This window comes from Pristiophorus japonicus, chromosome 5 (assembly GCF_044704955.1).
Source record: "Pristiophorus japonicus isolate sPriJap1 chromosome 5, sPriJap1.hap1, whole genome shotgun sequence".
NCBI lineage: Eukaryota > Metazoa > Chordata > Chondrichthyes > Pristiophoridae > Pristiophorus > Pristiophorus japonicus.
In genome coordinates this window covers 303,680,608-303,824,284 of record NC_091981.1, presented here as the reverse complement: position 1 = coordinate 303,824,284, position 143,677 = coordinate 303,680,608, and the positions used below count along the sequence as shown (strand labels likewise).

The following is a 143,677-nucleotide window of genomic DNA, read 5'->3' as shown; positions in this document are numbered from 1 at the left end:
CTTCACCACCTGCTGTACCTGCATGCCAACTTTCAATGACTGATGAACCATGACACCCAGGTCTCGTTGCACCTCCCCTTTTCCTAATCTGCCCCCATTCATATATTATTCTGTCTTTGTGTTTTTGCCCCAAAGTGGAAAACCTCACATTTATCCACATTATACTGCATCTGCCATGCATTTGCCCACTCACCTAACCTGTCCAAGTCAACCTGCAACCTCTTAGCGTCCCCCTCACAGCTCACACTGCCACCCAGTTTAGTATCATCTGCAAACTTGGAGATATTACACTCTGAAAAGGACACGTTTATCTTGACTCTCTGCTTCCTGTCTGCCAACCAGTTCTCTGTCCACGTCAGTACATTACCCCCAATACTATGTGCTTTGATTTTGCACACCAATCTCTTGTGTGGGACCTAGTCAAAAGACTTTTGAAAGTCCAAATACACCACATCCACTGGTTCTCCCTTGTCTACTCTACTAGTTACATCCTCAAAAAATTCCAGCAGATTTGTCAAGCATGATTTCCCTTTCATAAATCCATGCTGACTTGGACCGATCCTGCTTTCCAAATGCGCTGCTATTTCATCCTTAATAATTGATTCCCACATTTTCCCCACTACTGATGTCAGGCTAACCGGTCTATAATTACCGGCTTTCTCTCTCCCTCCCTTTTTAAAAACTGGTGTTACATTAGCTACCCTCCAGTCCATAGGAACTGCTTCACAATCGATAGACTGTTGGAAAAGATCATCAATGCCTCCACTATTTCTCGGGCCACTTCCTTAAGTACTCTGGGATGCAGACTATCAGGACCCGAGGATTCATCGGCCTTCAATCCCATCAATTTCCCGAATACAATTTCCCGCCTAATAAGGATATCCTTCAGGGACGGACTTGGGTCTAGCCTGAAGACCACGAAGGTTGAATAGCTTCCCACTGATTCTGTAGTTTACTTCCACTCCAGCGGGGAGCTTGCTGAGGGTGAGGTGGAGCATGGCAGCGAGGAAGATCGAGAAGATAGTTGGCGTGATGACGCAGCTCTGCTCGACCCTGGTCCGGATGTGCAAGATGGCAGATGGGATAGCAGCTCCCGAGGGATCTCTCCCTGACCAAACCTTCCTCTAGCCATCTGCTACCATCCTGCACCTCTCCCTCCCACAATCACGCCGCACCCCCGCCCTCGCATTGTTTGTCCCTCCTCCGGTCCTAACAGTGGGTGCACTTTGACCCCCAAAGTATTTTCTTACTCCTAAAACCCGTGCTGCAAGGGCCCACTGCCCATCCACCAGTCAAGATTCACCTTCCAGAACGACCTCCCTGCCAGCAAGTCCCTCCCACTGGACCCTCGTTTCTCGCTCCGCATTGGCCGACTCAGCTGCTCCAACCGATCCCCGGTGATCTCAACGGCGGTGAGCCCGCGACCAGCTCCAACCACAGGTTTGGGCCAAACCTTCCTCCTGCCCCTCACGCACAGGCATCCCACACACCCCCCTCCCGCGCCCCCATCCCTCTGGTGACGTCTGAGCCTTCAGTCTACCGATCTCGTCCAATCACGGACTCGGCAGCCCACCCACTCCCCCTCCACACCCGCTCTCTGCAACGCAATCACGGACCTGGGAATTGGAGCGTTAGTCTGCGTGTGCTTTACCCACAGTCCCAGCTCCATAATACTGAGGTCCCAGGCCCAGCTCCATAATACTGAGGTCCCAGACCCAGCTCCATAATACTGAGGTCCCAGGCCCAGCTCCATAATAATGAGGTCCCAGACCCAGCTCCATAATACTAAGGTCCCAGGCCCAGCTACATAATAATGAGGTCCCAGGCCGAGCTCCATAATACTGAGGTCCCAGCCCCAGCTCCACAATACTGAGATCCCAGGCCCAGCTCCATAATACTCAGGTCCCAGTCCCAGCTCCATAATACTGAGGTCCCAGCCCCAGCTCCATAATACTGAGGTCCCAGGCCCAGCTCCATAATACTGAGGTCCCAGACCCAGCTCCATAATACTGAAGTCCCAGACCCAGCTCCATAATACTGAGGTCCCAGGCCCAGCTCCATAATACTGAGGTCCCAGACCCAGCTCCATAATACTGAGGTCCCAGCCCCAGCTCCATAATACTGAGGTCCCAGGCCCAGCTCCATAATACTGAGGTGCCAGCCCCAGCTCCATAATACTGAGGTCCCAGGCCCAGCTCCATAATACTGAGGTCCCAGGCCCAGCTCCATAATACTGAGGTCCCAGCCCCAGGACCATAATACTGAGGTCCCAGTCCAAGCTCCACAATACTGAGGGCCCAGCCCCAGCTCCACAATACTGAGGTCCCAGCCCCAGCTCCATAATACTGAGGTCCCAGGCCCAGCTCCATAATACTGAGGTCCCAGACCCAGCTCCATAATACTGAGGTCCCAGGCCCAGCTCCATAATACTGAGGTCCCAGGCCCAGCTTCATAATACTGAGGTCCCAGATCCAGCTCCACAATCCTGAGGTGCCAGATCCAGCTCCATAATACTGAGGTCCCAGTCCCAGCTCCATAATACTGAGGTCCCAGGCCCAGCTCCATAATACTGAGGTCCCAGGCCCAGCTCCATAATACTGAGGTCCCAGGCCCAGCTCCATAAAACTGAGGTCCCAGGCCCAGCTCCATAATACTGAGGTCCCAGGCCCAGCTCCATAATACTGAGGTCCCAGCCCCAGCTCCATAATACTGAAGTCCCAGACCCAGCTCCATAATACTGAGGTCGCAGCCCCAGCTCCATAATACTGAGGTCCCAGACCCAGCTCCATAATACTGAGGTCCCAGCCCCAGCTCCATAATACTGAGGTCCCAGGCCCAGCTCCATAATACTGAGGTCCCAGACCCAGCTCCATAATACTGAGGTCCCAGCCCCAGCTCCATAATACTGAGGTCCCAGGCCCAGCTCCATAATACTGAGGTCCCAGGCCCAGCTCCATAATACTGAGGTCCCAGGCCCAGCTCCATAATACTGAGGTCCCAGGCCCAGCTACATAATACTGAGGTCCCAGCCCCAGGACCATAATACTGAGGTCCCAGTTCAAGCTCTACAATACTGAGGTCCCAGCCCCAGCTCCACAATACTGAGGTCCCAGCCCCAGCTCCATAATACTGAGGTCCCAGGCCCAGCTCCATAATACTGAGGTCCCAGACCCAGCTCCATAATACTGAGGTCCCAGGCCCAGCTCAATAATACTGAGGTCCCAGGCCCAGCTCCATAATACTGAGGTCCCAGATCCAGCTCCACAATCCTGAGGTGCCAGATCCAGCTCCATAATACTGAGGTCCCAGTCCCAGCTCCATAATACTGAGGTCCCAGGCCCAGCTCCATAATACTGAGGTCCCAGACCCAGCTCCATAATACTGAGGTCCCAGGCCCAGCTCCATAATACTGAGGTCCCAGGCCCAGCTCCATATTACTGAGGTCCCAGGCCCAGCTCCATAATACTGAGGTCCCAGCCCCAGCTCCATAATACTGAGGTCCCAGCCCCAGGTCCATAATACTGAGGTCTCAGCCCTAGCTCCATAATACTGAGGTCCCAGCCCCAGCTCCATAATACTGAGGTCCCAGCCCCAGCTCCATAATACTGAGGTCCCAGGCCCAGCTCCATAATACTGAGGTCCCAGGCCCAGCTCCATAATACTGAGATCCCAGGCCCAGCTCCATAATACTGAGGTCCCAGGCCCAGCTCCACAATACTGAGGTCCCAGGCCCAGCTCCATAATACTGAGATCCCAGCCCCAGCTCCATAATACTGAGGTCCCAGGCCCAGCTCCACAATACTGAGATCCCAGGCCCAGCTCCATAATACTGAGATCCCAGGCCCAGCTCCATAATACTGAGGTCCCAGGCCCAGCTCCATAATACTGAGGTCCCAGGCCCAGCTCCATAATACTGAGGTCCCAGATCCAGCTCCATAATACTGAGGTCCCAGCCCCAGCTCCATAATACTGAGGTCCCAGACGCAGCTCCATAATACTGAGGTCCCAGGCCCAGCTCCATAATACTGAGGTCCCAGACCCAGCTCCATAATACTGAAGTCCCAGACCCAGCTCCATAATACTGAGGTCCCAGCCCCAGCTCCATAATACTGAGGTCCCAGGCCCAGCTCCATAATACTGAGGTCCCAGCCCCAGCTCCATAATACTGAGGTCCCAGGCCCAGCTCCATAATACTGAGGTGCCAGCCCCAGCTCCATAATACTGAGGTCCCAGGCCCAGCTCCATAATACTGAGGTCCCAGGCCCAGCTCCATAATACTGAGGTCCCAGCCCCAGGACCATAATACTGAGGTCCCAGTCCAAGCTCCACAATACTGAGGGCCCAGCCCCAGCTCCACAATACTGAGGTCCCAGCCCCAGCTCCATAATACTGAGGTCCCAGGCCCAGCTCCATAATACTGAGGTCCCAGACCCAGCTCCATAATACTGAGGTCCCAGGCCCAGCTCCATAATACTGAGGTCCCAGGCCCAGCTCCATAATACTGAGGTCCCAGATCCAGCTCCACAATCCTGAGGTGCCAGATCCAGCTCCATAATACTGAGGTCCCAGTCCCAGCTCCATAATACTGAGGTCCCAGGCCCAGCTCCATAATACTGAGGTCCCAGGCCCAGCTCCATAATACTGAGGTCCCAGGCCCAGCTCCATAATACTGAGGTCCCAGGCCCAGCTCTATAATACTGAGGTCCCAGGCCCAGCTCCATAATACTGAGGTCCCAGCCCCAGCTCCATAATACTGAGGTCCCAGCCCCAGCTCCATAATACTGAGGTCCCAGGCCCAGCTCCATAATACTGAGGTCCCAGGCCCAGCTCCATAATACTGAGATCCCAGGCCCAGCTCCATAATACTGAGGTCCCAGCCCCAGGTCCATAATACTGAGGTCCCAGGCCCAGCTCCATAATACTGAGGTCCCAGCCCCAGCTCCATAATACTGAGGTCCCAGGCCCAGCTCCACAATACTGAGATCCCAGGCCCAGCTCCATAATACTGAGGTCCCAGCCCCAGCTCCATAATACTGAGGTCCCAGCCCCAGCTCCATAATACTGAAGTCCCAGACCCAGCTCCATAATACTGAGGTCGCAGCCCCAGCTCCATAATACTGAGGTCCCAGACCCAGCTCCATAATACTGAGGTCCCAGCCCCAGCTCCATAATACTGAGGTCCCAGGCCCAGCTCCATAATACTGAGGTCCCAGACCCAGCTCCATAATACTGAGGTCCCAGCCCCAGCTCCATAATACTGAGGTCCCAGGCCCAGCTCCATAATACTGAGGTCCCAGGCCCAGCTCCATAATACTGAGGTCCCAGGCCCAGCTCCATAATACTGAGGTCCCAGGCCCAGCTACATAATACTGAGGTCCCAGCCCCAGGACCATAATACTGAGGTCCCAGTTCAAGCTCCACAATACTGAGGTCCCAGCCCCAGCTCCACAATACTGAGGTCCCAGCCCCAGCTCCATAATACTGAGGTCCCAGGCCCAGCTCCATAATACTGAGGTCCCAGACCCAGCTCCATAATACTGAGGTCCCAGGCCCAGCTCAATAATACTGAGGTCCCAGGCCCAGCTCCATAATACTGAGGTCCCAGATCCAGCTCCACAATCCTGAGGTGCCAGATCCAGCTCCATAATACTGAGGTCCCATTCCCAGCTCCATAATACTGAGGTCCCAGGCCCAGCTCCATAATACTGAGGTCCCAGACCCAGCTCCATAATACTGAGGTCCCAGGCCCAGCTCCATAATACTGAGGTCCCAGGCCCAGCTCCATATTACTGAGGTCCCAGGCCCAGCTCCATAATACTGAGATCCCAGCCCCAGCTCCATAATACTGAGGTCCCAGCCCCAGGTCCATAATACTGAGGTCTCAGCCCTAGCTCCATAATACTGAGGTCCCAGCCCCAGCTCCATAATACTGAGGTCCCAGCCCCAGCTCCATAATACTGAGGTCCCAGGCCCAGCTCCATAATACTGAGGTCCCAGGCCCAGCTCCATAATACTGAGATCCCAGGCCCAGCTCCATAATACTGAGGTCCCAGGCCCAGCTCCACAATACTGAGGTCCCAGGCCCAGCTCCATAATACTGAGATCCCAGCCCCAGCTCCATAATACTGAGGTCCCAGGCCCAGCTCCACAATACTGAGATCCCAGGCCCAGCTCCATAATACTGAGATCCCAGGCCCAGCTCCATAATACTGAGGTCCCAGGCCCAGCTCCATAATACTGAGGTCCCAGGCCCAGCTCCATAATACTGAGGTCCCAGATCCAGCTCCATAATACTGAGGTCCCAGCCCCAGCTCCATAATACTGAGGTCCCAGACGCAGCTCCATAATACTGAGGTCCCAGGCCCAGCTCCATAATACTGAGGTCCCAGGCCCAGCTCCATAATACTGAGATCCCAGGCCCAGCTCCATAACACTGAGGTCCCAGGCCCAGCTCCATAGTACTGAGGTCCCAGGCCCAGCTCCATAATACTGAGGTCCCAGGCCCAGCTCCATAATACTGAGGTCCCAGGCCCAGCTCCATAATACTGAGGTCCCAGGCCCAGCTACATAATACTGAGGTCCCAGACCCAGCTCCATAATACTGAGGTCCCAGGCCCAGCTCCATAATACTGAGGTCCCAGGCCCAACTCCATAATACTGAGGTCCCAGGCCCAGCTCCATAATACTGAGGTCCCAGTCCCAGTTCCATAATACTGAGGTCCCAGGCCCAGCTCCATAATACTGAGATCCCAGCCCCAGCTCCATAATACTGAGGTCTCAGCCCCAGCTCCATAATACTGAGGTCCCAGCCCCAGCTCCATAATACTGAGGTCCCACGCCCAACTCCATAATACTGAGGTCCCAGGCCCAGCTCCATAATACTGAGGTCCCAGTCCCAGTTCCATAATACTGAGGTCCCAGGCCCAGCTCCATAATACTGAGATCCCAGCCCCAGCTCCATAATACTGATGTCCCAGCCCCAGCTCCATAATACTGAGGTCCCAGCCCCAGCTCCATAATACTGAGGTCCCAGCCCCAGCTCCATAAACTGAGGTCCCAGACCCAGCGCCATAATACTGAGATCCCAGACCCAGCTCCATAATACTGAGGTCCCAGATCCAGCTCCATAATACTGAGGTCCCAGGCCAAGCTCCACAATACTGAGGTCCCAGTCCCACCTCCATAATACTAAGGTCCCAGACCCAGCTCCATAATACTGAGGACCCAGGCCCTGCTCCATAATACTGAGGACCCAGGCCCAGCTCCATAATACTGAGATCCCAGATCCAGCTCCATAATATTGAGGTCTCAGACACAGCTCCACAATACTGAGGTCCCAGATCCAGCTCCATAATACTGAGGTCCCAGATCGAGCTCCATAATACTGAGGTCCCAGGCCCAGCTCCATAATACTGAGGTCCCAGGCCCAGCTCCACAATACTGAGGTCCCAGATCCAACTCCATAATACTGAGGGCCCAGGCCTAGCTCCATAATACTGAGGTCCCAGACCCAGCTCCATGATACTGAGGTCTCAGACCCAGCTCCACAATACTGAGGTCCCAGGCCCAGCTCCATAAAGCTGAGGTCCCAGCCCCAGCTCCACAATACTGAGGTCCCAGGCCCAGCTCCATAATACTGAGGTTCCAGGCCCAGCTCCATAATACTGAGGTCCCAGCCCCAACTCCATAATACTGAGGTCCCAGCCCCAGCTCCACAATACTGAGGTCCCAGTCCCAGCTCCATAATACTGAGGTCCCAGGCCCAGCTCCATAATACTAAGGTCCCAGGCCCAGCTCCATAATACTGAGGTCCCAGTCCCTGCTCCATAATACTGAGGTCCCAGTCCCAGCTCCATAATACTGAGGTCCCAGGCCCAGCTCCATAATACTGAGGTCCCAGCACCAGTTCCATAATACTGAGGTCCCAGGCCCAGCTCCATAATACTGAGATCCCAGCCCCAGCTCCATAATACTGAGGTCCCAGCCCCAGCTCCATAATACTGAGGTCCCAGCCCCAGCTCCATAATACTGAGGTCCCACGCCCAACTCCATAATACTGAGTGCCCAGGCCCCGCTCCATAATACTGAGGTCCCAGTCCCAGTTCCATAATACTGAGGTCCCAGGCCCAGCTCCATAATACTGAGATCCCAGCCCCAGCTCCATAATACTGAGGTCCCAGCCCCAGCTCCATAATACTGAGGTCCCAGCCCCAGCTCCATAATACTGAGGTCCCAGACCCAGCGCCATAATACTGAGATCCCAGACCCAGCTCCATAATACTGATGTCCCAGATCCAGCTCCATAATACTGAGGTCCCAGGCCAAGCTCCACAATACTGAGGTCCCAGTCCCACCTCCAAAATACTAAGGTCCCAGACCCAGCTCCATAATACTGAGGTCCCAGGCCCTGCTCCATAATACTGAGGTCCCAGGCCCAGCTCCATAATACTGAGATCCCAGATCCAGCTCCATAATATTGAGGTCTCAGACACAGCTCCACAATACTGAGGGCCCAGATCCAGCTCCATAATACTGAGGTCCTAGATCGAGCTCCATAATACTGAGGTCCCAGGCCCAGCTCCATAATACTGAGGTCCCAGGCCCAGCTCCACAATACTGAGGTCCCAGATCCAACTCCATAATACTGAGGGCCCAGGCCCAGCTCCATAATACTGAGGTCTCAGACCCAGCTCCACAATACTGAGGTCCCAGGCCCAGCTCCATAAAGCTGAGGTCCCAGCCCCAGCTCCACAATACTGAGGTCCCAGGCCCAGCTCCATAATACTGAGGTTCCAGGCCCAGCTCCATAATACTGAGGTCCCAACCCCAACTCCATAATACTGAGGTCCCAGCCCCAGCTCCACAATACTGAGGTCCCAGTCCCAGCTCCATAATACTGAGGTCCCAGGCCCAGCTCCATAATACTGAGGTCCCAGGCCCAGCTCCATAATACTGAGGTCCCAGTCCCAGCTCCATAATACTGAGGTCCCTGTCCCAGCTCCATAATACTGAGGTCCCAGCCCCAGCTCCATAATACTGAGGTCCCAGGCCCAGCTCCATAATACTGAGGTCCCAGGCCCAGCTCCACAATACTGAGGTCCCAGATCCAACTCCATAATACTGAGGGCCCAGGCCCAGCTCCATAATACTGAGGTCCCAGACCCAGCTCCATAATACTGAGGTCTCAGACCCAGCTCCACAATACTGAGGTCCCAGGCCCAGCTCCATAATACTGAGGTCCCAGACCCAGCTCCATAATACTGAGGTCCCAGGCCCAGCTCCATAATACTGAGGTCCCAGGCCCAGCTCCATATTACTGAGGTCCCAGGCCCAGCTCCATAATACTGAGGTCCCAGCCCCAGCTCCATAATACTGAGGTCCCAGCCCCAGGTCCATAATACTGAGGTCTCAGCCCCAGCTCCATAATACTGAGGTCCCAGCCCCAGCTCCATAATACTGAGGTCCCAGCCCCAGCTCCATAATACTGAGGTCCCAGGCCCAGCTCCATAATACTGAGGTCCCAGGCCCAGCTCCATAATACTGAGATCCCAGGCCCAGCTCCATAATACTGAGGTCCCAGGCCCAGCTCCACAATACTGAGGTCCCAGGCCCAGCTCCATAATACTGAGATCCCAGCCCCAGCTCCATAATACTGAGGTCCCAGGCCCAGCTCCACAATACTGAGATCCCAGGCCCAGCTCCATAATACTGAGATCCCAGGCCCAGCTCCATAATACTGAGGTCCCAGGCCCAGCTCCATAATACTGAGGTCCCAGGCCCAGCTCCATAATACTGAGCTCCCAGATCCAGCTCCATAATACTGAGGTCCCAGCCCCAGCTCCATAATACTGAGGTCCCAGACGCAGCTCCATAATACTGAGGTCCCAGGCCCAGCTCCATAATACTGAGGTCCCAGGCCCAGCTCCATAATACTGAGGTCCCAGATCCAGCTCCATAATACTGAGGTCCCAGTCCCAGCTCCATAATACTGAGGTCCCAGGCCCAGCTCCATAATACTGAGGTCCCAGGCCCAGCTCCATAATACTGAGGTCCCAGGCCCAGATCCATAATACTGAGGTCCCAGGCCCAGCTCCATAATACTGAGGTCCCAGGCCCAGCTCCATAATACTGAGGTCCCAGTCCCAGCTCCATAATACTGAGGTCGCAGCCCCAGTTCCACAATACTGAGGTCCCAGGCCCAGCTCCATAATACTGAGGTCCCAGGCCCAGCTCCACAATACTGAGGTCCCAGACCCAGCTCCATAACACTGAGGTCCCAGGCCCAGCTCCATAATACTGAGGTCCCAGGCCCAGCTCCATAATACTGAGATCCCAGGCCCAGCTCCATAACACTGAGGTCCCAGGCCCAGCTCCATAGTACTGAGGTCCCAGGCCCAGCTCCATAATACTGAGGTCCCAGGCCCAGCTCCATAATACTAAGGTCCCAGGCCCAGCTCCATAATACTGAGGTCCCAGGCCCAGCTACATAATACTGAGGTCCCAGACCCTGCTCCATAATACTGAGGTCCCAGGCCCAGCTCCATAATACTGAGGTCCCAGGCCCAACTCCATAATACTGAGGTCCCAGGCCCAGCTCCATAATACTGAGGTCCCAGTCCCAGTTCCATAATACTGAGGTCCCAGCCCCAGCTCCATAATACTGAGGTCCAAGCCCCAGCTCCATAATACTGAGGTCCCACGCCCAACTCCATAATACTGAGGTCCCAGGCCCAGCTCCATAATACTGAGGTCCCAGTCCCAGTTCCATAATACTGAGATCCCAGGCCCAGCTCCATAATACTGAGATCCCAGCCCCAGCTCCATAATACTGAGGTCCCAGCCCCAGCTCCATAATACTGAGGTCTCAGTCCCAGCTCCATAATACTGAGGTCCCAGCCCCAGCTCCATAATATTGAGGTCCCAGACCCAGCGCCATAATACTGAGATCCCAGACCCAGCTCCATAATACTGAGGTCCCAGATCCAGCTCCATAATACTGAGGTCCCAGGCCAAGCTCCACAATGCTGAGGTCCCAGTCCCACCTCCATAATACTAAGGTCCCAGACCCAGCTCCATAATACTGAGGTCCCAGGCCCTGCTCCATAATACTGAGGTCCCAGGCCCAGCTCCATAATACTGAGATCCCAGATCCAGCTCCATAATATTGAGGTCTCAGACACAGCTCCACAATACTGAGGTCCCAGATCCAGCTCCATAATACTGAGGTCCCAGGCCCAGCTCCATAATACTGAGGTCCCAGGCCCAGCTCCACAATACTGTGGTCCCAGACCCAGCTCCATAATACTGAGGTCTCAGACCCAGCTCCACAATACTGAGGTCCCAGGCCCAGCTCAATAAAGCTGAGGTCCCAGCCCCAGCTCCACAATACTGAGGTCCCAGGTCCAGCTCCATAATACTGAGGTTCCAGGCCCAGCTCCATAATACTGAGGTCCCAGCCCCAACTCCATAATACTGAGGTCCCAGCCCCAGCTCCACAATACTGAGGTCCCAGTCCCAGCTCCATAATACTGAGGTCCCAGGCCCAGCTCCATAATACTGAGGTCCCAATCCCAGTTCCATAATACTGAGGTCCCAGGCCCAGCTCCATAATACTGAGATCCCAGCCCCAGCTCCATAATACTGAGGTCCCAGCCCCAGCTCCATAATACTGAGGTCCCAGCCCCAGCTCCATAATACTGAGGTCCCACGCCCAACTCCATAATACTGAGGTCCCAGGCCCCGCTCCATAATACTGAGGTCCCAGTCCCAGTTCCATAATACTGAGGTCCCAGGCCCAGCTCCATAATACTGAGATCCCAGCCCCAACTCCATAATACTGAGCTCCCAGCCCCAGCTCCATAATACTGAGGTCCCAGCCCCAGCTCCATAATACTGAGGTCCCAGACCCAGCGCCATAATACTGAGGTCCCAGGCCCAGCTCCATAATACTGAGGTCCCAGGCCCAGCTCCACAATACTGAGGTCCCAGATCCAACTCCATAATACTGAGGGCCCAGGCCTAGCTCCATAATACTGAGGTCCCAGACCCAGCTCCATAATACTGAGGTCTCAGACCCAGCTCCACAATACTGAGGTCCCAGGCCCAGCTCCATAAAGCTGAGGTCCCAGCCCCAGCTACACAATACTGAGGTCCCAGGCCCAGCTCCATAATACTGAGGTTCCAGGCCCAGCTCCATAATACTGAGGTCCCAGGCCCAGCTCCATAATACTGAGATCCCAGCCCCAGCTCCATAATACTGAGGTCCCAGCCCCAGCTCCATAATACTGAGGTCCCAACCCCAGCTCCATAATACTGAGGTCCCACGCCCAACTCCATAATACTGAGGTCCCAGGCCCAACTCCATAATACTGAGGTCCCAGTCCCAGTTCCATAATACTGAGGTCCCAGGCCCAGCTCCATAATACTGAGATCCCAGCCCCAGCTCCATAATACTGAGGTCCCAGCCCCAGCTCCATAATACTGAGGTCCCAGCCCCAGCTCCATAATACTGAGGTCCCAGACCCAGCACCATAATACTGAGATCCCAGACCCAGCTCCATAATACTGAGGTCCCAGATCCAGCTCCATAATACTGAGGTCCCAGGCCAAGCTCCACAATACTGAGGTCCCAGTCCCACCTCCATAATACTAAGGTCCCAGACCCAGCTCCATAATACTGAGGTCCCAGGCCCTGCTCCATAATACTGAGGTCCCAGGCCCAGCTCCATAATACTGAGATCCCAGATCCAGCTCCATAATATTGAGGTCTCAGACACAGCTCCACAATACTGAGGTCCCAGATCCAGCTCCATAATACTGAGGTCCCAGATCGAGCTCCATAATACTGAAGTCCCAGGCCCAGCTCCATAATACTGAGGTCCCAGGCCCAGCTCCACAATACTGAGGTCCCAGTCCCAGCTCCATAATACTGAGGGCCCAGGCCCAGCTCCATAATACTGAGGTCCCAGACACAGCTCCATAATACTGAGGTCTCAGACCCAGCTCCACAATACTGAGGTCCCAGGCCCAGCTCCATAAAGCTGAGGTCCCAGCCCCAGCTCCACAATACTGAGGTCCCAGGCCCAGCTCCATAATACTGAGGTTCCAGGCCCAGCTCCATAATACTGAGGTCCCAGCCCCAACTCCATAATACTGAGGTCCCAGCCCCAGCTCCACAATACTGAGGTCCCAGTCCCAGCTCCATAATACTGAGGTCCCAGTCCCAGCTCCATAATACTGAGGTCCCAGGCCCAGCTCCATAATACTGAGGTCCCAGGCCCAGCTCCATAATACTGAGGTCCCAGGCCCAGCTCCATAATACTGAGGTCCCAGCCCAAGGTCTCTCCGTGGTCCACCCACAGCCCCAGCTCCATAATACTGAGGTTCCAGGCCCAGCTCCATAATACTGAGGTCCCAGGCCTAGCTCCATAATACTGAGGACCCAGACCCAGCTCCATAATACTGAGGACCCAGACCCAGCTCCATAATACTGAGGTCCCAGACCCAGCTCCATAATACTGAGGTCCCAGGCCCAGCTCCATAATACTGAGGTCCCAGCCCCAGCTCCATAATACTGAGGTCCCAGACCCAGCTCCATAATACTGAGGTCCCAGCCCCAGCTCCATAATACTGAGGTCCCAGACCCAGCTCCATAATACTGAGGTCCCAGTCCCAGCTCCATAATACTGAGGTCCCAGGCCCAACTCCATAATACTGAGGTCCCAGGTCCAGCTCCATAATACTGAGGTCCCAGGCCCAGCTCCATAATACTGAGGTCCCAGACCCAGCTCCATAATACTGAGGTCCCAGGCCCAGCTCCATAATACTGAGGACCCAGACCCAGCTCCATAATACTGAGGTCCCAGGCCCAAGGTCTCTCCGTGCTCCACCCACAGCCCCAGCTCCATAATACTGAGGTCCCAGCCCCAGCTCCACAATACTGAGGTCCCAGGCCCAGCTCCATAATACTGAAGTCCCAGGCCCAGCTCCATAATACTGAGGTCCCAGGCCCAGCTCCATAATACTGAGGTCGCATCCCCAGCTCCATAATACTGAGGTCCCAGGCCCAGCTCCATAATACTGAGGTCCCAGGCCCAGTTCCATAATACTGAGGTCCCAGGCCCAGCTCCATAATACTGAGCTCCCAGTCCCAGCTCCATAATACTGAGGTCCCAGCCCCAGCTCCATAATACTGATGTCCCAGCCCCAGCTCCATAATACTGAGGTCCCAGTCCCAGCTCCATAATACTGAAGTCCCAGCCCCAGCTCCATAATACTGAGGTCCCAGATCCAGCTCCATAATACTGAGGTCCCAGCCCCAGCTCCATAATACTGAGGTCCCAGCCCCAGGTCCATAATACTGAGGTCCCAGCCCCAGCTCCATAATACTGAGGTCCCAGCCCCAGCTCCATAATACTGAGGTCCCAGGCCCTGCTCCATAATACTTAGGTCCCAGGCCCAGCTCCATAATACTGAGGTCCCAGTCCCAGCTCCATAATACTGAGGTCCCAGGCCCAGCTCCACAATCCTGAGGTCCCAGGCCCAGCTCCATAATACTGAGGTCCCAGCCCCAGCTCCATAATACTGAGATCCCAGACCCAGCTCCATAATACTGAGGTCCCAGCCCCAGCTCCATAATACTGAGATCCCAGACCCAGCTCCACAATACTGAGGTCCCAGATCCAGCTCCATAATACTGAGGTCACAGGCCCAGCTCCAAAATACTGAGATCTCAGGCCCAGCTCCACAATACTGAGGTCCCAGATCCAGCTCCATAATACTGAGGTCCCAGATCGAGCTCCATAATACTGAGGTCCCAGGCCCAGCTCCATAATACTGAGGTCCCAGCCCCAGCTGTATAATACTGAGATCCAAGACCCAGCTCCATAATACTGAGGTCTCAGACACAGCTCCACAATACTGAGGTCCCAGATCCAGCTCCATAATACTGAGGTCCCAGATCGAGCTCCATAATACTGAGGTCCCAGGCCCAGCTCCATAAAACTGAGGTCCCAGGCCCAGCTCCACAATACTGAGTTCCCAGATCCAACTCCATAATACTGAGGGCCCAGGCCCAGCTCCATAATACTGAGGTCCCAGACCCAGCTCCATAATACTGAGGTCTCAGACCCTGCTCCACAATACTGAGGTTCCAGGCACAGCTCCATAAAGCTGAGGTCCCAGCCGCAGCTCCACAATACTGAGGTCCCAGGCCCAGCTCCATAATACTGAGGTTCCAGGCCCAGCTCCATAATACTGAGGTCCCAGCCCCAACTCCATAATACTGAGGTCCCAGCCCCAGCTCCACAATACAGAGGTCCCAGTCCCAGCTCCATAATACTGAGGTCCCAGGCCCAGCTCCATAATACTGATGTCCCAGACCCAGCTCCATAATACTGAGGTCCCAGACCCAGCTCCACAATACTGAGGTCCCAGATCCAGCTCCATAATACTGAGGTCCCAGGCCCAGCTCCATAATACTGAGATCTCAGGCCCAGCTCCACAATACTGAGGTCCCAGATCCAGCTCCATAATACTAAGGTCCCAGATCGAGCTCCATAATACTGATGTCCCAGGCCCAGCTCCATAATACTGAGGTCCCAGGCCCAGCTCCATAATACTGAGATCCAAGACCCAGCTCCATAATACTGAGGTCTCAGACACAGCTCCACAATACTGAGGTCCGAGATCCAGCTCCATAATACTGAGGTCCCAGATCGAGCTCCATAATACTGAGGTCCCAGGCCCAGCTCCATAAAACTGAGGTCCCAGGCCCAGCTCCACAATACTGAGGTCTCAGACCCTGCTCCACAATACTAAGGTCCCAGGCCCAGCTCCATAAAGCTGAGGTCCCAGCCGCAGCTCCACAATACTGAGGTCCCAGGCCCAGCTCCATAATACTGAGGTTCCAGGTCCAGCTCCATAATACTGAGGTCCCAGCCCCAACTCCATAATATTGAGGTCCCAGCCCCAGCTCCACAATACTGAGGTCCCAGTCCCAGCTCCATAATACTGAGGTCCCAGGCCCAGCTCCATAATACTGAGGTCCCAGACCCAGCTCCATAATACTGAGGTCCCAGGCCCAGCTCCATAATACTGAGGACCCAGACCCAGCTCCATAATACTGAGGTCCCAGGCCCAAGGTCTCTCCTTGCTCCACCCACAGCCCCAGCTCCATAATACTGAGGTCCCAGCCCCAGCTCCATAATACTGAGGTCCCAGGCCCAAGGTCTCTCCTTGCTCCACCCACAGCCCCAGCTCCATAATACTGAGGTCCCAGATCCAGCTCCATAATACTGAGGTCCCAGATCGAGCTCCATAATACTGAGGTCCCAGGCCCAGCTCCATAAAACTGAGGTCCCAGTCCCAGCTCCACAATACTGAGTTCCCAGATCCAACTCCATAATACTGAGGGCCCAGGCCCAGCTCCATAATACTGAGGTCCCAGACCCAGCTCCATAATACTGAGGTCTCAGACCCTGCTCCACAATACTGAGGTCCCAGGCCCAGCTCCATAAAGCTGAGGTCCCAGCCGCAGCTCCACAATACTGAGGTCCCAGGCCCAGCTCCATAATACTGAGGTTCCAGGCCCAGCTCCATAATACTGAGGTCCCAGCCCCAACTCCATAATACTGAGGTCCCAGCCCCAGCTCCACAATACAGAGGTCCCAGTCCCAGCTCCATAATACTGAGGTCCCAGGCCCAGCTCCATAATACTGATGTCCCAGACCCAGCTCCATAATACTGAGGTCCCAGACCCAGCTCCACAATACTGAGGTCCCAGATCCAGCTCCATAATACTGAGGTCCCAGGCCCAGCTCCATAATACTGAGATCTCAGGCCCAGCTCCACAATACTGAGGTCCCAGATCCAGCTCCATAATACTAAGGTCCCAGATCGAGCTCCATAATACTGAGGTCCCAGGCCCAGCTCCATAATACTGAGGTCCCAGGCCCAGCTCCATAATACTGAGATCCAAGACCCAGCTCCATAATACTGAGGTCTCAGACACAGCTCCACAATACTGAGGTCCGAGATCCAGCTCCATAATACTGAGGTCCCAGATCGAGCTCCATAATACTGAGGTCCCAGGCCCAGCTCCATAAAACTGAGGTCCCAGGCCCAGCTCCACAATACTGAGGTCTCAGACCCTGCTCCACAATACTAAGGTCCCAGGCCCAGCTCCATAAAGCTGAGGTCCCAGCCGCAGCTCCACAATACTGAGGTCCCAGGCCCAGCTCCATAATGCTGAGGTTCCAGGTCCAGCTCCATAATACTGAGGTCCCAGCCCCAACTCCATAATATTGAGGTCCCAGCCCCAGCTCCACAATACTGAGGTCCCAGTCCCAGCTCCATAATACTGAGGTCCCAGGCCCAGCTCCATAATACTGAGGTCCCAGACCCAGCTCCATAATACTGAGGTCCCAGGCCCAGCTCCATAATACTGAGGACCCAGACCCAGCTCCATAATACTGAGGTCCCAGGCCCAAGGTCTCTCCTTGCTCCACCCACAGCCCCAGCTCCATAATACTGAGGTCCCAGCCCCAGCTCCATAATACTGAGGTCCCAGGCCCAAGGTCTCTCCTTGCTCCACCCACAGCCCCAGCTCCATAATACTGAGGTCCCAGCCCCAGCTCCATAATACTGAGGTCCCAGGCCCAGCTCCATAATACTGAGGTCCCAGCACCAGCTCCATAATACTGAGGTCCTAGACCCAGCTCCATAATACTGAGGTCCCAGCCCCAGCTCCATAATACTGAGGTCCCAGGCCCAGCTCCATAATACTGAGGTCCCAGACCCAGCTCCATAATACTGAGGTCCCAGTCCCAGCTCCATAATACTGAGGTCCCAGGCCCAACTCCATAATACTGAGGTCCCAGATCCAGCTCCATAATACTGAGGTCCCAGATCCAGCTCCATAATACTGAGGTCCCAGCCCCAGCTCCATAATACTGAGGTCCCAGCCCCAGCTCCATAATACTGAGGTCCCAGCCCCAGCTCCATAATATTGAGGTCCCAGGCCCAGCTCCATAATACTGAGGTCCCAGACCCAGCTCCATAGTACTGAGGTCCCAGTCCCAGCTCCATAATACTGAGGTCCCAGCCCCAGGACCATAATACTGAGGTCCCAGGCCCAACTCCATAATACTGAGGTCCCAGGCCCAGCTCCACAATACTGAGGTCCCAGCCCCAGCTCCATAATACTGAGGTCCCAGCCCCAGCTCCATAATACTGAGGTCCCAGTCCCAGCTCCATAATACTGAAGTCCCAGCCCCAGCTCCATAATACTGAGGTCCCAGATCCAGATCCATAATACTGAGGTCCCAGCCCCAGCTCCATAATACTGAGGTCCCAGCCCCAGGTCCATAATACTGAGGTCCCAGCCCCAGCTCCATAATACTGAGGTCCCAGCCCCAGCTCCATAATACTGAGGTCCCAGGCCCTACTCCATAATACTGAGGTCCCAGGCCCAGCTCCATAATACTGAGGTCCCAGTCCCAGCTCCATAATACTGAGGTCCCAGGCCCAGCTCCACAATCCTGAGGTCCCAGGCCCAGCTCCATAATACTGAGGTCCCAGCCCCAGCTCCATAATACTGAGATCCCAGACCCAGCTCCATAATACTGAGGTCCCAGCCCCAGCTCCATAATACTGAGATCCCATACCCAGCTCCATAATACTGAAGTCTCAGACACAGCTCCACAATACTGAGGTCCCAGGCCCAGCTCCATAATACTGAGGTCCCAGCCCCAGCTCCATAATACTGAGGTCCCAGCCCCAGCTCCACAATACTGAGGTCCCAGGCCCAGCTCCATAATACTGAGGTCCCAGGCCCAGCTCCATAATACTGAGGTCCCACTCCCAGCTCCATAATACTGAGGTCCCACGCCCAGCTCCATAATACTGAGGTCCCAGCCCCAGCTCCATAATACTGAGGTCCCAGCCCCAGCTCCATAATACTGAGATCCCAGACCCAGCTCCATAATACTGAGTTCGAGACCCAGCTCCATAATACTGAGATCCCAGCCCCAGCTCCATAATACTGAGATCCCAGCCCCAGCTCCATAATACTGAGGTCCCAGCCCCAGCTCCACAATACTGAGGTCCCAGGCCCAGCTCCATAATACTGAGGTCCCAGGCCCAGCTCCATAATACTGAGGTCCCACTCCCAGCTCCATAATACTGAGGTCCCACGCCCAGCTCCATAATACTGAGGTCCCAGCCCCAGCTCCATAATACTGAGGTCCCAGCCCCAGCTCCATAATACTGAGATCCCAGACCCAGCTCCATAATACTGAGGTCCGAGACCCAGCTCCATAATACTGAGATCCCAGCCCCAGCTCCATAATACTGAGATCCCATCCCCAGCTCCACAATACTGAGGTTCCATTCCCAGCTCCATAATACTGAGCTCCTTGCCCCAGCTCCATAATACTGAGGTCCCAGATCCAGCTCCATAATACTGAGGCCCCAGCCCCAGCTCCATAATACTGAGGTCCCTGCCCCAGCTCCATAATACTGAGGTCCCAGCCCCTGCTCCATAATACTGAGGTCCCAGACCCAGCGCCATAATACTGAGATCCCAGACCCAGCTCCATAATACTGAGATCCCAGACCCAGCTCCATAATACTGAGGTCCCAGCCCAAGCTCCATAATACTGAGGTCCCAGCCCCAGCTCCATAATACTGAGGTCCCAGTCCCAGCTCCATAATACTGAGGTCCCAGACCCAGCGCCATAATACTGAGATCCCAGACCCAGCTCCATAATACTGAGGTCCCAGATCCAGCTCCATAATACTGAGGTCCCAGGCCCAGGTCCACAATACTGAGGTCCCAGTCCCACCTCCATAATACTAAGGTCCCAGACCCAGCTCCATAATACTGAGGTCCCAGGCCCTGCTCCATAATACTGAGGTCCCAGGCCCAGCTCCATAATACTGAGATCCCAGACCCAGCTCCATAATACTGAGGTCTCAGACACAGCTCCACAATACTGAGGTCCCAGATCCAGCTCCATAATACTGAGGTCCCAGATCGAGCTCCATAATACTGAGGACCCAGGCCCAGTTCCATAATACTGAGGTCCCAGGCCCAGCTCCACAATACTGAGGTCCCAGATCCACTGCATAATACTGAGGGCCCAGCCCCAGCTCCATAATACTGAGGTCCCAGTCCCACCTCCATAATTCTAAGGTCCCAGACCCAGCTCCATAATACTGAGGTCCCAGGCCCTGCTCCATAATACTGAGGTCCCAGGCCCAGCTCCATAATACTGAGATCCCAGACCCAGCTCCATAATACTGAGGTCTCAGACACAGCTCCACAATACTGAGGTCCCAGATCCAGCTCCATAATACTGAGGTCCCAGATCGAGCTCCATAATACTGAGGTCCCAGGCCCAGTTCCATAATACTGAGGTCCCAGGCCCAGCTCCACAATTCTGAGGTCCCAGATCCACTCCATAATACTGAGGGCCCAGGCCCAGCTCCATAATACTGAGGTCCCAGACCCAGCTCCATAATATTGAGGTCCCAGGCCCAGCTCCATAATACTGAGGTCCCAGCACCAGCTCCATAATACTGAGGTCCCAGACCCAGCTCCATAATACTGAGGTCCCAGCCCCAGCTCCATAATACTGAGGTCCCAGACCCAGCTCCATAATACTGAGGTCCCAGTCCCAGCTCCATAATACTGAGGTCCCAGGCCCAACTCCATAATACTGAGGTCCCAGATCCAGCTCCATAATACTGAGGTCCCAGATCGAGCTCCATAATATTGAGGTCCCAGATCGAACTCCATAATACTGAGGTCCCAGTCCCAGCTCCACAATACTGAGGTCCCAGGCCCAGCTCCATAATACTGAGGTCCCAGGCCCAGCTCCACAATACTGAGGTCCCAGATCCAACTCCATAATACTGAGGGCCCAGGCCCAGCTCCACAATACTGAGGTCCCAGTCCCACCTCCATAATACTAAGGTCCCAGACCCAGCTCCATAATTCTGAGGTCCCAGGCCCTGCTCCATAATACTGAGGTCCCAGGCCCAGCTCCATAATACTGAGATCCCAGACCCAGCTCCATAACACTGAGGTCTCAGACACAGCTCCACAATACTGAGGTCCCAGATCCAGCTCCATAATACTGAGGTCCCAGATCGAGCTCCATAATACTGAGGTCCCAGGCCCAGCTCCATAATACTGAGGTCCCAGGCCCAGCTCCACAATACTGAGGTCCCAGATCCAACTCCATAATACTGAGGGCCCAGGCCCAGCTCCATAATACTGAGGTCCCAGACCCAGCTCCATAATACTGAGGTCTCAGACCCAGCTCCACAATACTGAGGTCCCAGATCGAGCTCCATAATACTGAGGTCCCAGATCGAGCTCCATAATACTGAGGTCCCAGTCCCAGCTCCATAATACTGAGGTCCCAGGCCCAGCTCCACAATACTGAGGTCCCAGATCCAACTCCATAATACTGAGGGCCCAGGCCCAGCTCCATAATACTGAGGTCCCAGACCCAGCTCCATAATACTGAGGTCTCAGACCCAGCTCCACAATACTGAGGTCCCAGATCGAGCTCCATAATACTGAGGTCCCAGATCGAGCTCCATAATACTGAGGTCCCAGTCCCAGCTCCACAATACTGAGGTCCCAGGCCCAGCTCCACAATACTGAGGTCCCAGATCCAACTCCATAATACTGAGGGCCCAGGCCCAGCTCCACAATACTGAGGTCCCAGTCCCACCTCCATAATACTAAGGTCCCAGACCCAGCTCCATAATTCTGAGGTCCCAGGCCCTGCTCCATAATACTGAGGTCCCAGGCCCAGCTCCATAATACTGAGATCCCAGACCCAGCTCCATAACACTGAGGTCTCAGACACAGCTCCACAATACTGAGGTCCCAGATCCAGCTCCATAATACTGAGGTCCCAGATCGAGCTCCATAATACTGAGGTCCCAGGCCCAGCTCCATAATACTGAGGTCCCAGGCCCAGCTCCACAATACTGAGGTCCCAGATCCAACTCCATAATACTGAGGGCCCAGGCCCAGCTCCATAATACTGAGGTCCCAGACCCAGCTCCACAATACTGAGGTCCCAGGCCCAGCTCCATAAAGCTGAGGTCCCAGCCCCAGCTCCACAATACTGAGGTCCCAGGCCCAGCTCCATAATACTGAGGTCCCAGGCCCAGCTCCATAATACTGAGGTCCCAGCCCCAACTCCATAATACTGAGGTCCCAGTCCCAGCTCCATAATACTGAGGTCCCAGACCCAGCTCCATAATACTGAGGTCCCAGGCCCAAGGTCTCTCCGTGCTCCACCCACAGCCCCAGCTCCACAATACTGAGGTCCCAGGCCCAGTTCCACAATACTGAGGTCCCAGGCCCAGCTCCATATTACTGAGGTCCCAGCCCCAGCTCCACAATACTGAGGTCCCAGGCCCAGCTCCATAATACTGAGGTCCCAGGCCCAGCTCCATAATACTGAGGTCCCAGGCCCAGCTCCATAATACTGAGGTCCCAGACCCAGCTCCATAATACTGAGGTCCCAGCCCCAGCTCCATAATACTGAGGTCCCAGACCCAGCTCCATAATACTGAGGTCCCAGCCCCAGCTCCATAATACTGAGGTCCCAGGCCCAGCTCCATACTACTGAGGTCCCAGGCCCAAGGGCCCTCCGTGGAGCTTCCCGTTTGAGCACAAGCTGTTCACCCTCTGCGGGTAAGCGGCCCAAAAATAGACACTAACAAATTTCTGGGCCATTTTTTCTACGTCTCGCCTATCAATGGAGACGTCGTCACTAAACCAAGGGACTGAGAGTAACTGGAGGGAGTGTGCAGCTGTTGGAAAGGGCAGGTTGTTGGGAAACACCAAGATTGGTCTTTCTCAAGGAAGTGACTGTCTTGGGTCAGTCAGGTCAAGCTTATATACAAAGAGCGAAGCTATGAATATTCATAAGCTGCACATCTGATTGACCCCGTGAGAGTCAGGTGCATTTTAAGTAAACTGTGATCATCCGAGACGTTCCCAGTGGTGCCACCAAACCGAGCGTGTTTCTTGTAATCTTAGCAACATAGGAACAGGGGCGGGAAGACGGGGCCATTCAGCCCTTTGAATCTGTTCCCCATTCAATTGGAATATGACTGATCTGTATCTTCACTCCATCAACCCACCTTTGCTCCATGGCCATTAATACCCTTGCCCAACAGAAATCGAGTGTCTCAGTTTGACATTTTCAATTGACCTCGAGCCCTAACAGCATTTATCGGGAGAGAGTTCCAGATTCCCACTGCCCTTTGTGTGAGGAAGTACTTCCTGACATCACCCCTGGACGGCCAGTCTCTAATTTTGAGGTTATGCCCCTTGTTCTGGACTCCCCCCACCAGAGGGAATAGTTTCTCTCTCTCTACTCTATCAACTCCTTTAATCATTTTACACAACTCGATTCGATCGCCCCATAATCTTCTAACCTCGTGGGAACACAAGCCCAGTCTGTGCGACCTATCCTTAGAATCTAGGCCTGGATTCTGGCCTTGTTTGTGCCTCAGTTAGGGCCCCAGAGGAGCGGTAAATGGTGTTTCTAGGCGTAACGCCTGCCGTCCAGCTTTTACCGCCCGGCTGATAAATTCGGCTTGTGGTTTGGAGCGGTGCAATAACTTATCGCCCCAGCCTCCAGTTTCACTGAGATCGTGACGTCAATCATCGTACAATGCTCTGCTAGCGTCCCGGATGCAACATTCAGCCCGAACGCCTCATTAAACGCCCGCCCCAGGAAACGCCAGAAAACCAGGCAGTCCCAGGTGCAGCAGGCGGTATTGGCAGTGTTTAAATGGAGGGTGGAGGATCCTATATGGCAGGGCACATTGACTGTAACGGTTAGAACACAGCACACAGCGTGAAGTTCCCACTTGCAAACAGCACCTTTATCTGCCATTACAGTGCCCTTACACCGTCAGTGAGAGAATTTAATGGGGGCATTACTTGTTCACCAGCACATCGTGCTCCATGCTATCGCCAGGCGGTGTCAAGCTCGAGGAAGGGCTCTTGGCCATGTCGGCCCACGGATGATGAGAGGCCAAAGACGTCTGGGGAGGTGGGCTTACCCCCCACGGGTTTATAGGCACCAACGCTCAGACCTCCAGCTCTCTGAGGAGCAGTGTGTGAGAAGGCTGCACTTCTGAAAGGAAATGCTGAGAGAGATACACCATCTCCTACAGGCAGACCAATGCCTGGACCACTCTGGAGGCAGCCTTCAATCCTCCCCTCAACAGGTATCCCAATTCATTGTGGTGTGCACAGCTTGGCCATCGTGAGGGGCCAGGCATTGCCAGTGGGGATTGCAGGCCTACCTCAGGAGGAGGAGGACGATGCAGAGGAGCCTGGCGAGGCCCCCATTGGATAGCCCCCCATCCATGGGGGAGGCAGCGGGAGATGCTGCTCGTAACACTCGCACATCGCCAGCTCGTAATGGACCGGCTCCTAAATGGGGGAAACTGAGGGATGGAGCTAATACTGGACACGCTGTGTGTCCCATAAAGGCACATCTCCAGTGAACGAGGGAATGATGGCAAATAATGAATCATAAATGTTACTGCAACATTGTCCCAAAGCCCCCCACGAGAATAAAACCGTACAATATACAATATTATGTTGCAGGGCACTGAACAACAATAAAGTTCCTTAAATCAACAAACCTTTTTTAACCCCGCGATTTTTGGCTGGGATGCAAAAACTTCCTGGTGTAATGCCTGATTTAGTGCCCCTGATCTTGGAACATCATTTTTGCCGAATTTTGCAGATGAGGGCGCAAACTTTTTTCAGGCGGTATCAGGACTGCCCGCCACCATTGCCGCCCTGAAATCTCAAAAGCCGAAAACCCACCCGTACCTTTTAGCCCTGGTGTCATTCTGCTGTGATGAACAGTAATTGCTGTTGGATAGAATCTCAGGCCCTGCCTTTGCCATCCTGGGACTTTCCCTTCCATTTGAATACTGATCAGAAAGATGGAACATGTAAAAACAATGAACTGACAAACCTCTTGGTTCCTCAATCACCAAGCTCCCAGATTTAGGAGAAAGTATTTATAGAATCATAGAATCATACAGCACAGAAGGAGGCCGCTAGGCCCATTGTGGGAAAGCAAGTTATGAGGAGGATGCAAAGGGATATAGACCGGCTGAGTGAGTGGGCAAACATTGATTCCTGAGATGAAGGGATAGTCTTATGAAGAAAGTTTGAGCAGGTTGGGCCTATACTCATTGGAGTTTAGAAGAATGAGAGGTGATCTTATTGAAACATATAAAATTCTGAGGGGGGACTTGACAGGGTAGATGCAGAGAGGATGTTTCCCCTCATGAGGGAATCGAGAACTAGGGGGCATAGTTTCAGAATAAGGGGACACCCATTTAAAATTAAAATGAGCAGGAATTTCTTCCCTGAGGGTTGTAAATCTGTGGAATTCTCTGCCCCAGAGAGCTGTGGAGGCTGGGTCATTGAATATATTTAAGGTGGAGATAGACAGACTTTTAAACGATTAGGGAGTCAAGGATTATGGGGAGCGAACAGGTAAGTGGAGTTGAAGCCAACATCAGATCAGCCATGATCTTATTGAATGGTGGAGCAGACTCGAGGGGCTGAATGGCCGACTCTGGCTCCTATTTCTTGTGAGTGTGCCGGCTCTTTGAAAGAGGAATCCAATTACTCCTGTCCCCCTGCCCTTTCCCCACAGCCCTGAAAAATGTCCCCAGCAAGCATTTATCTAATTCACTTTTGAAAGTTATAACAGAGGAGGCGGCCATCCAGCCCGTCAAACACAATCCCTCCTCACCTGTGGCGAAGTGTTTGGGCCTGGTACCTCCATAGTGGAGGTGGGAATGACCGCAGGAGCACGAGATGGCCTTGGGGTCGAATGCCTTCTGGAGCCTGACGATGCAGGTTGTTCAAAGTCGGCGCTCTCATCCGTGGAGAACAGACCCGGTGGATTGACGGGCGGGAATCGGAGCTCCTCAGCACCAAATGTAGGTTCGTCTGGCGAGTATCTCGTCCTGGAAAACCGCGGTGCGAGGAACCAACTTTAGCAGGCTCTCCATGTTCCGTTGGAAGATTGCCGCGGCCGACCGAATCCCAAACGGGCACCGGTTATCGATGAACAGACCTTTGTGCGTGTTGATGCAGGTGAGGCCTTTCGAAGACTCCTCCAGCTCCTGCGTCATGTAGGCCGAGGTCAGGTCCAGCTTGTAAACGTCTTCCCTCCAGCCAGGGTCGCAAATAGGTCGTCTGCCTTGGGTAGCGGGTACTGGTCCTGTAGCGATAAACAGTTAATTGGTACTTTATAGTCCCCGCAAATTCTGACCTCTTTAAGAACCGGGACAATCGGACTGGCCCACTTGTTGAACTCCACCGGTGCGATGATGCCTTCTCGCTGCAGTCTGTCCAGCTCAATTTCCACTTTCTCACGCATCATTTTTGATACCGCCCGTGCCTTGTGGTGGATGGGTCGCGTACCGGGAACCAGATGGATCTGCACTTTTGCCCCCGAGAAGCTCCAAATGTCTGGCTCGAACAACGCTGGAAATCGGCTCAGAACCTGGGCACATGAGGCATCGTTGACGGATGAAAGCGCTCGGATGTTGTCCCAGTTCCAGCGGTTTTTACCAGCCAGCTTCAATCAAATAGTGTGGGGCCATCCCCTGGCACAATCCACAGCGGGAGTTCGTGTACTGCTCCACCATAGGAGACTTTGACTTCAGCACTGCCAATTACAGGGATCAGTTCCTTGGTGTAAGTCCTTAGCTTGGTGTGAATGGTGCTGAGCTTGGGCCTGTGTGCCTTGTTGCACCACAGCCTGTCGAAGGCCTTGTTGCTCATTATGGACTGACTCGCCCCCGTGTCCAGTTCCATAGATACTGGAATTCCGTTCAGTTCTACTTTTAACATTATTGGTGGACATTTCATGGTGAAGGTGTGTACCCCGTACACTTCTGTCTCCTCGGTTCAAGTCTCCAATTCCAGCCTGATCCACAGTGGATCGATCCTCCTCTGCAACGTGGTGGTTTGCAGGGTTTGCAGCTCGCCTGCACATTCGCTGGAAGTGTCCCATTGTTCTGCAGCCATTGCACACATAGAGCTTAAAGCGGCATTGATGGGGCCGATGATCACCTCCACAACACCAACAGGATGTTAACCGCCTCACATTAACAATTGATGGCGGACTCTGGGTCATCTGAGGTTGGGCAGCAGCAGCCGGCGTGTACGTTCTGCCATGTGTATTCCTGCTCGAAAACAACGTTACTTTGTGCACAGTACTGGCCAAAACCTCTTTACTCTGCAAAATCTGTTTGGTGTTGTCGCTGGTGGACATAAATGTCTGGGCTATCGCTATGGCTTTGCTTAGATTCGGAGTTTCAACAGTCAACAGTTTGAGAAGGATTACCTCATGGCCAATGCCCAGTACAAAAAAGTCTCTCAGCATTTGTTCTAGGGATCCCTCAAATTCGCAACATCCTGCGAGGCACCTTAGTTCGGCGACGTAGCTCGCCACTTGCTGGCCCTCCGATCGTTGACACGAGTAGAACCGATACCTCGCCATCAAAACACTTTCCTTAGGATTTAGGTGCTCCCGGACCATTGTACACAATTCTCCATAGGATTTAGTTGTTGGTTTTAATTCGGAGGGGGAAAATAGGGTACGAGAGGAAGCTTGCCAGGAACATAAAAACCGACTGCAAAAGCTTCTATAGATATGTGAAGAGAAAAAGATTAGTGAAGACAAACGTAGGTCCCTTGCAGTTGGACTCAGGTGAATTTATAATGGGGGAACAAAGAAATGGCAGACCAATTGAACAAATACTTTGGTTCTGTCTTCACGAAGGAAGACACAAATAACCTTCCGGAGGTACTAGGGGACCGAGGGTCTAGTGAGAAGGAGGAACTGAAGGATATCCTTATTAGGCGGGAAATTGTGTTCGGGAAATTGATGGGCTTGAAGGCTGATACATCCCCAGGGCCTGATAGTCTGCATCCCAGAGTATTAGCGAAGTGGCCCTAGAAATAGTGGATGCATTGGTGATCATTTTCTAACAGTCTATTGACTCTGGAGCAGTTCCTATGGACTGGAGGGCAGCTAAGGTAACACCACTTTTTAAAAAAGGAGGGAGAGAGAAAACAGGTAATTATAGACCGGTTAGCCTGACATCAGTAGTGGGGCAAATGTTGGAATCAGTTATTAAGGATGAAATAGCAGCGCATTTGCAGAGCAGTGACAGGATCGGTCCAAGTCAGCATGGATTTATGAAAGGGAAATCATGCTTGTCAAATCTTCTGGAATTTTTTGAGGATATAACTAGTAGAGTGGACAAGGGAGAACCAGTGGATGTGGTGTAATTGGACTTTCAAAAGGCTTTTGACAAGGTCCCACATAAGAGATTGGTGCGCAAAATTAAGGCACATGGTATTGGGGGTAATGTACTGGCATGGATAGAGAATTGGTTGGCAGAGAGTCGGGATAAATGGGTCCTTTTCGGAATGGGAGGCAGTGACAAGTGGAGTGCCGCAGGGCTCAGTGCTGGGACCCCAGCTAGTTACAATATATATTAATGATTTGGATGAAGGAATTGAGTGTAATATCTCCAAGTTTGCAGATGACACTAAAGTGGGTGGCGGTGTGAGCTGCGCGGAGGATGCTAAGAGGCTGCAGGGTGATTTGGACAGGTTAGGTGAATAGACAAATGCATGGCAGTTGCAGTATAATGTGGATAATTGTGAGGTTATCCACTTTGGTGGCAAAAACACGAAGGCAGAATATTATCTGAATGGCGGCAGATTAGGAAAAGGGGAGGTGCAACGAGACCTGGGTGTCATGGTTCATCAGTCATTGAAAGTTGGCATGCAGGTACAGAAGGTGGTGAAGAAGGCAAATGGCATGTTGGCCTTCATAGCTAGGGGATTTGAGTATAGGAACAGGGAGGTCTTACTGCAATTGTACAGGGCCTTGGTGAGGCCTCACCTGGAATATTGTGTTCAGTTTTGGTCTCCTAATCTGAGGAAGGACGTTCTTGCTATTGAGGGAGTGCAGTGAAGGTTCACCAGACTGATTCCCAGGATGGCAGACTGACATATGAGGAGAGATTGGATCAACTGGGCCTTTATACACTGGAGTTGAGAAGGATGAGAGGGGATCTTCTTCACGCAGAGAGTTGTTAACCTGTGGAATTCCCTGCTGCAGAGAGTTGTTGATGCCAGTTCATTGGATATGTTCAAGAGGGAGTTAGATATGGCCCTTACGGCTAAAGAGATCAAGGGGTATGGAGAGAAAGCAGGAAAGAGGTACTGAGGTGAATGATCAGCCGTGATCTTATTGAATGGAGGTGCAGGCTCGAAGGGCCGAATGGCCTATTCCTGCTTCTAAGACTGTGTCCCCTGGTTCTGGACTTCTCCAACATCGGAAACATTCTTCCCACATCTAACCTGTCCAGTCCCGTCAGAATCTTATACGTTTCTATGAGATCCCCTCTCATCCTTCTAAACTCCAGTGTATAAAGGCTCAGTTGATCCAATCTCTCCTCATATGTCAGTCTGCCATCCTGGAAATCAGTCTGGTGAACCTTCGCTGCACTCCCTCAATAGCAAGAACTTATTCCTCAGATTAGGAGACCAAAACTGAACACAATATTCCAGGTGAGGCCTCACTAAGGCCCTGTACAAGTGTAGTAAGACCTCCCTATTCTCAAATCCCCTAGCTATGAAGGCCAACATGCCGTTTGCGTTCTTCACCATCTGCTGTACCTGCATGCCAACTTTCAATGACTCATGAACCATGACACCCGGGTCTCACTGCACCTCCCCTTCTCCTAATTTGTCACCATTCAAATAATATTCTGCCTTCATGTTTTTGCATTTATCCAAATTATACTGCATCTGCCATGTATTTGCCCACTCACCTAACCTGTCCAAGTCACCCTGCAACCTCTTAGCATCCTCCTCACAGCTCACACCGCCACCCAGCTTAGTGTCATTTGCAAACTTGGAGATATTACACTCAATTCCTTCATCTAAATCATTGATGTATATTGTAAAGAGCTGGGGTCCCAGCATTGAGCCCTGCGACACCTCACTAGTCACTGCCTGCCATTCGGAAAAAGACCCGTTTATCCCGACTCTCTGCTTCCTGTCTGCCAACCAGTTCTCTATCCATGTCAATACATTACACCCAATACCATGTGCTTTAATTTTGCACACCAATGTCTTGTGTGGGACCTTGTCAAATGCCTTTTGAAAGTCCAAATATTCCACATCCACTGGTTCTCCCTTGTCAACTCCACTAGTTACATCCTCAAAACATTTTCTCTGCATTCACCTTGTCAAGCCCCCTCATAATCTTACACGTTTTGATAAGATCACCTCTCATTCTTCTGAATTCCAATGAGTAGAGGCCCAACCTACTCAACCTTTTCTCATACGTCAACCCCGTCATTCCCGGAATCAACCGAGTTAACCTTCTCTGAACTGCCTCCAAAGCAAATATATTCTATCGTAAATATGGAAACCAAAACTGCACGCACTGTTCCAGGTGTGGCCTCACCAATACAATGTATAGCTGTAGCAAGACTTCCCTGCTCTTATACTCCATCCCCTTGGCAATAAAGACCAAGATACCATTGGCCTTCCTGATCACTTGCTGTACCTGCATACTAACCTTTTGTGTTTCATGCACAAGTACCCCCAGGTCCCGCTGTACTGCAGCACTTTGCAATCTTTCTCCATTTAAATAAGAACCAGCTCTTTGATTTTTTTCTGCCAAAGTACATGACCTCACACTTTTCCACATTATACTCCATCTGCCAAATTTTTGCCCACTCACTTAGCCTTTCTATGTCCTTTTGCAGATTTTTTGTTTCCTCCTCACAATTTGCTTTTCCTCCCATCTTTGTGTCGTCAGCAAACTTGGCTATGTTACACTCAGTCCCTTCTTCCAAGTCGTTACTGTAGATTGTAAATAGCTGGGGTACCAGCACTGATCCCTGCGGCACCCCACAAGTTACTGATTGCCAAACAGTGAATGAACCATTTATCCCGACTCTCTGTTTTCTGTTAGTTAGCCAATCCTCTATCCATGCTAATATAGTACCGCCAGCCCTTTGAACTTTTATCTTGTGCAGTAACCTTTTATGTGGCACCTTGTCAAATGCCTTCTGGAAGTCCAAATACACCACAGAGCCCTGTATCAATCCCTAATTATTACCACTGCCCCGCTGTCTCCTCATAGCCCTGTATCAATCGCCAACCTAATCTCACTGCCCTATTCTATCCCACTGCCCCATGCTCATCCCATAGCCCTGTATCAATCCAAAACTAATCCCACTGCCCCACTCTTTCCCTATAGCCTTGTATCAATCCCAAACTAATCCCACTGCCCCGCTCTTTCCCCATAGCCCTGTATTAATCCCAAACTAATCCCATTGCCCCATTCCCCCATTCCCCCCGGCGCTCACCGTTAACCCAATCCTCTGTTCCCCCCATTCCCCACGCGCTCACCGTTCCCCTGTTCCCCATTCCCCCCGTGCTCACCATTCCCCCATTCCCCCCGTGCTCACCATTCCCCCCGTTCCCCCCATTCCCCCATTCCCCCACGCTCACCATTCCCCCCATTCCCCCCGTGCTCACCATTCCCCCCGTTCCCCCGTTCCCCCATTCCCCCACGCTCACCGTTCCCCCGTTCCCCCATTCCCCCCTCGCTAACCATGCCCCCATTCCCCTGTTCCCCCCGCACTCACCGTTCCCCTGTTCCCCGTTCCCCCCATGCTCACCATTCCCCCATTCCCCCGTGCTCACCATCCCCCCCGTTCCCCCCATTCCCCCCATTCCCCCATGCTCATGATTTCCCCGTTCCCCCCGCGCTCACCGTTCCCCCGTTCCCCCTCGCTCACCATGCCCCCATTCCCCCGTTCCCCCTGCGCTCACTGTTCCCCCGTTCCCCCCGTGCTCACCGTTTATGCTGTAAAGTTGTTGAATTTTCTGATTCTCGGGCCTTAAATTTGCACTGTGCTTAATAAGTACGATATGTTTGGATAGAATTTTACATATCTATGTTTGCCGATATTGCAGGCAGTGTAGATGGAAGCATAAAATGACAAAGTGATGTTCATAGATTAAGCTAATGGGCAAAACCATGGCAAATGGATTTCAATGCAGGGAAATTGAGATTGTCCATTTTGACCCTAAAACAGGGCACTTCCTGAATGGGAAAAGCTACAAACTGTGGCGGTTCACAGAGACCTGGGGTCCAGGTATATAGATCATTAAAATGTCATGGACAGCTACCACAACAACAATAACTTTATTTATATAGCTCCTTTAACATAGTAAAACATCCCAAGGTGCTTCACAGCAATGTTGTAAGACAAACTTCAAAAAGAGCTGGAGCGAGCCACTGCAGATTCCAGCACGAGCGGACACAAATGTGTGACGACTTCGAGGTGGGCGACTGGGTGACGTCATCAAGACCCAGGTCGCTGTTTGGAGCGTGGGCAGGAACATCGGTGGGGCCCTGGTACAGCAGAGGAGCGGGAAGGCCGTGGCGGACTTGTGATGAGAGATCAAGATGGAGCAGTGATGAAGGATCGTGGCTGAGATTTGGTGGGTGATCGTGGCGGAGGTTCTGCAAATGTTTGTTGCCGAGGTGCGGCGAATGTTTGTGGCGGAGGTGCGGCAAATGAGGGTACGGGGCTCAGAAGAGGCGAGGAGTTGGAGCTGAGGGTGGATTCACTCTGGAGCATCCACGATGCTGAGAATGACGTGAGTATCACGTGTAGTGAGTTGGTCTTACCGCAGGGAAAGGGTCCACAGCCAGCTAGGGAATGGAAGACCAGCAGGAAGAGTAGTGCAAGGAAGGTAGTGCAGGGGTCCCCTGTGGTCATCCCCCTGCAAAACAGATACACCGCTTTGGGTACTGTTGAGGGGGATGACTCATCAGGGGAAGGCAGCAGCAGCCAAGTTCATGGCACCGTGGCTGGCTCTGCTGCACAGGAGGGCAAGAAAAAGAGTGGGACAGCAATAGTGATAGGGGATTCAATGGTGAGGGGAATAGATAGGCGTTTCTGCGGCCGCAACCGAGACTCCAGGATGGTATGTTGCCTCCCTGGTGCAAGGGTCAAGGATGTCTCGGAGCGGGTGCAGGACATTCTGAAATGGGAGGGAGAACAGCCAGTTGTCGTGGTGCACATTGGTACCAACGACATAGGTAAAAAAAGGGATGAGGTCCTACAAAACGAATTTAAGGAGCTAGGAGCTAAATTAAAAAGTAGGACCTCAAAAGTAGTAATCTCGGGATTGCTACCAGTGCCACATGATAGTCAGAGTAGGAATCGCAGGATAGCGCAGATGAATACGTGGCTTGAGCAGTGGTGCAGCAGGGAGGGATTCAAATTCCTGGGGCATTGGGACTGGTTCTGGGGGAGGTGGGACCAGTACAAACCGGACGGTCTGCACCTGGGCAGGACCGGAACCAATGTCCTAGGTGGAGTGTTTGCTAGTGCTTTTGGGGAAAAGTTAAACTAATATGGCAGGGGGATGGGAACCAATGCAGGGAGACAGAGGGAAACAAAAAGGAGGCAAAAGCAAAAGACAGAAAGGAGATGAGGAAAAGTGGAGGGCGGAGAAACCCAAGGCAAAGAACAAAAAGGGCCACTGTACAGCAAAATTCTAAAAGGACAAAGGGTGTTAAAAAAACAAGCCTGAAGACTTTGTGTCTTAATGCAAGGAGTATCCGCAATAAGGTGGATGAATTAATTGTGCAAATAGATGTTAATAAATAAGTTGTGATTGGGATTACGGAGACATGGCTCCATGATGATCAGGGCTGGGAACTCAACATCCAGGGGTATTCAACATTCAGGAAGGATAGAATAAAAGGAAAAGGAGGTGGGGTAGCATTGTTGGTTAAAGAGGAGATTAATGCATTAGTTAGGAAAGACATTAGCTTGGATGATGTGGAATCGATATGGGTAGAGCTGCAGAACACCAAAGGGCAAAAAACGTTAGTAGGAGTTGTGTACAGACCTCCAAACAGTAATAGGGACGTTGGGGAGGGCATCAAACAGGAAATTAGGGGTGCATGCAATAAAGGTGTAGCAGTTATAATGGGTGACTTTAATATGCACATAGATTGGGCTAGCCAAACTGGAAGCAATACGGTGGAGGAGGATTTCCTGGAGTGCATAAGGGATGATTTTCTAGACCAATATGTTGAGGAACCAACTAGGGGGGAGGCCATCTTAGACTGGGTGTTGTGTAATGAGAGAGGATTAATTAGCAATCTCATTGTGCGAGGCCCCTTGAGGAAGAGTGACCATAATATGGTGGAATTCTGCATTAGGATGGAGAATGAAATAGTAAATTCAGAGACAATGGTCCAGAACTTAAAGAAGGGTAACTTTGAAGGTATGAGGCATGAATTGGCTAGGATAGATTGGCGAATGATACTTAGGGGGTTGACTGTGGATGGGCAATGGCAGACATTTAGAGACCGCATGGATGAATTACAACAATTGTACATTCCTGTCTGGCGTAAAAATAAAAAAGGGAAGGTGGCTCAACCGTGGCTATCTAGGGAAATCAGGGATAGTATTAAAGCCAAGGAAGTGGCATACAAATTGGCCAGAAATAGCAGCGAACCTGGGGACTGGGAGAAATTTAGAACTCAGCAGAGGAGGACAAAGGGTTTGATTAGGACAGGGAAAATGGATGTACGAGAAGAAGCTTGCAGGGAACATTAAGGTGGATTGCAAAAGTTTCTATAGGTATGTAAAGAGAAAAAGGTTAGTAAAGACAAACGTAGGTCCCCTGCAGTCAGAATCAGGGGAAGTCATAACGGGGAACAAAGAAATGGCAGACCAATTGAACAAGTACCTTGGTTCGGTATTCACTAAGGAGGATACAAACAACCTTCCGGATATAAAAGGGGTCAGAGGGTCTAGTAAGGAGGGGGAACTGAGGGAAATCTTTATTAGTCGGGAAATTGTGTTGGGGAAATTGATGGGATTGAAGGCCGATAAATCCCCAGGGCCTGATGGACTGCATCCCAGAGTACTTAAGGAGGTGGCCTTGGAAATAGCGGATGCATTGACAGTCATTTTCCAACATTCAATTGACTCTGGATCAGTTCCTATGGAGTGGAGGGTAGCCAATGTATCCCCACTTTTTAAAAAAGGAGGGAGAGAGAAAACAGGGAATTATAGACCGGTCAGCCTGACCTCAGTAGTGGGTAAAATGATGGAATCAATTATTAAGGATGTCATAGCAGTGCATCTGGAAAATGGTGACATGATAGGTCCAAGTCAGCATGGATTTGTGAAAGGGAAATCATGCTTGACAAATCTTCTGGAATTTTTTGAGGATGTTTCCAGTAAAGTGGACAAAGGAGAACCAGTTGATGTGGTATATTTGGACTTTCAGAAGGCTTTCGACAAGGTCCCACACAAGAGATTAATGTGCAAAGTTAAAGCACATGGGATTGGGGGTAGTGTGCTGACGTGGATTGAGAACTGGTTGTCAGACAGGAAGCAAAGAGTAGGAGTAAACGGGTACTTTTCAGAATGGCAGACAGTGACTAGTGGGGTGCCGCAAGGTTCTGTGCTGGGGCCCCAGCTGTTTACATTGTACATTAATGATTTAGACGAGGGGATTACATGCAGTATCTCCAAATTTGCAGATGACACTAAGTTGGATGGCAGTGTGAGCTGCGAGGAGGATGCTATGAGGCTGCAGAGTGACTAGGATAGGTTAGGTGAGTGGGCAAATGCATGGCAGATGAAGTATAATGTGGATAAATGTGAGGTTATCCACTTTGGTGGTAAAAACAGAGAGACAGACTATTATCTGAATGGTGACAGATTAGGAAAAGGGAAGGTGCAACGAGACCTGGGTGTCATGGTACATCAGTCATTGAAGGTTAGCATGCAGGTACAGCAGGCGGTTAAGAAAGCAAATGGCATGTTGGCCTTCATAGCGAGGGGATTTGAATACAGGGGAAGGGAGGTGTTGCTACAGTTGTACAGGGCCTTGGTGAGGCCACACCTGGAGTATTGTGTACAGTTTTGGTCTCCTAACTTGAGGAAGGACATTCTTGCTATTGAGGGAGTGCAGCGAAGATTCACCAGACTGATTCCCGGGATGGCGGGACTGACCTATCAAGAAAGACTGGATCAACTGGGCTTGTATTCAATGGAGTTCAGAAGAATGAGAGGGGACCTCATAGAAACGTTTAAAATTCTGACGGGTTTAGACAGGTTAGATGCAGGAAGAATGTTCCCAATGTTGGGGAAGTCCAGAACCAGGGGTCACAGTCTGAGGATAAGGGGTAAGCCATTTAGGACCGAGATGAGGAGAAACTTCTTCACCCAGAGAGTGGTGAACCTGTGGAATTCTCTACCACAGAAAGTAGTTGAGGCCAATTCACTAAATATATTCAAAAGGGAGTTAGATGAAGTCCTTACTACTCGGGGGATCAAGGGGTATGGCGAGAAAGCAGGAAGGGGGTACTGAAGTTTCATGTTCAGCCATGAACTCATTGAATGGCGGTGCAGGCTAGAAGGGCTGAATGGTCTGCTCCTGCACCTATTTTCTATGTTTCTATGTTTCTATGAGGGCCCAGGGGCAGCACGGGCCAGCCCACACTGTGATATGTGTTCACTAGGTCCGTGCAGCAGAGCAGGTCTCCAGTCGTCCTGGTTAACCCTTGTCACTGGACCAAGACCTCGCTCTGTCAAGCCCGTGTGGTGGCTGGTGTGCAACGGTCACCACACGTTAAAAAAATCCACCCACAGGCATCTTCCACCCTCTCAATTGGAGTTCAGGACTGGAACATTGGGTCCTTCATTGAAACATCTGTGAACTCATGTGGAAGCAAGTCATCCTTGTTCGAGGGACCGCCTGTGATGCTGATAAGACAAACAAATAAACTTGACATCGAGCCACATAAAAAGAAATTATGGCAGATGGCCAAAAGCCTGGTTGAAGAGGTTTAGAGAGCAACTTTAGGAGGAAAGAAAGGTAGAGAGGCGGAGAGGTTTAGGGAGGGAGTTCCAGAGCTTGGGGCCCAGGCAGCTGTTGGCACGGCCACCGATGGTGGAGTGATTATTATCAGGAATGCTCAAGAGGGCAGAATTTGAGGAGCACAGAGATCTCGGGGGGTTGCGGGGCTGGAGGAGATTACAGAGATAGGGAGGGGCGAGGCCATGGAGAGATTTGGAAACAAGGATAAGAATTTTGAAATTAAGGTGTTGCTTAACCGGGAGCCAGTGTAGGTTAACGAGCACAGGGGTGATGGTTGAGCGGGACTTGTTGCGAGTCAGGACATGAGCTGCCGAGTTTTGGATGACCTCAAGTTTATGTAGTGTAGAGTTTGGGAGACCAGCCAGGATTGCGTTGGAATCGTCAAGTCTAGAGGTAACAAAGGCATGGATGAGGCTTACTGCAGTAGAAGAGCTGAGGCAGGGCAGAGACGGGTAATGTTCGAGGTGGAAATAGCCGGTTTTAGTTTTGCCGCAGATATGTGGGTGGAAGTTCATTTCAGGGTCAAATAGGACACCTAGGTTGTGAACAGTCTGGTTTAGCCTCATATAAATGCTAGGGAGAGGAATGGAGTCAGTGGCTAGGGAGCACAGCTAATGCTGCTGAAAATAATCAAGCAGTCAAATGGAATGCTGGTCTTTATATCTCGAGGACGAGAATACAAGGGGGTAGAAGTTATGCTGCAGCTGTACAAAGCCCTGGTTAGACCACACCTGGAGCACTGTGAGCATTTCTGGACACCAAACCTTCGGGAGGATATATTGGTCTTGGAGGGAGTGCAGCCTAGGTTTACCAGAATGTTACCTGGATTCCAAGGGTTAGGTTACAAGCAGAGATTACACAAATTAGGGTTGTATTCTCTGGAATTGGAAGGTTAAGGGGTGATCTGATCGAAGTTTTCAGGATATTAAGGGGAAGAGAGACGGTCGATAGACAAACTATTTCTGCTGGTTGGGGAGTCTCAGGGGCAGAGTCTAAACTTTAGAGTCAGACATTTCAAGAGTGAAATGAGGAAACACTTCTGTATACAAAGGGTGGTAGAAGTTTGGAACTCTCTTCCGCAAACGGCAATCGATGCTGGGACCATTGTTAATATTAAATCTGAGAAGATTAGATTTTTGATAATCAAAGTTATTAAGGGATCTGGGCCAAAGGCGGGTATATGGAGTTAGGTCACAGATCAGCCAAGATCTCATTGAATGGCGGAACAGGCTCGAGGGGCTGAATGGTCTCCTCCTGCTCCTATGTTCCCATGTCTCAGAGATTTAATTTTTGCCCTTTGTAACTTAATATTTCAGCACATAAATAATTGTCTGTGAATGTTTGCTGAACATCAGATGCAGATTTTGTTGACTTTGAGTGAAGTAAATAGCACAATGTCAGCAATTAAATTAGAATCTGTTGTTTAGCATATGGCCAGACTGGACACACACTATGTCACCGATAACAACAGGACTGACAGTAACCTGGACTGGGTACAAAACTGTGGCCTTATAAACTCCTGGAACGGGCACTCTGAGCATCAGGGAGAGACCTGCGGAAGGTGAGAACTTTTTACTGATCTCTGTTACACAGGACCATGAAAAGGTGGCAGCTTTTAGGAAAGGGCTTAAAGAAATAGATCAATTCAGTACGTTATTTGCTGCAAAGGCTGTTAATAGGGGAGAGGATTAGAGACAAGCGCTGTCTGGAATAGAGGTTGCAAACACTCCGTGCCAGCCTTGGATGAGTAACTCTAAACTCCTCATCCACTATCGAATGACGTTAACTAAACAGTGTTCTAAATTACATGAGGGTTTTGACAGAGTATATAAGGAGCAGCTGTTTCCAGTGGCTGGAGGGTCAGTAACCAGAGGACACAGATTTAGGTCATTGGAAAAACCCAGAGGGGAGACGAGCAGAAATTCTTTTCACACGGTGAGTTGTTGTGATCTGGAACGCACTGCCTGAAGGGGCGATGGAAGCAGATTCAAGAGTAACTTTCAAATGGGAATTGGGTAAATACTGGAAAAGGAAAATGTGGGAAAAGAGCGGGGTGTGGGACTAACTGGACAGCTCTTTCAAAGAGCCGGCACAGGCACGATGGGCTGAATGGCCTCCTTCTGTGCTGTTCCATTCTATGTTAATAGGTCTGTTAAAATGGAATGTGATAAAAAGCACAAAAAGTTAAAATGAGAATGCTGCACCCAGTCACTTCCAGCCTTCGAATGTTCCCAGCCAGAGTCTTGGACCTGTGCAAAGGAGTCTCAGCATTGGCGAAGAGGTAATGCTAAACCCATCCTCACTGTCCGTAGGGCCGCAGTGTGAGTGTTGTGTCCAGGTCAGCTTGTCCTAATTTAGGAAGGATATCCTGGTGATGGAGAGCGAGCAGGAGAGACTCTCCAAAGTGATCCCAGGGATGAAAGACGTTTGATCCAAGGACAGACCGGATAAACAGGGTGCTATTCATTAGGATCAGTCCAGAGGAGAGCTGATAGAGGGGTTGAAAACAATAAGGCTTCTGGTGAGGTAACTCAGGAAACGGTTCCCACCGGTCAGTGAATGAGTCACTAGAGGGGATAAATCTCAGATCATCAGCCAAAAGATGTGGGGAAGGATCAGGGCTGGGATTTCTGGTACTTTGCCAACGCTCTCAGTGCCCCGGGGAGGCAGCAATGGTGGTGGTAAGCAGTTGTGTCCGGGCGAGTGACCAGCTTCCAGCTCCCCGCCGGGACATTCGGTGCCGGTATCGATGGGGACGGAGCAGTACGGCCCGGGAGAGACGAGCCCGTGTGCAAAGCCCCTGCTTGTGCCACCTGCTCGATTGTTGGCTGCTGCCTGACCCTTAGTGCTCCGTCGCGCACCCTGCTGGGACTGCCTGTGTAAGTGGGCATCCCGAGCTGTAGCGGCTGCACTGAGGTAAGCAATGCCCACCTCAGGTAAGTGTGACTGTTTACAAACAATCTCTGTTGTGGTGGTGTGAGTTATGTATTGGGAATGGTTTTGGTGTTTTTTTCATGGGTTTTTTCCCCCTGAGGCCACTCACAGGGCGCTCTGAGGCCGGCTGTTTACTTCGGGAGATGTTCCCTTGCTCAGCCAGCCCAGCGCCCTAAAAGTGTTGTGCAACGCCTCCCTCAGCGCCCCGCTCCACACTCCGGGCCTGGCTGATGAATTTTGTGGCAGCAGAAGCAAACCATTTGCCGGCGTAACATTTATCGCTCCGTCCGGTGCACCGCCCCAACTGAGGGGTGGCTGAATTTCTCACTCCAGGAAAAGTACTTTCACACCGAGCGTTATTAGGACATGTAATTGCCCAATCAGAAACAGGCTGCAGCAGATTTCAAAATTGTATCAGGGAATTGGAGAAGTGTTTGAAAAAGGACAATTTAAAGGGTATGAGGAGAGGGTAACAACAACGTACATTTATATATTGCCTTTAACGTAGTGAGAGGTCCCAATGCAGGGGACTGGGAGTAAGGGGAGAGTTCGCTCAGAGTCACAGCACAGGGCAGTGGGCTGAATGGGGAAAGGGCAGGGCACTGAGAGTAAGGGGAGAGTCTGCTCAGGGTCACAGCACAGGGCAGTGTGCTGAATGAGGAAAGGGCAGGGCATTGGGAGTAAGGGGAGAGCTCACTCAGAGTCACAGCACAGGGCAGTGTGCTGAATGGGGAAAGGGCAGGGCATTGGGAGTAAGGGGAGAGCTCGCTCAGAGTCACAGCACAGGACAGTGGGCTGAATGGGGAAAGGGCAGGGCACTGGGAGTAAAGAACAAACTTTCATTTCACAACCTCAACCTGGAATGTTGACTTTTATTGCAAGGGGGATAGAGTATAAAAGCAGAGAAGTCCTGCTACAACTGTATAGGGTATTGGTGAGGTCACACCTGGAGTACTGCATAGTTTTGGTCCCGTTATTTAAGTAAGGATATACTTGCATTGGAGACAGTTCAGAGAAGGGTCACGAGGTTGATTCCTGATATGAAGAAAGTTGAGCATGGAGGACCTATACACATTGGAGTTTAGAAAAATGAGAGGTGATCTTATTGAAACATATAAGATTCTGAGGGGGCTTGACAAGGTAGATACCGAGAGGATGTCTCCCTTCATAGGGATATAAGAACATAAGAAATAGGAGCAGGAATAGGCCATACGGCTGCACGCACCTGCTCTACCATTTAATAATATCATGGCTGATCCAATCATGGACTCAGCTCCACTTCCCCGCCCGCTCCCCATAACCCCTTATCCCCTTATCATTTAAGAAACTGTCTATTTGTGTCTTAAATTTATTCAATGTCCCAGCTTCCACAGCTCTCTGAGGCAGCAAATTCCACAGATTTACAACCCTCTGAAAGAAGAAATTTATCCTCATCTCAGTTTTAAATGGGCGGCCCCTTATTCTAAGATCATGCTCCCTAGTTCTAGTCTCCCCCATCAATGGAAACATCCTCTCTGCATCCACCTTGTAAAGCTCCCTCATAATCTTATACGTTTTGATAAGATCACCTCTCATTCTTCTGAATTCCAATGAATAGAGGCCCAACCTACTCAACCTTTCCTCATAAGTTATCCCCGGAATCAACCTAGTGAGCCTTTTCTGAACTGCCTCCAAAGCAAGTATATCCTTTTGTAAATATGGAAACCAAAACTGCACGCGGTATTCCAGGAGTTAGATGAAGTCCTTACTACTAGGGGAATCAAGGGGTATGGTGAGAAAGCAGGAATGGGGTACTGAAGTTGCATGTTCAGCCATGAACTCATTGAATGGCGGTGCAGGCTAGAAGGGCCGAATGGCCTACTCCTGCACCTAGTTTCTATGTTTCTATGTCTCACCAATACCCTATATAACTATCGCAAGACTTCCCTGCTTTTATACTCCATCCCCTTTGGAATAAAGATCAAGGTACCATTTGCCTTCCTGATCACTTGCTGTACCTGCATACTATCCTTTTGTGTTTCATGCACAAGTAACCCCAGGTCCCGCTGTACTGAGGCAATCTTTCTCCATTTAAATAAGAACTTGCTCTTTGATTTTTTTCTACCAAAGTGCACGACCTCACACTTTCCAACATTATACTCCATCTCCCAAATTTTTCTCCACTTACTTAGCCTGTCTATGTCCTTTTGCAGATTTTTGTGTCGTCCTCACACATTGCTTTTCCTCCCATTTTTGTATCGTCAGCAAACTTGGCTACGTTACACTCAGTCCCTTCTTCCAAGTCGTTTATATAGATTGTAAATAGTTGGGGTCATAGAAACAAAGAAACATAGAAAATAGGTGCAGGAGTAGGCCATTCAGCCCTTAGAGTCTGCACCCCCATTCAATAAGATCATGGCTGATCATTCCCTCAGTACACCTTTCCTGCTTTCTCTCCATATCCCTTTGATCCCCTTAGCCGTAAGGGCCATATCTAATTCCCTCTTAAATATATTCAATGAACTGGTATCAACAACTCTCTGCAGCAGGGAATTCCACAGGTTAACAACTCTCTGAGTGAAGAAGTTTCTCCTCATCTCAGTCCTAAATGGCTTACCCCTTATCCTAAGACTATGTCCCCTGGTTCTGGACTTCCCCAACATCGGGAACATTCTTCCCGCATTTAACCTGTCCCGTCCTGTCAGAATCTTATATGTTTCTATGAGATCCCCTCTCACCCATCTAAACTCCAGTGAATAAAGGCCCAGTTGATGCAGTCTCTCCTCATATGACAGTCCAGCCATCCCTGGAATCAGTCTGGTGAACCTTCGCTGCACTCCCTCAATAGCAAGAACGTCCTTCCTCAGATTCGGAGACCAAAACTGAACACAATATTCCAGGTGAGGCCTCACCAAGGCCCTGTACAACTGCAGTAAGACCTCCCTGCTCCTATACTCAAATCCACTTGCTATGAAGGCCAACATACCATTTGCCTTCTTCACTGCCTGCTGTACCTGCATGCCAACTTTCAATGACTGATGAACCATGACACCCAGGTCTCGTTGCACCTCCCCTTTTCCTAATCTGCCGCCATTCAGATAATATTCTGCCTTCGTGTTTTTGCCCCCAAAATGGGGGTCTCAGCACTGATCCCTGCGGCACCCCACAAGTTACTGGTTGCTAACCAGAGAATGAACCATTTATCCCAACTCTCTGTGTTCTGTTAGTTAGCCAATCCTCTATCCATGCTAATATATTACCCGAACCCCGTGAACTTTTATCTTGTGCAGTAACCTTTTATGTGGCACGTTGTCAAATGCCTTCTTGAAGTCCAAATACACCACATGCACTGGTTCCCCTTTATCCACCCTAGAACTAGGGCACATAGCTGTGGAATAAGGGGTCGCCCATTTAAAATAGTAATGAGGAGGAATTCCTTCTCTCTGGGGGTCGTGAATCTTTGGAATTCTCTGCCTAGAGAGCTGTGGAGGCTGAGTCATTGAATATATTTAAGGTGGAAATATAGATTTTTGAATGAACAGAGAGTCAAAGGTTATGGGGAGCGGGCAGGGAAGTGGACTGGAGGACAAGATCAGATCAGCCATGATCTTATTGAATGGTGGAGCAGGCTCGAGGGGCCGAATGGCCGACTCCTGCTCCTATTTCTTATGTTCTTATGTTTTTATGACTGATGTACTGCTGACTATATATCCCGTTTCAGTAGCTAGTGGTGTTTATACTACACTGATCAATCGATGAAACTCAAATAGTGGGTCACAACATTCAGTTTATTGTAAACTCCCATCAGACTCTGGCAAAATGCATTTTAAAACAACAATACAACTTGCATTTGTATAGCGCCTTCAGCAGAGAAATGTGCCAAAGCGCTTCACTGGAGTGATTATCAAACAGATTTGACACCGAGTCACAGAAGCAGATAATGGGACAGCTGGATAGGTTTTAAGCAGCTGTTGAATGGAAGAGATTTGGAGAGGTTTAAGGAGGGAATTCCAGAGCTTAGGGCCCAGGCAGCAGAAGGCACGGCCGGCAATGGTGGAGCAATGGAAATCGGGGATACTGAAAAGTGACCAGAATTTGAGGAATGCAGAGATCTTGTGGGGTTGTAGGACCGAGGAGATTAGAGATATAGTGGGGTGAGGTCATGGAGCGATTTGAACACGAGGACGAGAATTTTTAAATCGAGGTGTTGCCGGTCTGGGAGCCAATGGAGGTCAGCGAGCACAGAGGGTGATGGGTGAACAGAAGTTGGTGCGAGTTAGGAAGTGGGCAGCGGAGTTTTGGATGAGTTGATGTTTACAGAGAGAGGAAGATGGGAGTTCGGCCCGGAGAGCATTGGAATAGTCAACAAAGACACGGATGAGGGTTTCAGCAACAGATGAACTGAGACAGTTAATACTAGTTACGGCTGTAGGTGCGACTGACAGGACCAGACAGAACAGTATGTCACATAACATTAGCTTACAACATGGTTGCTGTAGATGTGGGCTTTGAGGGAAGGGAGAGAGGAGAAATGGAGGATGTGGAGCATGATATAAAAGTTCAGGGGAGAGCGAACGTTTTGGGAGGTGGGTGAGAGGGAAGATAATGGGTGGGAGGGAGGAAGAGGGCGAGTGAGGGGGGACAGAGGGAAGTGGACAGGTGAGAGGGGAGCGAGGGAAGAGGGAAGAGCAGGAGTGGAAGGGGAAAGAGGGAAGAGGAGTGAGAGGGAAGAGAGGGAAGAGCAGGAGTGAGAGCAGAGAGGGAAGGAGTGAGAGGGGAGAGAGGGAAGAAGTGAGAGGGGAGAGAGGGAAGAGGAGTGAGAGGGGAGAGAGGGAAGAGCAGGAGTGAGAGCAGAGAGGGAAGGAGTGAGAGGGGAGAGAGGGAAGAAGTGAGAGTGGAGAGAGGGAAGAGGAGTGAGAGGGGAGAGAGGGAAGAAGTGAGAGGGGAGAGAGGGAAGAGAATGAGTGAGAGTGAAGAGTGGGAAGAGGACGAGTCAAAGTGGAGAGAGGGAAGAGGAGTGAAGGGGGAGAGAGGGAAGGAGTGGGAGGGGAGAGAGGGAAGGAATGGGGTTAGGGGGAGGGAAGGAGTGAGGGAGAGGAGGAGTAAGAAGCTGAGTGGGAGGGGAGAGAGGGAAGGAGTGAGAGGGGAGAGAGGGAAGGAGTAGGAGGGGAGAGAGGGAAGGGGTGAGAGGGGAGAGAGAGAGAGGGAAGGAGTGGGAGGAGAGAGAGGGAAGGAGTGAGAAGGAAGAGAGGGAAGGAGTGGGAGGGGAGAGAGGGAAGGAGTGAGAGGGGAGAGAGAGAGGGAAGGAGTGGGAGGAGAGAGAGGGAAGGAATGGGAGGAGGAGGAGGGAAGGAGTGAGAGGGAGGAGGAGTAAGAAGCTGAGTGGGAGGGGAGAGAGGGAAGGAGTGAGACGGGAGAGAGGGAAGGAGTGGGAGGGGAGAGAGGGAAGGAGTGAGAGGGGAGAGAGAGAGGGAAGGAGCGAGAGGGGAGAGAGAGAGGGAAGGAGAGAGAGGGAAGGATTGAAAAGGAAGAGAGGAAAGGAGTGGGAGGGGAGAGAGGGAAGGAGTGAGAGGGGAGGAGGAACAAGAAGCCGAGTGGGAGAGACTAGGCAGGGAGAGTGGGAGATATAGTGAGAGAGATTCCATCCACATAAGCTCTCAATGGTGGGAAATATTTTCACAATGCTGCTGGGAGAGAGGTCAGGGTGAAGGGCAGTGGGAGCAGAAACATTTTGCGGGACGGTGTGTGCGCGCGGACAGCAGGATGACGAATACAAACACTTATAGTTACACACCTTTACCTACACTCCAGCATGCTCCAGCAAATGCATTGAAGGTGCGCCAAACAGGGGCAAAGATTAAAACTGCTGTGAAGCCTCAAATAAACAGGTTAACATCAGTTGATTGACAGCCACGTAAATTTGGGGGGTGGGGGGCACTTTAATGAGTCACATAACGTTACCCTTACAGTAACACTTACAGCCACAATACCAATAGAGCGCTGTGACCACCCACCTTTGTTAATAGATTAGATCGATAGTTCGATTTCCTGCACCCTGTTTGGGGCACTAGCGGAATGATAGCGGGGGGGGGGGGGGAATCTGGCTTCACTGATTCCTACCAAATTCCTGCTCTATCCTCTGGTCAGGCCTCCTGGAGCAGGAAGACCAGTGGGAAGAGCTTCTCCCTATTTACTGGATCAAAACTCTTCAAACTATGAACACCTCTATCAAATCTCCCCTTAACCTTCTCTGCTCCAAGGAGAACAATCCCAGCTTCTCCAATCTATCCACATCACTGAATTCCCTCATCCCTGGAACCATCCTGGTCAATCTCCTCCACACCCTCTTTGAGGCCCTGATATCCTCCCTAAAACATGCTGCCCACTTTATTGATATACTTTGCCCCAAGCTCCCTTTATTTGCACCAGAGGGTTTGTTACCAGGAGCCCTTTGAGACCAGAGGCCTGGACTAATAATCCAGAGACCGTGAGTTCAAATCCCTCCGTGGCAGTTTGAGAATCTGAATTGAAATTGATATAAAAAGCTGGGTTCAGTAAAAGTGACCATTTACTGTCGGATTGGGATAAAAACCCAACTGGGTCACTAATGTCCTTTAGGGGAGGAAACCTGCCATCCTTACCCGGTCTGGGCCTACATGTGACTCCAGTCCCACACCAACATGGCTGACTACAACTGCCCCCTGAAGTGGCCCAGTGAGTCCCTCAGTTTGTGTCAAACTGCACTGCAGCGGTTCAAGGCCCATCGCCCCTTCTCAGGGCAACTCGGGACGGGCAATAAATGCCGGCCTTGTCAGTGACGCCCACATCCTGAGATTTAATTTTCTTCACAATCCGGAACTCCGGTGCATTTGGCGACTAATAGTGCTTAATTTATTCTCTTTCAGATGTGGAACGATTGGTTCGAGTTCAGATATAACAACATTGTCTTTTGACTGCAAAGGAATGGTGGGTCAATATGTGAATATCGTCATCCCAGGAAGTGGAAAATACCTGAGTCTGTGTGAGGTTGAAGTCTATGAATCGAAGCTCCCTCTGATCGGACATTGTTGAAGTGAATCACTGCCCGTACGTCTCCATTTTTACTGTTCATCGTATTACATTTACCTTCTGTGTTCAGTTCAACAAGGTGCCATGTGATGATTCTCTACATTAAAGGCAGATAAATCCCCTGGACCTGATGGCTTGCATCCTAGGGTCTTAAGAGAAGTAGCAGCAGGGATAGTGGATGCATTGGTTATAATTTACCAAAATTCCCTGGATTCTGGGGAGGTCCCAGCAGATTGGAAAACTGCAAATGTAATGTCTCTTTTTAAAAAAAGGAGGCAGACAAAAAGCAGGAAACTATAGACCAGTTCGCCTAACATCTGTGGTTGGGAAAATGTTGGAGCCCATTTTTAAAGAAGCAGTAACAGGACATTTGGAAAAGCAAAATTCGGTCAGGCAGAGTCAGCATGGATTTATGAAGGGGAAGTCATGTTTGATAAATTTGTTGGAATTCTTTGAGGATGTAACGAACAGGGTGGATAAAGGGGAACCAGTGGATGTGGTGTATTTGGACTTCCAGAAGGCATTTGACAAGGTGCCACATAAAAGGTTACTGCACAAGATAAATGTTCACGGGGTTGGGGGTAATAGTTTAGCATGGATAGAGGATTGGCTAACGAACAGAAAACAGAGAGTCGGGATAAGTGGTCATTCTTGGGTTGGCAACCAGTAACTAGTGGGGTGCCACAGGGATCAGTGCTGGGACCCCAACTATTTACAATCTATATTAACGACTTGGAAGAAGGGGCTGAGTGCAACGTAGCCAAGTTTTCTGACAATACAATGATGGGAGGAAAAGTAATGTGTGAGGAGGACACAAAAAATCTGCAAAAGGACATAGACAGGCTAAGTGAGTGGGCAAAAATTTGGCAGATAGAGTATAATGTTGGAAAGTGTGAGGTCATGCACTTTGGCAGAAAAAAATCAAAGAGCAAGTTATTATTTAAATGGAGAAAGATTGCAAAGTGCTGCAGTACAGCGGGACCTGGGGGTACTTGTGCATGGAATACAAAAGGTTAGTATGCAGGTACAGCAAGTGATCAGGAAGGCCAATGGTATCTTGGTCTTTATTGCAAAGGGGATGGAGTATAAAAGCAGGGAAGTCTTGCTACAGCTATACAAGGTATTGGTGAGGCCACACCTGGAACACTGCGTGCAGTTTTGGTTTCCATATTTACGAAAGGATTTTCTTGCTTTGGAGTTAGTTCAGAGAAAGTTCACTCGGTTGATTCTGGATATGAGGGGATTGACTTATGAGGAAAGGTTGAGCAGGTTGGGCCTCTACTCATTGGAATTCAGAAGAATGAGAGGTGATCTTATCGAAATGTATAAGATTATGAGGGGGCTTGATAAGGTGGATGCAGAGAGGATGTTTCCACTGATGGGGGAGACTAGAACTAGGGGGCATGATCTTAGAATAAAACTGAAATGAGGAAGAATTTCTTCTCAGAGAGTTGCACAGAGAGGGACATATTAGGGACACACATCACGGCTTCATGAAAAGGTCCTGCCTTACACTTTGATGAAGTCGCCATGGATGAGGGAAGCCCAGTACACATTGCCGACTTAGAGCATCAATAAGATTGACACAAGATCTCGACAGGATTGAAACCTCTGGTACTAGTGATCATATATTGTGTTTGAGTGAGTAACCTTCAAAACAGAATTGTATAACCATTCGAAGGGAAAACATTGCAGGGATAGGGGGAAAGAGAAAGAGAGTGGGACTGATTGCATTGCTCTTTGATGGAGTGTGCGCAGACTCGATGGGCCGAATGGCCTCCTTCCATTTCCCCATTACAGAGCCTGGGGAGAGGGGCGGAGCCTGGGGGAGGGATGGAGACTGTGGGTGGAGCCAGGGGAGGGGCAGAGCCTGAGGGCTGGATGAAGCTAGTGGGCGGAACCAGTGGAGGGGTGGAGCCTGGGAAGGGGTGGAGCTTCTGGGTGGAGCCAGGGGAGGGGCAGAGACTGGGGAGGGGTGGAGCCCGTGGGCGGAGCCAGGGGGGGCGGAGCCTGGGGGAGTGATGGAACGAGTGGGTGGAGCCAGTGGAGGGGTGGAGCCTGGCGAGGGGTGGAGCCTCTGGGCGGAGCCAGTGGAGGGGCGGAGCCTGGGGAGGGGTGGAGCTTCTGGGCAGAGCATGGGGAGGGGCAGAGCCTGGGGTGGGGTGGAGCCTGTGGGTGGAGCCAGGGGCGGGGCGGAGCCTGGGGAGGGTGGAGCCTGTGGGTGGAGCCAGGGGAGGGGCGGAGCCTGGGGAGGGTCGAGCCTCTGGGCGGAGCCGGGGGAGGGGTGGGGCCTGTGGGTGGAGCCAGGGGCGGGGCTGAGCCGGGGGAGGGGTGGGGCCTGTGGGTGAAGCCAGGGAAGGGCGGAGCCTGGGAGGGTGGGGCCTGTGGGTGGAGCCAGGGGAGGGGCGGAGCCTGGGGAGGGTGGAGCCTCTGGGCAGAGCTGGGGGAGGGGTGGGGTCTGTGGGTGGAGCCAGGGGAGGGGTAGAACCTGGGTGAGGGTCAGCCTGTGGGTGGAGCCAGGGTCGGGGCGGAGCCTGGGGAGGGTGGAGCCTCTGGGCGGAGCCGGGGGAGGGGTGGGGCCTGTGGGTGGAGCCAGGGGAGGGACGGAGCCTGGGGATGGGTGGAGCCTCTGGGCGGAGCCGGGGGAGGGGTGGGGCCTGTGGGTGGAGCCAGGGGAGGGACGGAGCCTGGGGATGGGTGGAGCCTCTGGGCGGAGCCGGGGGAGGGGTGGGGCCTGTGGGTGGAGCCAGGGGAGGGGCGGAGCCTGGGGATGGGTGGAGCCTCTGGGCGGAGCCGGCGTAGGGGTGGAACCTGGGTGAGGGTCAGCCTGTGGGCGGAGCCAGGGGAGGGTCTGTGTGTAAATTGGGGAAATGTGAATGTGAAAAGGTGAACAATATTGCCTCCAGGAGAGGGACACTGTGTTGAAGGAGTTTCTGAGCGTTCGGTGGGGACCAGTTTCAGTGAACAGAATGGACACAGCAACAAGGATCAGCAGTCAGCTCTTTTATTGCTTTATTCAGGCAGAAACGGCAGAAAGGTTACAGGTCACACACACAGCCTCACAGAACAGCAACTCTCCAATGCAGACAGTGAATGGAGAGTCAGTACAGGGGCCCTATCAGACTTATCAGGTGTCAGCTGTATCTCAGTGGGTCACACTCTCATCTCTGAGTCAGAAGGTCATGGGTTCAAGACCCATTCCAGAGATATAAAAGCTGGCACTCCAGTGTTGTACTGACGGAGCGCCGCACTGTCGGAGGGGCAGTATTGAAGTTGCGCTGTACTGTCGGAGGGGCAGTACTGAGGGGCTGCCTTTGGATGAGACGTCAAACCGAGGCATCGTCTGCCCTCTCAGGTGATCACATCACCCTGTACAGGAATCGGATGAAAGGAGTGGGGCAGTCAGTGGGATGGGCCTGGGACTATGCCATCAGTCTGTACCCGATGTCCTGGGCACAGTGTTGTTCAGACACTTTCCCCACTCACTGGTTCCCTTTCACTGACCACTGCCCCCGTGCCCGTGATTTCTCCACCAATGATGTTTTACTGATAGTCCATCTACTGTTTGTTCTCGGATGTGTTGCACAAACCCTTAAAGGCAGCCTCATTGTGTAAAATCATTGCTGAAAGCAGGTTTGTCCGCAGCTGTGCCCAGGATCAGAAGCTGGCAGTAATGGGGATTGGTTGCAGAAGCTGGAAGCAGAGAGTGAGTATTCCCCAACAAGCGGCGGTTTCAATTTGGGCCAATCTGGAAAACAAAATCACAGGACATATGTTCAGTCCGTATTCCCACGTCCAATATTGGAATCAATCCACTCAGATCATTTGATGTTGAATGTTTTATGGGATTGGACTGTGACATATATCGACCCAACCAATGGGAACAGTAGAGAATTTCTCCTCTTCTGAGTAGTTGATTTGGATGACAATGGTGTTCCCAATCAACAAAAAATCCAATTAACAAGAGTGTCGGAGAGGCAGTACTGAGGAAGTGCCGTGCTGTCGGAGGGGCAGTACTGAGGAAGTGCCGTGCTGTCGGAGGGGCAGTAATGAGGGTGTGCCGCACTGTCAGAGAGGAAGTACTGAGGGAGCGCTGCCCTGTCGGAGGGGCAGTAATGAGGGAGTGCTGCACTGACGGAGGGGCAGTACTGAGGGAGCGCTGCACTGTCGGAGGGGCAGTACTGAGAGAGTGCTGCACTGTCAGAGGGTCAGTACTGAGGGAGCGCTGCACTGACGGAGGGGCAGTACTGAGGGAGTGCTGCACTGTCGGAGGGGCAGTACTGAGTGAGTGCTGCACTGTCGGAGAGGCAGTACTGAGGGAGCGCTGCACTGTCGGAGGGGCAGTACTGAGGGAGCGCTGCACTGTCGAAGGGGCAGTACTGAGGGAGCGCTGCACTGTCGGAGGGGCAGTACTGAGGGAGCGCTGCACTGACGGAGGGGCAGTACTGAGGGAGTGCTGCACTGTCGGAGGGGCAGTACTGAGGGAGCGCTGCACTGTTGGAGAGGCAGTACTGAGGGAGTGACGCACTGTCGGAGGGGCAGTACTGAGGGAGTGCTGCACTGTTGGAGAGGCAGTACTGAGGGAGTGACGCACTGACGGAGAGGCAGTACTGAGGGAGCGCTGCACTGTCGGAGGGGCAGTACTGAGGGAGCGCTGCACTGTCGGAGAGGCAGTACTGAGGGGAAATATCAAAATACAAATTACAAATGAAACCAAAGGGGTAAAAAAGCAAATGAATGAAATCAGATTACCCAGCAACACTCCCGTTTACCGCAGCTCCTAATAACCACTGGCATTCAGCCCTTTCTCTTTGACAGACATACAGTGTAACCTTTGACAACCCAGGCTACATCGCTCCGAGATCTCCATCTTGCTCTTGTGCATTCGTGCCTTCCGCTGCCTGGGTCCTAAACTCCAGAATTCCCTCCCTAACACTCTCCGCCTCGTTGCCACTCTCTACTCCTCAAGACCGACCGCTTTGAGCAAGTTTATTGTCGCCTCTCCGACTATCTCCTTACGTGGCTCGGTGTCAAATGTCGGTCAATAATCGCGCCTGTGAAGCTCCTCGGGACCTTGTGCCACGTTTAAGGGGCTATATAAATGCAAGTTGTTGCTGTTATAGGAAAGCAGGCAAAGCTTCACAAAGGCTGACACGGTCCCAGAGAATGATGGCAGCTGAGAAACTGGCCTCAAGTTGAGGAGGTGAGGGTCAGCGTGAGCTGGGCCAACCCCCATTGTCCACAACTCCCACTTTCTGCACAAGCTCACACTCTCCATAATCCCCGCCTGTCCACAGAGCATGCAGAAAGCAAGCGCAGGCAGCGGAAGGAACGTGCGGCAAACCAGTCCCTCCCACCCCTTCCCTCAACCACTGTCTGTCCCACCTGTGACAGAGACTGTAATTCCCGTATTGGACTGTTCAGCCACCTGAGAACTCACTTTTAGAGTGGAAGCAAGTCTTCCTCGGTTTCGAGGGACTGCCTATCTTGACTTTCCACAATCCCCGCCTGGACATGGGGTGAGGGAGGAGGGGGGAACTGAGGGTGGAGGAGAGGGTGCGGGGGAGGAGAGGGTGAGGGGAGGGAGGGTGTGAGGGGGAGGAGGGGTAGAGGGAGGAGAGGGGGAGGGGAGAGAGGGGATGAGTGGGAGGAGGGGGTGAGGGAGAGGAGGGGTGAGGGAGAGGAGGGGGTGAGGGGGAGGAGTGGGTGAGGGAGAGGAAGGGTGAGGGGAGGAGGGGGTGAGGGGGAGGAGGGGGTGAGGGGAGGAGGGGGTGAGGGGGAGGAGTGCGCAAGGGGGACGAGAGGGTGAGGGGGAGGAGAGGGGGAATAGGGGGAGAGGGGGAGGAGGGGTGAGGGTGGAGTGGATGGAGGGGGAGAGTGGGGAGGGGTGAGGGTGGAGTTTCATGTTGCCCTCTCTCCCCCTCCCCCTTTCTCTCTCCCCCTCCCCTTTCTCTCTCCCCCTCCCCTTTCTCTCTCCCCCTCCCCTTTCTCTCTCACCCTCTCCCTTTCTCTCTCCCCCTCCCCTTTCTCTCTCCCACTCCCCTTTCTCTCTCCCCCTCCCCCTTTCTCTCTCCCCCTCCCCCTTTCTCTCTCCCCCTCCCCCTTTCTCTCTCCCCCTCCCCCTTTCTCTCTCCCCCTCCCCTTTCTCTCTCCCCCTCCCCTTTCTCTCTCACCCTCCCCCTTTCTCTCTCCCCCTCCCCTTTCTCTCTCCCACTCCTCTTTCTCTCTCCCACTCCCCTTTCTCTCTCCCCCTCCCCTTTCTCTCTCCCCCTCCCCCATTACCCTCCCTGTTGATGTGCCTTTCAAACCCCTGGAAGGGCGTGATATATTTTAAATCTGAAATTGTCAATCGAACTAGCTGAATGGACTTCAATGGGTAACACTAAATGGCGAATGCGAGCTGCTAAACGCAGGCGTTGGGGATATGTTGCCCAACTTAAAAGAGCTGCTAATGAGGGGCCTGGATAGATGGATAGGAAGGACCTATTTCTCTTGGCAGATGGGTCAACAACCGGGGGCATAGAGTTAAAGTAATTGGTAGGAGGGTTAGAGGGGATTTGAGGGGAAATTTCTTCCCCCAGAGGGTGGTGGGGTCTGGAACTCACTGCCTGAAAGGGTGTTAGAGGCAGAAACCCTCACCACATTTAAAAAGTACTTGGATGTGCACCTGAAGTGCTGTAACTTACAGGGCTACGGACCAAGAGCTGGAAAGTGGGATGAGGCTGGGTAGCTCTAGGTCGGCCGGCACGGACACGATGGGCCGAATGGCCTCCTTCCGTGCTGTAAATTTCCATTGTACTATGATACTGTGATACTGTTGTCACGGGCACTTATTTCGGCCTGGTGTCCCTTTGGGTTGTTTTCACACATATTTACGAAAGGATATACTTGCTTTGGAGGCAGTTCAGAGAAGGTTCACTCGGTTGATTCCAGGGATGAGAGGGTTGACTTATGAGGAAAGGTTGAGTAGGTTGGGCCTCTACTCATTGGAATTCAGAAGAATGAGAGGTGATCTTATTGAAATGTATAAGATTATGAGGGGTCTTGACAAGGTGGATGCAGAGAGGATGTTTCCACTGATGGGGGAGACTAGAACTAGGGGACATGATCTTCGAATAAGGGGCCGTCCATTTAAAACTGAGATGAGGAGAAATTTCTTCTCTCAGAGGGTTGTAAATCTGTGGAATTTTCTGCCTCAGAGAGCTGTGGAAGCTGGGACATTGAATAAATTTAAGACAGAAATAGACAGTTTCTTAACCGACAAGGGAATAAGGGGTTATGGGGAGCGGGCAGGGAAGTGGAGCTGAGTCCATGATCGGATCAGCCATGATCGTATTAAATGGTGGAGCAGGCTCGAGGGGCCGTATGGCCTACTCCTGCTCCTATTTCCTATGTTGTTATGGTCAGTAAACACAAGGAAAGAGCAGCGAGCAGGGTCTCGGAATGGGGTGGGAACTGGGATGTGTGCCTCCAGAAACAAGCTGGTCATTCCCGCCACCCCCACGAATGCTGACTTCAATAAATATTGGAGTGGTGTCCGGTCTCCCCATTACACCACAGCCAATGTTGGGTGTCCTCAGCCCAGGTCCTACACTACTGGAGTAAGCCGGAGGCTGGGTATTCTGCCGCGAGTTTCTCACCTCCTGACTCCCCAAAACCTTTCCACCATCTACAAGGCACAAGGAGTGTGATGGAATACTCTCCACTTGCCTGAATGAGTGCAGCTCCAACAACATTCAAGAAGCTCGACACCATCCAAAGCAGCCTGCTTGATTGGCCCTCCATCCACCACCTTCAACATTCACTCCCTCCACCATCTTAACTCTGTGTACCATCTACAAGATGCACTGCAGCAACTCGCTAAAGCTTCTTCAGCAGCAACTCCCAAACCCGCGACCTCTACCCCCTAGAAGGACAAGGGCAGCAGGCTCATGGAAACACCACCACCTCCAAGTTCCCCTCCAACTCACACACCATCCTGACTTGGAAATATATAGAAACATGGAAATTTACAGCGCAGAAGGACGCCATTTTGGCCCATGGTGCCCGCGCCAGCCGACAAAGAACCGCACGTCATTCTGTCAGCAGCCCGAAAGGTTACGTATAAACCTACGAACAATGACGGAAAGGTAAAGAGCACCCAGCCCAACCAGTCCGCCCCTCATAACTGTGACACCCCTTATACTGAAACATTCTACACTCCACCCCAACCGGGGCCATGTGATCTCCTGGGAGAGGTAAAAACCAGATGAAAACCCAGGCCAATTGTGGGAAAAAAATCTGGGAAAATTCCTCTCCGACCCATCCGACGACATATTGACCAGTCCTTCATCGTCGCTGGGTCAAAATCCTGGAACTCCCTCCCTAACAGCACTGTGGGAGTACCTTCACCACACGGACTGCAGCAGTTCAAGCAAATGGCTCACCACCACCCTCTCAAGGGCGAACAGAGGCGGCTGAGAGGAGACCTGATTGAGGTGTACAAAATATTGAGGGGCCTGGACGTAGTGGAAAGTAAGGGTCTATTTCCATTGGTGGAGGGGTCTATTACGAGGGGGCATAGTTTTAAGGTGGTTGGAGGAAGGTTTAGAGGCGATTTGAGGGGAGGCTTCTTTACGCAGAGGGTTGTGGGGATCTGGAACTCGCTGCCTGGAAGAGTGGTGGATGCAGAAACCGTCACCACTTTTAAGAGATGGTTGGATGAGCATTTAAAGTGCAGTAACCTGCAGGGATACGGACCTAGAGCTGGTAATTGGGATTAGACTGGATGACCTTTTGTTGGACGGAGCAGATATAATGGTAAATACTGCAGGGAATAGAATACGGCCAGGGTGATCTCCTGGACTAGTGTCGATCGCCTAGATGTGTCGGAGAGGAATTTTCCCAGATTTTTTTCTCCCTAAACTGGTCTGTGGTTTTATCTGGCTTTTGCCTCTCCCAGGAGATCCCATGGATCCGGTTGGGGTGGAGTGTAGAATGTTTCAGTGTAAGGGGTGTCACAGTTGTGTGAGGCGGACTGGTTGGGCTGGGTGCTCTTTATCTTTCCGCCATTGTTCGTAGGTTTATATGTAACATAGAAACATAGAAACATAGAGAATAGGTGCAGGATTAGGCCATTCGGCCCTTCGAGCCTGCACCGCCATTCAATAAGATCATGACTGATCATTCCCTCAGCACCCTTTTCCTGCTTTCTCTCCATACCCCTTGATTCCTTTAGCCGTAAGGGCCATATCTAACTCCCTCTTGAATATATCCAATGAACTGGCATCAACAACTCTCTGCGGCAGGGAATTCCACAGGTTCACCACTCTCTGGGTGAGGAAGTTTCTCCTCATCTCGGTCCTAAATGGCCTACCCCTTATCCTTAGACTATGTCTCCTGGTTCTGGACTTCCCCAACATCGGGAACATTCTTCCCGCATCTAACCTGTCCAGTCCCGTCAGAATCTTATACGTTTCTATGAGATCCCCTCTCATCCTTCTAAACTCCAATGTATAAAGGCCCAGTTGATCCAGTCTCGCCTCATATGACAATCCTGCCATCCCGGGAATCAGTCTGGTGAACCTTCGCTGCACTCCCTCAATAGCAAGAATGTCCTTCCTCAGACTAGGAGACCAAAATTGAATACAATATTCCAGTTGAGGCCTCACTAAGACCATGTACAACTGCAGTAAGACCTCCCTGCTCCTGTATTCAAATCCATTAAACTTTATAAATCCATTGTAGCAGTGACCTTCAAGACTGCTGACTGAGGGCCGTGCGGCTCTTTGTCGGCCGGCACGGACATGATGGGCCGAAATGGCCTCCTTCTGAGCTGTAAATTTCTATGTTTCTATAAATAACAATATTTCCAGGGAGCTCGTTGGTGGGCGATTGAGTGTGGCGGTGGTGAGAATGAAGAATACGCAAGCCGGAACAGAGGACTGATACTCACCAGAGGGAAATGGAACGGCTGAACCAGTTAGGGGGCAGGACCTCCAAACACCTCCACCTCGCACAAGGTCAGAGATCTCCGTCGCGTCGGCAGGATGATGTTGACAAAACGGCCTATCAGGCCGACTGATGCACAGGAAAACGCCGTAGGCTGTCCCCGGGAAATGGCTGTGATATTAGCGCAGCTGTAAGGGACAGAGTGAGAAGATGGGGGTGTTAGACCAAACTCGAATACATTGTACAGATTGCCGTGCTCACAGGACATTGTACCTTACAGCGGGGGGTCACCAATTCGTCTATGACTGGTCGCTGCATATTACAACAACAGCTTGCATTCATAGTGCACCTTTAAAGTGACAAAACATTCCAAGACACTTCACAGGAGCGTCATCGAACAAGATTTGACACCATGTCATGTGAAAGAGATATTGGCACAGGATTGGGGAAGCGCAGATATCTGGGAATTTTATGGGTCGGAGATAGAGTGTGTTGAGGCCATGGAGCGATTTGAAAACAAGGAAAAAAATTTACAAATCGACGTGTTGCCAGACCGAGAGCCAATGTAGATCGGCGAGCACAAGATGGGTGAGCGGGACTTGGTGCGAGTCAGGACACGGGGCAGCGAGCACAGGGGGTGATGGGTGAGCGGGACTTGGTGCGAGTCAGGACACGGGGCAGTGAGCACAAGATGGGTGAGCGGGACTTGGTGCGAGTCAGGACACGGGGCAGCGAGCACAGGGGGTGATGGGTGAGCGGGACTTGGTGCGAGTCAGGACACGGGGCAGCGAGCAAAGGGGTGATGGGTGAGCGGGACTCGGTGCGAGTCAGGACACGGGGCAGCGAGCACAGGGGGTGATGGGTGAGCGGGACTTGGTGCGAGTCAGGACACGGGGCAGCGAGCACAGGGGGTGATGGGTGAGCGGGACTTGGTGCGAGTCAGGACACGGGGCAGCGAGCACAGGGGGTGATGGGTGAGCGGGACTTGGTGCGAGTTAGGACACGGGGCAGCGAGCACAGGGGGTGATGGGTGAGCGGGACTTGGTGCGAGTTAGGACACGGGGCAGCGAGCACAGGGGGTGATGGGTGAGCGGGACTCGGTGTGAGTCAGGACACGGGGCAGCGAGCACAGGGGGTGATGGGTGAGCGGGACTTGGTGCGAGTCAGGACACGGGGCAGCGAGCACAGGGGGTGATGGGTGAGCGGGACTTGGCGCGAGTCAGGACACGGGGCAGTGAGCACAGGGGGTGATGGGTGAGCGGGACTTGGTGCGAGTCAGGACACGGGGCAGCGAGCACAAGATGGGTGAGCGGGACTCGGTGCGAGTCAGGACACGGGGCAGCGAGCACAGGGGGTGATGGGTGAGCGGGACTTGGTGCGAGTTAGGACACAGGGCAGTGAGCACAGGGGTAATGGGTGAGCGGGACTCGATGCGAGTTAGGACACGGGGCACAGGGGGTGATGGGTGAGCGGGACTCAGTGCTAGTTAGGACACAGGGCAGTGAGCACAGGGGGTGATGGGTGAGCGGGACTTGGTGCGAGTTAGGACACGGGGCACAGCGGGAGATTGGTGAATGGGACTCAGTGCGAGATAGGACACAGGGCACAGGGGGTGATGGGTGAATGGGACTCGGTGCGAGTTAGGACACAGGGCATTGAGCACAGGGGGTGATGGGTGAGCGGGACTCAGTGCTAGTTAGGACACAGGGCAGTGAGCACAGGGGGTGATGGGTGAACGGGACTCGGTGCAAGTTAGGACACAGGGCAGTGAGCACAGCGGGTGATGGGTGAGCGGGACTCGGTGCAAGTTAGGACACGGGGCACAGGGGGGAATAGGTGAACGGGACAGTGCGAATTAGGACACGGGGCACAGGGGGGAATGGGTGAGTGGGACTCGGTGCGAGTTAGGACACGGGACAGTGGAGTGTTGGACTCTCTCAAGTTGATGAAGAGTGGAAGGTGGGAGGGCAGGCTGGAGAGCAGTGGAATAGACGACTCTGGAGGTAACAAAGGCAGGGATGAGGGTTTCATAGAAACATAGAAACATAGAAAATAGGTGCAGGAGTAGGCCATCCGGCCCTTCGAGCCTGCACCACCATTCAATACGATCATTGCTGATCATTCCTTCAGTACCCCGTTCCTGCTTTCTCTCCATACCCCATGATCCCTTTAGCCACAAGGGCCATATCTAACTCCCTCTTGAATATATCCAATGAACTGGCATCAACAACTCTCTGCGGCAGGGAATTCCATAGGTTAACAACTCTCTGAGTGAAGAAGTTTCTCCTCATCTCAGTCCGAAATGGCTTACCCCTTATCCTTAGACTGTGTCCCTTGGTTCTGGACTTCCCCAACATCGGGAACATTCTTCCTGCATCTAACCTGTCCAGTCCCGCCAGAATTTTATATGTTTCTATGAGAACCCCTCTCACCCTTCTAAACTCCAGTGAATACAGGCCCAGTTGATCCAGTCTCTCCTCATATGTCAGTCCTGCCATCCCAGGAATCAGTCTGGTGAATCTTCGCTGGACTCCTTCAATAGCAAGAAAGTCCTTCCTCAGATTAGGGGACCAAAACTGAACACAATATTCCAGGTGGGGCCTCACCAAGGCCCTGTACAACTACAGTAAGACCTCCCTGCTCCTATACTCAAATCCTCTCGCTATGAAGGCCAACATACCATTTGCCTTCTTCACTGCCTGCTGTACCTGCATGGCAACATTCAATGACTGATGAACCATGACACCCAGGTCTCGTTGCATCTCCCCCTTTCCTAATCTGCCGCCATTCAGATAATATTCTGCCTTCGTGTTTTTGCCCCCGAAGTGGATAACCTCATATTTATCCACATTATACTGCATCTGCCATGCATTTGCCCACTCACCTAACCTGTCCAAATCACCCTGCAGCCTCTTAGCATCCTCCTCACAGCTCACACCGCCACCCAGTTTAGTGTCATCTGCAAACTTGGAGATATTACACTCAATTCCATCATCCAAATTATTAATATATATTGTAAATAGCTGGGGTCACAGCACTGAGCCCTGCAGCACCCCACTAGTCACTGCCTGCCATTCTGAAAAGGACCCGTTTATCCCGGCTCTCTGCTTCCTGTCTGCCAACCAGTTCTCGATTCACGTCAGTATATTACCCCCAATACCATGTGCTTTGATTTTGCACACCAATCTCTTGTGTGGGACCTTGTCAAAAGCCTTTTGAAAGTCCAAATACACCACATCCACTGGTTCTCCCCTGTCCACTCTACTAGTTACATCCTCAAAAAATTCCAGAGGATTTGTCAAGCATGATTTCCCTTTCATAAATCCATGCTGACTTGGACCAATCCTATCACTGCTTTCCAAATGCGCTGCTATTTCATCCTTAATGATTGATTCCAACATTTTCCCCACTACTGAAGTCAGGCTAACCGGTCTATAATTACCCGTTTTCTCTCTCCTTCCTTATTTAAAAAGTGGTGTTACATTAGCAACCCTCCAGTCCATCGGAACTGATCCAGAGTCGATAGACTGTTGGAAAATTATTACCAATGCATCCACTTCCTTAAGTACTCTGGGATGTAGACTATCACGCCCTGGGGATTTATCGGCCTTCAATCCCGTCAATTTCCCTAACACAATTTCCCGCCTAATAAGGATATCCTTCAGTTCCTCCTTCTCACTAGACCTTTGGACGCCTAGTACATCCAGAAGGTTATTTGTGTCTTCCTTTGTGAAGACAGAACCAAAGTACTTGTTCAATTGGTCTGCCATTTCTTTGTTCCCCATTATAAATTCATCCGAATCAGACTGCAAGGGTCCTATGTTTGTCTTCACTAATCTTTTTCTCTTCAAATATCGAAAGAAGCTTTTGCAGTCAGTTTTTATGTTCCCGGCAAGCTTCCTCTCGTATTCTATTTTCCCCCTCCTAATTAAACTCTTTGTCCTCCTCTGCTGTATTCTAAATTTCTCCCACTCCTCTGGCTTGCAACTTTTTCTGGCTAATTTATATGCCTCTTCCTTGGATTTAACACAATCATAAATTTCCCTTGTTAGCCACGGTTGAGCCACCTTCCCCATTTTATTTTTACTCCAGACAGGGATGTACAATTGTTGAAGTTCGTCGATATGATCTTTAAAGGTTTGCCATTGCCTATCCACCATCAACCCTTTAAATATCCTTTGCCAGTCTATTCTAGCCAATTCGCACCTCATACCATCAAAGTTACCTTTCCTTAAGTTCAGGACCCTAGTTTCTGAATTAACTGTGTCACTCTCCATCTTAATAAAGAATTCTACCATATTATGGTCACTCTTCCCCAAGGGGCCTCGCACAACAAGATTGCTAATTAGTCCCTTCTCATTACACATCACACAGTCTAGGATGGCCAGCTCTCTGGTTGGTTCCTCGACATATTGGTCGAGAAAACCATCCCTAATACACTCCAGGAAATCCTCCTCCACCGCATTGCTACCAGTTTGGTTAGCCCAATCACTGTGTAGATTAACGTTGCCCATGATTACTACTGTACCTTTATTGCACAGATCCCTTATTTCTTGTTTGATGCTGTCGCCAACCTCACTACTACTGTTTGGTGGCCTGTACACAACTCCAACTAGCGTTTTCTGCCCCTTGGTATTCCGTAGCTCCACCCATACCGGTTCCACATCATCCAAGCTAATGTCCTTCCTTACTATTGCTTTAATTTCCTCTTTAACCAGCAATGCCACCCCGCCTCCTTTTCCTCTCTGTCTATCCTTCCTAAACGCTGAATACCCCTGGATGTTGAGTTCCCAGCCTTGGTCACCCTGGAGCCATGTCTCCGTGATGCCAATTACATCATATCCGTTAACTGCTTTCTGTGCAGTTAATTCGTCCACCTTATTCCGAATACTCCTCGCATTGAGGCACAGAGCTTCAGGCTTGTCTTTTTAACACACTTTGACCCTTTAGAATTGTGTTGTAAAGTGGCCCTTTTTGCTTTTTGCCTTGGGTTTCTCTGCCCTCCACTTTTACTCTTCTCCTTTCTATTTTTTGCTTCTGTCTCCATTTTATTCCCCTCTGTCTCCCTGCATAGGTTCCCATCCCCCTGCCAGCGGATTATGGGAATGGGGAGTGTGGGGGGATTGTGGCGGGTCATCTGTGGGGGAAGGGATTGTGGGGGGGCGGTCTGTGAGGGAGGAGATTGTGGGGGGGGGTGGAGTGTGGGGGGGATTGTGGGGGGGGGAGAGTGGGGGGGGAGTGTGGGGAGGGAGGAGTGTGGGGGAGAGTGTGAGGGAGGGAGGAGTGTGGGGGGGAGTGTGTGGGGCGAGTGTGTGGGGGAGTGTGGGGGGAGTGTGAGGAGGGAGGAGTGTGGGGGGGAGTGTGTGGGGCGAGTGTGTGGGGGAGTGTGGGGGAGAGTGTGAGGGAGGGAGGAGTGTGGGGGGGAGTGTGAGGGAGGGAGGAGTTTCGGGGGGAGTGTGAGGGAGGGTGAGTGTTGGGGAGTGGGAGTGTGGGGCAAAGTGTGAGGGGGAAATGTGTGGGTGGGAGTGTGGGGGGGAGTGTGGGGGGGAGTGTTGGTGAGGGAGTGTGGGGGGGAGTGTGGGGGGGAGTGTTGGTGAGGGAGTGTGGGGGGGAGTGTGGGGAGGAGTGTGTGGGGGCGAGAGTGAGGTAGGGGGGAGTGTGGGGGGGAGTGTTGGTGAGGGAGTGTGGGGGGGAGAGTGTGAGGTAGGGCGGAGTGTGGGAGCGAGAGTGAGGTAGGGGGGAGTGTGGGGGCGAGAGTGAGGTAGGGGGGAGTGTGGGGGGGAGTGTGGAGGGGGGGAGTGTGCAGGGGAGTTTGGGGGGGAGAGTGGGGGGGGAGTATGGGGTTATTGTGGGGGACGTCTGTGGGGGAGTGGGAGTGTGAAGGGGGAAGTGTGGAGTAGGAGTGTGGGGGGGGGAGTGTGAGGGAAGAGGGAGTGTAGGGGGGGGAGTTTGGAGGGGGGGAGTGTGGGGGTGTTGGGGGGGGAATTGTGGGGGAGTGGGGAGTGTGGGAGTGTTGGGGGGCAGTGTGGGGGGCGAGTGTGTGGGGGAGTGTAGGGAGGGAGTGTAGGGGGGCAGTATGGGGGGGGGTGTGGGGGGGAGTGTGTGGGGGGGAGTGTGTGGGGGGCAGTGTGGGGTTGAGTGTGTGGGGGGGAGTGTGGGGGGGAGTGTGTGGGGGGGAGTGTTGGGGGGGAGTGTGGGGGGGAGTGTGGGGGGGAGTGTGTGGGGGAGTGTGGGGGGGGGTGTGAGGGAGGGAGGAGTGTGGGGGGGAGTGTGTGGGGGGAGTGTGGGGGGGAGTGTGAGGGAGGGAGGAGTGTGGGGGGGAGTGTGAGGGAGGGAGGAGTGTGGGGGGGAGTGTGTGGAGTGAGTGTGTGGGGGAGTGTGGGGGGGAGTGTGAGGGAGGGAGGAGTGTGGGGGGGAGTGTGTGGGGCGAGTGTGTGGGGGAGTGTGGGGGGGAGTGTGAGGGAGGGAGGAGTGTGGGGGGGAGTGTGAGGGAGGGAGGAGTTTCGGGGGGAGTGTGAGGGAGGGTGAGTGTTGTGGAGTGGGAGTGTGGGGCAAAGTGTGAGGGGGAAATGTGTGGGTGGGAGTGTGGGGGGGAGTGTGGGGGGGAGTGTTGGTGAGGGAGTGTGGGGGGGAGTGTGGGGGGAGTGTGTGGGGGCGAGAGTGAGGTAGGGGGGAGTGTGGGGGGGAGTGTTGGTGAGGGAGTGTGGGGGGGAGTGTGGGGGGAGTGTGGGGGGGAGAGTGTGAGGTAGGGCGGAGTGTGGGAGCGAGAGTGAGGTAGGGGGGAGTGTGGGGGCGAGAGTGAGGTAGGGGGGAGTGTGGGGGGGAGTGTGGAGGGGGGAGTGTGCAGGGGAGTTTGGGGGGGAGAGTGGGGGGGGGAGTATGGGGTTATTGTGGGGGACGTCTGTGGGGGAGTGGGAGTGTGAAGGGGGAAGTGTGGAGTAGGTGTGTGGGGGGGGGGAGTGTGAGGGAAGAGGGAGTGTAGGGGGGGAGTTTGGAGGGGGGGAGTGTGGGGGTGTTGGGGGGGAATTGTGGGGGAGTGGGGAGTGTTGGAGTGTTGGGGGGCAGTGTGGGGGGCGAGTGTGTGGGGGAGTGTAGGGAGGGAGTGTAGGGGGGGCAGTGTGGGGGGGGGGGTGTGGGGGGGAGTGTGTGGGGGGGAGTGTGTGGGGGGCAGTGTGGGGTCGAGTGTGTGGGGGGGAGTGTGGGGGGGAGTGTGGGGGAGGGGGGAGTTTTGGGGGGGAGTGTGGGGGGCGAGTGTGAGGGGAGGGGGGAGTTTTGGGGGGGAGTGTGGGGGGCGAGTGTGTGGGGGGAGTATGGGGGGGCAGTGTGGGGGAGGGGGGAGTGTGGGAGTGTTGGGGGTGGAGTGTGGGATGAGGGAGTGTGAGGGGAGAGATTTTTGGGGGGGTATTTGTGGAGGTATGTACCGACCTACAAGGACTATCAGCAGGAGCAGGGTGCAGTGTATCACTTCACGGTACAGGGCATGCTGGGAGCAATGGCCATGAAGGGGGTAACTGGATTGGACCTCACCATAATCCAGGTCGGTGATTGGAGCGTGGGCAGGTACAGCAGGAGCAGCGAGGTTGGGGCGATGGAGTGACGAGAGACTGTAGAGGGACGTGATCGGTGCCCAGGAGAGCCGAGGGCCCGGGGGGCAGCACGGACCAGCCGAGGGCCCGGGGTCAGCACGGACCAGCCGAGGGCCCGGGGTCAGCACGGACCAGCCGAGGGCCCGGGGTCAGCACGGACCAGCCGAGGGCCCGGGGTCAGCACGGACCAGCCGAGGGCCCGGGGTCAGCACGGACCAGCCGAGGGCCCGGGGGCAGCACGGACCAGCCGAGGGCCCGGGGGCAGCACGGACCAGCCGAGGGCCCAGGGGGCAGCACGGACAAGCCGAGGGCCCAGGGTCAGCACGGACCAGCCGAGGGCCCGGGGGCAGCACGGACCAGCCGAGGGCCCAGGGGGCAGCACGGACCAGCCGAGGGCCCGGGGGCAGCACGGACCAGCCGAGGGCCCGGGGGCAGCACGGACCAGCCGAGGGCCCGGGGTCAGCACGGACCAGCCGAGGGCCCAGGTTCAGCACGGACCAGCCGAGGGCCCGGGGTCAGCACGGACCAGCCGAGGGCCCGGGGTCAGCACGGACCAGCCGAGGGCCCGGGGGCAGCACGGACCAGCCGAGGGCCCGGGGGCAGCACGGACCAGCCGAGGGCCCGGGGGCAGCACGGACCAGGCGAGGGCCCAGGGGCAGCACGGAGCAGCCGAGGGCCCAGGGGCAGCACGGACCAGGCGAGGGCCCAGGGGGCAGCACGGACCAGCCGAGGGCCCAGGGGGCAGCACGGACCAGGTGAGGGCCCAGGGGCAGCACGGACCAGGCGAAGGCCCAGGGGGCAGCACGGACCAGGCGAGGGCCCGGGGTCAGCACGGACCAGCCGAGTGCCCGGGGGCAGCACGGACCAGGCGAGGGCCCATGTCAGCACGGAGCAGCCGAGGGCCCAGGGTCAACACAGACCAGGTGAGGGCCCAGGAGCAGTACGGACCAGCCGAGGGCCCGGGGTCAGCACGGACCAGCCGAGGGCCCAGGGGCAGCACGGACCAGCCGAGGGCCCGGGGGCAGTACGGACCAGCCGAGAGCCCGGGGGCAGCACGGACCAGCCGAGGGCCCAGGGGGCAGCACAGACCAGCCGAGGGCCCGGGGTCAGCACAGACCAGCCGAGGGCCCGGGGTCAGCACAGACCAGCCGAGGGCCCAGGGGGCAGCACAGACCAGCCGAGGGCCCGGGGTCAGCACAGACCAGCCGAGGGCCCGGGGTCAGCACGGACCAGGCGAGGGCCCAGGGGGCAGCACGGACCAGCCCACACTGCGATGTGTGCGCACTGGGTCCGTGCAACAGAGCAGGTCTCCAGTGGTCCTGGTTAACCCTTGCCACTGGACCAGGACCTCGCTCTGTCAAGCCCGTGTGGTGGCTGGTGTGCAATGGTCACCCCACGTTAAAACAATCCACCCACAGGCATCTTCCACCCTTCAGGATGTAGTTCGGGATCCGGAATATTATGACCCTCATTGTGAACTCATCCCTTTTGCCGTGGAAGCAAGTCATCCTCGTTTCGAGGGACTGCGCATGATGATGACTTACATGCTGTTTGTGTTTCCGTCATCTTCCAGCGAATCTCCGACGCGAATTACCGCTCCGTTCAGACTTTCTGATCTTCTGCACCCGCTGGTGATTCGGACAACAAAAACGTGGAAACGGCGCCCTAAATCCACTCGCCACCACGGGTTACGCTGCCTTCGTGTTTTGCTGCAGGAGCCGTGGGAGAAATTGCAGTCATTATTTCCATCAATGGCGTTATCTGCTTGAGCCAAGTGTCGGTTGGTGGTGGATTGACTTGCACGCACGTCAGAAGCCAGATTTTCTGAAAGGTGAAAGGTGTGAACATGAGAAATAGGAGCAGGAGTCGGCTACCTGGCCCCTCGAGCCTGCTCCGCCATTCATGGCTGATCCGATCATGGATTCAGCTCCACTTCCCTGCCCGCTCCCCATAACCATTTACTCCCTTATCGCAAAAAATCTGTCTCTCTCCACTTTAAATATATTCAATCAAGTTTCCTTTAAAACCGTCTGTCACTCAAGTCTGAAAGCAGCACATTGTACTGACCGGAGCCAACTAGGTCTGTCTTGTGTCTGTGTCCCATCCCTCAGTCGATGTCTGTGTCTGTGTCTGTGTCTGTGTCCGTGTCCCATCTCTCAGTCTGTGTCTGTGTCTGTGTCCCATCCCTCAGTCTGTGTCTGTGTCTGTGTCTGTGTCCCATCCCTCAGTCTGTGTCTGTGTCTGTGTCTGCGTCCGTGTCCCATCTCTCAGTCTGTGTCTGTGTCTGTGTCCCATCCCTCAGTCTGTGTCTGTGTCTGTGTCCGTGTCCCATCTCTCAGTCTGTGTCTGTGTCTGTATCTGTGTCCCATCCCTCAGTCTGTGTCTGTGTCTGTGTCTGTGTCCCATCCCTCAGTCTGTGTCTGTGTCTGTGTCCGTGTCCCATCCCTCAGTCTGTGTCTGTGTCTGTGTCTGTGTCTATGTCTGTGTCTGTGTCCGTGTCCCATCCCTCAGTCTGTGTCTGTGTCTGTGTCCCATCCCTCAGTCTGTGTCTGTGTCTGTGTCCCATCCCTCAGTCTGTGTCCGTGTCCCATCTCTCAGTCTGTGTCTGTGTCTGTGTCTGTGTCCCATCCCTCAGTCTATGTCTGTGTCTGTGTCTGTCTCCCATCCCTCAGTCTGTGTCTGTGTCTGTGTCCCATCCCTCAGTCTATGTCTGTGTCTGTGTCTGTGTCTGTGTCTGTGTCCCATCCCTCAGTCTATGTCTGTGTCTGTGTCTGTGTCCCATCCCTCAGTCTGTGTCTGTGTCTGTGTCTGTGTCCCATCCCTCAGTCTGTGTCTGTGTCTGTGTCTGTGTCCCATCCCTCAGTCTGTGTCTGTGTCTGTGTCTGTGTCCGTGTCCCATCCCTCAGTCTATGTCTGTGTCTGTGTCTGTGTCTGTGTCCGTGTCCCATCCCTCAGTCTGTGTCTGTGTCTGTGTCCCATCCCTCAGTCTGTGTCTGTGTCTGTGTCTGTGTCCCATCCCTCAGTCTATGTCTGTGTCTGTGTCTGTGTCTGTGTCCGTGTCCCATCTCTCAGTCTGTGTCTGTGTCTGTGTCTGTGTCCCATCCCTCAGTCTGTGTCTGTGTCTGTGTCTGTGTCTGTGTCCGTGTCCCATCCCTCAGTCTGTGTCTGTGTCTGTGTCTGTGACCCATCCCTCAGTCTATGTCTGTGTCTGTGTCTGTGTCCGTGTCCCATCCCTCAGTCTATGTCTGTGTCTGTGTCTGTGTCTGTGTCCGTGTCCCATCCCTCAGTCTATGTCTGTGTCTGTGTCCATGTCCCATCCCTCAGTTTGTGTCTGTGTCTGTGTCTGTGTCCCATCCCTCAGTCTATGTCTGTGCCTGTGTCTGTGTCTGTGTCCGTGTCCCATCTCTCAGTCTGTGTCTGTGTCTGTGTCTGTGTCTGTGTCTGTGTCTGTGTCCCATCCCTCAGTCTGTGTCTGTGTCTGTGTCTGTGACTGTGTCCGTGTCCCATCCCTCAGTCTGTGTCTGTGTCTGTGTCTGTGTCCCATCCCTCAGTCTATGTCTGTGTCTGTGTCTGTGTCCGTGTCCCATCCCTCAGTCTATGTCTGTGTCTGTGTCTGTGTCTGTGTCCGTGTCCTATCCCTCAGTCTATGTCTGTGTCTGTGTCCGTGTCCCATCCCTCAGTTTGTGTCTGTGTCTGTGTCTGTGTCTGTGTCTGTGTCCCATCCCTCAGTCTATGTCTGTGTCTGTGTCTGTGTCTGTGTCCGTGTCCCATCTCTCAGTCTGTGTCTGTGTCTGTGTCTGTGTCTGTGTCCCATCCCTCAGTCTATGTCTGTGTCTGTGTCCCATCCCTCAGTTTATGTCTGTGTCTGTGTCTGTGTCCCATCCCTCAGTCTGTGTCTGTGTCTGTGTCTGTGTCCGTGTCCCATCCCTCAGTCTGTGTCTGTGTCTGTGTCTGTGTCTGTGTCTGTGTCTGTGTCCCATCACTCAGTCTGTGTCTGTGTCCATGTCCCATCCCTCAGTCTATGTCTGTGTCTGTGTCTGTGTCTGTGTCTGCCTCTGTGTCTGTGTCCCATCCCTCAGTCTGTGTCTGTGTCTGTGCCTGTGTCTGTGTCTGTGTCCCATCACTCAGTCTGTGTCTGTGTCCGTGTCCCATCCCTCAGTCTATGTCTGTGTCTGTGTCTGTGTCTGTGTCTGTGTCTGCCTCTGTGTCTGTGTCCCATCACTCAGTCTGTGTCTGTGTCCGTGTCCCATGCCTCAGTCTATGTCTATGTCTGTGTCTGTGTCTGTGTCTGTGTCTGTGTCTGTGTCCCATCCCTCAGTCTATGTCTGTGTCTGTGTCTGTGTCTGCCTCTGTGTCTGCGTCCCATCCCTCAGTCTGTGTCTGTGTCTGTGTCTGTGTCTGTGTCTGTGTCCGTGTCCCATCTCTCAGTCTGTGTCTGGGTCTGTGTCTGTGTCTGTGTCCCATCCCTCAGTCTATGTCTGTGTCTGTGTCCCATCCCTCAATTTATGTCTGTGTCTGTGTCTGTGTCCCATCCCTCAGTCTGTGTCTGTGTCTGTGTCTGTGTCCGTGTCCCATCCCTCAGTCTGTGTCTGTGTCCGTGTCTGTGTCTGTGTCTGTGTCCCATCCCTCAGTCTATGTCTGTGTCTGTGTCTGTGTCTGTGTCCGTGTCCCATCCCTCAGTCTGTGTCTGTGTCTGTGTCTGTGTCCATGTCCCATCCCTCAGTCTGTGTCTGTGTCTGTGTCTGTGTCTGCGTCTGTGTCTGTGTCTGTGTCCGTGTCCCATCCCTCAGTCTGTGTCTGTGTCTGTGTCCCATCCCTCAGTCTATGTCTGTGTCTGTGTCCGTGTCCCATCCCTCAGTCTATGTCTGTGTCTGTGTCTGTGTCTGCCTCTGTGTCTGTGTCCCATCCCTCAGTCTGTGTCTGTGTCTGTGTCTGTGTCTGTGTCTGTGTCCCATCACTCAGTCTGTGTCTGTGTCCGTGTCCCATCCCTCAGTCTATGTATGTGTCTGTGTCTGTGTCTGTGTCTGTGTCTGCCTCTGTGTCTGTGTCCCATCACTCAGTCTGTGTCTGTGTCCGTGTCCCATGCCTCAGTCTATGTCTATGTCTGTGTCTGTGTCTGTGTCTGTGTCTGTGTCTGCGTCTGCGTCTGCCTCTGTATCTGTGTCCCATCCCTCAGTCTGTGTCTGTGTCTGTGTCTGTGTCTGTGTCTGCCTCTGTGTCTGTGTCCCATCCCTCAGTCTGTGTCTGTGTCTGTGTCTGTGTCTGTGTCTGTGTCTGTGTCTGTGTCTGTGTCCCATCCCTCAGTCTGTGTCTGTGTCTGTGTCTGTGTCTGTGTCCCATCCCTCAGTCTATGTCTGTGTCTGTGTCTGTGTCTGTGTCCGTGTCCCATCCCTCAGTCTGTGTCTGTGTCTGTGTCCCATCCCTCAGTCTGTGTCTGTGTCTGTGTCCCATCCCTCAGTCTGTGTCTGTGTCTGTGTCCCATCCCTCAATCTGTGTCTGTGTCTGTGTTTGTGTCTGTGTCCCATCCCTCAGTCTATGTCTGTGTCTGTGTCTCATCCCTCAGTCTGTGTCTGTCTATGTGTCTGTGTCTCATCCCTCAGTCTGTGTCTGTGTCTGTGTCTGTGTCCCATTCCTCAGTCTGTGTCTGTGTCTGTGTCTCATCCCTCAGTCTGCGTCTGTGTCTGTGTCTGTGTCTCATCCCTCAGTCTGTGTATGTGTCTGTGTCTGTGTCTGTGTCCCATCCCTCAGTCTGTGTCTGTGTCTGTGTCTCATCCCTCAGTCTGCGTCTGTGTCTGTGTCTGTGTCCCATCCCTCAGTCTGTGTCTGTGTCTGTGTCCGTGTCCCATCCCTCAGTCTGTGCCTGTGTCTGTGTCCCATCCCTCAGTCTGTGTCTGTGTCTGTGTCCAATCTCTCAGTCTGTGTCTGTGTCTGTGTCTGTGTCCCATCCCTCAGTCTGTGTTTGTGTCTGTGCCTCATCCCTCAGTCTGTGTCTGTGTCTGTGTCTGTGTCTGTGTCCGTGTCCCATCCCTCAGTCTGTGTCTGTGTCTGTGTCCCATCCCTCAGTCTGTGTCTGTGTCTGTGTCCATGTCCCATCCCTCAGTCTGTGTCTGTGTCTGTGTCCCATCCCTCAGTCTGTGTCTGTGTCTGTGTCTGTGTCCGTGTCCCATCTCTCAGTCTGTGTCTGTGTCTGTGTCTGTGTCCCATCCCTCAGTCTGTGTCTGTGTGTGTGTCTGTGTCCCATCCCTCAGTCTGTGTCTGTGTCTGTGTCTGTGTCCGTGTCCCATCCCTCAGTCTATGTCTGTGTCTGTGTCTGTGTCTGTGTCTGTGTCTGTGTCTCATCCCTCAGTCTGTGTCTGTGTCTGTGTCTGTGTCTGTGTCTGTGTCCCATCCCTCAGTCTGTGTCTGTGTCTGTGTCTCATCCCTCAGTCTGCGTCTGTGTCTGTGTCTGTGTCTCATCCCTCAGTCTGTGTATGTGTCTGTGTCTGTGTCTGTGTCCCATCCCTCAGTCTGTGTCTGTGTCTGTGTCTCATCATTCAGTCTGCGTCTGTGTCTGTGTCTGTGTCCCATCCCTCAGTCTGTGTCTGTGTCTGTGTCTGTGTCCGTGTCCCATCCCTCAGTGTGTGTCTGTGTCTGTGTCCCATCTCTCAGTCTGTGTCTGTGTCTGTGTCCCATCCCTGAGTCTATGTCTGTGTCTGTGTCTGTGTCCCATCCCTCAGTCTATGTCTGTGTCTGTGTCTGTGTCTGTGTCTGTGTCCCATCCCTCAGTCTATGTCTGTGTCTGTGTCTGTGTCCCATCCCTCAGTCTGTGTCTGTGTCTGTGTCTGTGTCCCATCCCTCAGTCTGTGTCTGTGTCTGTGTCTGTGTCCCATCCCTCAGTCTGTGTCTGTGTCTGTGTCTGTGTCCCATCCCTCATTCTGTGTCTGTGTCTGTGTCTGTGTCCCATCCCTCAGTCTGTGTCTGTGTCTGTGTCTGTGACCGTGTCCCATCCCTCAGTCTGTGTCTGTGTCTGTGTCTGTGTCTCATCCCTCAGTCTATGTCTGTGTCTGTGTCTGTGTCTGTGTCCGTGTCCCATCTCTCAGTCTGTGCCTGTGTCTGTGTCTGTGTCTGTGTCCCATCCCTCAGTCTGTGTCTGTGTCTGTGTCTGTGTCTGTGTCCGTGTCCCATCCCTCAGTCTATGTCTGTGTCTGTGTCTGTGTCCCATCCCTCAGTCTGTGTCTGTGTCTGTGTCTGTGTCCCATCCCTCAGTCTGTGTCTGTGTCTGTGTCTGTGTCCCATCCCTCAGTCTGTGTCTGTGTCTGTGTCTGTGTCCCATCCCTCAGTCTGTGTCTGTGTCTGTGTCTGTGTCCCATCCCTCATTCTGTGTCTGTGTCTGTGTCTGTGTCCCATCCCTCAGTCTGTGTCTGTGTCTGTGTCTGTGACCGTGTCCCATCCCTCAGTCTGTGTCTGTGTCTGTGTCTGTGTCTCATCCCTCAGTCTATGTCTGTGTCTGTGTCTGTGTCTGTGTCCGTGTCCCATCTCTCAGTCTGTGCCTGTGTCTGTGTCTGTGTCTGTGTCCCATCCCTCAGTCTGTGTCTGTGTCTGTGTCTGTGTCTGTGTCCGTGTCCCATCCCTCAGTCTATGTCTGTGTCTGTGTCTGTGTCTGTGTCCGTGTCCCATCCCTCAGTCTGTGTCTGTGTCTGTGTCTGTGTCTCATCCCTCAGTCTATGTCTGTGTCTGTGTCTGTGTCTGTGTCCGTGTCCCATCTCTCAGTCTGTGCCTGTGTCTGTGTCTGTGTCTGTGTCCCATCCCTCAGTCTGTGTCTGTGTCTGTGTCTGTGTCTGTGTCCGTGTCCCATCTCTCAGTCTGTGTCTGTGTCTGTGTCCCATCCCTCAGTCTATGTCTGTGTCTGTGTCTGTGTCCGTGTCCCATCCCTCAGTCTATGTCTGTGTCTGTGTCTGTGTCCGTGTCCCATCCCTCAGTCTATGACTGTGTCTGTGTCCCATCCCTCAGTCTATGTCTGTGTCTGTGTCTGTGTCCTATCCCTCAGTCTGTGTCTGTGTCTGTGTCTGTGTCCCATCCCTCAGTCTGTGTCTGTGTCTGTGTCTGTGTCCGTGTCCCATCCCTCAGTCTGTGTCTGTGTCTGTGTCCGTGTCCCATCCCTCAGTTTGTGTCTGTGTCTGTGTCTGTGTCTGTGTCCCATCCCTCAGTCTATGTCTGTGTCTGTGTGTGTGTCTGTGTCCCATCCCTCAGTCTGTGTCTGTGTCTGTGTCTGTGTCCGTGTCCCATCCCTCAGTCTATGTCTGTGTCTGTGTCTGTGTCTGTGTCTGTGTCTGTGTCTCATCCCTCAGTCTGTGTCTGTGTCTGTGTCTGTGTCTGTGTCTGTGTCCCATCCCTCAGTCTGTGTCTGTGTCTGTGTCTCATCCCTCAGTCTGCGTCTGTGTCTGTGTCTGTGTCTCATCCCTCAGTCTGTGTATGTGTCTGTGTCTGTGTCTGTGTCCCATCCCTCAGTCTGTGTCTGTGTCTGTGTCTGTGTCTGTGTCCCATCCCTCAGTCTATGTCTGTGTCTGTGTCTGTGTCTGTGTCCGTGTCCCATCCCTCAGTCTGTGTCTGTGTCTGTGTCCCATCCCTCAGTCTGTGTCTGTGTCTGTGTCCCATCCCTCAGTCTGTGTCTGTGTCTGTGTCCCATCCCTCAATCTGTGTCTGTGTCTGTGTTTGTGTCTGTGTCCCATCCCTCAGTCTATGTCTGTGTCTGTGTCTCATCCCTCAGTCTGTGTCTGTCTATGTGTCTGTGTCTCATCCCTCAGTCTGTGTCTGTGTCTGTGTCTGTGTCCCATTCCTCAGTCTGTGTCTGTGTCTGTGTCTCATCCCTCAGTCTGCGTCTGTGTCTGTGTCTGTGTCTCATCCCTCAGTCTGTGTATGTGTCTGTGTCTGTGTCTGTGTCCCATCCCTCAGTCTGTGTCTGTGTCTGTGTCTCATCCCTCAGTCTGCGTCTGTGTCTGTGTCTGTGTCCCATCCCTCAGTCTGTGTCTGTGTCTGTGTCCGTGTCCCATCCCTCAGTCTGTGCCTGTGTCTGTGTCCCATCCCTCAGTCTGTGTCTGTGTCTGTGTCCAATCTCTCAGTCTGTGTCTGTGTCTGTGTCCCATCCCTCAGTCTGTGTTTGTGTCTGTGCCTCATCCCTCAGTCTGTGTCTGTGTCTGTGTCTGTGTCTGTGTCCGTGTCCCATCCCTCAGTCTGTGTCTGTGTCTGTGTCCCATCCCTCAGTCTGTGTCTGTGTCTGTGTCCATGTCCCATCCCTCAGTCTGTGTCTGTGTCTGTGTCCCATCCCTCAGTCTGTGTCTGTGTCTGTGTCTGTGTCCGTGTCCCATCTCTCAGTCTGTGTCTGTGTCTGTGTCTGTGTCCCATCCCTCAGTCTGTGTCTGTGTGTGTGTCTGTGTCCCATCCCTCAGTCTGTGTCTGTGTCTGTGTCTGTGTCCGTGTCCCATCCCTCAGTCTATGTCTGTGTCTGTGTCTGTGTCTGTGTCTGTGTCTGTGTCTCATCCCTCAGTCTGTGTCTGTGTCTGTGTCTGTGTCTGTGTCTGTGTCCCATCCCTCAGTCTGTGTCTGTGTCTGTGTCTCATCCCTCAGTCTGCGTCTGTGTCTGTGTCTGTGTCTCATCCCTCAGTCTGTGTATGTGTCTGTGTCTGTGTCTGTGTCCCATCCCTCAGTCTGTGTCTGTGTCTGTGTCTCATCATTCAGTCTGCGTCTGTGTCTGTGTCTGTGTCCCATCCCTCAGTCTGTGTCTGTGTCTGTGTCTGTGTCCGTGTCCCATCCCTCAGTGTGTGTCTGTGTCTGTGTCCCATCTCTCAGTCTGTGTCTGTGTCTGTGTCCCATCCCTGAGTCTATGTCTGTGTCTGTGTCTGTGTCCCATCCCTCAGTCTATGTCTGTGTCTGTGTCTGTGTCTGTGTCTGTGTCCCATCCCTCAGTCTATGTCTGTGTCTGTGTCTGTGTCCCATCCCTCAGTCTGTGTCTGTGTCTGTGTCTGTGTCCCATCCCTCAGTCTGTGTCTGTGTCTGTGTCTGTGTCCCATCCCTCAGTCTGTGTCTGTGTCTGTGTCTGTGTCCCATCCCTCATTCTGTGTCTGTGTCTGTGTCTGTGTCCCATCCCTCAGTCTGTGTCTGTGTCTGTGTCTGTGACCGTGTCCCATCCCTCAGTCTGTGTCTGTGTCTGTGTCTGTGTCTCATCCCTCAGTCTATGTCTGTGTCTGTGTCTGTGTCTGTGTCCGTGTCCCATCTCTCAGTCTGTGCCTGTGTCTGTGTCTGTGTCTGTGTCCCATCCCTCAGTCTGTGTCTGTGTCTGTGTCTGTGTCTGTGTCCGTGTCCCATCCCTCAGTCTATGTCTGTGTCTGTGTCTGTGTCTGTGTCCGTGTCCCATCCCTCAGTCTGTGTCTGTGTCTGTGTCTGTGTCTCATCCCTCAGTCTATGTCTGTGTCTGTGTCTGTGTCTGTGTCCGTGTCCCATCTCTCAGTCTGTGCCTGTGTCTGTGTCTGTGTCTGTGTCCCATCCCTCAGTCTGTGTCTGTGTCTGTGTCTGTGTCTGTGTCCGTGTCCCATCTCTCAGTCTGTGTCTGTGTCTGTGTCCCATCCCTCAGTCTATGTCTGTGTCTGTGTCTGTGTCCGTGTCCCATCCCTCAGTCTATGTCTGTGTCTGTGTCTGTGTCCGTGTCCCATCCCTCAGTCTATGACTGTGTCTGTGTCTCATCCCTCAGTCTATGTCTGTGTCTGTGTCTGTGTCCTATCCCTCAGTCTGTGTCTGTGTCTGTGTCTGTGTCCCATCCCTCAGTCTGTGTCTGTGTCTGTGTCTGTGTCCGTGTCCCATCCCTCAGTCTGTGTCTGTGTCTGTGTCCGTGTCCCATCCCTCAGTTTGTGTCTGTGTCTGTGTCTGTGTCTGTGTCCCATCCCTCAGTCTATGTCTGTGTCTGTGTGTGTGTCTGTGTCCCATCCCTCAGTCTGTGTCTGTGTCTGTGTCTGTGTCCGTGTCCCATCCCTCAGTCTATGTCTGTGTCTGTGTCTGTGTCTGTGTCTGTGTCTGTGTCTCATCCCTCAGTCTGTGTCTGTGTCTGTGTCTGTGTCTGTGTCTGTGTCCCATCCCTCAGTCTGTGTCTGTGTCTGTGTCTCATCCCTCAGTCTGCGTCTGTGTCTGTGTCTGTGTCTCATCCCTCAGTCTGTGTATGTGTCTGTGTCTGTGTCTGTGTCCCATCCCTCAGTCTGTGTCTGTGTCTGTGTCTCATCATTCAGTCTGCGTCTGTGTCTGTGTCTGTGTCCCATCCCTCAGTCTGTGTCTGTGTCTGTGTCTGTGTCCGTGTCCCATCCCTCAGTGTGTGTCTGTGTCTGTGTCCCATCTCTCAGTCTGTGTCTGTGTCTGTGTCCCATCCCTGAGTCTATGTCTGTGTCTGTGTCTGTGTCCCATCCCTCAGTCTATGTCTGTGTCTGTGTCTGTGTCTGTGTCTGTGTCCCATCCCTCAGTCTATGTCTGTGTCTGTGTCTGTGTCCCATCCCTCAGTCTGTGTCTGTGTCTGTGTCTGTGTCCCATCCCTCAGTCTGTGTCTGTGTCTGTGTCTGTGTCCCATCCCTCAGTCTGTGTCTGTGTCTGTGTCTGTGTCCCATCCCTCATTCTGTGTCTGTGTCTGTGTCTGTGTCCCATCCCTCAGTCTGTGTCTGTGTCTGTGTCTGTGACCGTGTCCCATCCCTCAGTCTATGTCTGTGTCTGTGTCTGTGTCTGTGTCCGTGTCCCATCCCTCAGTCTGTGTCTGTGTCTGTGTCCCATCCCTCAGTCTGTGTCTGTGTCTGTGTCTGTGTCTCATCCCTCAGTCTATGTCTGTGTCTGTGTCTGTGTCTGTGTCCGTGTCCCATCTCTCAGTCTGTGCCTGTGTCTGTGTCTGTGTCTGTGTCCCATCCCTCAGTCTGTGTCTGTGTCTGTGTCTGTGTCTGTGTCCGTGTCCCATCTCTCAGTCTGTGTCTGTGTCTGTGTCCCATCCCTCAGTCTATGTCTGTGTCTGTGTCTGTGTCCGTATCCCATCCCTCAGTCTATGTCTGTGTCTGTGTCTGTGTCTGTGTCCGTGTCCCATCCCTCAGTCTATGACTGTGTCTGTGTCCCATCCTTCAGTCTATGTCTGTGTCTGTGTCTGTGTCCTATCCCTCAGTCTGTGTCTGTGTCTGTGTCTGTGTCCCATCCCTCAGTCTGTGTCTGTGTCTGTGTCTGTGTCCGTGTCCCATCCCTCAGTCTGTGTCTGTGTCTGTGTCCGTGTCCCATCCCTCAGTTTGTGTCTGTGTCTGTGTCTGTGTCTGTGTCCCATCCCTCAGTCTATGTCTGTGTCTGTGTCTGTGTCTGTGTCCGTGTCCCATCTCTCAGTCTGTGTCTGTGTCTGTGTCTGTGTCTGTGTCTGTGTCCCATCCCTCAGTCTATGTCTGTGTCTGTGTCCCATCCCTCAGTCTGTGTCTGTGTCTGTGTCCCATCCCTCAGTCTATGTCTGTGTCTGTGTCTGTGTCCCATCCCTCAGTCTATGTCTGTGTCTGTGTCTGTGTCTGTGTCTGTGTCTGTGTCTGTGTCCCATCACTCAGTCTGTGTCTGTGTCCATGTCCCATCCCTCAGTCTATGTCTGTGTCTGTGTCTGTGTCTGTGTCTGCCTCTGTGTCGGTGTCCCATCCCTCAGTCTGTGTCTGTGTCTGTGCCTGTGTCTGTGTCTGTGTCCCATCACTCAGTCTGTGTCTGTGTCCGTGTCCCATCCCTCAGTCTATGTCTGTGTCTGTGTCTGTGTCTGTGTCTGTGTCTGCCTCTGTGTCTGTGTCCCATCACTCAGTCTGTGTCTGTGTCCGTGTCCCATCCCTCAGTCTATGTCTATGTCTGTGCCTGTGTCTGTGTCTGTGTATGTGTCTGTGTCTGTGTCTGCGTCTGCGTCTGCCTCTGTGTCTGTGTCCCATCCCTCAGTCTGTGTCTGTGTCTGTGTCTGTGTCTGCCTCTGTGTCTGTGTCCCATCCCTCAGTCTGTGTCTGTGTCTGTGTCTGTGTCTGCCTCTGTGTCTGTGTCCCATCCCTCAGTCTGTGTCTGTGTCTGTGTCTGTGTCTGTGTCCCATCCCTCAGTCTGTGTCTGTGTCTGTGTCTGTGTCCCATCCCTCAGTCTATGTCTGTGTCTGTGTCTGTGTCTGTGTCTGTGTCCGTGTCCCATCCCTCAGTCTGTGTCTGTGTCTGTGTCCCATCCCTCAGTCTGTGTCTGTGTCTGTGTCCCATCCCTCAGTCTGTGTCTGTGTCTGTGTCCCATCCCTCAATCTGTGTCTGTGTCTGTGTCTGTGTCTGTGTCCCATCCCTCAGTCTATGTCTGTGTCTGTGTCTCATCCCTCAGTCTGTGTCTGTGTCTGTGTCTGTGTCTGTGTCTGTGTCCCATCCCTCAGTCTGTGTCTGTGTCTGTGTCTCATCCCTCAGTCTGCGTCTGTGTCTGTGTCTGTGTCTCATCCCTCAGTCTGTGTATGTGTCTGTGTCTGTGTCTGTGTCCCATCCCTCAGTCTGTGTCTGTGTCTGTGTCTCATCATTCAGTCTGCGTCTGTGTCTGTGTCTGTGTCCCATCCCTCAGTCTGTGTCTGTGTCTGTGTCTGTGTCCGTGTCCCATCCCTCAGTGTGTGTCTGTGTCTGTGTCCCATCTCTCAGTCTGTGTCTGTGTCTGTGTCCCATCCCTGAGTCTATGTCTGTGTCTGTGTCTGTGTCCCATCCCTCAGTCTATGTCTGTGTCTGTGTCTGTGTCTGTGTCTGTGTCCCATCCCTCAGTCTATGTCTGTGTCTGTGTCTGTGTCCCATCCCTCAGTCTGTGTCTGTGTCTGTGTCTGTGTCCCATCCCTCAGTCTGTGTCTGTGTCTGTGTCTGTGTCCCATCCCTCAGTCTGTGTCTGTGTCTGTGTCTGTGTCCCATCCCTCATTCTGTGTCTGTGTCTGTGTCTGTGTCCCATCCCTCAGTCTGTGTCTGTGTCTGTGTCTGTGACCGTGTCCCATCCCTCAGTCTATGTCTGTGTCTGTGTCTGTGTCTGTGTCCGTGTCCCATCCCTCAGTCTGTGTCTGTGTCTGTGTCCCATCCCTCAGTCTGTGTCTGTGTCTGTGTCTGTGTCTCATCCCTCAGTCTATGTCTGTGTCTGTGTCTGTGTCTGTGTCCGTGTCCCATCTCTCAGTCTGTGCCTGTGTCTGTGTCTGTGTCTGTGTCCCATCCCTCAGTCTGTGTCTGTGTCTGTGTCTGTGTCTGTGTCCGTGTCCCATCTCTCAGTCTGTGTCTGTGTCTGTGTCCCATCCCTCAGTCTATGTCTGTGTCTGTGTCTGTGTCCGTGTCCCATCCCTCAGTCTATGTCTGTGTCTGTGTCTGTGTCTGTGTCCGTGTCCCATCCCTCAGTCTATGACTGTGTCTGTGTCCCATCCCTCAGTCTATGTCTGTGTCTGTGTCTGTGTCCTATCCCTCAGTCTGTGTCTGTGTCTGTGTCTGTGTCCCATCCCTCAGTCTGTGTCTGTGTCTGTGTCTGTGTCCGTGTCCCATCCCTCAGTCTGTGTCTGTGTCTGTGTCCGTGTCCCATCCCTCAGTTTGTGTCTGTGTCTGTGTCTGTGTCTGTGTCCCATCCCTCAGTCTATGTCTGTGTCTGTGTGTGTGTCTGTGTCCCATCCCTCAGTCTGTGTCTGTGTCTGTGTCTGTGTCCGTGTCCCATCCCTCAGTCTATGTCTGTGTCTGTGTCTGTGTCTGTGTCTGTGTCTGTGTCTCATCCCTCAGTCTGTGTCTGTGTCTGTGTCTGTGTCTGTGTCTGTGTCCCATCCCTCAGTCTGTGTCTGTGTCTGTGTCTCATCCCTCAGTCTGCGTCTGTGTCTGTGTCTGTGTCTCATCCCTCAGTCTGTGTATGTGTCTGTGTCTGTGTCTGTGTCCCATCCCTCAGTCTGTGTCTGTGTCTGTGTCTCATCATTCAGTCTGCGTCTGTGTCTGTGTCTGTGTCCCATCCCTCAGTCTGTGTCTGTGTCTGTGTCTGTGTCCGTGTCCCATCCCTCAGTGTGTGTCTGTGTCTGTGTCCCATCTCTCAGTCTGTGTCTGTGTCTGTGTCCCATCCCTCAGTCTATGTCTGTGTCTGTGTCTGTGTCTGTGTCTGTGTCCCATCCCTCAGTCTATGTCTGTGTCTGTGTCTGTGTCCCATCCCTCAGTCTGTGTCTGTGTCTGTGTCTGTGTCCCATCCCTCAGTCTGTGTCTGTGTCTGTGTCTGTGTCCCATCCCTCAGTCTGTGTCTGTGTCTGTGTCTGTGTCCCATCCCTCATTCTGTGTCTGTGTCTGTGTCTGTGTCCCATCCCTCAGTCTGTGTCTGTGTCTGTGTCTGTGACCGTGTCCCATCCCTCAGTCTATGTCTGTGTCTGTGTCTGTGTCTGTGTCCGTGTCCCATCCCTCAGTCTGTGTCTGTGTCTGTGTCCCATCCCTCAGTCTGTGTCTGTGTCTGTGTCTGTGTCTCATCCCTCAGTCTATGTCTGTGTCTGTGTCTGTGTCTGTGTCCGTGTCCCATCTCTCAGTCTGTGCCTGTGTCTGTGTCTGTGTCTGTGTCCCATCCCTCAGTCTGTGTCTGTGTCTGTGTCTGTGTCTGTGTCCGTGTCCCATCTCTCAGTCTGTGTCTGTGTCTGTGTCCCATCCCTCAGTCTATGTCTGTGTCTGTGTCTGTGTCCGTGTCCCATCCCTCAGTCTATGTCTGTGTCTGTGTCTGTGTCTGTGTCCGTGTCCCATCCCTCAGTCTATGACTGTGTCTGTGTCCCATCCTTCAGTCTATGTCTGTGTCTGTGTCTGTGTCCTATCCCTCAGTCTGTGTCTGTGTCTGTGTCTGTGTCCCATCCCTCAGTCTGTGTCTGTGTCTGTGTCTGTGTCCGTGTCCCATCCCTCAGTCTGTGTCTGTGTCTGTGTCCGTGTCCCATCCCTCAGTTTGTGTCTGTGTCTGTGTCTGTGTCTGTGTCCCATCCCTCAGTCTATGTCTGTGTCTGTGTCTGTGTCTGTGTCCGTGTCCCATCTCTCAGTCTGTGTCTGTGTCTGTGTCTGTGTCTGTGTCTGTGTCCCATCCCTCAGTCTATGTCTGTGTCTGTGTCCCATCCCTCAGTCTGTGTCTGTGTCTGTGTCCCATCCCTCAGTCTATGTCTGTGTCTGTGTCTGTGTCCCATCCCTCAGTCTATGTCTGTGTCTGTGTCTGTGTCTGTGTCTGTGTCTGTGTCCCATCACTCAGTCTGTGTCTGTGTCCATGTCCCATCCCTCAGTCTATGTCTGTGTCTGTGTCTGTGTCTATGTCTGCCTCTGTGTCGGTGTCCCATCCCTTAGTCTGTGTCTGTGTCTGTGCCTGTGTCTGTGTCTGTGTCCCATCACTCAGTCTGTGTCTGTGTCTGTGTCCCATCCCTCAGTCTATGTCTGTGTCTGTGTCTGTGTCTGTGTCTGTGTCTGCCTCTGTGTCTGTGTCCCATCACTCAGTCTGTGTCTGTGTCCGTGTCCCATCCCTCAGTCTATGTCTATGTCTGTGCCTGTGTCTGTGTCTGTGTCTGCGTCTGCGTCTGCCTCTGTGTCTGTGTCCCATCCCTCAGTCTGTGTCTGTGTCTGTGTCTGTGTCTGTGTCCCATCCCTCAGTCTGTGTCTGTGTCTGTGTCTGTGTCCCATCCCTCAGTCTATGTCTGTGTCTGTGTCTGTGTCTGTGTCTGTGTCCGTGTCCCATCCCTCAGTCTGTGTCTGTGTCTGTGTCCCATCCCTCAGTCTGTGTCTGTGTCTGTGTCCCATCCCTCAGTCTGTGTCTGTGTCTGTGTCCCATCCCTCAATCTGTGTCTGTGTCTGTGTCTGTGTCTGTGTCCCATCCCTCAGTCTATGTCTGTGTCTGTGTCTCATCCCTCAGTCTGTGTCTGTGTCTGTGTCTGTATCTCATCCCTCAGTCTGTGTCTGTGTCTGTGTCTGTGTCTGTGTCTGTGTCCCATCCCTCAGTCTGTGTCTGTGTCTGTGTCTCATCCCTCAGTCTGCGTCTGTGTCTGTGTCTGTGTCTCAGCCCTCAGTCTGTGTATGTGTCTGTGTCTGTGCTGTGTCCCATCCCTCAGTCCGTGTCTGTGTCTGTGTCTCATCCCTCAGTCTGCGTCTGTGTCTGTGTCTGTGTCCCATCCCTCAGTCTGTGTCTGTGTCTGTGTCCGTGTCCTATCCCTCAGTCTGTGTCTGTGTCTGTGTCCCATCCCTCAGTCTGTGTCTGTGTCTGTGTCCCATCTCTCAGTCTGTGTCTGTGTCTGTGTCTGTGTCCCATCCCTCAGTCTGTGTCTGTGTCTGTGCCTCATCCCTCAGTCTGTGTCTGTGTCTGTGTCTGTGTCTGTGTCCGTGTCCCATCCCTCAGTCTGTGTCTGTGTCTGTGTCCCATCCCTCAGTCTGTGTCTGTGTCTGTGTCCGTGTCCCATCCCTCAGTCTGTGTCTTTGTCTGTGTCCCATCCCTGAGTCTGTGTCTGTGTCTGTGTCTGTGTCCGTGTCCCATCTCTCAGTCTGTGTCTGTGTCTGTGTCTGTGTCCCATCCCTCAGTCTGTGTCTGTGTCTGTGTCTGTGTCCCATCCCTCAGTCTGTGTCTGTGTCTGTGTCTGTGTCCGTGTCCCATCCCTCAGTCTATGTATGTGTCTGTGTCTGTGTCTGTGTCCGTGTCCCATCCCTCAATCTGTGTCTGTATCTGTGTCCCATGCCTCAGTCTGTGTCTGTGTCTGTGTCTGTGTCCCATCCCTCAGTCTATGTCTGTGTCTGTGTCTGTGTCTGTGTCCGTGTCCCATCTCTCAGTCTGTGTCTGTGTCTGTGTCTGTGTCTGTGTCCCATCCCTCAGTCTGTGTCTGTGTCTGTGTCTGTGCCTGTGTCCGTGTCCCATCTCTCAGTCTGTGTCTGTGTCTGTGTCCCATCCCTCAGTCTATGTCTGTGTCTGTGTCTGTGTCCGTGTCCCATCCCTCAGTCTATGTCTGTGTCTGTGTCTGTGTCTGTGTCCGTGTCCCATCCCTCAGTCTATGTCTGTGTCTGTGTCCCATCCCTCAGTCTATGTCTGTGTCTGTGTCTGTGTCTGTGTCTGTGTCTGTGTCCCATCCCTCAGTCTGTGTCTGTGTCTGTGTCCCATCCCTCAGTCTATGTCTGTGTCTGTGTCTGTGTCTGTGTCCCATCCCTCAGTCTGTGTCTGTGTCTGTGTCTGTGTCCGTGTCCCATCCCTCAGTCTGTGTCTGTGTCTGTGTCCGTGTCCTATCCCTCAGTTCGTGTCTGTGCCTGTGTCTGTGTCCCATCTATAAGTCTATGTCTGTGTCTGAGTCTGTGTCCCATCCCTCAGTCTGTGTCTGTGTCTGTGTCTGTGTCTGTGTCCCATCCCTCAGTCTGTGTCTGTGTCTGTGTCTGTGTCTGTGTCTGTGTCCCATCCCTCAGTCTATGTCTGTGTCTGTGTCTGTGTCTGTGTCTGTGTCCGTGTCCCATCCCTCAGTCTGTGTCTGTGTCTGTGTCTGTGTCTGCGTCTGTGTCTGTGTCTGTGTCCGTGTCCCATCCCTCAGTCTGTGTCTGTGTCTGTGTCCCATCCCTCAGTCTATGTCTGTGTCTATGTCTGTGTCCGTGTCCCATCCCTCAGTCTGTGTCTGTGTCTGTGTCCCATCCCTCAGTCTATGTCTGTGTCTGTGTCTGTGTCCCATCCCTCAGTCTATGTCTGTGTCTGTGTCTGTGCCTGTGTCTGTGTCTGTGTCCCATCACTCAGTCTGTGTCTGTGTCCGTGTCCCATCCCTCAGTCTATGTCTGTGTCTGTGTCTGTGTCTGTGTCTGCCTCTGTGTCTGTGTCCCATCACTCAGTCTGTGTCTGTGTCCGTGTCCCATCCCTCAGTCTATGTCTATGTCTGTGTCTGTGTCTGTGTCTGTGTCTGTGTCTGTGTCTGCGTCTGCGTCTGCCTCTGTGTCTGTGTCCCATCCCTCAGTCTGTGTCTGTGTCTGTGTCTGTGTCTGCCTCTGTGTCTGTGTCCCATCACTCAGTCTGTGTCTGTGTCTGTGTCCCATCTCTCAGTCTGTGTCTGTGTCTGTGTCTGTGTCCCATCCCTCAGTCTGTGTCTGTGTCTGTGCCTCATCCCTCAGTCTGTGTCTGTGTCTGTGTCTGTGTCTGTGTCCGTGTCCCATCCCTCAGTCTGTGTCTGTGTCTGTGTCCCATCCCTCAGTCTGTGTCTGTGTCTGTGTCCGTGTCCCATCCCTCAGTCTGTGTCTTTGTCTGTGTCCCATCCCTGAGTCTGTGTCTGTGTCTGTGTCTGTGTCCGTGTCCCATCTCTCAGTCTGTGTCTGTGTCTGTGTCTGTGTCCCATCCCTCAGTCTGTGTCTGTGTCTGTGTCTGTGTCCCATCCCTCAGTCTGTGTCTGTGTCTGTGTCTGTGTCCGTGTCCCATCCCTCAGTCTATGTATGTGTCTGTGTCTGTGTCTGTGTCCGTGTCCCATCCCTCAATCTGTGTCTGTATCTGTGTCCCATGCCTCAGTCTGTGTCTGTGTCTGTGTCTGTGTCCCATCCCTCAGTCTATGTCTGTGTCTGTGTCTGTGTCTGTGTCCGTGTCCCATCTCTCAGTCTGTGTCTGTGTCTGTGTCTGTGTCTGTGTCCCATCCCTCAGTCTGTGTCTGTGTCTGTGTCTGTGCCTGTGTCCGTGTCCCATCTCTCAGTCTGTGTCTGTGTCTGTGTCCCATCCCTCAGTCTATGTCTGTGTCTGTGTCTGTGTCCGTGTCCCATCCCTCAGTCTATGTCTGTGTCTGTGTCTGTGTCTGTGTCCGTGTCCCATCCCTCAGTCTATGTCTGTGTCTGTGTCCCATCCCTCAGTCTATGTCTGTGTCTGTGTCTGTGTCTGTGTCTGTGTCTGTGTCCCATCCCTCAGTCTGTGTCTGTGTCTGTGTCCCATCCCTCAGTCTATGTCTGTGTCTGTGTCTGTGTCTGTGTCCCATCCCTCAGTCTGTGTCTGTGTCTGTGTCTGTGTCCGTGTCCCATCCCTCAGTCTGTGTCTGTGTCTGTGTCCGTGTCCTATCCCTCAGTTCGTGTCTGTGCCTGTGTCTGTGTCCCATCTATAAGTCTATGTCTGTGTCTGAGTCTGTGTCCCATCCCTCAGTCTGTGTCTGTGTCTGTGTCTGTGTCTGTGTCCCATCCCTCAGTCTGTGTCTGTGTCTGTGTCTGTGTCTGTGTCTGTGTCCCATCCCTCAGTCTATGTCTGTGTCTGTGTCTGTGTCTGTGTCTGTGTCCGTGTCCCATCCCTCAGTCTGTGTCTGTGTCTGTGTCTGTGTCTGCGTCTGTGTCTGTGTCTGTGTCCGTGTCCCATCCCTCAGTCTGTGTCTGTGTCTGTGTCCCATCCCTCAGTCTATGTCTGTGTCTATGTCTGTGTCCGTGTCCCATCCCTCAGTCTGTGTCTGTGTCTGTGTCCCATCCCTCAGTCTATGTCTGTGTCTGTGTCTGTGTCCCATCCCTCAGTCTATGTCTGTGTCTGTGTCTGTGCCTGTGTCTGTGTCTGTGTCCCATCACTCAGTCTGTGTCTGTGTCCGTGTCCCATCCCTCAGTCTATGTCTGTGTCTGTGTCTGTGTCTGTGTCTGCCTCTGTGTCTGTGTCCCATCACTCAGTCTGTGTCTGTGTCCGTGTCCCATCCCTCAGTCTATGTCTATGTCTGTGTCTGTGTCTGTGTCTGTGTCTGTGTCTGTGTCTGCGTCTGCGTCTGCCTCTGTGTCTGTGTCCCATCCCTCAGTCTGTGTCTGTGTCTGTGTCTGTGTCTGCCTCTGTGTCTGTGTCCCATCCCTCAGTCTGTGTCTGTGTCTGTGTCTGTGTCTGCCTCTGTGTCTGTGTCCCATCCCTCAGTCTGTGTCTGTGTCTATGTCTGTGTCTGTGTCTGTGTCCCATCCCTCAGTCTGTGTCTGTGTCTGTGTCTGTGTCTGTGTCCCATCCCTCAGTCTATGTCTGTGTCTGTGTCTGTGTCTGTGTCTGTGTCCGTGTCCCATCTCTCAGTCTGTGTCTGTGTCTGTGTCCCATCCCTCAGTCTGTGTCTGTGTCTGTGTCCGTGTCCCATCCCTCAGTCTGTGTCTGTGTCTGTGTCCCATCCCTCAGTCTGTGTCTGTGTCTGTGTCTGTGTCCCATCCCTCAGTCTATGTCTGTGTCTGTGTCTGTGTCCCATCCCTCAGTCTGTGTCTGTGTCTGTGTCTGTGTCCGTGTCCCATCCCTCAGTCTGTGTCTGTGTCTGTGTCCGTGTCCCATCCCTCAGTTTGTGTCTGTGCCTGTGTCTGTGTCCCATCCCTCAGTCTATGTCTGTGTCTGTGTCTGTGTCCTATCCCTCAGTCTGTGTCTGTGTCTGTGTCTGTGTCCGTGTCCCATCCCTCATTCTGTGTCTGTGTCTGTGTCTGTGTCTGTGTCTGTGTCCCATCCCTCAGTCTATGTCTGTGTCTGTGTCCCATCCCTCAGTCTGTGTCTGTGTCTGTGTCTGTGTCTATGTCCCATCCCTCAGTCTATGTCTATGTCTGTGTCTGTGTCTGTGTCTCATCCCTCAGTCTGTGTCTGTGTCTGTGTCCCATCCCTCAGTCTGTGTCTGTGTCTGTGTCCGTGTCCCATCCCTCAGTCTGTGTCTGTGTCTGTGTCCCATCCCTCAGTCTGTGTCTGTGTCTGTGTCTGTGTCCGTGTCCCATCCCTCAATCTGTGTCTGTGTCTGTGTCCCATCCCTCAGTCTGTGTCTGTGTCTGTGTCCGTGTCCCATCCCTCAGTCTGTGTCTGTGTCTGTGATCCATCCCTCAGTCTATGTCTATGTCTGTGTCTGTGTCTCATCCCTCATACTGTATCACTCTCACAGACACAGACACACAGACACACTCTCACAGACACACAGACACACTCTCACAGATACAGTCATACAGACACACTCACAGACACACTCACACAAACACACTCACACACACATTTCTTTTCTCTTAGGCAGTCCCTCAGAATTGAGGAAGACTTGCTTCCACTCTAAAAGTGATTCTCAGGTGACTGAACAGTCCAATACAGGAATTCCGGCCTCTGTCACAGGTGGGACAGACAGTGGTTGAGGGAAAGGGAGGGTGGGACTGGTTTGCTACATGCTCTTTCCACTTCCTGCGCTTGCTTTCTGCATGCTCTCGGAGACGAGACTCGAGGAGCTCAGCACCCTCCCGGATGTACTTCTTCCACTGAGGGCGATCTTTGGCCAGGGACTCCCAGGTGTCAGTGGGGATGTTGCACTTTATCAAGGAGGCTTGGAGGGTGTCCTTTTAACGTTTCCTCTGCCTGCCTGGAGCTCGCTTGCCGTGTAGGAGCTCGGAATAGAGCACTTGCTTTGGGAGTCTCGTGCCGGGCATGTGGAATATGTGGCCTGCCCAGCGGAGCTGGTTGAGCGTGGTCAGTGTTTCAATGCTGGGGATGTTGGCCTGAGTGAGAACACTGATGTTGGTGCGTCTATCCTGCCAATAGATTTGCAGGATCTTGAGGAGACATCCTTGGTAGTACTTCCCCAACGTTTGAGGTGTCTGCTGTATATGGTTCACGTCTCTGAGCCGTACAGGAGGTGTTCCTCATACTGTATCACTCTCACAGACACACTCACACAGACACACTCACACAGAGACACACTCACAGAGACACTCACAGACACACACACACAGAGACACTCACACAGAGACACTCACAGACACACTCACACAGAGACACTCACACAGAGACACACTCACAGAGACACTCACAGACACACACACACAGAGACACTCACACAGAGACACTCACAGACACACTCACACAGAGACACTCACACAGAGACACTCACACAGACACACACACACAGACACACTCACACAGACACACTCACACAGAGACACTCACACAGAGACACTCACAGACACACACACACAGAGACACTCACACAGAGACACTCACAGACACACTCACACAGAGACACTCACACAGAGACACTCACACAGACACACACACACAGACACACTCACACACACACACACTCACAGACACACACACACAGAGACACTCACACAGAGACACTCACACAGAGACACTCACACAGACACACTCACACAGACACACTCACACAGAGACACTCACACAGAGACACTCACAGACACACTCACACAGAGACACTCACACAGAGACACTCACACAGACACACACACACAGACACACTCACACAGACACACTCACACAGAGACACTCACACAGAGACACTCACACAGACACACACACACAGACACACACACACAGACACACACACACAGAGACACTCACACAGAGACACTCACAGACACACTCACACAGACACACTCACACAGAGACACTCACACAGACACACACACACAGACACACTCACACACACACACACTCACAGACACACACACACAGAGACACTCACACAGAGACACTCACACAGACACACACACACAGACACACTCACACAGAGACACTCACACAGAGACACTCACAGACACACTCACACAGAGACACTCACACAGACACACTCACACAGAGACACACTCACAGAGACACTCACACAGAGACACTCACAGACACACTCACACAGAGACACTCACACACAGACACACACACACACAGACACTCACAGACACACACACTCACAGACACACACACAGACACACAAACTCACAGACACACTCACACAGAGACACTCACACAGAGACACTCACAGACACACTCACACAGAGACACTCACACACAGACACACACACACAGAGACACTCACAGACACACACAGAGACACTCACACAGAGACACTCACACAGAGACACTCACAGACACACACACTCACAGACACACACACTCACAGACACACACACAGACACACACACTCACAGACACACTCACACAGACACACTCACACACAGACACACTCACACAGAGACACTCACAGACACACACAGGCACACTCACACAGGCACACTCACACACAGACACACTCACACACAGACACACTCACACAGAGGCACTCACAGACACACACAGGCACACTCACAGGCACACTCACACACAGACACACACACAGAGACACTCACAGACACACACACGCAGACACACTCACACACAGACACACTCACACAGAGACACTCACAGACACACTCACACAGACACACTCACACACTCACACAGACACACTCACACAGACACACTCACACAGAGACACTCACAGACACACACACACAGACACACACACAGAGACACTCACACAGAGACACTCACACAGAGACACTCACAGACACACTCACACACAGACACACTCACACACAGACACACACACTCACACACACACACACACACACACAGAGACACTCACAGACACACACAGACACACTCACACAGACACACTCACACAAACACACTCACAGACACACACACACACACTCACAGACACACACACTCACACACAGACACACTCACACACAGACACACACACACTCACACAGAGACACTCACAGACACACACAGGCACACTCACACAGACACACACACTCACACACACACTCACACATACACACACACTCACACAGAGACACTCACACAGAGACACTCACAGACACACACACACACACACACACACACACTCACAGACACACTCACACAGACACACTCACACAGAGACACTCACACAGAGACACTCACAGACACACACACACAGACACACTCACACACAGACACACACACACTCACACAGAGACACTCACAGACACACACAGGCACACTCACACAGGCACACTCACACACTGACACACACACTCACACACACACTCACACATACACACGCACTCACACAGAGACACTCACACAGAGACACTCACAGACACACACACACACACACACACACACACTCACACACACACTCACACATACACACACACTCACACAGAGACACTCACACAGAGACACTCACAGACACACACACACACTCACACACAGACACACACACAGACACACACACTCACACACACACTCACACATACACACACACTCACACAGAGAAACTCACACAGAGACACTCACAGACACACACACACACACACACACACAGACACACACACACACTCACTCACACAGAGACACTCACACAGAGACACTCACAGACACACTCACACACAGACACACACAGACACGCTCACACAGACACACACACTCACACAGACATACTCACACAGAAACACCCGCACAGAGACACTCACAGACACACTCACACACAGACACACACACAGACACGCTCACACAGACACACATACTCACACACACACACACACAGACACACTCACACAGAGACACACACAGAGACACTCACAGACACACACAGGCACACACACACAGGCACACTCACACACAGACACACACACTCACACACACACTCACACACACACTCATACACACACTCACACTCACGCACTCACGCACTCACACAGACACACTCACACAGAGACACACAGGCACACACACTCATACACACACTCACACAGACACACTCACACAGACACACTCACACACTCACGCACTCACGCAGACAGAAACACACACAGACATCATCCCCTGGTTGGGCCTATTTCCTGGGGTCTGTATCAGAGCTGTGACTGTACTCAGCTAGCTGACAGCCAACACAGGCTGTACCTGGTCTGACTCACCGAGCACTGACCCAGTCTGTCCATCCCCAGTCTGCACTAACAACCTGTGTAACTGGGAATCAGACACTGCCTTAATGTCAGTCACATCCTTCATACCCTGCCTGCACATGTCTGTAACTAGTGGCAACTCACACACATTCATTGCTTACCTTGTGAGTTTATGGTGTGAAATACCACACAGAGACAGGCAAACGCCAGCAGGTAGTGGGACTTCATGCTTCTGAAATCACAGAGAGGGGAAAATGTTGGTCACATTGAAAACAGGGCTTGGTGATTGTGGGGAAATATCGGAGCACCAGTCTGATTGGTATTTACAGTGACTCTTGGCGCTCCGATCTCCCATGGGCACCAATCGCTGTCACATTTTGTCTAACATTGCTGTGAAGCGCCTTGGCACATTTTACAACCTTCCAGGGGCTACACAAATGCAAGTTGTTGTTGTTGAAGTGAAAAGAAAGGAAGATAGAGACACTTGGGGCGAGATTTTCGGTTCTGCTGATTTTGGGCGGTAATGGCGGTGGGGCGGTAAAGTTTGCGCCCGGGAACTGTTTGCGCCTCAGTCGGCAAAATTGGTCAGCTGGGCCCTGAGTGTGGGGCAGTGCGTTACAAACCTCTGTTAGGGCGCGAGGCCGGCTGAGCAACTGCAAATCCCCAGCTGAACAGCCGTCCTCGGAGCGAGGTAAGAAAGGTCTGGGGAGAAAAATGTCCCTGAATACTAAACACCAAACACATTCCCAATAAATAACTCCAGCCACCACCACATAACCACAAAATAAACCACAATCACACGTACCTGAGGTAGGCATTACAGAGCTCACTGCAGCCGCTCCAGCTCGGGACACCCGCTTTCACAGGCGCTCCCAGCAGGGGGCGCTGCGGGGCGCTACGGATCGGGCGGGAGTCACAAACCAAGCCGGTGTCACAATCAGGGGCGATGCTCAGCCGGCTCGCCTCTCCCGGGCGGTAATACTCCGCGCCCCACCGAAACCGGCCCCCAATGTCTCCCGGCGGGACGCTGGCAGCTGGTCGCCCGCCCAGAGAGCTCACCGCCGCAATTACCGCCCTCCAAAGGGCGCTGACAGAGACACTCGAGAGCAGAATATCCAGACCTTGGATTTCTGTAGCGCCTTTCTCCACCACTGGACGTCTCAAAGCGCTTCACAGCCAATGACCGACGCTCTTGTGGAGCGTAGTCACTATTGCAATGTGGGAAATGCGGCAGCCAACTTACGCACAGCAAGCTCCCACTATTTTTTTGTTCAGGGTTAAATATTGGCCAGGTCACTGAGGAAACTCTGCAGCTCTCCTTCGAAATAGTGCCGTGGGATCTTTTACATCCACCTGAGAGAGCACACGGGGTCTCGGTTCAACGTCTCAACCGACAGTACAGTGCTCCCTCAGTACTGCCCCTCTGACAGTGCAGCACTCCCTCAGTACTGCCCCTCCGACAGTGCAGCGCTCCCTCAGTACTGCCCCTCCGCCAGTGCAGCGCTCCCTCAGTACTGCCCCTCTGACAGTGCAGCACTCCCTCAGTACTGCCCCTCCGACAGTGCAGCGCTCCCTCAGTACTGCCCCTCCGACAGTGCAGCGCTCCCTCAGTACTGCCCCTCCGCCAGTGCAGCACTCCCTCAGTACTGCCCCTCCGGCAGTGCAGCGCTCCCTCAGTACTGCCCCTCCGCCAGTGCGGCGCTCCCTCAGTACTGCCCCTCCGGCAGTGCAGCGCTCCCTCAGTACTGCCCCTCCGGCAGTGCGGCACTCCCTCAGTACTGCCCCTCCGACAGCGCAGCACTCCCTCAGTACTGCCCCTCCGACAGTGCGGCACTCCCTCAGTACTGCCCCTCCGACAGTGCAACGCTCCCTCAGTACTGCCCCTCCGCCAGTGCGGCGCTCCCTCAGTACTGCCCCTCCGACAGTGCAGCGCTCCCTCAGTACTGCCCCTCTGACAGTGCGGCACTCCCTCAGTACAGCCCCTCTGACAGTGTAGAACTCCCTCAGTACAGCCCCTCCGACAGTGCAGCGCTCCCTGAGTACTGCCCCTCCGACAGTGCGGCACTCCCTCAGTACTGCCCCTCCGACAGTGCGGCACTCCCTCAGTACTGCCCCTCCGGCAGCGCAGCACTCCCTCAGTACTGCCCCTCCGACAGTGCAGCGCTCCCTCAGTACTGCCCCTCCGACAGTGCGGCACTCCCTCAGTACTGCACTGGGAGTGTCAGCCTAGATGTTTTGTGCTCAAGTCCCTGGAGTTGGACTTGAATTCACAACCTTCTGACTCAGAGGCGAGTGTGCTCACCACTGAGCCACAGCTGACACTTTACTTGCATGGTCCTAAAGCTGCCTGAAGGAAGAGGTTTTGCTGCAGTTATACAAAGATTTGTTCGACCACATCTGGAGTACATTGTGCAGTCTGGGCAGCACACCTTAGGATCAACATAGGAACATAACGTAAGAAATAGCAGCAGGAGTAGGCCATTCAGCCCCTCGCGCCTGCTCCGTCATTCAATAAGGTCATGGCTGATCAGATCATGGGCTCAGCTCCACTTCCCTGCCCGTTCCCCATAACCGTTTACTACCTTATCGCTCACAAATCTGTCTATCTCCACCTTAAATATATTCAATGACCCAGCCTCCACAGCTCTCTGGGGCAGAGAATTCCACAGATTTACAACCCTCTGAGAGAAGAAATTCCTCCTCATCTCAGTTTTAAATGGGCGGCCCCTTATTCTGAAACTATGCCCCCTACTTCTAGATTTCCCTTTGAGGGGAAATAGCCTGTCAAGCCCCCTCCTAATCTTATACGTTTCGATAAGATCACCTCTCATTCTTCTGAACTCCAATGAGTAGAGGCCCAACATACTCAACCTTTCCTCATAAGTCAACCCCCTCATCTCCGGAATCAACCGAGTGAACCTTCTCTGAACTGCCTCCAATGCAAGTATATCCTTTCGTAAATACAGAGACCAAAACTGTACACAGTACTCCAGGTGTGGCCTCACCAATGCCCTGTATAACTGCAGCAGGACTTCTCTGCTTTTATACTCCATCCCCTTTGCAATAAAGGCCAACATTCCATTTGCCTTCCTGATCAATTGCTGTACCTGCAGACTAACTTTTTGTGTTTCATGCACAAGGATCCCCAGGTCCCTCTGTACCGCAGCATTTTGTAATCGCTTCCCATTTAAATAATAATTTGTTTTCATTTCACTTACCAAAATGGATGACATCACATATGCCCACATTATAGTGCAGCTGACAAATGTTTGCCCACTCACTGAGTCTGTCCATATCCCTTTGTAGATTCGATGCATCCTCCTCACCACTTGCTTTCCCTCCTATATTTGTATCATCAGCAAATTTGTCTACATGACACTCGGTCCCTACATCCAAGTCATTAATATAATGACTACCCTGTCAAGCCCGCTCAGAACCTTATATATTGCTCTAAGATCACCTCTCATTCTTCTAAACTTCAATGAGTATAGGCCCGATCTACTCAACCTATCTTCATAAGACAAGCCCAGCTCTGGAATCAACACAGTGAACATTCTCTGAACTGCTTCGAATGAAAGTATATCCCTCCTTAATACGGAGATTCCCAAAACAAGCGCTCTACTCGGAGCTCCGACACGGCAAGTGAGCCCCAAGTGCGCAGAGGAAATGTTCCCTCAAAGCCTCCCTGATAAAATGCAACATTGCTCCGGGGAGTGGAAAAAGGGGCCTTCTGTCTTTGGTGCCTGATTCTCTGGTCAGAGCGGGTCCTGGGTTGGGGGTCAGTGTGGGGTCAAGGGTCAGTGTGGGCCTGGGTCGAGGGTCAGTGCAGGGCCGATGGTCAGTATGGGCCTGGGTCGAGGGTCGGTGTGGGGTCGGGGTCAGTGTGGGGTCGAGGGTAAGTGTGGGGTCGAGGTTCAGTGTGGGCCTGGGTCGAGGGTCAGTGCAGGGCCGATGGTCAGTATGGGCCTGGGTCGAGGTTCAGTGTGGGGTCGAGGGTAAGTGTGGGGTCAGGTCAGTGTGGGGTCGAGGTTCAGTGTGGGGTCGAGGGTCAGTGTGGGCCTGGGTCGAGGTTCAGTGTGGGGTCGAGGGTAAGTGTGGGCCTGGGTCGAGGGTCAGTGTGGGGTCGAGGTTCAGTGTGGTCCTGGATTGAGGGTCAGTGCAGGGTCGAGGGTCAGTGTGGGGTCGGGGTCAGTGTGGGGTCGGGGTCAGTGTGGGGTCGAGGTTCAGTGTGGGGTCGAGGGTCAGTGTGGGCCTGGGTCGTGGGTCAGTGTGGGGTCGAGGGTCATGGAGAGGCACGGGTGAGGGTCGAAAGCCACTTCTTCAATGCACTCACCAACATGAAGATCCGTGTGGCACTGGGGAGGAGCATGAGGTTCGCGATCCAGGAACAGCGTTCCTCACACTTTCTGGGAAACCTTTCCACAGAAGCTCAACAACAGCCCCTCATCATGTGCGAGCTCAGCAGTCGCAACAAGACCGTTTTCAGACAACTCAGCCCTGTTACTGTGCTCGTCTATCTGCTCCCACTTTCTATCTTCAGGAGCGGAAGGAGAGCAGGTGTCGTTGGGCGTACAACAAGGCTCCCTCTAAACTGTCCCATCAAACACTCTGAGGGCTGCTACAACACAGGGCTAGATACAGAATAAATCTCCCTCTACACTGTCCCATCAAACACTCCCAGGGCTGCTACAACACAGGGCTAGATACAGAATAAAGCTCCCTCTACACTGTCCCATCAAACACTCCCAGGGCAGGTACAGCACGGGGTTAGATACAGAATAAAGCTCCTTCTACACTGTCCCATCAAACACACCCAGGGCAGGTACAGCACGGGGTTAGATACAGAATAAAGCTCCCTCTACAATGCCCCATCAAACACTCCCAGGGCAGGTACAGGGGGTTAGATACAGAGTAAAGCTCCCTCTACACTGTCCCATCAAACACTCCCAGGGTAGGTACAGGGGGTTAGATACAGAGTAAAGCTCCCTCTACACTGTCCCATCAAACACTCCCAGGGCAGGTACAGGGGGTTAGATACAGAGTAAAGCTCCCTCTACACTGTCCCGTCAAACACTCCCAGGGCAGGTACAGGGGGTTAGATACAGAGTAAAGCTCCCTCTAAACTGTCCCATCAAACACTCCCAGGACAGGTACAGCACGGGGTTAGATACAGAATAAAGCTCCTTCTACACTGTCCCATTTAACACTCTCAGGGCAGGTACAGCACGGTGTTAGATACAGAGTAAAGGTCCCTCTACAATGCCCCAACAAACACTCCGAGGACAGGTACAGGGGGTTAGATACAGAGTAAAGCTCCCTCTACGCTGCCCCATCAAACACTCCCAGGGCAGGTACAGCATGGTGTTAGATACAGAGTAAAGCTATCTCTAAACTGCCCCATCAAACACTCCCAGGGCAGGTACAGCATGGTGCTAGATACAGAGTAAAGCTCTCTCTACACTGTGCCAGCAAACACACCCAGGGCAGGTACAGGGGGTTAGATACAGAGTAAAGCTCCCTCTACACTGTCCCATCAAACAATCCCAGGGCAGGTACAGCACGAGTTAGATACAGAGTAAAGCTTCTTCTACACTGTCCCATCAAACACTCCCAGGGCAGGTACAGCACGGGGTTAGATACAGAGTAAAGCTCCCTCTACACTGTCCCATCAAACACTCCCAGGGCAGGTACAGCACGGGGTTAGATACAGAGTAAAGCTCCCTCTACACTGTCCCATCAAACACTCCGCGTGCAGGTACAGGGGATTAGACACAGATTAAAGCTCCCTCTACACTTTCCCATCAAACACTCCCAGGGCAGTTACAGCACGGGTTAGATGCAGAGTAAAACTCCCTCTACACTGTCCCATCAAACACTCCCAGGGCAGGTACAGCACGGGTTAGATACAGAGTAAAGCTCCCACTAACTGCCCCATCAATCACTCCCAGGGCAGGTACAGGGGTTTAGATACAGAGTAAAGCTCCCTCTACACTGTCCCATCAAACACTCCCAGGGAAGGTACAGGGGGTTAGATACAGAGTAAAGCTCCCACTAACTGCCCCATCAATCACTCCCAAGGCAGGTACAGGGGGTTAGATATAGAGTAAAGATGCCTCTACACTGTCCCATCAAACACTCTCAGGGAAGGTACAGCACGGGGTTCGATACAGAGTAAAGGTCCCTCTACACTGCCCCATCAAACACTCTGAGGACACGTACAGGGGGTTATTTACAGAGTAAAGCTCCCTCTACACTGTCCCATCAAACACTCCCAGGGCAGGCACAGCATGGTGTTACATACAAAGTAAAGCTCCGTCTACACTGTCCCATCAAACACTCCCAGGGCAGGTACAACACGGGTTATATACAGAGTAAAGCTCCCTCTACACTGTCCCATCAAACACTCCCAGGGCAGGTACAGCATGAGTTAGATTCTGAGTAAAGCTTCCTCTACACTGTCTTATCAAACACACCCAGGGCAGGTACAGGGGGTTTGATACAGAGTAAAGCTCCCTCTACACTGTCCCATCAAACACTCCCAGGGCAGGTACAGCACGAGTTAGATACAGAGTAAAGCTCCCTCTACATTGTCCCATCAAACACTCCCAGGGCAGGTACAGCACAGGGTTGGATACAGAATAAAGCTCCCACTAACTGCCCCATCAATCACTCCCAGGGCAGGTACAGGGGGTTAGATATAGAGTAACACTCCCTCTACATTGTCCCATCAAACACTCCCAGGGCAGGTACAGCACAGGGTTAGTTACAGAATAAAGCTCCCACTAACTGCCCCATCAATCACTCCCAGGGCAGGTACAGGGGGTTAGATATAGAGTAAAGATGCCTCTACACTGTCCCATCAAACACTCTCAGGGAAGGTACAGCACGGGGTTCGATACAGAGTAAAGCTCCCTCTGCACTGTCCCATCAAATACTCTCAGGGCAGGTACAGAGGGTTAGATACAGAGTAAAGCTCCCTCTACACTGTCCCCATCAAACACTCCCAGGGCAGGTACAGCACGGGTTAGATACAGAGTAAAGCTCCTTCTACACTCTCCCATCAAACACTCCCAGGGCAGGTACAGGGGGTTAGATACAGAGTAAAGCTCCCTCTACACTCTCCCATCAAACACTCCCAGGGCAGGTACAGCACGGGTTAGATACAGAGTAAAGCTCCGTCTACACTGTCCCATCAAACACTCCCAGGGCAGGTACAGCACGGGTTAGATACAGAGTAAAGCTCCCACTAACTGCCCCATCAATCACTCCCAGGGCAGGTACAGGGGTTTAGATACAGAGTAAAGATGCCTCTACACTGTCCCATCAAACACTCTCAGGGAAGGTACAGCACGGGGTTCGATACAGAGTAAAGGTCCCTCTACACTGCCCCATCAAACACTCTGAGGACACGTACAGGGGGTTATTTACAGAGTAAAGCTCCCTCTACACTGTCCCATCAAACACTCCCAGGGCAGGCACAGCATGGTGTTACATACAAAGTAAAGCTCCGTCTACACTGTCCCATCAAACACTCCCAGGGCAGGTACAACACGGGTTATATACAGAGTAAAGCTCCCTCTACACTGTCCCATCAAACACTCCCAGGGCAGGTACAGCATGAGTTAGATTCTGAGTAAAGCTTCCTCTACACTGTCTTATCAAACACACCCAGGGCAGGTACAGGGGGTTTGATACAGAGTAAAGCTCCCTCTACACTGTCCCATCAAACACTCCCAGGGCAGGTACAGCACGAGTTAGATACAGAGTAAAGCTCCCTCTACATTGTCCCATCAAACACTCCCAGGGCAGGTACAGCACAGGGTTGGATACAGAATAAAGCTCCCACTAACTGCCCCATCAATCACTCCCAGGGCAGGTACAGGGGGTTAGATATAGAGTAAAGATGCCTCTACACTGTCCCATCAAACACTCTCAGGGAAGGTACAGCACGGGGTTAGATACAGAGTAAAGCTCCCTCTGCACTGTCCCATCAAATACTCTCAGGGCAGGTACAGAGGGTTAGATACAGAGTAAAGCTCCCTCTACACTGTCCCCATCAAACACTCCCAGGGCAGGTACAGCATGGGTTAGATACAGAGTAAAGCTCCTTCTACACTCTCCCATCAAACACTCCCAGGGCAGGTACAGGGGGTTAGATACAGAGTAAAGCTCCCTCTACACTCTCCCATCAAACACTCCCAGGGCAGGTACAGCACGGGTTAGATACAGAGTAAAGCTCCGTCTACACTGTCCCATCAAACACTCCCAGGGCAGGTACAGCACGGGGTTAGATTCAGAGTAAAGCTCCGTCTACACTGTCCCATCAAACACTCCCAGGGCAGGTACAGCACGGGGTTAGATACAGAGTAAAGCTCCCTCTACACTGTCCCATCAAACACACCCAGGGCAGGTACAGCACGGGTTAGATTCGGAGTAAAGCTCCCTCTATACTGTCCCATCAAACACTCCCAGGGCAGGTACAGGGGGTTAGATACAGAGTAAAGCTCCCTCTACACTGTCCCATCAAACACACCCAGGGCAGGTCCAGCACGGGTTCGATTCAGAGTAAAGCTCCTTCTACACTGTCCCATCAAACACTCCCAGGGCAATGAGGATTTTACGATTTCCCATCACTCCCGAGCCCAGCCATGTCCCTCAGTGACAGACACATCGCTGAACACACCATTTGTCGGTGACATTCTCTGTCTGTGCTCTGTCTAACTCCAGCTCTTTGTTCACGTCCCTGATCTGGCTTTGCACCAATTTCTGAACACTTTGTTTCACAGCCCAGTGGCCCTCCTTCCAGTCCTGCCATCCATCTCACCCCTCGCTTCTCCTCATATCCTTCATCATTCACCGGCTGCTTTCTGACTGATCATTCTTCCCTCCCCATCTACCCAACAACATGTGGTTCGAGGCTGGGCAGGAATATTTATAAGCAGCAGTCAGATGTTGCTATAAATAGACTCAATCCACTATCACAGCGCAACAGTTGTGATGTTATCAACAGTCGTCTAAATAGAAAGGAAGGAGAATAGATGAAAAATGATAAGGCCATGAACAGCATGGTAACTGAAAACCTACTCATTGTCAGAGGCCCTGAGTACTCTTGTATAGTCTGTAATTAAAAACATCAGAATGAGGTACAGGAGTCGGCCATTCAGCCCCTCGAGTCTGCTCCACCCCACACTATCACTGCTCATCTTCCACCTCTTCCCCCTGATCCCTATATCCCTCCATTCCCTCCATCACCAACACAATTCTGTGCCTTGTAATAACCAAGATGCCCCTCATACTGACTATCTAAAAAAAACACAGCATCATTGTTAATTATATCAATAAAAAATGATTTGAGAATCAATGAAAAATGAAGCCTTGTAATGAACAAACCGGGACTGCCTGTGTCCCAGCGGAAAGTGTCTGCTTCCGTCATGGACAGAGCTTGTGAGCGACTGACTGAGGAACTCTGTCCACCCTGGTCAGTCAGTAACCTTTATTGTGCGGGAGGAGCGCTCCAGCTGGTGGCTACAACCATTCACTAGGAGGGTAAATACCGAATCATTATCGCCCTCCTCCATCCTCCGATTCTTCTCATCTCTCTCTCCTCGCAATCCTCTCCCTCTCCCTCACCTATCACCCATTGTCCATCACCCTTCTCTCCTCTCTCTCTCTCTCCCCTCAATCCTCTCTCTCACCTCAATCCTCTCCCTCTCCCTCACCTATCACCCATTGTCCATCACCCTTCTCTCCTCTCTCTCCCCTCAATCCTCTCTCTCACCTCAATCCTCTCCCTCTCCCTCACCTATCACCCATTGTCCATCACCCTTCTCTCCTCTCTCTCCCCTTAATCCTCTCTCTCACCTCAATCCTCTCCCTCTCCCTCACCTATCACCCATTGTCCATCACCCTTCTCTCCTCTCTCTCCCCTCAATCCTTTCTCTCACCTCAATCCTCTCCCTCTCCCTCACCTATCACCCCATGCCCATCACCCTTCTCTCCTCTCTCTCTCTCTCCCCTCAATCCTCTCTCTCCCCTCAATCCTCTCCCTCTCCCTCACCTATCACCCCATGTCCATCACCCTTCTCTCCTCTCTCTCCCCTCAATCCTCTCTCTCCCCTCAATCCTCTCTCTCCCCTCAATCCTCTCCCTCTCCCTCACCTATCACCCCATGTCCATCACCCTTCTCTCCTCTCTCTCCCCTCAATCCTCTCTCTCCCCTCAATCCTCTCTCTCCCCTCAATCCTCTCCCTCTCCCTCACCTATCACCCCATGCCCATCACCCTTCTCTCCTCTCTCTCTCTCTCCCCTCAATCCTTTCTCTCCCCTCAATCCTCTCGCTCCCCTCAATCCTCTCCCTCTCCCTCACCTATCACCCCTCGTCCATCACCCTTCTCTCCTCTCTCTCTCTCCCCTCAATCCTCTCTCCCTCCCCTCAATCCTCTCCCTCTGCCCTCACCTATCACCCCCTTCCATCCCCTGATTCTCCTCATCCCTCTCTCCCCTCAATCCTCTCCCTCTCCCCTCACCTATCACCCATTGTCCATCACCCTTTCTCCTCTCTCTCTCTCTCTCCCCTGACCTGCCCCTCACCTATCACCACTTTTCCATCACCCTTCTCTCCTCTTTCTCCCCTCAATCCTCTCCCTCTCCCTCACCTATCACCCCTCGTCCATCACCCTTCTCTCCTCTCTCTCTCTCCCCTCAATCCTCTCTCTCACCACAATCCTCTCCCTCTGCCCTCACCTATCACCCCATTTCCATTACCCTTCTCTCCTCTCTTTCTCTCTCCCCTCAATCCTCTCTCTCCCCTCAATCCTCTCCCTCTCCCTCACCTATCACCCCTCGTCCATCACCCTTCTCTCCTCTCTCTCTCTCCCCTCAATCCTCTCTCCCTCCCCTCAATCCTCTCCCTCTGCCCTCACCTATCACCCACTTCCATCCCCTGATTCTCCTCATTCCTCTCTCCCCTCAATCCTCTCCCTCTCCCCTCACCTATCACCCATTGTCCATCACCCTTTCTCCTCTCTCTCTCTCTCTCTCCCCTGACCTGCCCCTCACCTATCACCACTTTTCCATCACCCTTCTCTCCTCTTTCTCCCCTCAGTCCTCTCCCTCTCCCCTCACCTCTCTCCCCTCGTCCACATCCCAGTTCTTTAACACTCATGCCTCTCTCCTCCACACTCTTCACATGCAGACCTATCCCTTCTGCATTATGTTTAGCTTCTCCCTTTCCCCAACCTCAGTACTTTCTGACTGGGCAACATTCCAGTCCTCTGCCATTGAGAAGTCTTTCCACAATCACTCAGCCCCTAAACATGTGAAGCTTCCTCACCAACACTTCAATCCTGTCCTTGAGCTGCGTGACTGGCAGGAACCTGACACAAGGACAGTTCACTGACATTGGATCCCTCTACATTTATTCTGTGGCTTACTCACTAAATATCTTTGGTATATTATAGAATCATAGAATGATATGGCACAGGACAGCTTTTCTTGTCTGTACTGGCTCTTTGAAAGATTCTCACAACCCTGCTCTTTCCCTATATGCCTGAAAATGTTTATCAAATGTCCAATTCCCGTTAGAAAGTTATTATTGAATCTGCTCCCACCGCCCTTTCAGGCAGCGCGTTCCCGATCACAACAACTCGCTGCGTAATAACATTCTCCTCATCACCCCCTCTGCTTATTTTGTCATTTGCCTTAAATCTTTGTGTAGGGGGGCGCTGTTTAAAAATTAGAGCCAGACCTTACAGAAGTGAAATGAGGAAAGACTTCTACACACACAGCGTGGGAGAAGTTTGCAATTCTCGTCCGGAAATGAATTGTTCATTTTAAATCGGAGATTGATAGCTTTTTGTTAGCCAAAGGTATTAAGGGACATGGGGCAAAGGCGGGTATATGGAGTTAGGTCGCAGATCAGCCCTGATCTCATTGAACGATGGAACAGGCTCGAGGGGATGAATGGCCTCCTCCTGTTCCAGTGTTCCTATGTCCCCTCTGGTTACTGATCCTCCTGGCACTGCAAACAGTTTCTGCTTATTTACTTTACCAAAACTCCTTCAAACTTTTGAACACCTCTATCAAATCTCCCCTCAACCTTCTCTGCTGTAAAGAGAAATATGCCAGCTTCTCTCGTCTCTCCATGTAACTGAAATCCCTCATTCCTGGTACCATTCAAGTAACTCTCCTCTGCACCCTCTCTAAGCAGCCTTTTAATGACTCTCAGTATAAAGGTATAATCCTTCATATATGAACTATTCCGCTGTTTATCAGGGCAGTAATACCCATCGGTGAGGCGAACAGAATGTGTCCACTGTTCGTATCCGGTTCCTCTCCGTAATTTAACAGAGATATTAACCAATGGATTTTCAGGATAGAATCACAGAAGTTTACAGCACAGAAGGAGGCCATTCGGCCCATCGTGTCCGTGCCGGCCGACAAAGAGCTACCCAGCCTAATCCCACTTTCCAGCTCTAGGTCCGTAGCCCTGTAGGTTATGGCACTTCAAGTGCACATCAAGTACTTTTTAAATGCGATGAGGGTTTCTGCCTCTACCACCCTTTCAGGCAGTGAGTTCCAGACCCTCACCACCCTCTGTGTGAAAAATGTTCTTCACAACTCCCCTCTCATCCTTCTATCAATTCCTTTAAATCTGTGCCTCCTGGTTGTGTACCCCCTCTGCTAAGGGAAATAGGTCCTTCCTATCCACTCTATCTAGGCCCCTCATAATTTTATATTCCTCAATTAAATCTCCCCTCAGCCTCCTCTGTTCCAACAAAAACAACAACAGCCTATCCAATCGTTGCTCATAGCTAAAATTCTCCACACCTGGCAACATCCTCGTAAATCTCCTCTGCACACTTTCTAGTGCAATCACATCTTTTCTGTAATGTGGTGACCAGAACTGCACACAGTACTCTAGCTGCGATCATAAGAACATAAGAACATAAGAAATAGGAGCAGGAGTAGGCCATACGGCCCCTCGAGCCTGCTCCGCCATTTAATACAAGCATGGCTGATCATGGACTCAGCTCCACTTCCCTGCCCGCTCCCCATAACCCCTTATTCCCTTATCGTTTAAGAAACTATCTATATCTGTCTTAAATTTATTCAATGTCCCAGCTTCCACAGCTCTCTGAGGCAGCGAATTCCACAGATTTACAACCCTCTGAGAGAAGAAATTCCTCCTCATCTCAGTTTTAAATGGGCGGCCCCTTATTCTAAGACCATGCCCTCTAGTTCTAGTCTCCCCCATCAGTGGAAACATCCTCTCTGCATCCACCTTGTCAAGCCCCCTCATAATCTTATACGTTTTGATAAGATCACCTCTCATTCTTCTGAATTCCAATGAGTAGAGGCCCAACCTACTCAACCTTTCCTCATAAGTCAACCCTCTCATCCCCGGAATCAACCGAGTGAACCTTCTCTGAACTGCCTCCAAAGCAAGTGTATCCTTTCGTAAATATGGAAACTAAAACTGCACGCAGTGTTCCAGGTGTGGCCTCACCTATACCCTGTATAACTGTAGCAAGACTTCCCTGCTTTTATACTCTATCCCCTTTGCAATAAAGGCCAAGATACCATTGGCCTTCCTGATCACTTGCTATACCTGCATAATGTTTTATATGGTTCAAGCACAACCCCTCTGCTCTTGTATTCAATGCCTCAGCTAAGAAAGGCAAGCATCCCATATGCCTTCTTAACCACCTTATCGACCTGGCCTGCTACCTTCAGTAGGTCGGTACTTGCTCTACACTTGTAGAGAGGACCTAGATAGGAATTTGTTCAGTGAATGCACAATAACCTCAGCCAGAGCTATTCACAGGGACAGGATTGATGAATGGGTAAAGCTATTCGGTGCCCCTCCTGCTGTCTGTGCGCCCCAATACAGATTTAAGATGGACCTTGAGGACCAGGATGTTTGGGAAGAGTCCCAGCTTGGATCCACTCCCTGAGCCCCAGACAACAATCGGACTGCGAGAAAAGAGATCAGGAAAGCTCACTCACCTTTCGTAGCTTCTTCACAGGTGTTGAGATCACCCGCAGGCTCAGAGTTTATATCACAGCAGTTTGGGGATGGGTCAGTGTGCAACTGGTCACATGCTGCCAGAGCTGGCTTTCTATTGGCTAAAAGTTTGATGCCCTTTCTCAATATTCGGCAATAACAATTGAGCAAAAGTTGCTGGGAAATAGGAGAAGAGAAATGTGCAATGTGTGTGGGGCCGTTACACGGGATGGGGAAAGAGGGGGTGAACCAATCCTTTCACAACACTCGTTTACTGTTGGATCCGGACCCAGGCCCCAAACTGAGGCCAGAATCATGCCCACTGTGAACCTCGGCCTTTGACCCCAGCAGTTATCTGGAGTCAGGAGGTTGACCCCAGTTACCTGCCAATGGTGGCCACCCACGTTGCTGGAGGGGCGGGGGGGAGTGGTGATCGAGGGAGATGCCTGTCTGACATCATCATCATCATAGGCATTCCCTCAGAATCGAGGAAGACTTGCTTCTACTCTTAATATGTGTTCTTAGGTGGCTGAACAGTCCAATACGGGAACCACAAGTCCCTGTCACAGGTGGGACAGACAGTGGTTGAAGGAAGGGAGGGTGGGACAGGTTTGCCGCATGCTCTTTCCGCTGCCTGTGCTTGATTTCTGCATGCTTTCAGCGATGAGATTCGAGGTGCTCAGCGCCCTCCTGGATGCACTTCCTCCACTTAGGGCGGTCTTTGGCCAGGGACTCCCAGGTGGGGATGTTGCACTTTATCAGGGAGGCTTTGAGGGTGTCCCTGTAACATTTCCTCTGTCCACCTGGGACTCACTTGCCGTGTCGGAGTTCCGAGTTGAGCACTTGCTTTAGGAGTCTTCAGTCAGGCATACGAACAATGTGGCCTGCCCAGCGGAGCTGATCAAGTGTGGTCAGTGCTTAAATGCTGGGGATGTTGGCCTGATCGAGGACGCTAATGTTGGTACGCTTGTCCTCCCAGGGGATTTGTAGGATCTTGCAGAGACATCGTTGGTGGTATTTCTCCAGCGATTTGAGTAGTCTACTGTACATGGTCCATGTCTCTGAGCCATACAGGAGGGCGGGTATTCCTACAGCCCTGTAGACCATGAGCTTGGTGTTGGATTTGAGGGCGTGGTCTTCAAACACTCTTTTCCTCAGGCAGCCGAAGGCTGCACTGGTGCAGTAGACTGCCTGTCTAACAAGCAATGTCTGACAAAGGTGCCTGGGATAGGAGGACTTTCGGGGACCCCTTAGATTGAAGTTAAGCTACCCCTTGTGCACCCCCCACCCACCAATCATCATAAAATAACAGTTTGCCCCCCACAGCTGGAGGTGGAACCCACTACCGTCGGTTATTGGAAGGAGCCATCTGGCCTGACAAAGGCAACATCTGTGGACCATTCACTGGGTCCCATTGAGGGCCCGTGATTTGCGAGCCCCACATCCGACTCCATGCAAACTTGGTCAATGGCCACATTTGGGACAGATAGAGGCCCTCCCACAATGGACCTGTCCCAGAAAGCTCACCTCAAGGCCAGGATCTCGTCCCGGCCTAGTTTCTGAATTTTCCCAAAAATTCCCATCATTGACAGTGCTATCAACGGCACTTAATCACCGATAACCTGCTCACTGATGCTCAGCTTGGGTCTGCCAGGACCACTCGGCTCCAGACCTCATTACAACCTTGGTCCAAACATGGACAAAGAGCTGAATACCAGAGGTGAGGTGAGAGTGACTGCCCTTGACATCAAGGCAGCATTTGACCCAGTGTGGCATCAAGGAGCCCCAGTAAAACTGGAGTCAATGGGAATCAGGGGGAAAACTCTCCACTGGCTGGAGTCAGACCCAGCACAGAGGAAGATGGTTGTGGTGGTTGGAGGTCAATCATCACAGCCCCAGGACATCGCTGCAGGAGTTCCTCAGGGCAGTGTCCTAGGCCCAACCATCTTCAGCTGCTTCATCAATGACCTTCCCTCCGTCATAAGGTCAGAAGTGGGGATGTTTGCTGATGATTGCACAGTGTTCAGTTCCATTCACAACTCCTCAGATAATGGAGCAGTCCATGACCGCATGTAGTAAGTCCTGGACATCATTCAGGCTTGGGCTGATAAGTGGCAAGTAACATTCGCACCACACAAGTGCCAGGCAATGACTGTCGACAACAAGCGAGAGTCTAACCACCTCCCCTTGACATTCAACGGCATTACCATCGCCGAATCCCCCACCATCAACATCCTGGGGGTCACCATTGACCAGAAACTTAACGGGACCAGCCACATAAATACTGTGGCTACAAGAGCAGGTCAGAGGCTGGGTATTCTGCGACGAGTGTCTCACCTCCTGACTCCCCAAAGCCTTTCCACCATCTACAAGGCACAAGTCAGAAGTGTGATTAAATACTATCCACTTGCCTCCATTAGCTTTCTTCTTAGGCAGTCCCCCGGAGTCGAGGATGACATGATTCTACACTAATATAAGTTCTCAGGTGACTGAAGAGACCAATGCAGGATCGATAGTCTCTGTCACAGGTGGGGCAGATGGAGATTGGAGGGACGGGTGGGTGGGATGCTTGGATTGTCATATGCTCCTTCCGCTGTCTGCACTTTCCCTCCGTGTGCTCTCAGTGAAGAGACTCTTGAAGCATTTACTCTGCCCACCTGGAACTCGCTTGCCGTGATATTGCTCAAAGTAGAGTGCTTGTTTCGGGAGCCTAGTATTGGGCATGTGGACGATGTGGCCCGCCCAGCGGAGCTGATCGAGCGTGGTCAATGCCGCGATGCTGGGGATGTTGGCCTGAGCGAGAACACTGATGTTAGTGCGCCTATCCTGCTAATGGATTTGCAGGATCTTGCGGAGGCAGCGTTGGTGGTACTTCTCCAGTGCTTTGAGGTGCCTGCTGTACATAGTCCATGACTCTGACACATATAGGAGGGCGGGTTCCACGACTGCTCTGTAGACCATGAGCTTGGTGCTGTGTTTGTGATCCTGGTCTTCAGGTAACCAAAGACTGCACTGGCACACTGGAGGCGGTGTTAGATTTCATCGTCGATGTCTGTCCTTGATGACAGAAGTCTCCCAAGGTATGGGAAGTGGTCCACATTGTCCAAGGTCTTGCATGGATCTTGGTAATCGGGATAAAAACAGAAAATGCTGGAAATCTCAGCAGGTCAGGCAGCGTCCGTGGAGAGGAAGCAGAGTAACTTCTTCTCAAAAGATGTTGCCTGACCTCCTGAGATTGCCAGCATTTTCTGTTTTATTCCAGATTCCAGCATCCGCAGTATTTTTCTTTTGTATTGATAATCGGGGGGCAGTGCTGTGGTGGGGGCAGGTTGGTTGTTTAGTGTAAGGCCCGGACTCTCGTACTCTTCAGTGAAGGTGTCAACGATAGTTTGGAGTTTGGCCTCTGAGTGTGCTCAATCGCAAGCGTCATCTGCATGCTGTAATTCAATGACAGAGGATGGGACGACTTGGATCTGGACTGGAGGCGATGGAGGTTGAACAATTTCCCACTTGTCCTATAGATTAGCTCCACTCCAGTGGGGAGCTTGGTAAAGGTGAGATGAAGCATTGCAGCAAGGAATTTCGAGAAGAGCATTGGTGTGATGTCATAGCTTTCCTTGACGCAGATCTGCACATGTATTGGGTCTGTGGTGGATCCGTTGATCAGGATCACGGCTTACATGTCATCGTGTAGCAGGCGGAGGATGATGGCAAACCTTTGAGGGCAGCCGAATTTGAGAAGGACACTCCATAATCCCTCATGTTTGACAGAGTCGAAGGCCTTTGTGAGGTCAAAGAAGGCCATGTACAGGGGTTGGTGCTGTTCCCTGAATTTCTCTTGTATTTGCTACCCGGTGAAGATCATGACCGTTGTACCCCTTGGTGGACAGAATCCACATTGTGACTCTGAGAGGACCTCTTCAGCCACAGGGAGAAGACGGTTGAGGAGGATTCTAGCGATGACCTTCCCAGTGGCTGACAGCGGGGAGATTCCTCTGTAGTTACCGCAGTCGGACTTGTCACCTTTCTTGAAGATGGTCATGATTGGGCGTCTTTGCGATCTCCTGGCATGATTTCCTCCTTCCAGATAAGAGAGATGAGGTCATACATCCGTGCCAGTAGTGCTTCCCCGCCATGGTTTAGTCTTCGGCGGGGATTCTATCTGCTCCTGAGGCCGTGTTGTTCTTCAGTTGTCGAATGGCCTTTTCAACCTTGTGCCGGGCTGGGGTTGTGCTGAGATGGTGGCGGATAGCATGCTGTGGGATGGAGTCGAAGACACTCATGTCAAAGGCAGAGTCTCGGTTAAGGAGATCTTTGAAGTGCTCCTTCCATCGGGCACTGACTGCCTCTCTATCCTTGCTGAACACTTCTCCGTTGGAATAGGAGCTTGAGCACTTGGGCCGTAGGTGGTCTTGACTGCGCAAAAAAATCCATGCACCATGAGTGCAGCTCCAACAGCATCCTAGAAGCTCGACAGCATCCAGGACAAAGCAGCCCGCTCGATTGGCACCCCATCCACCACCTTCAACATTCACTCCCTCCACCACCGGCGCACCGTGGCTGCAGTGTGTACCATCTACAAGATGCACTGCAGCAACTCGCCAAGGCTTCTTCAGCAGCACCTCCCAAACCCGTGACCTCTACCACCTAGAAGGACAAGGGCAGCAGGCGCCTGGTAACACCACCACCTCCACATTCCTCTCCCAGTCACACACCATCCTGACTTGGAAATGTATCGGCCGTTCCTTCATCGTCGCTGGGTCAAAATCCCGGAACTCCCTCCCTAACAGCACTGTGGGAGCACCTTCACCACACGGACTGCAGCGGTTCAAGAAGGCGGCTCACCACCACCTTCTCAAGGGGCAATTAGGGACGGGCAATAAATGCAGCGACGCCCACAGCCCAGGAACAAATTAAAAAAAGAGAGTGCAGAAAAGGTTTACAAGAATGATTGTAGGGATGAGGGGCTTCAGTTACGTGGATAGACTGGAGAAGCTGGGGTTGTTCTCCTTGCAGCAGAGTAGATTGAGAGGAGATTTGATCGAGGTGTTCAAAATCATGAGTGGTCTGGACAGAGCAGATAGAGAGATACTGTTCCCATTGGCGAAAGGGTGGAGAACTAGAGGACTCACATTCTCTCGGAGGGTCATGAACCTTTGGAATTCTCTACCCCGGAGAGCTGTGGAAGCTGAGTCATTGAATATAATCAAGGCTGAGATAGACAGATGCTTGAAAGTGGAGTTGAGGCCAAGATCAGATCGAATGGCAGAGCAGGCTCGAGGGGCCGTATGGCTGACTCCTGTTCCTATTTCTTATGTTCTTATGTTCTTGTGACACAGATTTTAGGTGATTGGCGACATAAGAAAAAGTTTTTAACTCAGCGAGTGGTTAGTGGTTAGTGAACTGCCTGAAAGGGTGGTGGAGGCAGACTCAATCACTGCTTTCAAAACGGAGTTGGATACGTTCCTGATAGAAAAAAATGAAGGGCCACGGGAAAGGGCGGGGGAATGGGACTAGCGGAGTTGCTCCTGCACAGAGCCGGCACGGGCTCAACGGGCCGAATGGTCTCCTGTGCTATAACCATTCTGTGATTCTATCATTCACTCACTCCTGCCTCACTCACTCCTCCCTCACTCACACTCACTCCTCCCTCACTCACTCACTCTGCCCTCACTCTGCCCTCACTCCTCCCCCACTCCTTCCTCACTCCTCCCTCGCACAAGCTCCCTCACTCACTCACTCTTCACGACTCACTCGCTCACTCACTCTGCCCTCTCTCTGCCCTCACTCCTCCCCCACTCCTCCCTCACTCCTCCCTCACTCACTCACTCTGCCCTCACTCACACTCACTCCTCCCTCACTCACACTCACTCCTCCCTCACTCACTCACTCTTCCCTCACTCACACTCACTCACACTCACTCCTCCCTCACTCACACTCACTCCTCCCTCACTCACTCACTCCTCCCCCACTCCTCCCTCACTCACACTCAGTCCTCCCTCACTCACACTCACTCCTCCCTCACTCACTCACTCCTCCCCCACTCCTTCCTCACTCACACTCACTCCTCCCTCACTCACACTCACTCCTCCCTCACTCACACTCACTCCTCCCTCACTCCTCACTTGTACAACATAAGCACATAAGAATTAGGTACACCCTCCCTCACTCACTCACTCTTCACTCCTCATGACTCACTCACTCACTCACTCACTTACTCCTCACTCCTCCCTCACTCCCCCCTCACTCACTCAGACTCTCTGTCACGCACTCCTCACTCACTCACTCACTCACTCCCTCAACTCACTCACTCCCTCACTCCTCCTTCACACACCCTCCCTCACTCTCTCCCTCCTTAAATCCTCCCTCCCTCCCTCACTCACTTCTCACTCCCTCACTCCTCACTCGCTCACTTCTCACTCCCTCACTCCTCACTCACTCCTCCCTCCCTCCCTCATTCCCTCCCTCGCTCCCTCCCTCACACACCTTCCCTAACTCACGCCTCCCTCCCTCACTCACTCCTCCCTCACTCACTCAGACCCTCTCCTCCATCACTCCCTCACTTACTCAGGCACTCTCTTTCCTCCCACCCTCCCTCACTCACTCAATCAATCTTCCCTCACTCCTTCGCTCACTCCCTCACTCACTCACTCACTCTCTCACTCACTCCTTCACTCAGACACTCACACCTCCCTCCCTCACTACCTCCATCACTCCCTCCCTCACTCCTCCCTCACACACTCTCCCTCACTCACTCACTCCTCCCTCACACACCCTCCCTCACTCACTCACTCCCCCTCACACACCCTCCCTCACTCACTCACTCACTCCCCCTCACACACCCTCCCTCACTCACTCACTCCCCCTCACACACCCTCCCTCACTCACTCCGCCCTCACTCCTCCCCCACTCACTCCTCCCTCAATCACTCACTCAGATCCTCTCCTCCCTCACTCCCTCACTCACTCAGACCCTCTTCTTCCTACCTCATTCACTCCTTCCCTCACTGCCTCACTCACTCATTCTCTCACTCACTGCCTAACTCAGACTCTCACACCTCCCTCCCTCCCTCACTATCTCCATCACTCCCTCCCTCACTCCTCCCTCACACACCCTCCCTCACTCACTCACTCACTCCTCCCTCACACACCCTCCCTCACTCACTCACTCACCCTCACTCCTCCCTCACAACTCCATCAATCCTCGCTCCCTAATCCACTCCTCCCTCCCTCACTCACTCCTCCCTCACTCCACCCCCACTCACTCCTCCCTCGCACACCCTCCCTCACTCACTCACTCACTCCTCCCTCACACGCCGTCCCTCACTCACTCACTCACCCTCACACACCCTCCCTCACTCCCTCACTCACTCACTCACCCTCACTCCTCCCTCACAACTCCATCACTCCTCGCTCCCTAACTCACTCCTCCCTCCCTCACTCACTCCTCCCTTACTCCTCCCCCACTCACTCCTCCCTAACTCACTCATTCAGACCCTCTCCTCCCTCACTCACCCAGACTCTCTTCTTCCTCCCTCACTCACTCTTCCCTCACTCACTCACTCCCTCTCACTCCTCCCTCACACCTCCATTACTCCTTCCTCCCTAACTCACTCCTTCCTCCTTCACTCACACTCCTCCCTCACTCATCCCTCTCTCCCTCACTCATTCACTCAGATCCCTCTCCTCCCTCAATCACTCAGACCCTCTCTTTCCTCCATCCCTCACTCACCCTTCCCTCACTCCTTCCCTCACTCCTTCCCTCACACCCTCCCTCACTCCCTCACTCCTCCCTCACACAACTTCCCTCACTCACTCACGCACTCCTCACACACCCTCCATATCTCACTGACTCACTCACTCACCCTCACTCATCCCTCACACCTCCATCACTCCTCGCTCCCTTACTCACTCATCCCTCAATCACTCGCTCCTCCCTCAATCACTCACTCATCTTCCTCCCTCACTCACTCCTCCCTCACTCCGTCACTCACTCCCTCCTCACTCACTCACTCCCTCACACCTGCCTCACTCACTCACTCACTCACTCAGTCCCTCACTCAAACCCTCACTCCACCCTCCCTCACTCCCTCACCCCTGCACCCCCTCACTCCCTCCCTCACTCCTCCCTCACGCACTGACTACCTCACAACAGAGCCCCATAACTTCCAGCACTTTCATTCGATGGGCCTTTATGCTCGGAACGAAACCTATGTTTTAGCAGAATTCCACCGGAATGTTTCGATGGTGTATTCTGTGGCTCAGTGGGAAGCACCATCGAGTCAGAGGATCGAGTGCTCAAGTCATACTCTAGAAACTTGAACCCAGGCTGAAACTGCATTGACTTACTGAGGGAGCGCCGCACTGTCGGAGGGGCAGTACTGAGGGAGCACCGCACTGTCGGAGGGGCAGTACTGAGGGAGCACTGCACTGTCGGAGGGGCAGTACTGAGGGAGTGCTACACTGTAGGAGGGGCAGTACTGAGGGAGTGCCGCACTTTCAGCGAGGCCACACTTCGGGAGTGCTGCACTGCTGGAGGGGCAGTACTGAGGGAGCACTGCACTGTCGGAGGGGCAGTACTGAGGGAGCACTGCACTGTCGGAGGGGCAGTACTGAGGGAGCACCGCACTGTCAGAGGGGCAGTACTGAGGGAGCACCGCACTGTCGGAGGGGCAGTACTGAGGGAGCACTGCACTGTCGGAGGGGCAGTACTGAGGGAGCACCGCACTGTCGGAGGGGCAGTACTGAGGGAGCACCGCACTGTCAGAGGGGCAGTACTGAGGGAGCACCGCACTGTCGGAGGGGCAATACTGAGGGAGCACCGCACTGTCGGAGGGGCAGTACTGAGGGAGCACTGCACTGTCGGAGGGGCAGTACTGAGGGAGCACCGCACTGTCGGAGGGGCAGTACTGAGGGAGCACTGCACTGTCGGAGGGGCAGTACTGAGGGAGCACCGCACTGTCAGAGGGGCAGTACTGAGGGAGCACCGCACTGTCGGAGGGGCAGTACTGAGGGAGCGCCGCACTGGCGGAGGGACAGTACTGAGGGAGCGCCGCACTGTCGGTAGGGCAGTACCGAGGGAGGGCTGCACTGTCGGAGGTACAGTACTGAGGGAGCACCGCACTGTCGGAGGGGCAGTACTGAGGGAGTGCTGCACTGTCAGTAATATGATTGGAGAGAGTGAGGTGAGGGAGCAGCAATGTTCCTCACTGTCTGTCTGTCCACTCGAAGATCCAAGGCTCCTGAGTCCTACTCAAGTCACTTACCTTCCTCTTCGCAGTAGATATTGAGAGGCGGAAAACGCCAACCGACTTTAAGAACATCAGAAATAGGAGCAGGAATAGGCCATTCGGCTCCTCGAGACTGGTCCTCCATTTAATACGATCATGGCTGATCTGATCATGGACTCGGGTCCACTTCCCCGTCCGTTCCCCATAACCCCTTATCCCCTTATCGGTTAAGAAACTGTATTTCTGTCTTAAATATATTCAATGTCCCGGCTTCCACAGCTCTCTGAGGCAGCGAATTCCACAGATTTACAATCCTCAGAGAGAAGAAATTCCTCCTCATCTCAGTTTTAAATGGGAGGCCCCTTATTCTAAGACCATGCCCCCTAGTTCTAGTCTCCCCCATCAGTGGAAACATCCTCTCTGCATCCACCTTGTCAAGCCCCCTCATAATCTTATACGTTTCGATGAGATCACCTCTCATTCTTCTGAATTCCAATGAGTAGAGGCCCAACCTCCTCAACCTTTCCTCATAAGTCAACCCCCTCATCTCCGGAATCAACCGAGTGAACCTTCTCTGAACTGCCTCCAAAGCAAGTATATCCTTTCGTAAATATGGAAACCAAAACTGCACGCAGTATTCCAGGTGTGGCCTCACCAATACCCTGTATAACTGTAGCAAGACTTCCCTGCTTTTATACTTCATCCCCCTTGCAATAAAGGCCAAGATTCAATTGGCCTTCCTGATCACTTGCTGTACCTGCATTCTATCCTTTTGTGTTTCATGCACCAGGACCCCCAGGTCCCTCTGTACTGCAGCACTTTGCAATCTTTCTCCATTTAACTAATAACTTGCTCTGTGATTTTTTTTCTGCCAAAGTGCATGATCTCACACTTTCCCACATTCTACTCCATCTGCCAAATTTTTGCCCACTCACTTAGCCTGTCTATGTCCTTTTGCAGATTTTTTGTGTCCTCCTCACACATTGCAATTATTCCCATCTTTGTATTGTCAGCAAACTTGGCTACGTTACACTCAGTCCCTTCTGCCAAGTCGTTAATATAAATTGTGACAACTATTTTGTTGTATCTGTAAAACAAAAATAAATCAAATGCCCCCTCATTAAAGGGGCACTAAAACCAACAATTTAAACAAACTAATCTTTGAACTTGAAACGGTCAAATTAAAATTTGGTTGCCGGGGGTGATGATGCACTCCAGTCCCTCCGGCGCCCACCTCTCGCGGAAGGCCGCGAGCGTACCGGTGGACACCGCGTGCTCCATCTCCAGGGACACCCTGGCTCGGATGTAACCGTGTAAGAGAGGCAGGCAGACTGCATTCAGTACTCCAGCTCCTCCCTCGCACTGCCTAAACTTCCCCGAATCGACCTTAATAGGAGGTCTTAAACACTTAAACCCTTACTCTAAACCCAACCCTGTGAATCCCACAAGTTCGGGCCTACCTCAGGCTTCCCACCACCCCACCCATTGGCAACGGCGACTGGGCCTGGCTATCGGACCTCCAACCCCCTCCAGCGGCGATCGGAACACCTCCAGCGACGGCAGATGGGCCTCTCCTCTACGACGGAGTCTGGGCCAACTGGACGATGGCTGGACCTCCTCCTCAACGTCGAGCGGGTCAGCTGGCCTCAACCCCTCCTTCAGCGATGACTGGACCTCTTCTTCTCCACTGGTGACCTGTCCTCCTCTCCTCCTCCAGCACCATGAGAACCGTGGATGTGACACCCCACTCCATGCTCTCAGTACCCCAGTGGGCCACTGACCCTCCCAATACGGCAGGAGGTGGACCCTTTCTGAACCCTTCCTATGTTCTCATTGAAGGCAAAGCTCTCACACAACAGAGCTGTGCAGCGCTGGACAGGCGGGGGGCTGTCTCAGATCCTCGATTTAACGGATGTGGAGAAACGGATGTCGGTCCTGATGGGAGCGGCAGCTCGGACAGTTGATGGGGGCGATGCTGAGACCCCTTTGGGTAGTGAGAGCATGTAAATGGATCGCGTGACTGATGTAACTACATTCGAGAAGTATTATGAAGTGGCGTGGGGCCCTTTACATGAACGTGTGCAATGGTACCTTCCTCCTTTCACCCTGCCCCCTCATCATCATCGGCAGTCCCTCGAAGCGAGGATGACTTGCTTCCACGACGAAAAGGGATGAGTTCACAGGTGTTTCAAGGACTGCGCTCAACCAGCCGAAGGGACTCCGGGGCCAGTGCTCAACCGGTCGAAGGGACTCCAGGACTGGTGTCGAACAGTCGAAGGGACTCCGGGACTGGTGTCAAACAGTCGAAGGGACTCCGGGACTGGTGTCGAACAGTCGAAGGGACTCCGGGACTGGTGTCGAACAGTCGAAGGGACTCTAGGTCTGGTCTCGAACAGGTCGAAGGGACTCCAGGACTGGTGTCGAACAGTCGAAGGGACTCCAGGACTGGTGTCGAACAGTCGAAGGCACTCCAGGACTGGTGTCGAACAGTCGAAGGGACTCCGGGACTGGTGTCGAACAGTCGAAGGGACTCCGGGACTGGTGTGGAACAGTTGAAGGGACTCCGGGACTGGTGTCGAACAGTCGAAGGGACTCCGGGACTAGTGTCGCACAGTCGCAGGGACTCCAGGACTGCTGTCGAACAGTCGAAGGGACTCCGGGACTGGTGTCGAACAGTCGAAGGGACTCCGGGACTGGTGTCGAACAGTCGAAGGGACTCCGGGACTGGTGTCGAACAGTCGAAGGGACTCTGGGACTGGTGTCGAACAGTCGAAGGGACTCCGGGACTGGTGTCGAACATTCGAAGGGACTCCAGGACTGGTGTGGAACAGTCGAAGGAACTCCGGGACTGGTGTCGAACAGTCGAAGGGACTCTGGGACTGGTGTCGAACAGTCGAAGGGACTCCGGGACTGGTGTCGAACATTCGAAGGGACTCCAGGACTGGTGTGGAACAGTCGAAGGAACTCCGGGACTGGTGTCGAACAGTCGAAGGGACTCTGGGACTGGTGTCGAACAGTCGAAGGGACTCCGGGACTGGTGTCGAACAGTCGAAGGGACTCCAGGACTGGTGTGGAACAGTCGAAGGAACTCCGGGACTGGTGTCGAACAGTCGAAGGGACTCCGGGACTGGTGTCGAACAGTCGAAGGGGCTCCGGGACTGGTGTCGAACAATCGAAGGGACTCCGGGACTGGTGACGAACAGTCGAAGGGACTCCAGGACTGGTGTCGAACAGTCGAAGGGACTCCAGGACTGGTGTGGAACAGTCGAAGGGACTCCGGGACTGGTGACGAACAGTCGAAGGGACTCTGGGACTGGTGTCGAACAGTCGAAGGGGCTCCGGGACTGGTGTCGAACAGTCGAAGGGACTCCGGGACTGGTGTCGGACAGTCGAAGGGACTCCAGGGCTGGTGTGGAACAGTCGAAGGGACTCCAGGACTGGTGTCGAACAGTCGAAGGGACTCCAGGGCTGGTGTGGAACAGTCGAAGGGACTCCAGGACTGGTGTCGAACAGTCGAAGGGGCTCCAGGACTGGTGTCGAACAGTCGAAGGGACTCCGGGACTGGTGTCGAACAGTCGAAGGGACTCCGGGACTGGTGTCGAACAGTCGAAGGGACTCCAGGACTGGTGTCGAACAGTCGAAGGGACTCCGGGACTGGTGTCGAACAGTCGAAGGGACTCCGGGACTGGTGTCGAACAGTCGAAGGGACTCCGGGACTGGTGTCGAACAGTCGAAGGGACTCCAGGACTGGTGTCGAACAGTCGAAGGGACTCCGGGACTGGTGTCGAACAGTCGAAGGGACTCCAGTACTGGTGTCGAACAGTCGAAGGGACTCCGGGACTGGTGTCGAACAGTCGAAGGGTCTCCGGGACTGGTCTCGAACAGGTCGAAGGGACTCCGGGACTGGTGTCGAACAGTCGAAGGGACTCCGGGACTGGTGTCGAACAGTCGAAGGGACTCCAGGACTGGTGTCGAACAGTCGAAGGGACTCCGGGACTGGTGTGGAACAGTCGAAGGGACTCCGGGACTGGTGTCGAACAGTCGAAGGGACTCCAGGACTGGTGTCGAACAGTCGAAGGGACTCCAGGACTGGTGTCGAACAGTCGAAGGGACTCCAGGACTGGTGTCGAACAGTCGAAGGGACTCCGGGACTGGTGTCGAACAGTCGAAGGGACTCCGGGACTGGTGTCGAACAGTCGAAGGGACTCCGGGACTGGTGACGAACAGTCGAAGGGACTCCAGGACTGGTGTCGAACAGTCGAAGGGATCCCAGGACTGGTGACGAACAGTCGAACGGACTCCAGGACTGGTGTCGAACAGTCGAAGGGACTCCAGGACTGGTGTCGAACAGTCGAAGGGACTCCGGGACTGGTGTCGAACAGTCGAAGGGACTCCGGGACTGGTGTGGAACAGTCGAAGGGACTCCGGGACTGGTGTCGAACAGTCGAAGGGACTCCAGGACTGGTGTCGAACAGTCGAAGGGACTCCAGGACTGGTGTCGAACAGTCGAAGGGACTCCAGGTCTGGTGTCGAACAGTCGAAGGGACTCTGGGACTGGTGACGAACAGTCGAAGGGACTCCAGGACTGGTGTCGAACAGTCGAAGGGATCCCAGGACTGGTGTCGAACAGTCGAAGGGACTCCAGGACTGGTGTCGAACAGTCGAAGGGACTCCGGGACTGGTGTCGAACAGTCGAAGGGACTCCGGGACTGGTGTCAAACAGTCGAAGGGACTCCGGGACTGGTGTCGGGCAGGTCGAAGGGACTCCAGGACTGGTGTCGAACAGTCGTAAGGGACTCCGGGACTGGTGTCGAACAGTCGAAGGGACTCTGGGACTGGTGTCGAACTGTCGAAGGGACTCCGGGACTGGTGTCGAACAGTCGAAGGGACTCCGGGACTGGTGTCGAACAGTCGAAGGGACTCCGGGACTGGTGACGAACAGTCGAAGGGACTCCAGGACTGGTGTCGAACAGTCGAAGGGACTCCGGGACTGGTGTCGAACAGTCGAAGGGACTCCAGGACTGGTGTCGGGCAGGTCGAAGGGACTCCGGGACTGGTGTCGAACAGTCGAAGGGACTCCGGGACTGGTGTCGAACAGTCGAAGGGACTCCAGGACTGGTGTCGGGCAGGTCGAAGGGACTCCGGGACTGGTGTCGAACAGTCGAAGGGACTCCGGGACTGGTGACGAACAGTCGAAGGGACTCCGGGACTGGTGACGAACAGTCGAAGGGACTCCAGGACTGGTGTCGAACAGTCGAAGGGACTCCGGGACTGGTGTCGAACAGTCGAAGGGACTCCAGGACTGGTGTCGAACAGTCAAAGGGACTCCGGGACTGGTGTGGAACAGTCGAAGGGACTCCGGGACTGGTGTCGAACAGTCGAAGGGACTCCTGGACTGGTGTCGAACAGTCAAAGGGACTGCGGGACTGGTGTGGAACAGTCGAAGGGACTCCGGGACTGGTGTCGAACAGTCGAAGGGACTCCGGGACTGGTGGCGAACAGTCGAAGGGACTCCAGGACTGGTGTCGAACAGTCGAAGGGACTCCGGGACTGGTGTCGATCAGTCGAAGGGACTCCGGGACTGGTGTCGAACAGTCGAAGGGACTCCGGGACTGGTGTCGAACAGTCGAAGGGACTCCGGGACTGGTGTCGAACAGTCGAAGGGACTCCGGGACTGGTGTCGAACAGTCGAAGGGACTCCGGGACTGGTGTCGAACAGTCGAAGGGACTCCGGGACTGGTGTGGAACAGTCGAAGGGACTCCAGGACTGGTGTCGAACAGTCGAAGGGACTCCAGGACTGGTGTCAGACAGTCGAAGGGACTCCGGGACTGGTGTCGAACAGTCGAAGGGACTCCGGGACTGGTGTCGAACAGACAAAGGGACTCCGGGACTGGTGTCGAACAGTCGAAGGGACTCCAGGACTGGTGTCGAACAGTCGAAGGGACTCCAGGACTGGTGTCGGACAGTCGAAGGGACTCCAGGACTGGTGTCGGACAGTCGAAGGGACTCCGGGACTGGTGTCGGACAGTCGAAGGGACTCCGGGACTGGTGTCGAACAGTCGAAGGGACTCCGGGACTGGTGTCGGGCAGGTCGAAGGGACTCCGGGACTGGTGTCGAACAGTCGAAGGGACTCCGGGACTGGTGTCGAACAGTCGAAGGGACTCCGGGACTGGTGTGGAACAGTCGAAGGGACTCCAGGACTGGTGTCGAACAGTCGAAGGGACTCCAGGACTGGTGTCGAACAGACGAAGGGACTCCAGGACTGGTGTCGAACAGTCGAAGGGACTCCGGGACTTGTGTGGAACAGTCGAAGGGACTCCAGGGCTGGTGTCGAACAGTCGAAGGGACTCCAGGACTGGTGTCGAACAGTCGAAGGGACTCCGGGACTGGTGTCGAACAGTCGAAGGGACTCCAGTACTGGTGTCGAACAGTCGAAGGGACTCCGGGACTGGTGTCGAACAGTCGAAGGGACTCCGGGACTGGTGTCCAACAGTCGAAGGGACTCCGGGACTGGTATCGAACAGTCGAAGGGACTCCGGGACTGGTGTCGAACAGTCGAAGGGACTCCGGGACTGGTGTCGAACAGTCGAAGGGACTCCGGGACTGGTATCGAAGAGTCGAAGGGACTCCGGGACTGGTGTCGAACAGTCGAAGGAACTCCGGGACTGGTGTCGAACAGTCGAAGGGACTCCAGGGCTGGTGTCGAACAGTCGAAGGAACTCCGGGACTGGTGTCGAACAGTCGAAGGGACTCCGGGACTGGTGTCGAACAGTCGAAGGGACTCCAGGACTGGTGTCGAACAGTCGAAGGGACTCCGGGACTGGTGTCGAACAGTCGAAGGGACTCCGGGACTGGTGTCGAACAGTCGAAGGGACTCCGGGACTGGTGTCGAACAGTCGAAGGGACTCCGGCACTGGTGTGGAACAGTCGAAGGGACTCCGGGACTGGTGTCGAACAGTCGAAGGGACTCCAGGACTGGTGTCGAACAGTCGAAGGGACTCCGGGACTGGTATCGAACAGTCGAAGGGACTCCAGGACTGGTGTCGAACAGTCGAAGGGACTCCAGGACTGGTGTCGAACAGTCGAAGGGACTCCGGGACTGGTGTCGAACAGTCGAAGGGACTCCGGGACTGGTGTCGAACAGTCGAAGGGACTCCAGGACTGATGTCGAACAGTCGAAGGGACTCCAGGACTGGTGTCGAACTGTCGAAGGGACTCCGGGACTGGTGTGGAACAGTCGAAGGGACTCCGGGACTGGTGTCGAACAGTCGAAGGGACTCCAGGACTGGTGTCGAACAGTCGAAGGGACTCCGGGACTGGTGTGGAACAGTCGAAGGGACACCGGGACTGGTGTCAAACAGTCGAAGGGACTCCAGGACTGGTGTCGAACAGTCGAAGGGACTCCGGGACTGGTGTCGAACAGTCGAAGGGACTCCGGGACTGGTGTCGAACAGTCGAAGGGACTCCAGGGCTGGTGTCGAACAGTCGAAGGGACTCCAGGACTGGTGTCGAACAGTCGAAGGGACTCCGGGACTGGTGTGGAACAGTCGAAGGGACCCCGGGACTGGTGTCAAACAGTCGAAGGGACTCCAGGACTGGTGTCGAACAGTCGAAGGGACTCCGGGACTGGTGTGGAACAGTCGAAGGGACCCCGGGACTGGTGTCAAACAGTCGAAGGGACTCCAGGACTGGTGTCGAACAGTCGAAGGGACTCCGGGACTGGTGTCGAACAGTCGAAGGGACTCCGGGACTGGTGTCGAACAGTCGAAGGGACTCCGGGACTGGTGTCGAACAGTCGAAGGGACTCCGGGACTGGTGTCGAACAGTCGAAGGGACTCCTGGACTGGTGTCGAACAGTCAAAGGGACTCCGGGACTGGTGTCGAACAGTCGAAGGGACTCCAGGACTGGTGTCGAACAGTCGAAGGGACTCTGGGACTGGTGTCGAACTGTCGAAGGGACTCTGGGACTGGTGTCGAACAGTCGAAGGGACTCCGGGACTGGTGTCGAACAGTCGAAGGGACTCCGGGACTGGTGACGAACAGTCGAAGGGACTCCAGGACTGGTGTCGAACAGTCGAAGGGACTCCGGGACTGGTGTCGAACAGTCGAAGGGACTCCAGGACTGGTGTCGGGCAGGTCGAAGGGACTCCGGGACTGGTGTCGAACAGTCGAAGGGACTCCGGGACTGGTGTCGAACAGTCGAAGGGACTCCAGGACTGGTGTCGAACAGTCGAAGGGACTCCGGTACTGGTGTCGAACAGTCGAAGGGACTCCGGGACTGGTGTCGAACAGTCGAAGGGACTCCAGGACTGGTGTCGAACAGTCGAAGGGACTCCGGGACTGGTGTCGAACAGTCGAAGGGACTCCGGGACTGGTGTCGAACAGTCGAAGGGACTCCGGGACTGGTGTCGAACAGTCGAAGGGACTCCGGGACTGGTGTCGAACAGTCGAAGGGACTCCGGGACTGGTGTCGAACAGTCGAAGGGACTCCAGGACTGGTGTCGAACAGTCGAAGGGACTCCGGGACTGGTGTCGAACAGTCGAAGGGACTCCGGGACTGGTGACGAACAGTCGAAGGGACTCCGGGACTGGTGACGAACAGTCGAAGGGACTCCAGGACTGGTGTCGAACAGTCGAAGGGACTCCGGGACTGGTGTCGAACAGTCGAAGGGACTCCAGGACTGGTGTCGAACAGTCAAAGGGACTCCGGGACTGGTGTGGAACAGTCGAAGGGACTCCGGGACTGGTGTCGAACAGTCGAAGGGACTCCTGGACTGGTGTCGAACAGTCAAAGGGACTGCGGGACTGGTGTGGAACAGTCGAAGGGACTCCGGGACTGGTGTCGAACAGTCGAAGGGACTCCGGGACTGGTGGCGAACAGTCGAAGGGACTCCAGGACTGGTGTCGAACAGTCGAAGGGACTCCGGGACTGGTGTCGATCAGTCGAAGGGACTCCGGGACTGGTGTCGAACAGTCGAAGGGACTCCGGGACTGGTGTCGAACAGTCGAAGGGACTCCGGGACTGGTGCCGAACAGTCGAAGGGACTCCGGGACTGGTGTCGAACAGTCGAAGGGACTCCGGGACTGGTGTCGAACAGTCGAAGGGACTCCGGGACTGGTGTGGAACAGTCGAAGGGACTCCAGGACTGGTGTCGAACAGTCGAAGGGACTCCAGGACTGGTGTCAGACAGTCGAAGGGACTCCGGGACTGGTGTCGAACAGTCGAAGGGACTCCGGGACTGGTGTCGAACAGACAAAGGGACTCCGGGACTGGTGTCGAACAGTCGAAGGGACTCCAGGACTGGTGTCGAACAGTCGAAGGGACTCCAGGACTGGTGTCGGACAGTCGAAGGGACTCCAGGACTGGTGTCGGACAGTCGAAGGGACTCCGGGACTGGTGTCGGACAGTCGAAGGGACTCCGGGACTGGTGTCGAACAGTCGAAGGGACTCCGGGACTGGTGTCGGGCAGGTCGAAGGGACTCCGGGACTGGTGTCGAACAGTCGAAGGGACTCCGGGACTGGTGTCGAACAGTCGAAGGGACTACGGGACTTGTGTGGAACAGTCGAAGGGACTCCAGGGCTGGTGTCGAACAGTCGAAGGGACTCCAGGACTGGTGTCGAACAGTCGAAGGGACTCCGGGACTGGTGTCGAACAGTCGAAGGGACTCCAGTACTGGTGTCGAACAGTCGAAGGGACTCCGGGACTGGTGTCGAACAGTCGAAGGGACTCCGGGACTGGTGTCCAACAGTCGAAGGGACTCCGGGACTGGTATCGAACAGTCGAAGGGACTCCGGGACTGGTGTCGAACAGTCGAAGGGACTCCGGGACTGGTGTCGAACAGTCGAAGGGACTCCGGGACTGGTATCGAAGAGTCGAAGGGACTCCGGGACTGGTGTCGAACAGTCGAAGGAACTCCGGGACTGGTGTCGAACAGTCGAAGGGACTCCAGGGCTGGTGTCGAACAGTCGAAGGAACTCCGGGACTGGTGTCGAACAGTCGAAGGGACTCCGGGACTGGTGTCGAACAGTCGAAGGGACTCCAGGACTGGTGTCGAACAGTCGAAGGGACTCCGGGACTGGTGTCGAACAGTCGAAGGGACTCCGGGACTGGTGTCGAACAGTCGAAGGGACTCCGGGACTGGTGTCGAACAGTCGAAGGGACTCCGGGACTGGTGTCGAACAGTCGAAGGGACTCCGGCACTGGTGTGGAACAGTCGAAGGGACTCCGGGACTGGTGTCGAACAGTCGAAGGGACGCCAGGACTGGTGTCGAACAGTCGAAGGGACTCCGGGACTGGTATCGAACAGTCGAAGGGACTCCAGGACTGGTGTCGAACAGTCGAAGGGACTCCAGGACTGGTGTCGAACAGTCGAAGGGACTCCGGGACTGGTGTCGAACAGTCGAAGGGACTCCGGGACTGGTGTCGAACAGTCGAAGGGACTCCAGGACTGATGTCGAACAGTCGAAGGGACTCCAGGACTGGTGTCGAACTGTCGAAGGGACTCCGGGACTGGTGTGGAACAGTCGAAGGGACTCCGGGACTGGTGTCGAACAGTCGAAGGGACTCCAGGACTGGTGTCGAACAGTCGAAGGGACTCCGGGACTGGTGTGGAACAGTCGAAGGGACACCGGGACTGGTGTCAAACAGTCGAAGGGACTCCAGGACTGGTGTCGAACAGTCGAAGGGACTCCGGGACTGGTGTCGAACAGTCGAAGGGACTCCGGGGCTGGTGTCGAACAGTCGAAGGGACTCCGGGACTGGTGTCGAACAGTCGAAGGGACTCCGGGACTGGTGTCAAACAGTCGAAGGGACTCCAGGACTGGTGTCGAACAGTCGAAGGGACTCCGGGACTGGTGTCGAACAGTCGAAGGGACTCCAGGGCTGGTGTCGAACAGTCGAAGGGACTCCAGGACTGGTGTCGAACAGTCGAAGGGACTCCGGGACTGGTGTGGAACAGTCGAAGGGACCCCGGGACTGGTGTCAAACAGTCGAAGGGACTCCAGGACTGGTGTCGAACAGTCGAAGGGACTCCGGGACTGGTGTGGAACAGTCGAAGGGACCCCGGGACTGGTGTCAAACAGTCGAAGGGACTCCAGGACTGGTGTCGAACAGTCGAAGGGACTCCGGGACTGGTGTCGAACAGTCGAAGGGACTCCGGGACTGGTGTCGAACAGTCGAAGGGACTCCGGGACTGGTGTCGAACAGTCGAAGGGACTCCGGGACTGGTGTCGAACAGTCGAAGGGACTCCTGGACTGGTGTCGAACAGTCAAAGGGACTCCGGGACTGGTGTCGAACAGTCGAAGGGACTCCAGGACTGGTGTCGAACAGTCGAAGGGACTCCGGGACTGGTGTCGAACAGTCGAAGGGACTCCGGGACTGGTGTCGAACAGTCGAAGGGACTCCGGGACTGGTGTCGAACAGTCGAAGGGACTCCAGGACTGGTGTCGAACAGTCGAAGGGACTCCGGGACTGGTGTCGAACAGTCGAAGGGACTCCAGGACTGGTGTCGAACAGTCGAAGGGACTCCGGGACTGGTGTCGAACAGTCGAAGGGACTCCGGGACTGGTATCGAACAGTCGAAGGGACTCCAGGACTGGTGTCGAACAGTCGAAGGGACTCCGGGACTGGTGTCGAACAGTCGAAGGGACTCCGGGACTGGTATCGAACAGTCGAAGGGACTCCAGGACTGGTGTCGAACAGTCGAAGGGACTCCAGGACTGGTGTCGAACAGTCGAAGGGACTCCGGGACTGGTGTCGAACAGTCGAAGGAACTCCGGGACTGGTGTCGAACAGTCGAAGGGACTCCAGGGCTGGTGTCGAACAGTCGAAGGAACTCCGGGACTGGTGTCGAACAGTCGAAGGGACTCCGGGACTGGTGTCGAACAGTCGAAGGGACTCCAGGACTGGTGTCGAACAGTCGAAGGGACTCCGGGACTGGTGTCGAACAGTCGAAGGGACTCCGGGACTGGTGTCGAACAGTCGAAGGGACTCCGGGACTGGTGTCGAACAGTCGAAGGGACTCCGGCACTGGTGTGGAACAGTCGAAGGGACTCCGGGACTGGTGTCGAACAGTCGAAGGGACTCCAGGACTGGTGTCGAACAGTCGAAGGGACTCCGGGACTGGTATCGAACAGTCGAAGGGACTCCAGGACTGGTGTCGAACAGTCGAAGGGACTCCAGGACTGGTGTCGAACAGTCGAAGGGACTCCGGGACTGGTGTCGAACAGTCGAAGGGACACCGGGACTGGTGTCGAACAGTCGAAGGGACTCCAGGACTGATGTCGAACAGTCGAAGGGACTCCAGGACTGGTGTCGAACTGTCGAAGGGACTCCGGGACTGGTGTGGAACAGTCGAAGGGACTCCGGGACTGGTGTCGAACAGTCGAAGGGACTCCAGGACTGGTGTCGAACAGTCGAAGGGACTCCGGGACTGGTGTGGAACAGTCGAAGGGACCCCGGGACTGGTGTCAAACAGTCGAAGGGACTCCAGGACTGGTGTCGAACAGTCGAAGGGACTCCGGGACTGGTGTCGAACAGTCGAAGGGACTCCGGGACTGGTGTCGAACAGTCGAAGGGACTCCGGGACTGGTGTCGGACAGTCGAAGGGACTCCGGGACTGGTGTCGAACAGTCGAAGGGACTCCGGGACTGGTGTCGAACAGTCGAAGGGACTCCGGGACTGGTGTCGAACAGTCGAAGGGACTCCTGGACTGGTGTCGAACAGTCGAAGGGACTCCGGGACTGGTGTCGAACAGTCGAAGGGACTCCAGGACTGGTGTCGAACAGTCGAAGGGTCTCCGGGACTGGTGTCGAACAGTCGAAGGGACTCCGGGACTGGTGTCGAACAGTCGAAGGGACTCCGGGACTGGTGTCGAACAGTCGAAGGGACTCCAGGACTGGTGTCGAACAGTCGAAGGGACTCCGGGACTGGTGTCGAACAGTCGAAGGGACTCCAGGACTGGTGTCGAACAGTCGAAGGGACTCCGGGACTGGTGTCGAACAGTCGAAGGGACTCCGGGACTGGTATCGAACAGTCGAAGGGACTCCAGGACTGGTGTCGAACAGTCGAAGGGACTCCAGGACTGGTGTCGAACAGTCGAAGGGACTCCGGGACTGGTGTCGAACAGTCGAAGGGACTCCGGGACTGGTATCGAACAGTCGAAGGGACTCCAGGACTGGTGTCGAACAGTCGAAGGGACTCCGGGACTGGTGTCGAACAGTCGAAGGGACTCCAGGGCTGGTGTCGAACAGTCGAAGGGACTCCGGGACTGGTGTCGAACAGTCGAAGGGACTCCAGGGCTGGTGTCGAACAGTCGAAGTGACTCCGGGACTGGTGTCGAACAGTCGAAGGGACTCCAGGACTGGTGTCGAACAGTCGAAGGGACTCCGGGACTGGTGTCGAACAGTCGAAGGGACTCCGGGACTGGTGTCGAACAGTCGAAGGGACTCCGGCACTGGTGTGGAACAGTCGAAGGGACTCCGGGACTGGTGTCGAACAGTCGAAGGGACTCCAGGACTGGTGTCGAACAGTCGAAGGGACTCCGGGACTGGTATCGAACAGTCGAAGGGACTCCAGGACTGGTGTCGAACAGTCGAAGGGACTCCAGGACTGGTGTCGAACAGTCGAAGGGACTCCGGGACTGGTGTGGAACAGTCGAAGTGACTCCGGGACTGGTGTCGAACAGTCGAAGGGACTCCAGGACTGATGTCGAACAGTCGAAGGGACTCCGGGACTGGTGTCGAACAGTCGAAGGGACTCCGGGACTGGTGTCGAACAGTCGAAGGGACTCCGGGACTGGTGTGGAACAGTCGAAGGGACTCCAGGACTGGTGTCGAACAGTCGAAGGGACTCCAGGACTGGTGTCGAACAGACGAAGGGACTCCAGGACTGGTGTCGAACAGTCGAAGGGACTCCGGGACTGGTGTCGGACAGGTCGAAGGGACTCCGGGACTGGTGTCGAACAGTCGAAGGGACTCCGGGACTGGTGTCGAACAGTCGAAGGGACTCCGGGACTGGTGTCCAACAGTCGAAGGGACTCCGGGACTGGTATCGAACAGTCGAAGGGACTCTGGGACTGGTGTCGAACAGTCGAAGGGACTCCGGGACTGGTGTCGAACAGTCGAAGGGACTCCGGGACTGGTATCGAAGAGTCGAAGGGACTCCGGGACTGGTGTCGAACAGTCGAAGGAACTCCGGGACTGGTGTCGAACAGTCGAAGGGACTCCAGGGCTGGTGTCGAACAGTCGAAGGAACTCCGGGACTGGTGTCGAACAGTCGAAGGGACTCCGGGACTGGTGTCGAACAGTCGAAGGGACTCCAGGACTGGTGTCGAACAGTCGAAGGGACTCCGGGACTGGTGTCGAACAGTCGAAGGGACTCCGGGACTGGTGTCGAACAGTCGAAGGGACTCCGGGACTGGTGTCGAACAGTCGAAGGGACTCCGGCACTGGTGTGGAACAGTCGAAGGGACTCCGGGACTGGTGTCGAACAGTCGAAGGGACTCCAGGACTGGTGTCGAACAGTCGAAGGGACTCCGGGACTGGTATCGAACAGTCGAAGGGACTCCAGGACTGGTGTCGAACAGTCGAAGGGACTCCAGGACTGGTGTCGAACAGTCGAAGGGACTCCGGGACTGGTGTCGAACAGTCGAAGGGACTCCGGGACTGGTGTCGAACAGTCGAAGGGACTCCGGGACTGGTGTGGAACAGTCGAAGGGACTCCGGGACTGGTGTCGAACAGTCGAAGGGACTCCAGGACTGGTGTCGAACAGTCGAAGGGACTCCGGGACTGGTGTGGAACAGTCGAAGGGACCCCGGGACTGGTGTCAAACAGTCGAAGGGACTCCAGGACTGGTGTCGAACAGTCGAAGGGACTCCGGGACTGGTGTCGAACAGTCGAAGGGACTCCGGGACTGGTGTCGAACAGTCGAAGGGACTCCGGGACTGGTGTCGGACAGTCGAAGGGACTCCGGGACTGGTGTCGAACAGTCGAAGGGACTCCGGGACTGGTGTCGAACAGTCGAAGGGACTCCGGGACTGGTGTCGAACAGTCGAAGGGACTCCTGGACTGGTGTCGAACAGTCGAAGGGACTCCGGGACTGGTGTCGAACAGTCGAAGGGACTCCAGGACTGGTGTCGAACAGTCGAAGGGACTCCGGGACTGGTGTCGAACAGTCGAAGGGACTCCGGGACTGGTGTCGAACAGTCGAAGGGACTCCGGGACTGGTGTCGAACAGTCGAAGGGACTCCAGGACTGGTGTCGAACAGTCGAAGGGACTCCGGGACTGGTGTCGAACAGTCGAAGGGACTCCAGGACTGGTGTCGAACAGTCGAAGGGACTCCGGGACTGGTGTCGAACAGTCGAAGGGACTCCGGGACTGGTATCAAACAGTCGAAGGGACTCCAGGACTGGTGTCGAACAGTCGAAGGGACTCCGGGACTGGTGTCGAACAGTCGAAGGGACTCTGGGACTGGTATCGAACAGTCGAAGGGACTCCAGGACTGGTGTCGAACAGTCGAAGGGACTCCAGGACTGGTGTCGAACAGTCGAAGGGACTCCGGGACTGGTGTCGAACAGTCGAAGGAACTCCGGGACTGGTGTCGAACAGTCGAAGGGACTCCAGGGCTGGTGTCGAACAGTCGAAGGAACTCCGGGACTGGTGTCGAACAGTCGAAGGGACTCCGGGACTGGTGTCGAACAGTCGAAGGGACTCCAGGACTGGTGTCGAACAGTCGAAGGGACTCCGGGACTGGTGTCGAACAGTCGAAGGGACTCCGGGACTGGTGTCGAACAGTCGAAGGGACTCCGGGACTGGTGTCGAACAGTCGAAGGGACTCCGGCACTGGTGTGGAACAGTCGAAGGGACTCCGGGACTGGTGTCGAACAGTCGAAGGGACTCCAGGACTGGTGTCGAACAGTCGAAGGGACTCCGGGACTGGTATCGAACAGTCGAAGGGACTCCAGGACTGGTGTCGAACAGTCGAAGGGACTCCAGGACTGGTGTCGAACAGTCGAAGGGACTCCGGGACTGGTGTCGAACAGTCGAAGGGACTCCGGGACTGGTGTCGAACAGTCGAAGGGACTCCAGGACTGATGTCGAACAGTCGAAGGGACTCCAGGACTGGTGTCGAACTGTCGAAGGGACTCCGGGACTGGTGTGGAACAGTCGAAGGGACTCCGGGACTGGTGTCGAACAGTCGAAGGGACTCCAGGACTGGTGTCGAACAGTCGAAGGGACACCGGGACTGGTGTGGAACAGTCGAAGGGACCCCGGGACTGGTGTCAAACAGTCGAAGGGACTCCAGGACTGGTGTCGAACAGTCGAAGGGACTCCGGGACTGGTGTCGAACAGTCGAAGGGACTCCGGGACTGGTGTCGAACAGTCGAAGGGACTCCGGGACTGGTGTCGGACAGTCGAAGGGACTCCGGGACTGGTGTCGAACAGTCGAAGGGACTCCGGGACTGGTGTCGAACAGTCGAAGGGACTCCGGGACTGGTGTCGAACAGTCGAAGGGACTCCTGGACTGGTGTCGAACAGTCGAAGGGACTCCGGGACTGGTGTCGAACAGTCGAAGGGACTCCAGGACTGGTGTCGAACAGTCGAAGGGACTCCGGGACTGGTGTCGAACAGTCGAAGGGACTCCGGGACTGGTGTCGAACAGTCGAAGGGACTCCGGGACTGGTGTCGAACAGTCGAAGGGACTCCGGGACTGGTGTCGAACAGTCGAAGGGACTCCGGGACTGGTGTCGAACAGTCGAAGGGACTCCAGGACTGGTGTCGAACAGTCGAAGGGACTCCGGGACTGGTGTCGAACAGTCGAAGGGACTCCGGGACTGGTATCGAACAGTCGAAGGGACTCCAGGACTGGTGTCGAACAGTCGAAGGGACTCCAGGACTGGTGTCGAACAGTCGAAGGGACTCCGGGACTGGTGTCGAACAGTCGAAGGGACTCCGGGACTGGTATCGAACAGTCGAAGGGACTCCAGGACTGGTGTCGAACAGTCGAAGGGACTCCGGGACTGGTGTCGAACAGTCGAAGGGACTCCAGGGCTGGTGTCGAACAGTCGAAGGGACTCCGGGACTGGTGTCGAACAGTCGAAGGGACTCCAGGGCTGGTGTCGAACAGTCGAAGGGACTCCGGGACTGGTGTCGAACAGTCGAAGGGACTCCAGGACTGGTGTCGAACAGTTGAAGGGACTCCGGGACTGGTGTCGAACAGTCGAAGGGACTCCGGGACTGGTGTCGAACAGTCGAAGGGACTCCGGGACTGGTGTCAAACAGTCGAAGGGACTCCGGCACTGGTGTGGAACAGTCGAAAGGACTCCGGGACTGGTGTCGAACAGTCGAAGGGACTCCAGGACTGGTGTCGAACAGTCGAAGGGACTCCGGGACTGGTATCGAACAGTCGAAGGGACTCCAGGACTGGAGACGAACAGTCGAAGGGACTCCAGGACTGGTGTCGAACAGTCGAAGGGACTCCGGGACTGGTGTGGAACAGTCGAAGTGACTCCGGGACTGGTGTCGAACAGTCGAAGGGACTCCAGGACTGATGTCGAACAGTCGAAGGGACTCCAGGACTGGTGTCGAACAGTCGAAGGGACTCCGGGACTGGTGTGGAACAGTCGAAGCGACTCCGGGACTGGTGTTGAACAGTCGAAGGGACTCCGGGACTGGTGTCGAACAGTCGAAGGGACTCCGGGACTGGTGTCGAACAGTCGAAGGGACTCCGGGACTGGTGTCGAACAGTCGAAGGGACTCCGGGACTGGTGTCGAACAGTCGAAGGGACTCCGGGACTGGTGTCGAACAGTCGAAGGGACTCCGGGACTGGTGTCGAACAGTCGAAGGGACTCCGGGACTGGTGTCGAACTGTCGAAGGGACCCCGGGACTGGTGTCAAACAGTCGAAGGGACTCCAGGACTGGTGTCGAACAGTCGAAGGGACTCCGGGACTGGTGTCGAACAGTCGAAGGGACTCCGGGACTGGTGTCGAACAGTCGAAGGGACTCCGGGACTGGTGTCGAACAGTCGAAGGGACTCCAGGACTGGTGTCGAACAGTCGAAGGGACTCCGGGACTGGTGTCGAACAGTCGAAGGGACTCCAGGACTGGTATCGAACAGTCGAAGGGACTCCAGGACTGGTATCGAACAGTCGAAGGGACTCCGGGACTGGTATCGAACAGTCGAAGGGACTCCAGGACTGGTATCGAACAGTCGAAGGGACTCCAGGACTGGTGTCGAACAGTCGAAGGGACTCCGGGACAGGTGTCGAACAGTCGAAGGGACTCCGGGACTGGTGTCGAACAGTCGAAGGGACTCCGGGACAGGTGTCGAACAGTCGAAGGGACTCCGGGACTGGTGTCGAACAGTCGAAGGGACTCCAGGACTGGTGTCGAACAGGTCGAAGGGACTCCAGGACTGGTGTCGAACAGTCGAAGGGACTCCGGGACTGGTGTCGAACAGTCGAAGGGACTCCGGGACTGGTGTCGAACAGTCGAAGGGACTCCAGGACTGGTGTCGAACAGTCGAAGGACTCCGCGGCCGGTCCATGGAGCATTGCCAGGGGAGTAACGTACCACTGTCTTACATCTTAGACTTTTAATCGACTTTTAATCCACTATTATTCGTTTTTTTAAACTTATAATCAAGCTGAGTAACATTTCTAAACAATTTGGAAAACCTTTAAACTCTTATACTTTTAAACAACTCGGAAACCTTTGGCGAAACTTTTAAAATCTTTGGAAACTTTGGAAGAAACTTTTTAAAACATCCCTCGGAACTCCAGCGGACAGCTGTTCTTCCCAATGCCTGCCCCCCAACCAAGCCTCGGGCCGTCTACCATCAATGGCGCTACTCGGCACCGAGCCTGTGGCCAACACCTCGCCGTCGGCAATTAGGCTGATAGAGCAGTGCCTGGTCTCCAGGTGTCTTGGACCCCCTTGTCACTGGACCAAGACCTTGCTCAGCTAAGCCCCTGTGGTTGCCGATGTGCAGCGACCACCCCACGTTAAAAGAACTCACACAGGCATCTTCCACTTCGCTATTATGAAGTTCGGGATCTGGAACATCAGGACCCTCATGGACAACTCCAACAGCAACAGGCCGGAACGGCCCACCGCCATAGTTGTCCAGGAACTTCGACAGTTTGACATGGAGTGGAGGGTAGCCAATGTAACCCCACTTTTTAAAAAAGGAGGGAGAGAGAAAACAGGGAATTATCGACCGGTCAGCCTGACATCGGTAGTGGGTAAAATGATGGAATCAATTATTAAGGATGTCATAGCAGTGCATTTGGAAAGAGGTGACATGATAGGTCCAAGTCAGCATGGATTTGTGAAAGGGAAATCATGCTTGACAAATCTTCTGGAATTTTTTGAGGATGTTTCCAGTAGAGTGGACAAGGGAGAACCAGTTGATGTGGTGTATTTGGACTTTCAGAAGGCATTCGACAAGGTCCCACACAAGAGATTAATGTGCAAAGTTAGAGCACATGGCATTGGGGGTAGTGTGCTGACATGGATTGAGAACTGGTTGTCAGACAGGAAGCAAAGAGTAGGAGTAAATGGGGACTTTTCAGAATGGCAGGCAGTGACTAGTGGGGTACCGCAAGGTTCTGTGCTGGGGCCCCAGCTGTTTACACTGTACATTAATGATTTAGACGAGGGGATTAAATGTAGTATCTCCAAATTTGCGGATGACACTAAGTTGGGTGGCAGTGTGAGCTGCGAGGAGGATGCTGTGAGGCTGCAGAGCGACTTGGATAGGTTAGGTGAGTGGGCAAATGCATGGCAGATGAAGTATAATGTGGATAAATGTGAGGTTATCCACTTTGGTGGTAAAAACAGAGAGACAGACTATTATCTGAATGGTGACAGATTAGGAAAAGGGGAGGTGCAAAGAGACCTGGGTGTCATGGTACATCAGTCATTGAAGGTTGGCATGCAGGTACAGCAGGTGGTTAAGAAAGCAAATGGCATGTTGGCCTTCATAGCGAGGGGATTTGAGTACAGGGGCAGAGAGGTGTTACTACAGTTGTACAGGGCCTTGGTGAGGCCACACCTGGAGTATTGTGTACAGTTTTGGTCTCCTAACCTGAGGAAGGACATTCTTGCTATTGAGGGAGTGCAGCGAAGGTTCACCAGACTGATTCCCGGGATGGCGGGACTGACCTATCAAGAAAGACTGGATCAACTGGGCTTGTATTCACTGGAGTTCAAAAGAATGAGAGGGGACCTCATAGAAACATTTAAAATTCTGACGGGGTTAGACAGGTTAGATGCAGGAAGAATGTTCCCAATGTTGGGGAAGTCCAGAACCAGGGGTCACAGTCTAAGGATAAAGGGGTAAGCCATTTAGGACCGAGATGCGGAGGTACTTCTTCACCCAGAGAGTGGTGAACCTGTGGAATTCTCTACCACAGAAAGTTGTTGAGGCCAATTCACTAAATATATTCAAAAAGGAGTTAGATGAAGTCCTTACTACTCGGGGGATCAAGGGGTATGGTGAGAAAGCAGGAATGGGGTACTGAAGTTGAATGTTCAGCCATGAACTTATTGAATGGCGGTGCAGGCTAGAAGGGCCGAATGGCCTACTCCTGCACCTATTTTCTATGTTTCTATGTTTCTATGACCGCCCTAAGCGAGACCCAGCGGGCAGGGGAAGGCCAGCTCAAGGAGCAAGGTGGAGGTTACACCTTCTTCTGGAAATGGAAACCAGAGGAAGAACGCCGACTTCATGGAGTCGGCTTTGCCGTCAAAAATGAGCTTGTCGACCGCCTCGAACACTCCCCCTGCAGGGTTAACGAATGCCTCATGATTCTTCATCTTACCCTATCCCGGAACCAGTGCGCCACAGTCATCAGTGTGTACGCCCCAACATTCAATGCAATGGATCAGGCTAAAGAGGGTTTTTATTCCAACCTCGAGACATCCCTGCCCTGCGTCCCCACGGGCGACAAACTGATCCTCCTGGGTGATTTTAATGCCAGGGTCGGCAAAGACACAGCCCTCTGGGGAGGCGTGATTAGCAGAGAGGGGGTAGGGAAAGCTAACTCCAGCGGTACCCTACTCCTGACAAAGTGTCTAGAACATGAACTCCTCAACACCAACACCCTGTTCCACCAGAGGGACAAATACAAGGCATCGTGGCAACACCCTCGCTCCAAGCACTAGCACCTGCTTGACTGTGTCATCATCCGAGCCAGGGATTGCAAGGATGTGCATCACCTGTGCCATGACAGGAGCTGACGACTGCTGGATGGACCACCGCCTAATCCGATCCATCATCAACATTAACATTGCCCCAAAGCAGAGGGGACACCAGAAGCAGTGCACAAAAAAGTTAATGCCGGGGCACTTAAAGACCCAGTTAAGAGAGCTCTATACAACCAGCACCTCACAGCCAATCTGACGTGCCTTGATGACCCTGAGATGCTGAATCCCCACAGCGCTTGGTCTGCCCTCCAGGCCTCTATAACCAGTGCCTGTGAAGAGACACTTGGTCATTCAACCAGAAAACATCAGGACTGGTTTGATGAAAATGATCAGTAGATCGAAGAACTAATAGATCGTAAGCGCAGAGCATTTCTGAGCCTCAAGCAACAACCCAACTCGGAAGCAGCAAAGCAACATTACAGACGGCTCAAGGCTCAGGTCCATCAAAAAACCCAGGACCTAAAGAACAGGTGGTGGATGGAGAAAGAACAGGAGATACATCAACCAGCCGACAGCCACGACATACGAGGATTCTTCACTGCAGTCAAGGCCACCTACGGTCCAAACTCCCAAGGCCCCACCCCACTCCTGGCCAAGAACGGGGAAACACTCATCAAGGATACCGAGGGTGTCAGGGCCCGCTGGAAGGAGCACTTCAAGATCTCCTCAATCGAGACTCTGCCTTTGACTTGAGTGTTCTCGACTCCATCCCGCAGCATGTGACCCACCACCACCTCAGTGAAACCCCAACGTTACACGAGGTCGGCAAAGCCACAAAACAGCTCAAGAATAACAAGGCTACAGGTGCGGATGGAATCCCTGCTGAGGCGCTAAAGTATGGCGGAGAGGCGCTGTTGGCACGGATACATGACCTCATCTCTCTCATCTGGAGGGAGGAGAGCATGCCGGGAGATCTCAGAGAAGGAGTGATTGTGACCATCTTTAAAAAAGGGGACAAGTCCGACTACGGCAACTAAGGGGAATCTCCCTGCGATCAGTCACTGGGAAAGTTGTCTCCAGAGTTCTCCTCAACCGTCTTCTCCCCATGGCCGAAGAGCTCCTTGCGGAATCACAATCTGGATTTCGTCCCCTATGGGACACAAGGGACATGATCTTTGCAGCTCAACAGCTCAAAAATACAGGGAACAGTGCCAGCCCTTACACATGGCCTTCTTCGATCTTACAAAGGCCTTTGACACTGTCAACCATGAGGGTCTATGGAGCGTCCTCCTCTGTTTCAGATGCCCCTAAAAGTTTGGCAACATCCTTCGCCTGCTCCGTGACGACATGCAGGCCGTGATCCTTACCAATGGATCCATCACAGACCCAATCCACGTCCGGACCGGGGTCAAACAGAGCTGCGTCATCGCTCCAACCCTCTTCTCAATCTTCCTCGCTGCCATGCTCCACCTCACAGTCAACAAGTTCCCCGCTGGAGTGGAACTAAACTACAGAACCAGTGGGAAGCTGTTTAACCTACGCCGCCTCCAGGCCAGGTCCAAGATCACCCCAACCTCTGTCAATGAGCTACAGTACACGGACGACGCCTGCATCTGCGCACATACAGAGGCTGAACTCCAGTATAGAGTCGATGTATTCACCAAAGCATATGAAAGCATGGGCCTTCCTCTTAACATCCATAAGAAAAAGGTCCTCCACCAGCCTGTCCTTGCCACACAGCACTGTCCCCCAGTCATCAAGACTTACGGCGTGGCCCTCTGTCATGCATTCAACTGTCAGTGTAACCCATACATAAAATGACCTAAGTTGTACACCGTGAGAACATTGACCACTAGATGGTGAAGTTGTGGGAGACACTCCTAACCTGGACTTTCAGGTATAAAAGGTAAATTTCCACCCACCTTCATCACTTCAGTGCTGGCTAATAAAGGTAACTGGTCACAGAGTGACCTTCTCTCAAGTATGGGCCTCGTGTGCATTTATAGTGTATAGTAAGGACGTATTATTGGCGACGAGAAACTGGGATTTAAACCACGCGAGCATGGCCACTAGAAGCACAGATGAAAGGTACTGTGTTGGTGATGATTGGGAGATTTTATTGAGAGACGACAGCAAAGTTTTGTCACTAAGGAATGGTTGGGGCAGGATTCGGCCGACAAACGCAGGGCTCAACTCCTGACGGTTTGTGGATCCAGGACGTACTCCCTGATGAAGGACCTTCTAGCGCCAGAGAAGCCAGCGGACAAGACGTTCGAAGAGCTCAGTAAGTTGATCGGGGAACACTTTAAGCCGGCGAGCAGCATGCACATGGCGAGACACTGGTTTTACACGCACCGGCGGCGAGAAGGGCAAAGCGTTCCAGACTTCGTGGCAGATCTCCGGCGATTGGCGAGCCTATGTAAGTTCCCAGATACATGCAGAGCAGAGATACTGCCAGACTTTTTTATTGAGGGCATCGGGCACGCTGGGGTTTTCAGGAAACTGATTGAGACCAAAGACTTGACCTTGGAAATGGCAGCTTTGATGGCCCAGACATTTATCTCAGGGGAGGAAGAGACCAGAATGATGTTTAACAAAAATCTTGGTTTAAATGCAACAAATGGACAGGGAGTCAACATTGTTAACGCGGCACACAGTTCTCCAGGCAGACAGAGGCAATCGGACATGCCCGAGTATGTAGTCGAACCCAAAGGGGGAATTCAACAGACAATGGCTAGCTGAATGGCGATTCATGCCATCACAAAGGACAATGCGGCCAGTAATGGGGCCATCAACACCTGTCAATGGTGCGCTTAAGGACAGTTACAGAGACAGTCAGAGACGATCGACTGGTAATGGACCTTTTGTTTCCAACAACGGCTCATGTTGGAGGTGTGGAGGCAAACACACAGCCAGAGCTTGCAGGTATCAGCAATATACCTGCAGAAACTGCAACGTCAGTGGTCACTTGGTGTGTATGTGCAGGAAGCCTGCAGCCAGGTTGATGTACGAGGAGGACGGGCCCGATGTAATTCCTACGAGGCCAAATGGACACTGGGGGAAATCGCTGGAAGCTGAAGTTCAGCGAGTTCATGTGGAGCACGTATACAATTCATACACCGGGACGCCACCGATAATGATGAAAGTGCTCCTCAATGGCATCCCAGTATCAATGGAGCTAGACACAGGGGCCAGCCAGTCCCTGATGAGTATCAAACAGTTCAAAAAGTTGTGGGCATCCAAGGCCAGGAGGCCAAAATTATTGCCAATTGATGCACAGCTACGGACATATATAAAGGAGATCATTCCTGTGCGAGGCAGTGCCACGGTAGTCGTGACCCACAAAGATTCGGAGAACAGGTTGCCACTCTGGATTGTCCCGGGGGATGGTCCCGCACTGCTGGGGAGGAGTTGGCTTGCTGTCATGAACTGGAAATGGGGCGATGTCAATGCAATTTCTTCTGTGGAGTGAATATCATGCTCACAGGTGCTGGACAAATTTGACTCATTATTTCAGCCCGGCATTGGCACTTTCATAGGGACCAAGGTAGTGATTTACATAAACCCGGACGCCAGGCCAGTAAACCACAAGGCCAGAGTGGCGCCATACATGATGCGGGAAAAGATAGAAGGCAAATTGGACTGTCTGCTGAGGGAAGGCATCATCTCGCCAGTCGAATTCAGTGACTGGGTGAGCCTGATTGTGCCGGTGCTCAAGGCGGATGGGTCGGTTAGGATATGTGGTGATTACAAGGCCACCATCAATCGGGTGTCACTCCAAGACCAGTACCCACTACCGAGAGTGGAGGACCTCTTTGCGACGCTATCCGGTGGCAAACTTTTTTCAAAATTGGACCTGACCTCAGTTTACATGACTCAGGAGCTGGCGAGTGAGTCGAAGAAGCTGACCACCATGACGACACACAAGAGGTTGTTTGAGTACAACAGATGTCCGTTTGGGATTCACTCGGCCGCCGCGATCTTTCAACGAAATATGGAAAGCCTCCTCAAGTCAATTCCAAGGACAGTGATTTTTCAGGATGACATCCTCATCACGGGTTGTGATACTGAAGAACACTCCGCAACCTGGAGGAGGTGCTACGCAGACTGGACCGGGTAGGTATGCAACTGAAAAAGGCAAAGTGCATCTTCCTAGCTCCAGAGTTAGAATTCCTGGGGAGGAGGGTAGCAGCAGACGGGATCAGACCTACTGCATCCAAGACGGAAGCGATCCAGAGAGCACCCAGACCCCGTAACACGACGTTCCTGGGGCTCCTGAACTATTTTGGTAACTTTCTTCCCAAATTGAGCACGTTGCTAAAGCCGCTACACATGCTCCTATACAAAGGTCGCGAATGAGTCTGGGGAGACAGCAAGGAAAGGGCTTTTGATTGAGCACAAAATTGTTATGCTCCAACAATCTGTTAACGCTATATGACCCATGTAAGAAACTTGTGTTAACATGCGATACGTCGTCCTATGGGGTCGGGTGTGTGTTGCAGCATGTTAATGCCAAGTGTCAGTTACAGCCGGTAGCTTACGCCTCCAGAAGTCTGTCCCAGGCAGAACAGGACTACGGGATGATAGAAAAGGAGGCGCTCGCATGTGTATATGCTGTAAAAAAAATGCACCAGTACCTGTTTGGCAGGAAATTTGAGCTGTAAACAGATCACAAACCCCTAAAGTCCCTTTTTGCCGACAACAAGGCCATAAATGCAAATGCATCGGCCCACATACAGAGGTGGGCATTCATGTTAGCCACCTATGACTATACAATTCGGCACAGACCAGGCACCGAAAACTGCGCCGATGCACTCAGCAGGCTCCCACTAGCCACCACCGAGGGGGCAACCGAGCATGCTGCTGATATGGTCATGGCTGTTGAAGCTTTTGAAAGCGAAGGCTCACCCGCGATAGCCCGTCAAATTAAAGTCTGCACAAATAGAGACCCGCTACTGTCTTTAGTCAAGAAATATGTCCTGAATGGGGACTGGGCAGCCACGTACGGGGCATGCCCTGAGGAATTCAAACCATTTCACAGGCGCAAGGATGAACTCTCGATTCAGGCTGATTGCCTACTGTGAGGAAATCAAGTAGTCATGCCCCAGATAGGCAGAGAGATGTTCATCAGAGAACTCCACAATGAGCACCCGGGCATTGTCATGATGAAGGCAATTGCCAGGTCACACGTTTGGTGGCCAGGGATAGATGCAGACCTGGAACTTTGTGTTCGCAGGTGCAACACGTGTGCCCAGCTGGGCCATGTGCCCAGGGAAGCCCCCCTTAGCTGCTGGTCCTGGCCCGCCAAGCCATGGCCATGCATCCATCTGGACTACGCAGGTCCTTTCAAGGAAAAATGTTTTTGGTTGCAGTAGACGCCTACTCCAAATGGATCGAGTGTGACATTCTCAATTCAAGCACATCCTCTGCCACGGTAGAAAATTTACGGGCAATGTTCGCCGCCCACGGTCTACTGGACGTCTTGGTCAGCAACAATGGTCCGTGCTTTACAAGCACTGAATTCCAGGACTTTATGGCAGGCAATGGAATCAACCATGTCAGAACGGCACCGTTCAAGCCGGCCTCAAACGGCCAGGTGGAACGAGCAGTGCAGATAATCAAACAGGGGATGCTCAGAATCCAAGGGGGTTCCCTACAAAGCCGCTTATCACGCCTCCTGTTGGCCAATAGATCCCGACCACACTCACTCACAGGGGTCCCACCCATAGAGCTGCTAATAAAAAGGACGCTCAAAACCAGGTTATCCCTCATCCACCCCACCATGAAAGAAATTGTTGAGAGCAGGCGCCGGTCACAATGTGACTACCATGATGGGAATGCGAGGGAGCGATGTATTGATGTCAATGACCCTGTCTTTGTCCTTAATTACGCTGCAGGGCCTAAATGGCTCGCAGGCACTGTGATTTTCAAAGAGGGGAATAGGATTCTGGTAGTTAAACTTACCAATGGACAAATCTGCCACAAACATGTGGATCAAACTAAAAGGAGGTTCAGCAACACCATGGAAGAAGCAGAGGAAGAACACGGCGTAGAGTTCACTCCACCACAGGTGACCGAACACCGGAACCAAGCGGAGGAGAACCCAATCACTGTGGGCAGTCCGGACAGACCTGAGGCACCGCAAACAGCAGACACTCAGGCCAGCACCTAACAACCGGAGCCCCAACTCAGGCGCTCTACAAGGGAGCGTAAACCACCAGAGAGATTCAACCTGTGATCCCAATAATACTTTGGAGGGGGAGGTGATGTCATGTATTCAACTGTCATTGTAACCCATGTATAATCTGACCTAAGTTGTACACCGTGAGAACATTGACCACTAGGTGGAGAACTTGTGGGAGACACTCCTAACCTGGACTTTCAGGTATAAAAGGGGAAGCTCCACCCACCTTCATCACTTCAGTGCTGGCTAATAAAGGTAACTGGTCACAGAGAGACCTTCTCTCAAGTATGGGCCTCGTGTGCATTTCTACTGTATAGTAAGGATGTATTACCCTCAACAATGTGGACCATTTCCCATACCTCGGGAGCCTCTTGTCAGCAAACATTGATGCAGAGATTCAACACCGCCTCCAGTGCGCCAGTGCAGCCTTCGGCTATCTGAGGAAAAGAGTGTTCGAAGATCAAGCCCTCAAATCTACCACCAGGCTCATGGTCTACAGGGCTGTAGTAATACCTGCCCTCCTGTCATTCATAGGCAGTCCCTCGGAATCGAGGAAGACTTGCTGCCACTCCCTAAGTAAGTTCTTTGATGGCTGAACAGTCCAATACGAAGGCCACAGACCCTGTTACAGGTGGGACAGACATTCGGCGAGGGAAGGGATTGGTGGGGCTGGTTTGCCGCACACTCCTTCCGCTGCCTGCGCTTGGCCTCTTCATGTTCTTTGCGTTGAGACTCGAAGAGTCCTGTATGGATCAGAGGCATGGACGATGTACAGAAGTCACTTCAAGTCGCTGGAGATATATCACCAACGATGTCTCCGCAAGATCCTGCAAATCCCCTGGGAGGACAGACGCACCAACATCAGTGTCCTCGTCCAGGCTAACATCCCCAGCATTGAAGCACTGACCACACTCGATCAGCTTCACTGGGCAAGTCACATAGTTCGCATGCCAGACACAAGACTCCCCAAGCAAATGCTCTTTGCGGAGCTCCTTCACAACAAACGAGCCAAAGGTGGACAGCGGAAACGTTAAAAGGACACCCTTAAAGCCTCCCTGGTAAAGTGCGACATCACCACTGACACCCGGCAGTGCCTGGCCGAAGACTCCCCAGGTGGAGAAAGTGCATCCGGGAGGGCGTTGAGCTCCTTGAGTCTCATCGCCGAGAGCATGAAGCGGTCAAGCGCAAGCAATGGAAGGAGCGTGCGGCAAATCAGTCCCACCCACCCCTTCCCTCGACGAATGTCTGTCCCACCTGTGACAGAGTCTGTGGCTCTCGTATTGGACTGTTCAGCCACCATAGAACTCACTTCAGGAGTGGAATCAAGTCTTCCTCGATTTCGAGGGGCTGCCTATGATGTTTCAATGAAGGACCTAACATTCCAGGTCCAGAATCACATATTGAAGCGTGGAAGATGCCTGTGCGTGGATTGTTTAACATTTGGTGGCCATTGCACACCAGCCACCACACGGGCTTGACAGAGCGAGGTCTTGGTCCAGTGACAAGGATTAACCAAGACAACTGGAGACCAGCTTTCCTGCACGGCCCTAGTGCGCACACATATCGCAGTGTGGGCTGGCCCGTGCTGCCCCTGGGCCCTCGCCTCTTCTGGGCCCCGATCACACCCCTCTACGGACTCTTGCCGCTCCATCGCCCCGACCTCGGCGCTCCTGCTGTACCTGCCTGCACTGCAGCCAGCCGTTGCCCTCCTGCAGCAGCACGCGCTGCTCCCTGCAGTGGCATGCCAGCGCACACTGCTCCCTCTAATGGCCCGGGTCTGTTGATGGTCTTTCAGGCCGGGCCCATGTCAATTTCAGCCCCTACCCTGCTACTAAACGCAACTCTGTTGTTTCCTTCTTACAGACGAACCTGTCACAATCGCGACAGGCGTCCAGGGAGCCATCGGCATCTGGCCATGGGGGAGATGATGAGGGATGCAAGGAGACGGCAAGTCCTGATCCACCGAGCTCGCCAGTTGCCCCGTCCGGTCAAAGCACATGCGGGGCACGAGGCAGATTTCCCGGGGTTTGAGGAGATGGAGGCTCCTGGCCCCAGTCGCCGACAGCAACGCAGTGCGAGAGGGGAATCTCGGAGGCCAGCTCTCCGGAGGGTGAGTCGGCAAAGGCAGTCTGCTCAACGACAGGCAGACATGGAACTGGACTTGGTGGAAAAGTCCAGGGAAAACACAGAGATGCACCATGAGATCATGGGTGCATCGGGTCGGATCGACAAGCTTTCTGGAACTGTTGCAGAGAAAGCGTCAGGCATTGTCCGTGCGACTCGGGACTCCAGCGAGGCCATCAGTGCCCACACACAGAGGCTGGTGGCCTCGAGCAGTGACAGTGGTGTTCCAGATTGTGCATTGTGTGCCCTTGATCACATCGCAGCCTCAATCAAATTGCAGGCACAAGCTACGCTGCAGCTTGGTGATGTGATGTGTTTGATGACTGGTGCCATCTGTGTTCCCACTGTCCAGTGGGGAAGGGACGGTGCCGGAGCAGGCCAGCAAGTTGTGGAGACGCGTCTCACTCCGGATGTTCAGGCCCAGCCCCGTCGGAGAGTCAGTGGCTCTCAGGAAATGGAAGGTGCTGTTGTTCCTCAGGATGACAGTATTCCAGCTCCCACCACTGACTTGCCAACCATGCACCCTTGGCAGTGCACAGCCCAGCGCCAGTGACTGCTTCCATCGATGCTGAGATGGAGCAATCCATAGCCGGGCCTTCAAGGCCCAGAGCTGGTCCTGGGCGTGGTCATACATGGTCTGTACTGTCGGCCCCCCTAATGCAGCAGCCCTCCAGCAGCCTTGCTGCAGGCACTGATGCCTCATTGAGGATGAGCAGCAGGTATGGAGGGGGTAAAGGGTAGTTGGGGGGGGAAGCACAGGGTAAATCGCCATAAGGGGTCACACAACCAGGTGCAAATGT

General features: G+C 53.4%; 1 protein-coding gene across 1 annotated transcript; it reads right to left on the bottom strand.

Annotated features, from left to right (window-relative positions):
* Positions 1-50,022: 50,022 nt before the first annotated feature.
* On the bottom strand, positions 50,023-99,294 carry LOC139264045 (fucolectin-like). Its single transcript, XM_070880145.1, has 5 exons — positions 99,265-99,294; positions 90,342-90,412; positions 66,093-66,372; positions 56,967-57,150; positions 50,023-50,780 (listed from the first exon to the last, which is right to left on the bottom strand). The coding sequence occupies exons 2-4, from the start codon at positions 90,406-90,408 to the stop codon at positions 56,994-56,996; spliced, it is 504 nt and encodes a 167-aa protein (XP_070736246.1). The 5' UTR covers positions 90,409-90,412; positions 99,265-99,294; the 3' UTR covers positions 50,023-50,780; positions 56,967-56,993.
* Positions 99,295-143,677: the final 44,383 nt, after the last annotated feature.

What these genes read in the sequence shown, in the direction of transcription:
- LOC139264045 (XM_070880145.1), bottom strand. Translation starts at nt 90,408, where the DNA reads ATGAAGTCCCACTACCTGCTGGCGTTTGCCTGTCTCTGTGTGGTATTT. An exon ending in TCACACCATAAACTCACAAG is followed by an intron (nt 66,373 to 90,341) that starts GTAAGCAATGAA and finishes TTCACCTTTCAG; the next exon opens with AAAATCTGGCTTCTGACGTG. An exon ending in GACGGAAACACAAACAGCAT is followed by an intron (nt 57,151 to 66,092) that starts GTAAGTCATCAT and finishes TGTCCCTTACAG; the next exon opens with CTGCGCTAATATCACAGCCA.